Source organism: Caloenas nicobarica, chromosome 3 (genome assembly GCF_036013445.1).
Source record: "Caloenas nicobarica isolate bCalNic1 chromosome 3, bCalNic1.hap1, whole genome shotgun sequence".
Classification (NCBI taxonomy): domain Eukaryota; kingdom Metazoa; phylum Chordata; class Aves; order Columbiformes; family Columbidae; genus Caloenas; species Caloenas nicobarica.
This window is the reverse complement of record NC_088247.1, coordinates 11,382,479-11,526,657: the sequence shown is the minus strand read 5'-3', so window position 1 is coordinate 11,526,657 and position 144,179 is coordinate 11,382,479.

The window sequence follows — 144,179 nt, the reverse complement described above, 5'->3', positions numbered from 1 at the left end:
ACCTGTGGAGAGTTCCCATTAGGGATAAGGAGAAAACCTGGTGACAGAAGATATCACCTTTTCTCTAAGCTGTGCTGGTCACTGTAAATTTGCCTTTGGACTATTCATAAGAACCTTCTGTTCTCACTGGCAGGTTTACGTTACAGAACAGACTTGTTTCAGATGATTATTCATTTAGGCATCTCTTACTCTGTGTTTGCATTGTCTGCAAACATTCTGGAGCAAAATGCTGTCCCAAGTAAGTATGTATAACTGTAACAAACTTCAAAACTGGGTGTCCATCTATACCGTGGGGCAAATGATCAGCAATATATCTCAGAAAATAATAATAATAGAGTAGATCTATTAGTTTTAGACATTACAGTGTGAGATGATGTGGGATGGTTAGCTGCATTGACTAAACAAATATACAGTAAATCTTCCTCAAATTATTTTTATTTAAACTAGAAAAAAGTTATTATCAAAATTTAATGCTTTCCAAGTACAGAGGAAACACAAACCAAACATTCTGAGTAATTTCAGTGATTAACTAACTCACAAAAACCTAACATTTCCACTTTGTTTCAAGGCTGAATTTGATTGTATTTATTTTCAGTCACCAGTTCTGATAAGTTGAAGAGCCTTCGCTATTAAGTGTCTCGCTATTAAGTTACTCATGTCAAACTTGATTCTTGTCGACAATCTCATTCATAGATACTGCAGATAGCGTGGGGTCCCCAAGTCTTAGATGTAAAATATCTTTCGGCATCTTATAATTTCATGTCCAAGTTTTCTGAGCCTCTGCAATATGCTACAGAACTTAAGGTCCGATTCAGGGTACAGCATCCCATCAGTGATTCCCGTCACCATATCCAGAGATAATGTAACCTCCAGTTTCCTCTCCTCATATATAAAAGAACTGTATTACTCTTTTTATTTCAGTGCTATATTGGGAATTTGAGCTCAGCTGTTTACCCTTTACAACTCACAAGCCATTGACAGAGGTACTTCTTCCTTAGTCTGTAAATATGGTTAGCTTCTACTGAAAACTATTTCAGTTGCCTGCAGCTGACCACAGAATCCAAATTATTCAATATAACTTGTTTATTCTCTTTGTTATTAAGCATTCTTTCCTATCTAGGTAATCTCTAAATATTATATATAACAATTCTGTGTTTTCCTCCAGTTAATTAAAAAAAAAATTAAGTAGCAGATGTCAGAGATGTCTCACAAGTGATTCCTTGTTCAGAATTCCATGTGGCTCCTTAACCAGTGCTTCATTTAATGAAATAATACTCTGAATCTACAAGATGTTTCTTGGTCAAAGTAAAAGAAAATGCCAAGTAAGATTCCCTACAGAATTCTATAATATCAGTATTGTTTAATTTAATCAGAGATATGAAAGTACAGACATGATATGAAAAAAAACAGACAAGATATGTTTTATTTAGCTTTTTGTTCTGATATTAATAAAATCATAGAATCATAGAATGGCCTGGGTTGGAAAGGACCTTAAAGATTATCTAGTTCCAGCCCCCCTGGCATAGGCAGTGACACTTTCCACTAGATCAGGTTCCTCAATGAACAATATTAACTAGATTGATATATATTGATTGATATATATTGATATATATTGATTGATAACTATATTGATATATACTATCTATTAAAGAAATGAAGAATGGCCTATTACATTATTTTGGCAGGGACTAGTGCCAAAGCTGACATTATTATAGTTAACCTTTCACAATGTTACCGCAGTTATTTTCAGCACTGTACTTTGATAAGAACGTGTCCTCCAGCCCTGTCCCGAATAAAAGGCAGAAATACCCATTGAACTCTGCTTCCTTTATTTCATTAGTAGCAATTGGAATAATATTTCCAATTACTTAATGGCATGGACACTCACAGGTTTTCTTTGGTGCTATTACATTTCTCTGCTTTGGCAAAACCTTCCTCCTTGCATATTTTGGCTTCTTTCATAACTTTTGCCACAATTCCTTTTCTAATGCTATGCTTTGCTCTTTGTTTTCACTCTATTTTCTTCCTTCTAGATGAATTATAATTTTCATATTCATCATAATTTCTCCCCCCACTAGATTATTTTACTTTATCACCTTTAACATCTTACAATTTTAGTGCTGTGAATCTGGGAAAAGGGAGATAAAACTTTTTAAAAGACTTCCTGATTGTCTCTTCTTCTTTGAACATTGTTTTCTACAGGTGATTTACTTTCCTCATTCTTGTCAACTTTGCGAAATTAACTCTCCTGAAACACCAGTCAGTAACCACATCACAGATGAAGTCATGAATCTTTTCTTCAAGGTGATTATTTCATTTCACCTCCACAATGTCTTGCTTGGTTTATGTCAATATGAGAACTAGATAATTCCCTTTTGTTGGCTGCAAGATTTTTTAAATTTTTACATCTTACTTTCAAAAGTTCTTAGTGTTTAAAACAGGTAGTATGAAGTTTTCAATAAAAGTATAAAAGTTCTCCAGGATAACGCAGCTTACTTTTTTTCTAGCACAAAATGGATCATGAACAAACCCATCATTCAGTTTCCAATGTGGATTGTATACTACACACTGTGATTGTTCTGCAAGAGCATGGATTTGGCAGCTTGTAGGATTATTTTACGTGGTATAGAAACATGTGGGTGGAGATCACCACCTCCTCTTCCCTTTTGCTCACTATTCTATTGTAAGTATGTTATAACCCTTATGGCTACCCTAAGCTTGGGCTTCCTGGACATTTCTTCCTTCTCCTGTCAAAAGGTTTTGTCTGGGAAGACAAGGGAGAATTATACATTTGTCTGGGATTTCCCTATGGCCGATAGCCCTAACTAGCTGGACATGTCCAACTCAGCTAAATATCCAGGAATACATGAGGGGCTGAATAACTATCTGTGCCTTTTTTTATAGGAAGCATTCAGTTCAATGGTTTCATAGTCACTCTACACCAGCACAGTAGGTCCAGTGCTTCTAGGAAATAACTGTTCTTCCCAAGCAGCCTGTGTGTCACATTGCCCTGAAATATCGAAGTGAGAACATTAAAAAAAGGCAATTTTAGACTGGACCAAAGTATCTTCAGCCCAGCAGCCTGTCTCTGACAGTAGGAGATGTCTAGGGAAGAGAGAAACTGCAGAGCAACATGAAGTGCTTTTTTCCAGCAAAACTCTCCCAGTTACAGTCATCAGAGAATTAGAAACTTCCTCAAATTAGAGGTAACATCTTTGTGTTTAATATTGTGGTAATACTCCTCAATGGATAAGCATCACCAGTTTTTGAACCCTGCTTGACTTTTGGCATGTCTAGCATCCTGTGACAGTGAGTTTCACTGTTGCTTTGTGAATTATATGAAAAAAAAAAAGTTTCATTACATTTATCTTGAGTCTCCTACCTGACAGTTTCACCTGATAGCTCTATTTCTTGTAATGTGAAATACGATTAAAATAATTTCTCTTCTACATCTTCTATGCATAATTTTCTATACCTCAATTTCACATAAACTATGATTTTATTCCTCTCTCAGCCAAGTTTTTTCCAGGTTCAATTTTTTGTCTTATGGTTACTAGTCCATATTTCTGATCAAATCTGTTGCTTTTCTCTGTATTTATATTAGTTTTCCTATGGTTTTTGAGGGCAAGACCTAAATACAAATCAAGATGTGAATGTACTGTTCATTTATTCAATGACAGACCAAAGATTGATGTTTTGTTCCTGTTATTTTTATCTTGGGTGTCACAAGTTCATTTTAAAGAAATTACAGTTTGATCCCACTCTCCCTTTAGCTCTGGATGTTCTTCTGACTCACCTGAAGAGCACATCCTCTCTATTTTCTCCTTTCCTCCCATGCACACAGGTGCTCTTTGTCCTTGCCACAACCAGTTTTGCTTTTAGAGACAAAGCTAAAAGCAGTGGCTAGACCTGATTGACTCCAGCCAGAGCCATTCACATCAGTTGCCCTTTCTAGGAGCAGGATGCAGAGATGCTCAGGCTGGTTCTGGAGAGAGTAGCACAAATCCAGCAGAGCCTTTCTCTCTGGGCTTTGTGCCACAACTCTTTGTAATGGGATCCTCCTCACTCAGGAGAAAGGGCTACCCAAGAAGCCTGATTCAGTAGAACCGCTCTGATGTGGCTGTTGCCAAAATCCAGCAGTAAGCTTTGCTTTCAGGTTTTGAAATATTTTACATTAATTCTCACCCTAGTGATTTTGGCTTACGCGTCATCAAGACCACCACAGAGAAATAGAAATTGGTAATTGAAATATGTGCCTGGAAAGCCTTTCATTATTAACCTCATGTGTTCTGGGCACATTCCGGGTCAGATAATTACATTCCACCCACTATAAATTCTCCCCATGATTCCATGTGGGTATGTGTTAAGGGACAAAACCAGGCTGCTGATTTGGGTGATTATCTTCTTAAGTCTTAACCAAATGAATGAACCAGATTGGGAAAGAAGTTACGTAGATTATTCACAGCTTCTATTACTTGGTATGAGGTTATACTCATCCCATGAAATCCAGGTCAAAGGCACTTAAAAACCAGTAAAATTAGACAGGTATTGTTCTGGTTACTACTAACTGACAAAACTGTTTCATTCATTCTACAAGAGAAATTATGTTTCCTCCTCCCTTTCATATTCTTTTTTCCCTGCAGAAAAATATCTCAAACTAGCTCTGTCAGTAACAATTTATCCTGTAACATACAGTGGGTTTGAGTTCTCAGGGACTTGTGCTGCCTCCTGATTGCTGTTTATTGCAATTATCATTTATTTTATTTGGATATTAGCATTAAAGACATGTATTTTTTTTTTCATGACAGCTTTGCGTATGTTCCACATTAACATTCCAGTGTTGCCCAGTAAAAATAGTTGGCCTTCTGCCCACTTTTTAAAGTAAGATTTTGGTTTACTATTTTTTAAATTTGGATTTCTAATTATAGTTAGCTCTTCATAAATAGTTTAGCAGAGCTGGAGAGAGTGTTAAGCACTGCATTTCTGAGCCCTTGCTCCTTAATAAGTAACTGTAACCTGGCTCTGACACACATCAGCTATCCAAATTCCTCCAAAATCCAATATATTTTTGTAACTTCCCATTCTTTGTTCTGCAGACTTAGGTTTTTTCCCTGACTTTCTAAGAGGAAACATCCCTCTTACCTTTGACCCTGGCAGCAAACTGTCATCCTTTCTCTTCACTTGCCTCCCACCAAACCGGCCAGTGTCTTTGGATGGACCTGTGGGCCATGAGCTGGAGAGCTGCAGGTACTATGTCATCAGAGAGCTATTCTTTGATGATGTGGTCAGCCTTCCTACGGTTTCTAGTAACCCAGTCTTGGCAGGTTCATCTTACCAACACGCCAGCTCATACAGCTGTAATTATAATTGAGTCCACAAAGTTAGATTTAGTCTTCCAACTCCATATATCAGCCTTAGTTACTGCAGTTTTCTGCTACTTAAGCATATTTAATTTACAAACTACTGTGCACATTGTATTTCCAGTGGCTTTTGAGATGTGTGGAAGGGTGTGTGTTCAAATCAGAGATACAGAAACCTAAGTAGCCACACACATAAAAGAGAAAAAAAAAAGTGTATGAGAGGGCAGACAGCATGGAAGGACACAAATGCCTTATGCTATAATATTTCAAAAAAGCACACCACGGTTCACAAAGGCACAGGTAAAACTGGGTAACTATCTTTGGAACTGTCAAGCCAGATACTTCTATACAATTCCAGCTCATTTACCAGGATAAATACTGATCTGCCTGGGGGTCACAGTGGTGTGAAAACACAACAGCAGATCTGCTGGTCTGTAACCTTTTCTTGTAAATCAGCTCTATGATTGCTCACCAATTTCTTTTATGATCACTGTTCCTTCAATGTACTGTACCCAAATTGGCCATTTATGAGACATTTTTTTCCAGTATCTAATAATCATCTAATCAGTATCTGTTAATTTATCTTAATTGTTAAGCTTTTAAAAGCACTGCTCAAATTATATGCATATATATATATAAATTTTTTTTAATTGTCTGTGCTCACTGCCATTTCCTTAAGATTTGTCTTTTATCATGTTGTGCTCTCCAGAATTCTTCAGAGGAGGTACTTCCCTTTCATAAATGTCTAGAAGGTTTTTATCATTTTCCAGAGTAACAATCAGTCAAAAAATAGGTTTTGAGACAAAATTATTTGGGAAGGAAGAAGATACGTCCTCTCATTGCAGGTGATGTTCTTCAAATCCCTATGTATTTTTTATAGTGCACATTCAGCTTGGATACTGTTTCTTATGATGACCTATGCCTGAGGATTCTGGTAAGATACCTTGGTATAGTTCTTCATGAAAGATGTAGCTTAACTGAGGATTAACTTTAACTAAAATACAAATTTAAGTAAATCTAACAAGGGAAAAGTGGGTATCAAAGGCGATCACATGAGGACTTTGGATTCCTTTTTTTTCATTGCTTGTGATTTATTGTTAAAATATTTTCTGACTATCCCAAGTGTTAGTAGTAAGAGTGACAAAAATATTCAAAATACTTCATAAGGAATCAAGTGAATATAAAAAGGAGGAGAATATGATTACAAATTAACAACAGCTTTTCAAATTTTAGAACTCACACAGTAGAAACCAAATGTAACTCCAGCACCAAATTGCTAGTAAACAATTTAAAAGAATGATAAAAATAGTTAATACAAAAAGATCAGAGATGGCATTGCAGGACCTGCTTTACTGTTACCTCGAATACTGACAACGCATTTCAGAAATTAGATCGTTTCTTTTAACAAAGGTAACAAACCATGAAGATCTTTACTACTGCCAAGTCCACTCCAGTGAGAGGACAGTCAGCATGCTCTTTGTGGGCAAACTAAAATGGTAAAAGGGGTTTTCTGCTTGATGTTGGACTCTGAATTAGCAATTCATAAGGAGTTAGAGTAAGTAATCTTCTAGCTTCTGGTATTGCATAAATAATAACATTTTAATCTGTACACTACTTAACAAATCAGATATGCCCCACAAAGTTCCATTTAAAGTTATTTGTAAAGTAATTTCATGATAATATCTAAACCAGTCAGAAACTGGTTTAGACAGAAAACTGTAAGTACTGACACAGGTAGCTGATTCAAATGGGGGAGGAGAAAAAAAAGAAAAAAAAAAAAAAGACATCCTGAATATCTTCGCTTTCCTTGTTCATCATCTCAAAATCTTGAAAAAATGTTTTGAGGTGGGTTCTAGAAACAGTTGCTGAATTTATATGTCATTAAAATGTAAATTTGCAAGTCTGATAATAGCTACAGAACAAAAAAAAAAGTGTTAGGTTCAAAAACTGAGGCACACAGAGGAATGGAACCTCTGCCCGTACAACTGAGGAGAATAACGTGGAGGCGTGAAGCTGCTGGGGTTTCGTGTCATCCTTTGCTCTCCCACTCTTAATCTCCTGAACTTTTCTAATTTTGACATAAGTTCGATTCTAGCACATTCTTTCGATCAGCTTTAAGGACCGTGACACTACGCAAATTTTAAAACTGTAACCTCAGGCACATTTTCCTCTCACACCCCTCCCTGCATATTACACTGCTCCTTGACACATTCTTTATGCTGCAAATTCCTGAGTGTCTGTGGAGAAAATTCCCACAGGGTTTCGGGGTTTCCTTCGGTGTCAACTGCAGCTCCAAAATGTCCTGCGAGCTACCTCAGTCTCTGCAAAGAGGCTGGGCTGGGCATGAGGATATCAGTCTAAATATTGTGCTTATGAAGTTCACTCAGAAACCATAGGACATATGTTTGTAACCACTCAGTCTCAGCCACCAGCAGAAGACCATCCTTTCATTCTACACTCTAGCAACAGTTTGAGAATATCCCTGTTGACTCATTCAGTTTTAATAAATTTCATTATCATTTTTGTGTACAATATGATTCTCCATCATTATAATTTTTTCCATTCTATATAATGCTTTAGCTGTGCAGATGTTAGTGCATTTGCAGTTTTAGAGCAAACACAGGCACATTTCAAATCATAAAATGTTTTCATAGTTCCTGCTTTAAGCTCTTATTCAAGTGTGTCAGATACCAAGCTGTTGTTTTGCAGATTTTTCTTTAACATGCTTATGACTTACTTGATCTAGTTTTGTAACAGATGAAGTGCCTTTATAAACCTCAATACCTGCGCAACTGTAATGTCTTAGCAATTTCATAATGAAATTCATATGGAATTTAGCAACCCAAGCCAGATTTGTGTCAGAATCTTTAACATGTTCCAGTTGCATGAAATACTAATTAAAGGCACTCATTGTTAACTGATATAAATAGTCCCCACTTAGCCCATTATAGGTATGGGTTGTAAAACAAACAATTATGTGACAGATGATACATGTTAACACAGAGAAATTCTGTAATGACATTTCTGCAACACTATAACCTCTTCAACCACCATGTGTTCCACATTACAGGCTAAAGGGGGTGCTGATTGCAAAGGTGACGTACTTTCTTTCCAGTTTGTGACTTTTCTTCTAAGAATAGAAATGCCTTAGAGCACCTCCGAATGATTTACATTACAAATTTAGTTCAGGCAATGAAATCATTAATGCAAGCTTGATTTTAACTGCTACATGTGTTTGCTATTTCATGCGCTAGTGCCAAACAGTCGAACATGCCTACCTACCAAACTGTGCCCTACCTTGAGACTGACTTGGTAATCCAAGCAAACAATTGTTTCCTATTTACCATTTCTTTCATCCAATACCCATTTTCTCATCACTTTGTACTATGAATAAAATGATTTGGACCAAACAGGAAACTGACTTTGGAATGTGTATTTTTTTTTCAAAAAATATGTCATCAAAACTCCAAGCTAATCATGGGATAGAAGCAATCTCCTGGTGTTTGGATAAGATACACAGATTATTCAATTAGTAAAAAATGGTGTCTGCCTTTCCACTAGCCAACATATTCCTGTAACACTAGAAGCAGGTGGCCTCCTTACTCAAAGCACAAACATGCAGAAGTTGCCTAGTGAGTATGCCCTGCCAAAAAAAAAAAAAAAAAAAAAAAAAGTATTTTCGCATCTGTGAATGTATGATCCTGTGTTTAACCCTTGCATCTATAGACTTTCTAAAGCAACAGAAGAAGAAATGACCGAGGTACACGAGTCTTCAGGGGCAACCAATGAAGAAAAGATGACCAGGATCTACGGACAGTACTATGAGTTATTTCAGCCATGAGTTTCAAAAGGGACTGCTAAAGATGGGGTCTGGGTAACTGAGCTTTTTTAAAAAAGAAAAAAACTCCTACTCATATAAATGTTTGTTTAGGACTCAGAAAACTTCAATTTTGACATCTACTTTTAAAAATGTTTGGCCTTTGTGAACAAGACAAAACCGTTTGTTAGCAGATACCTGTCTCCAAAATGCTCTCTCAGAGATATATTTTTCACCAGGACCAAACCCAGCCGAGCTATAACATATACTAGACAAAACCAAAATTTTTCTAGTATTATAATGATTGATTTGCTGCAGAAAGTGAAAAGGTAAAAGCATGAGTGAAAAGATGATGCAAAACTTATCTGTTTAAGGAAATATCCTTATCTTACATCACAGCTAGAACTTGTCTGGAAGGAAACCCTTGAGTTCATGAGACCTGTCCTTGGAGACACTTTTTATCTAGGTCTGGATCCAAACTTTTTGGCTTAGAGCTGTTCTCTGATAGAAGTGTGGAAAGTCCTTTGTGACACCTCACCCGCACAGTGAACTGGGGGTTTTCCAAGTCCACTGGGCTGTCCTCTCTGATGGCACAGGCTCCACCCATCCAATCTCAGCAGAGACCAAAAAATCACATCTGATTTCATGCCCTACAACTCAAAAAGGAGATACATTTAGGCAAAGCCTGTGAAAGAACTAAAATATCAGAACGTAAAGTCAATACAAAAAGACGTTACTATCTAGAGCTGTTTAAGCACTCTGGAAAGATTGTGAATAACACTAATAGCTTCGTAGCTAATTAAAAAAAAAAAGTAGCACTGTTAATCCCATTTTAAGCGCCACTTAATCTTGCCAACCTCAAGCAGTCCTACCTGAAATTTTACCTAGCAGTCTTATCCCAGAATGCACATTTGTTTCTGGAACATTTGAAGCCATTTGGATAGGACATTTGGATGATATTATTGTCCAAAAATGGGGATGTTCTCACTCTTTGGACATTTTCCCTAACCCCTTTTTTGGTTTTTAGAACACAAAAGTGATTTACTCTAGAAATGTCAAACTTGATTCAACGCTTGCTTGGCGAAGAGACATGCCTTTGGAGCCTGCTAGAGGGCTTAGGTGGGTAATTGTAAAGTTATTGTTAGTTTTTTCCACACTCATGGCATACAGTACATGGCCAGCTCATGTTAATAAATACCTGTTGGGTACATGTGTGGTTTATAAAGGTTTGGTTCAAAGCCCACAGAAGTCAATGAAAAGACTTCGCTGGCTATGAACGGTCTTGAAGTCAGGCTGTAAATGTTAATGACAGGATGGAAGAGAATCTGTCATGGGAAAGCTAGAGTGGGAGAATCAAGTCTCCTGCAACCCTTAGAATCTTCATGGACAGAAGGAGCATGGAGAGAATGGGAAGACACCCATTGTCTGTGGACATCATGTACTATAGGGGCCAAAGGACAGAAAAGGGAAATGGAGTCTTGAGAAAGGGGAAATTCAAGGGTCACAGTGGAGTTAAAAAGCTTGTTTGAATGATAACAGTTAACGCTAATTAAACATGCCTGGCCTTCTGCACAAAAAAAAAAAAAAGTACATAGTCTATATAAAGTCTTACCCTTGCCTCACAAATATATATAGGTGTTAAGTTGCTTTTGAGCAATACGTATGCATTTCCCAGGCTAGGCCTATCTCATGTGAGTGCACATGTTGATGTGGGGACTGTCAGACAATTGCAACACCCATCTGTGGAAGGAAATGAGCCGCAGCAGTAGGTCGCCCTCCAGTCCAGCTGTGTGCCCAGCCCAGCCTCATCCTGCAATAGAGCAGCAGAGCCCTTGGGAGGCCCTGTCATCATCTGCCTGAGAACTATTCCCATGGCCTCCTTCCTCCAGCTCTCTAAGGCATTCTGATACGTCTCTCAGGTCCTAGCAGTGTGAAGAATTTCGTAGCAGCTGGGAGGGTCAGGAAGGTTTCATGCCCACTGCTGAAAACACACATTTGCTCTGCTTCCAGGAACCTGGCAAATGTCTGCAGAACCAGGCTGTAAAAAATCTCCACAGCAAAGTAAAGGTCCTCCACATTCCTTCTCTCTTTGTGAAAGTGGGAACACTTTTTTGCACTTTTGTCTAGCTCTTTGCATATCTTTCAGAGAGTACACATCTCTACTCACTGCTTCCCATGTACAAATGGTCTGCAACACCTCCCGCTATGCTTGATTTCTTTATTTATTTACTTATTCTCTCCCCATTTTTAATACCTCTTTTTAGTGTGGCAAGACACAATAATAGCCTGAGCAAGGTTTTATTTTGCTGTGGGTGTGTGAAGTCCAGCAGTAGCTGGTTGGTAGTTTGCCACTCAGAGTTGAAAGTTCAATAACCACCTGTGTCACATCTCTCCCTTTTTTGGATTGAAAGGGTGTTATAGGAAAGGTGTGTTTGCTTTTTCTTTTTTGGTAGGACTAAAAATGGAAGGGAGCGTTGTCTGTGAGAAACTTATTTCCTAGTGTAGTGAAGCAGCCAGCTGGCAGCCAGATGGCATCAAGCCATCAAGAGGTCGAAGGCCATTGGACAACTGTGTGGGATTTGCTTCTCACTCGATGTGTTTGGTTTTAATATCATTTATTTCTGAAGTAAGTCATAGATATGGAAAAGGTTTTACCTAAGGGACCGTTGTTTCCCCATCCAGTTGAAACCACAAACAGACAGAAAGCTGGTCACTGGCCAAAGTGAAAGGCCAAAGGCAAGTTGTCCCATATTTATCCTTTACTGGGTCAAAACTCAAAAGCTGGACACTGATGGCAGTTCATAAATATTTCACTGTTCCAACCAACAAATGAGATAGAAGGACATTGCATGTCAAGAAACTTGTTGACTCTTGCAGAGCAGATAGCCAGCTGGCATGAGTACCATTATTGCCCTGCCTCAGAGCTGAAAGGCCAGAGGCAAATGGTGCCAGATTTGTTCCTGGTTTAGCTAAAATAAAAGAGGAATCATGTTTATATTTTGATCTCACTGTGGTGTTGCCTGTGATCCTCACTGGCCACGTGATCCTGACCTATTAGTAAGAGGAGACTCTGAACTCTCCAGAGAAAAATTCTGCCTGAAGTTTTACAATTCCTACTTCATTCAAGCTTCTCATTCATCTCATAATTTATCCTCTCTTGTGTTTGCAAGTGCTGTGGGAGTCACCAAGAGATGCTTTTAACACAGTGTATGGGATCTGATCCCATATTCACAGCTCTGGAGAACTGTGGGTCAGGTTCTTTGTAAGTATTGATGGGTGAAAAGCCACTGAGATCATTGTAAACAAACCCTTGCGTATTGTGTAGGTAAGGATTGCATCCTGACCAGCAAAGTTTCCATCCTTACACAATAGCAGTGGGACAGTCTGCTTATTCTGAAATGGTCAATGAATGCCTGTGACACCTCCTTGTACCAATCTGGAAGAGCTAACACTTCAAACTTCTGCCCCATGTTTGGGATGGGAGATGAATGGCCAAGAAAGAATCAGCTATATCCTTTCCATAGATCATGCCAATAGACAACCTTCTGGCTCCTGGTCCTCGGGATGGCTCACTGCCCAGCATCCCTAGTGATCCAGAAACATAGTGTTTTCACAATACCTGAAGCAGTACAGTTAAATTTAGATTCTGATCAGCCTGGAAGGCTGCCTGCATAAAATTAAAGGGTCACAAGCATGCCAGCTGCTCCCCTGTCACCAGCTCTGGCTTCTAGAAGGCAGATCTCCTTCCAGAGAGCACAAATCCTCTGAGGCAATGGGTTGAGTAAGGCTATGGGTTTTCAGTTACCCATGCAGAGAAGCATAGCAAAACAGATTTCCTTGGCCCACCACATGCTTTACAACCTTGTTCCAGGGCTACTCAGACAGTGAGAGAAGGAACTTCCAAAGGCTCTGTGGTGGTCCAACTTGGTGTAACCTAAGTCACTCTCTTCAGCTCTCTGCCCCCAGCTCCCTGCCTGGAGGTTTCCTCCCCAGCAGCAGTAGTGGCAACAGAACAGTTAGAGTGTTTGGTTTCCCAGCAACTGCAGTTGACTGTGTGGTATATCGATTTAAGTCACAGTTGAGTTCAGTTTGTGTTAATGAGCATGATGATCTGTGAATTCTGCTAGTGGAGGAGATGGCTGCTCTGCTGCTGCTGCTGGGGAAGGACCAGCTGCTGGCAGTGCTGGAGGTGGGCAGGTGGATGAGGAAAGGTCTAAGTTCATCCCAGCCCCACACAGTTCCATCAAGCTTCATCAGAGTCTTGCTTGATTCTATTTACTGAGAACAAACAGAGAGGAAACAAAAGGAAAAGATGTGGGAGTGTGGATTCCTACTCTTGCTGGCCAGAAAAGTTGTATGGAAGTACAGCTGGGAATAAAGTTCTTCATTCGAGAAGGTGAAGTAAAAAAGAGAGAAGAAGAGGATATTGAGGAGAAAAATATTTCCTTTCTGTCACCTCTTGTTCTCTTGTCTGGTGTCAGTACAGGTTATATTATCACCTTTCAGATTTTTTTACCTATTTTTTTTTTTCCCAAACGAGAGCTTTGAAATGGACAAAATGCTATGTTTACTTTCAATTCTGACCTGCAAAATCCCCATCTGATCCAGTTCTATAAGTGTCTTGATCTGAAAGTAAAGTAATATCTCCAATTTTCAATACCTTAATGACCTGGAAAATATGACTTGATTAAACTCCAGGGCCAAGAAAGAGCATATTTATTGAAGAAGACTGTTAATTAGTCTGCTCCATCTGTAATGTCAGATCAGTTTGGAAACTCAGACTTTCAATAAATACAAAGATTCCAAATACTGATGCATTAATACAAACTACAGCCCTAAGTTTCCTCTCATGGGACAATTCGAGTCAGGTCCTTGTCCAAATGAAGGACGGGAACAACTACAAGATCTAACAAAAGTGGGACTCAGGCTCTTAAGTATCTCAGTCCCTGCAGATGTCTAGGACAAGTAAATTGATTCACAGATTGATGTCCCTTCTTCAGAAAAACATCTATGTTTCTTGAGTTTCTTTGTGCTCCATGTTACATTTTTCATCAGGGAAAGGTAGCAAGAGTTTCTTTCTGTGACAGGTACTATGCATAAGTTTGATAAATCAGCAAATACAAGGACTTATTGAGAGCAAGAAGCAGTACCACTGGAGGCTAAAGTGTTTGGTAGAGATTGAAGTGTTAACACAGGATTTATATTTATGAGTTGCCACAAGTTATTCTGAACCAAAACACTAGACACAATCCCCTCCCTGCTCCCTGAAACTCCATCAGCTTTGGGGCTGCAGTGAGACATAGACTAGGACTGCAATCCAGGAATAAAAGTTGTGGCTTGGATCTATATCTATACATACCCAGGAGAAGGACTGAATCTTCTGTATCTGTGAGTGAATGGCACATGCATTTTACTTGTCTGCATCTTTTACTCACACTTTCTGCTATCTCTCACTCTATCCCCTGACACGAAGGCACAGCACACTCTTATGTCACTTAAATCACCAAAAGCTGATATTACTTTTTTGGTCAAACATATGCTAACTCATTTTTATAAATAGGAACAGCAACTGCAGTTTTATAGACTAGAAACCACAGTTGCAGGCAAAAGGACTATGTGCTACCTGAACTTTGGTTACTAATCGATTAAAAATAGACATTTTCTACTTCTGCATTTACTTAAGTTTTCTTTCTATTAGCTAATGTGTACTGATGGAATCTCATCAGCTTTTTCATGACCATTTTGAGATGAGTGCTTGCCAAAAGTGTTAAACTACAGTCTTGCTCTCCAAACCAATGTACAGCTGAGCTAAAAATGTAATGTGTTGGCTTTAAAACAAAGCAAAAATGAAAATTAAGCTTTGCTGCTGCATTCATTTCAGATCTCAGGATAACTTCCATAAAGGGTACAGGCCAGATTCTTAGCACATTGAAAACTGCATCGGTCCACTGATTCTCATGAAGCTACATTGATTTACAGCAGCTGAGAATCTGGCCTAAAAAGCTTGGGGCTATATATCTATCTTATGTTATATTAGAGTCCCTTGACCTCTTAGCTGATTGCATTGCTCCAGCATGTGATGCTAGTATAGGTAAATTATACCTCTGCTGGCCACTAAGCTTGCTGTTCTAGCAACATTAATAACCTCAAGGCTTCTAATTTTCTTACCAATGCTTACTAGACCCCCTGTGCAAGCCTCTGGGGTTGCTCTGACAATAATCCCAATATATTTTGTTTTGAATAAAAACAAACTTTATTGCAACTTGCGCTGGAGGCAGACCCATGAGCCTACACTCTAGAATGTCTAGTAGGCAGCTGTGTAATCATTAGCAATACTATAGGGAACAGTACTAGGATCAGTTCAGAAGGGTTCTTCATCCAGCTGGGACTATAATTTACAACACCACCATCACTACAATAACAAGGTAGCAGAGGGAAAACACTCTGGAAAGGGTGGCAGTGAAATTCAGCCATCACAAGGTGTGGTCTTTGGGGCAAAACCTTTAATTGGGAGAAGGTTCACTAACTCTTCTGGTAACCTCGGACTTTCACCTTTCATTAAATCTAATTCTACAGTCAAATTGAGCTTGCAAAAGCATCTACATAGGGAGGGCTGGAAAGCAATATCCCATCTTTTCCTGCAGAACCAGAGAGATTCTGCTGTCCTGGGCCCCTTTCTCATCAGGTTCCTCTTGCCCTTGTGCCCCACCTTCATAATCCTCCACCACACTGGACCTGCAGCTCTCCTTGCACGACAAAAGAAGCAGTAGCAATCTGTCAGGATTTGTTACTGCTTGGCATCAAGCTCACCCCACCTTTTCCTTTACCTTAATTTTATATAGTACATCTGGTTTAGATCTATGAAGTTTTATTGTAATCATTAAAGTCAGCTCGCACAGGTCACTACTGGTCACTTATCAAAAACTAAGTTATGGGCTGATTTTACAACTAAATCCATGATGCTGAAGAGGCACAAATTTTAGTTTGAAATCTTACGTGATCACTTGGGATTGTAGGCTATTCCCTGATTGGAAGAGCATAACCCTCAGAGCAGGGCTTTCCCTTTCTGTGAATGTGCTCTGTATCTCTTGTGAGTTCACTGCTGTTCTGACCCTCGCCCCTATTTTGGGAACTAATTAGCTGAAGTAAAAATTTTCCGTTTTGAAAATTGTGAGCCCTTCATCCCTCTTTCTCCCTGAAAGTCCCTTAAATGTCTTAATAAAGCACAACATTTCAAGGGCAAAGGGTTTGAATGAAGGGTTGATGATTTTTATCAAATGTTGGATCAGCATAATTTGCCTTTTTCTTTTTTTTTTTTCTTTTTAAAAACCTCCTAAAGCTTTTTTTCTAGTAGTTTGTGATTGTCTCTCTAATCTCCTGTGACTCCTAGAGCGGTCATGACCCATAGCACGAGGAGTACTGCCAACATCCAGGCAAAGCAAAGGCAGGAGTAGGAGCACACACAGATGTGGTCCAGGTTTTAATACCTGTAGAAAATGTGTTGAAGAAGTCACCCAGATTTACCACCACCTCATATCCTTACTTAGGTGGCTAATCTTAGCTGTTTCTAAGTTGGTTTCATAGACTGAAAGCACATGATGGTGAATAGCATTGGTGAGGACCTTGAGAACAGTCTTCAAAAAAATCCCCCCAAAAAACAAAACGAAACACCCAAACAGTTCTAGGATAACCTGAAGCTATGGACTTGATATGATAGATTGGTGAGAATCTACAGCTCATTGATGATGGAGAAGCTCAGATTAAATAATGATCATTTCTTCAGCTTTAAACCAAATGAACCATAGGCCAGCCTTAGTTTTAATGCTTTATATATATATGTATATATATATATTTTTTTTTTCCCCCCCAATGGAAATAGAATTATCTAGACCATCAACAGATCATGGTAAAGAGAATTGGCAAACATTGTCTATTACAACGTTTTGTTGCAAATGTCAATGTAATTAAATGTCAAAATGTAACTAAATGTCAACTTTTAACTTTCATGAGCATTCCCAAGTACCAGGGTCACTATGAAGGTGGTTCAAAATTCTTCATGCATATGAACTCAGAGGTTTTCATGTCAATTACAAAGTCTTAAGCAAAGCCTTCAAGAAAATAAAACAGTTTCCATATAGACTGTCTCATCATGCTTTTTTGGAAGTACATCGTACTCAGAGAAAAGGCATGCAAATGTACAAAGAGAATTCATGACTAAATTACTCTCATCAGCCTCAAGGGGATCTATGGGGAAATGTGATGTTCCAGCTTGTCAAAGAAGGTTTTCAGGCAGTGTCATTTCCAGGCAATGTCATAACAAATACTTAGAACACACGAGATGTGACTTAGCTGACACTATGTTGATCATTACTGACTGATCAGAGAATACACAAGTAAATCTTGGCTATATCATTCTGATTACTTCAGTTCTAATACTGTTTGTGATAAGGACTTAAAAACTGGTGCTAAGCTCATTATCATGTTAAAAAACAACACTATTTTATTTAAAGCAAGACTTGGAGAAATGCTTTGCCAGCTAATGGAAAAGGAGCTTACAGGATTTGGATTATGAAATCAATGTGTACTTGGCCCTACAGAATTTCTTCACTTCTAACATAAGTTTTTCATTAGCTCAGATTTTTTCCTAGTTGAGTCTTATTTGATTTTTATGGCCTGGGGTCTATTCACACACAAAATGGGAAGTGGTATAGTCTTGCTTTTATCTGCAGAAATGTGAGATAAGGTACTGTATGGTGTTTGTCTTCAGTGTTGCTTGGATTTTGAAGTTATTTTGCTACAGTTTATGCCTTGACATGTAGTTAACAAACTTCACAAATAAGGTGGTTGCATCCAGTGAACAGGTATCTGAAATGAATCAGTTTATGCATCCATATATGTGATAGACAATATAAATAAAGTAACACAAACTAAAGTCTGTGTACTTGCTTGAATTGCAGCGAGATGAAACCTGAAACAAGGTAACTTTTCAATTCCCCCTGTTGCCCAGAACAAGCCATTCATTTGTCTTGGTTGACTGCTGTTTAAGTGGGTAATAATGGTTAGCTATGCCAACCATTGATTGCCAAAATACTTTGTTAAGAAAATCTGTCTTGACCAACGTTAGTATTTGTTTTTTTCTTGAAACTAAAAGGACGCAATGAAGAAATGATGAGTATCTGTCTGGCTGCCTGACTGATTCCAGAGCTAATCAAACTTTATGGTTTATGAGGTGAACTCTTCACAGTTCCACCTTGTATTGTTGAAGCCTTTAGGCAGAACACAGTGCAAAATCACATTTGAAATAGTAATCCCACACCTACATATTAATGTCTTCGAAGCTCAGTGATTACATGTGTCATGACATTGCATGGTTTTTCTCCACTTCATCTTATCAACCACCTGTTTATCACCCTCTAATCCTTGTTAGATCCTTACATTTCAAAATGTTTGAATCTCATCATTCTCCAACATCCCTCCAGTGAGAAAACAATTCAATGTAGAGACTCTTTGTGTACTATCAGCAAGTTTGCTGATGACACCAAGCTGGGAGGAGTGGCTGACACGCCAGAGGGCTGTGCTGCCATCCAGCGAGACCTGGACAGGCTAGAGAGTTGGGCAGGGAAAAATTTAATGAAATATAACAAGGGAAAATGTAGGGTCTTGCATCTGGGCAGGAACAACCCCAGGTTCCAGTACAGGTTGGGGAATGACCTATTAGAGAGCAGTGTAGGGGAAAGGGACCTGGGGGTCCTGGTGGATAGCAGGATGACCATGAGCCAGCATTGTGCCCTTGTGGCCAGGAAGGCCAATGGCATCCTGGGGTGTATTAGAAGGGGGGTGGTTAGTAGGTCGAGAGAGGTTCTCCTTCCCCTCTACTCTGCCTTGGTGAGATCTCATCTGGAATATTGTGTCCATTTCTGGGCCCCCCAGTTCAAGAAGGATAGGGAACTGCTGGAGAGAGTCCAGCGCAGGGCCACAAAGATGATTAAGGGAGTGGAGCATCTCCCTTATGAGGAAAGGCTGAGAGAGCTGGGTCTCTTTAGCTTGGAGAAGAGGAGACTGAGGGGTGACCTCATCAATGTTTATAAATTTGTAAAGGGTGAGTGTCACGAGGATGGAGCCAGGCTCTTCTCGGTGACAACCAACAGTAAGACAAGGGGTAATGGGTTCAAGCTGGAACACAAGAGGTTCCACTTAAATTTGAGAAGAAACTTCTTCTCAGTGAGGGTGACGGAACACTGGAACAGGCTGCCCAGGGAGGTTGTGGATTCTCCTTCTCTGGAGACATTCAAAACCCGCCTGGACGCCTTCCTGTGTAACCTCACCTAGGTGTTCCTGCCCTGGCAGGCGGATTGGACTAGATGATCTTTCGAGGTCCCTTCCAATCCCTAACATTCTGTGATTCTGTGATTCTGTGACTCTTTAGCTCCCTTACATGGAAGTTCATGGGGTCTCCAGAAACCCCAGTGTTCAACAGCAAGGGCTCCCATTTGCTAACTCTTAGCTATGATCTCTTAGCTCAACCCACTGCTTTTCAGCTCAGACAGATCCCTGCCTGTATAAGTACTTTTCTTGTTGCCCAATCAGTGTGAATTCAGGCAGTTTAGTTTAAACAGTAGTTGGAAAGAGCAACAAAGGTCTGTTTGCACCAGTCTTAGCTGCAAGCAGTGACCTTTTCTACTGTCTGGCACTTGCCTGTACAAGCGCTCATCTTTTATTCCACTGTCTCTGGTCTAACCTTCCACCTTGATGGCAAACATTAATCTTAGGACTACCACAACATTTCAGCTGAGACAGATGCTTGTTAATGAGCAGACTGTTGTAAACCACACAGAACAGAGAAAGGAAAGGGCACCCACCCTAGTAGTGACTGGGCTCAGCTGGGGAAGGGCAGGCAACCAGGATCTGACTCTATAAATGCTTGTGTTTCACCCTGGTTTGCATCTCTCATGACCTCAGTTAATCTGTTTGATTTACCACTGCAGTCCCGCACTCACTCTGACAGGCAATGATCTGAGCTAAAGGCAGTAAAAAAAGTGATAGCTCCCAGTTGAGATTAGTCACGTGGAATGGGATTCATCTTAACCAATGTAAATGTCTACATCTCAACTAGCCTTTATTTATAGAAAATGAATAGGTGTTTTTAAAGTTATCTTCATTTCAGTGTCACATAGACACCTAAACTAGATCTGATGAATCACACTCCACACCATAGACACCTCAAGTGAAGGAAGATTAATTTCTCCTTGCTCATGTAAAAATCCTGTTTGTATTTTGTTGCACCAATTACTTCCGCTATATTATAGTGTTTTGAGATGCACAGAATAGCAAAAACTAGGTGCAAGTCACAGGTGTAAGATGGGACTTCCATGAGGGCATCCTATGGTTCTGAAGACACTGTTTTCCCATGCATTGAATGAAGCAAAGAAGGAACTGTGGTAAGGCACAAGAAGGATGCCTGAATCCTCTCTGCAAAGTGAGCTATTAAGAAGAATAATTAAACGACAGACTGTAACCTATAGCTCTGCAATTCATCTTGCTTAAATCAAGGCATCACGCTAGTTGGTTCAGAGATCTTTGTTGTTGCCAGACAGGGGGCACCAGCTGAGTAACTCCACAGTGAAGACATAACCTTAATAAGTGAGATTTGTGCTGCACTAACCACATCCCACTCTTGCCAGCCCCCTCCCCAAACTTTTATTGTCATCTGTCTTGAATCATTTCCTTATAGGGAACATCAGCTACCAGTGCTAATTGTATTACACATAAGAACTGCCATTGATGCCAATACAAAGGGAAACAAATTCTTTTTTGTTAAAACATAAAAAATCTCAGCAATATTTGAGCAGGACTATATTTGAAATTTATCTTACTCTATAACAAAAGTGACCTGGTGCATAAGTTTACTTTTAACAGAAAGCTAAAACTAACACATTTGGAACCTCAAGCAATAGTTGTAATAACGAGATAAGGCAGAAAAGCAGGGTACAGTTAACCCTAATACCAGAACTAATAATAAAACACAGTTGTAACATGCTATTTACTTGTTTTACTGCCTGGAAGGGTTTGGGAGAGTTGAAAAAAAGAAGCTTTTTTAAAGTCTGATTTCTACTCTGCCTCATTTACACTCATGTACTTAGTTTACACAGTTCTTTGTTGGCTCAATTATGTTTCAGAGAAGTTTACTTTTTTGAGACCATGCAGGGGCTGTGTCTAGCAAGAACTTCACAAGACATTTTGTATTCTAATTCCCTTGGTCTCTTTCATCACATGGCAAAGGACACTGTCCAGCATGAATTAATCCAGCATCACAGGTTATTTCCCCATAGCTTGCCTCTTGCCAAGGCAGCCCATTCTTAACACAAGCCTAAAGAAGGAAACAAATGTGTTCTAGCAAGCAGTGAGATGAATTCTTGACTGCACAATTGGAAACACAAAACGAAATATGAAAACAGAAACTTAAAATACATCTGACTCCAAAGTTCCTTTTTAGCTGTTCCACTATCTTGGCTACGATGAGTGCAAAGGTCTGGCAATGTAATGCCTCTACTTCTCTCTTCCCTTTTTCCCCCTTCTTCTCCCTTCAAAGACTAGCTTCACCTTGGAGAGCTTGCTGAACTCACATTTTCTCTTTCACTGTAGTTCGAGATACAGTCTGCTCCTTGTCTCTCCCTTAGCCTGGTGCATACTGGCATTCCAACCCAAACCATTTTATTGTTTTATGATTCTATATTTCACTGTAAATGTATTAAGTAGGTTTTCCCCTTCCCACTGGGAGCTTTTTCAAGATCACCTGCCTGTATGCATCTGAAGTCACTGCCTTCCTTCTGAGTTCATCATTTCTTTCTGTGACAACATTATGAGGTTATCCTAATTTATAATTGTCCATTCTACATGGTCTCCATCAGTAGAACTGTTTATGTCACTTCTCTTCGTGCCTTCAAAGAAACATCCTAGCTAAGTCATTCTCCCTCAGTCAAAAAGGGTGAAATGAGATGAAAGAAAGAAGAGAGGGAGGCAAAAGAGTAAAGAGGGTGGTGCATTTTTTTTTTTTTAATTTTCTCTCCATCATTAAATGTTCTCTTTCACACCAGTGCCCACTAATTTCAGGTAGCTAACATTACTGGGAAGCTGACCATCTGAATTGTCTCACTTACCCTAGTGTGTTTCTTTGTGTAGCAGTTCATTAATCTCGTTGTGCCTTCTAGAGATCAGGGTTGTGTTTCCTTCAGGTGCAAAAGTTTTCCTTTTCATGTCATTTCATAAGCAATATTGGTCATTAGAGTGAGACAATGCAGCACACAATGTGCCATTCATTCTCTCCCTTGCCACGGTTTTGCTGGGCAAACCTTAAGGTCGTTCTTGACCTTTTTATTCCTCAGTTCAACTTAGGAGTCATTAAGTCGGTATAACTGGTGTTTTAAGCCTGTTTATGATCTACTTTTTCATGATGCCTGCAGTGTTGTCATGTTTAAGCTTGTGATATGCTTTGAGACTCTGAAAAGTTAAATTTAGACAGAATATTCCTTAAATCTTACATATGAATTAGACATACCAGAAAATATAGTTAATTCCTAGAAACTACTACTAACCATTAACAAAATATGTTTTGTTGAATGACTTCCCACCTGTGCTCTGCAATTCCCTTACAAATCTGACCACTTTAGAAGAAATGCCCTTGAGCAAATCTCTGTCAGATTGCGTGTTGTTCAATCACTATGCCTTTTTTTTTTAATCTGAGGTATAATTTGTTACTATTTTGATACTGAAGTCTATAACATCTCTAGTTTCTGAACTGCATTCAGTGAGAAAGACTATCAGAAACAAATACTACGTTAAATAGCATACTGGTTTATCTGGAAAAACCTTCTAGCTTTTCTTTTCTTTTTAGTTGGAGCTCTGAGAACAATAACGGAAATGCAGAGGCTGCCCAAAGGTGTGAAATAAAAAAGTTAGTCACTTTAGTGTGGGTTACAGTGCATGGATGGATCACTAGAACTGTTATCATCAGTGAGAGTTCAGTTCACCATCACTGGCAATTACAGCTAAGATGACAAAGTTTGTGATCCGTTGGAATAAATGGAAATACACACATAAACTATAACTGACTTGAAATTAGACACAAAATCTGCATGTGCATGTAAATTCTTTTATCCTTATTATCCTCTTTCCCTTGAGCAGGGAGTTGTTCCCTCTTTAATTGTTGTTACCCATATTTATACTGTTTCTTCTGCCATTATATTGCAAAACTGAAAGCTTAATTCCAAGTGTCGTACTTCTCTAGTATGATATCAGTTTATTGGCAGGATGGGAAAGCTAGTACTGTACTCAGCTTTGCCTAGTGTGGTGCAGAAGTTTCCAGACTGCTGAAGTGATACACAACAGTGGTAGCTGCCAGGTCTGTCTAGGTAGAGGCATTTAGTAGAGCTGCAGACAGATCTTTCAGCTAAGTACTTGAGTGCAGAAACATTTTGGCTCTCCAAGCTCTGCCAGAACCCAGCTATTATATTTTCCAGTTCTGTACGCCTGCCTAAGGATGTGGGAGCAGGTTCAGGAGGCAAAAAGCCTCTGGGAAATAAAAGCTTTCTGAGGTGAAGCATGCCTCAGGCAAATCTACCTTAAGTAGATTAGAAGATGGGTTTGGGTGAGCGTAGTTGGTGGTATGTGGTAGACAGATGAGGGCGTTGGGGTACAGCCGTGTTCTCAGTGTGTTAAAGCTCTGCCATTTCAACCAGTTGCATGGAAGAAGCAACTTGGAGAAGAATATGGAAATGTGTCTCCTAGTGCCTGCGTAGACTAGAGCTGGAAGCTGTTGCTCTCTCTTGTGGTGCTTTGTGTCACTACAGGTGGTGTTCCTGGAGCATGGGATTCATCTCACCTAATTCATCTCACATCTGCATGTCAAAGTTATGTGAAAATCCATCATTTGATTTTATGGAGGGCTGGGTCACTGTTTTCTTCTGTTTCTTTCTGGGTGTGTTCACAGCTACAAGTTTTGCTTGTGTTTCAGGTCCAAATAAACTCAATCTCAAAACGAAACAGAGTCAAAACTGCCAAATTTTATCTAATTTCTTGTCAAAATCATGTGAGAATGCAAAGCATAAATCAGCCAAGGTTCACTCAAAACTGTGATTAAGGTTCACTCAGAAAGTCTAATATTTTTATTGAACATGAAATCACGTGAGTTTTACACAAGTTGGAATAACGCAGAATGTGTTCCTCCCAGTTCCATAAACCTCATTTTAGCACTTCATTAATCATTATATCTGACAATTGGTCTCATTTGTGTTGTCCAGACTGAACACAAAACTCCATGGAACATGGTGATAATTTGATTAAATCCTAAGAATCCACTTCAGAGCTGGATTCACTGGGCCAACTGAACAGAAGAGAATCTGTTTGACTGATTCCAAATCTCTCTAGAAGCACAAGTACTTCATGTGTCTCAGACTAAAATATTTAACAAAAGCAAACAGATCAACAAAAACACCCATGTGTCTTAAGACAGGCATACCCAGAGGCTACATTTATTTATATTTATCATAATGATTTGTTACAATGCAAGACACGTTACCATATGTAAAATATATATCATCAAATATTAATTTCTCTGTCAGATGCATAATTTTATTGTAGAGCATTTAAGAAGTGACATGCATATCTTCTGATAAGCATCTAGCACACTGGTCCAAAACAGTGTGAAGTGGAAAAGAAGCACTATTGATAAACTCATCATTTATATTCTTGAGTCAATAGTGAGGGATAAGCAGAGTTGCAGAGTACAACTCATTTTATCCTAAAATACATGTCTAAAAGATGGGGAACTCATTGTCACATGCATGTGTGTGTTTCTGTGTGCATTTTCCTTCCCACTGACTTCACAGGGAGTCGTAATGACCAGCTTACACTAAATTCATTTGAGATACGTGATATTACATAGATGCTTCAGATCTGTACATCACCATTTGCAGTTTTCCTTATCAGGCAAAGTTATATTTGTACTCAAAGCTGCTTTTTAACTAGTTCTAGAGCTCCAAGGACAATGCCAGGTAAAAGTCTGTTTTAAGACCTGTATTTCTTATGTCCAACCCATATTTATGTGTTCAGAAATCCACACTGGAATAAAATGAAAGAAAATACAGTTTTGATTAGCTAGTATTGGGAGCGAAATAGTTATTTTCTCTACTGTTGTGTGTAATTTTTCTGTAATAAGAAGTAGCTCAAATTCAGAAACACTGGAGTCACTAAGAACATTTAATATGATGACTGATTATTTAAAATATGCTGTGAAACACTTTGGGTTTAGAAATACTTATGCCCTGAAGACTATCAGGAAGAATGGCTGCATTCCACAGCAAGAACAGTGTTTGGAAAACTTAGCTCACTCCAGCCTACTTGTGACAAATTGTATGTTTTGTACACTGTATGCACAGTTTTTATGCAGGTGGTTTTGTTTTGGTTTGCTTTACATTAAAAAAAAGCCCACAAACCAACAAATGTCCTGCCTGCTTTTTTTCCTCCACTACATTCCTCCACATTTAGATCCCTTTGTTCACTATTTCAGTCCCTAAAGTACAAGTAGTACAACAGCTATATTAGCTTTGCAACAGGCATGAAAATCCTGCAGATTTTCTGTTCTGTCCTGTCCCTGAGTACCTTGCTCTAGAATGAAACAGGGAAAACCCCAGAATGACTTTGACCCCAGGGTCCATAGTGTTAGCCCAGATAGCTCTGTGCTGCACTTTGCCTCTTCTACTGAGTGGGAGGAAGGAAGTGAAACTGGGTCACCATGTACTCTTGGTGGGTCAGGTTGTAACTTCCAGGATTTACCAGGAACTAAAACTATGACCAAGTTCTTGGTGACCTTTTTTTTCAGTGAAAACTGGTTATGCTCTCATTAGTAAAGTCAAAGATTTCTGCAATATTGATCTTGACAGGAGCAGCTTCAGGGGTCACAGATGTGAGTGAAACACCATGTACTCCCCTGCCTCCTTTTCCTCCTTCAAAGAACAATTCCTTTATTCATAGGGAAGCAAAGATGGAGAAGAGCATGGCTGGGTCATCTATGTCAACCTATTTTCAACCCAAATTCGGCTCATCTGTTTAGACATCATTTTTTGAGCTCATCAGTGTAGGCTTTTCAGGGAATCATTTATTCATCATGACTCAGTTCTTAGGTTACACCTAAAGTAGCACACAGGGCAGGGCCAGGGCATGAACCCACGTATGGCAGGATTGTACTTTGACACATTTTTCACCCAGACTGTCTAGCTCTGAACCACATTCTAGCTGGGCTATCCTTAGGAGATAACATGGGTTGGGTATCTATCTCAGTATGATGGTTTGGAGGCAGAGGAGTAAAGACAGTTTGATTATATCAACATGATATATGCAGAGATTACAATGGTCTCTGGCCATTTTATTTGATAGCATAGATATAGTCAAAGTGTTTTATATGAAATATCAATTTCTCATAACAATGCAAAAATCTATAAAGGTACAGATGCAAGACTTTTATAGATGCACACAACCTAATATACTTCTCAGAAGCTAAAATGTTTCATTAAAATTTACCAGCATGAACAAACAAGGCTTCCTCAGAAATATGTTGAAATTCTTAAATCATTGTTTATTTCCTTGCCAGGCAGGAGCAAAACTTTAGGGAGCAAGGGATGCAATATTTCTGGCCATGTAAAATAAGTGTTGCAAGACTGAAGATGCTGCAAATGATTTCCTAGAACTTTGTTCCATGCTACAAATTTTGTCTGAAATATTTAAACAAAGAGAAACTCCAGTTTCTGTCACAGCTCAGACAACAGGGAATAATGCAGTAAAAGAGTTTAGTTTTGTTCTGGTTTTCATGCCCCCAAATAGCACTGAGCTAACTTCATTTTATCTTAGGAATGTAGTCACAGAGCATTTTTTCATATTCATGTGCAACATATTCAAAAAGCTCACCTACTTCATTTTTTATTCTTTTCTCAAACCAAAAGTATGGGAATTTTGCAAAACTATATGCAAAATGGAGAGACCTTGCTAGAAGCAATTTGGTTTTAGATTATTTTTGTTTTGTTTTGTTTCATTTTGCCTCCACTAAAGCCATTAACACTTAATAATATAATGTAATTCAGTGATTCCCCTAGGCAAGGAAAGATTGTAGGCACAAATAAGATGGGGGAGGAGGTGTTACATGAGGGTCTCTAACCTCAGGAATGATGCTCTCAACAACCAATTTAAAAGACAAAAGTGAATTTTCGCCTCCACCCTTTAGGAAGGTCATTGTTCGTACTTCATTTGAAAGGGATTGTCTGCTTACCTCTTGAAGATGCTTCATTGTCTTGAATCTGGCTATAAGGCATTCCTGAGCAGCAGAGATCAGGGCTTAAATTGCAGTCTCTGTTACCCTGTTACTCTGTTACCACCCTCCCTCTCCTCAACACTTCTACATTGGTTAGATTTTTTGCTTGGTGTTCTGGTTTCTGAAACTCCTACTATCCTTGCACATCACAAGGTGAGGCCCACACAGCAAAACCAGGGTCGTGAGTTCCACAGCACTTGGAAATTTCAAAAGCTGCAAGGCATGGTGTTATGGAGTATAATGCTGTCCTATCCATTGCCTTTTTGTAGAAAATAACAATGACAATAACAAAAAAAACCAAAACAGAATCTCCACAAATTAGGTTTGTTTTGCCTTCTGCACATCTGATATGAAAAAAAAAATGGACAAACACAAAACTGCATAGTAAAATAAAATTCTGAAGAACTTGACTCACAAAACCACAACAGAGTATGCATCACTTACTGTAAGGAGTTAATAAATTATTTTCTGTACAGCACTTTTTGTGTGGTGTCAACAGCTTTCACAGACACATACCGGTAGCAGTGCAGACCCATCCACTCTGAAGCAAACTAATCTATAATTGCAACACGGCTAAGAACATGATAATTCACCAAGCAGATGTCACTGAAGACACTTACATAGACTACATGGAGAATAAGGTACAGCTCAGCATAATTAAAGATTATAACACGCTGGTCCTTTATGAACCCATGTGACAAAAATAATAGAAGTATTTGGCGTGAATAGGCTCTAATTCTGCTTGCTTGATCAACAAACCATTGACTGACCCTTTTGTAATTTGCAAAAGAACCAGAATTAATTTATGACTCAAGACTGTCTGCTATTTATCCTTTCAGAGCACTTTGTGACATGGATTATAGTGGGACATAACATATATGCTGTTTAAGTCACAGTCTGCACAGAATACAAGTGAAGAGCTAAAGCCTAATTCAACTCAACTGGGTCTAGCGTAGGGTTAAGCCTGCAATATGCCTTTTAGGAAGAGCGGTTTAAGTGTTGAACACAAGTGCAGTGTCTCTGTGACTCTGACATAGTGAGTATGCATAGAATCATTATAATTATTTGGAGACTGGTGGATTTCTCTTCAGGTGACTAATGCTTATACATACTTCAGCTAGATAAAAAATTATATTTAATAAACCTCAGGAAAGATATCAGGAAAAAAACACACCACACCAACTAACTACAGCCAAAAATCTTTCAAGAAATTAGCAAAGTAAAATAACAGGTTCTGCATTATACTGGGGTATTTGTTTATTTTGTGAGTTTGATTGGTTAATACAAAAACCTCATAGATAAGGTGATTACAACACAGGAATAGCAGCCAAAGTCTTGGCACAAACCACTAAAATCCCCTGCCTCACTTTCTCCAAGGTCAGCATCATCCTCAAGCCAAATTTCATAAAAAGAATATACTAGTTGAAAACAGAGCAGTGAGAAAGAGATCACTGGAGACTTAGAGTCTGGCAACCAAATTCTGGGAAATTCTTTTGAAAAAGTGACTAAACTGGAAGCTGAGAGAGGCCTTCCTGGACTTTCAAGGGAACCTGTATCATGGACACAGTGAACTCATCACAGAAAAGCGATTTTTCTATCAGTCAACCATTTTTTAAAATTCAGAATTTGCAAGTGGATCTTTGTCCTTATCTATATATATATCAAATAAAATGAAATAAAATGAAATGAAATAAAATGAAATGAAATAAAATGAAATGAAATAAAATAAAATAAAATAAATCAACAAACCAAACAAGCCCCTCCAAAACAAAACAAAAAAAATACCCCAAACCCCACAAAATACCATTTTTGCATTTTTAAGTTATTATCTATGTATTTTTATTTGATCATATTAAAACTGTGCATGAGTGATGACCCTGACTGTGCTTGTGACTATGAAACATCAAAACTCTTTTTCCCTTTCGACTTGGCCCTGCCTCAGACCAAAAGCAGCTGTAACTTTTTGGAACGGTTAGGATGATACTGACATTGTGACACTACAGCAAACATAAAAATTTGTACTATAGTATTAGCTGGAACAATCCATATAGATTACTTAATTCTAACAGCAAATACATTGCTTTATTTTCCTAGACTGCCCCTTACATAAAATTTTGTAGTCTCATAACTCCCTTTTTAATTAAGAAAACAAGTCATTCATTTTTCTATCTGGTTGTGAGGTTATTTAGCCACATAAATATTCTTTCCTGACTATCATTACTAAACAATTAAAAGGGGAATAATCTGTTATGTAATTGATTATCTTCAAGACATACCTAAACTACCTTAGAAACAGTAAAAATATAAAAAGGTTACTACAAATAGTTGCCATTTTGACAATGAATGAGCATTTATAGCAAATAATGCTAATATTCTAAGTAAATAGCAATGTTAACTCTTCTGTTCAAAGTAGAATAAAAAATGAGAATGAACGTTTGTGTCCAACTACCTGTGTAATTCTTATGCTGCGTAATACTGAAAATTACCCTGGTCATGACTTGACCTTGTCATAATTTGATCTCAAAGGTTGATTATGATTATTCTGCAGCTGGGAGGAAATGTTTTTCAGCTTTTAGAAGTCACTCTGGGTAGTAGGCAAAGCTGCCTAGTTGCAGTTTTTAATTCTGGAAGGGTGGCAGTCACTGGAGCGATGAAAATAAATGATCAGCGACTGAATAGTGCTTATAGTTCTCATACAATGTGCTGTAAGAGTTATATGATGCAGTTTAGAACAGTCTGATTTCCTTATGCTGAAGTTTATTACCTCATTCATTTATTCATAGAAGGTTAAATTATATCATAGAACTGATGACAGATTCTCCAGTCATAAGCATAACTATTATCTGAGAACAAATCATGGCAAACTGGAAGAAATGGGAAAGAATTTCATTCAGTGATATACATTAGTTCTCAAATATTTGACTTCAGATTTTGATTTCGTCAAACAAAATTATGTTAACCCAGTTCAACCACCTTTTCTTCCTTTTCATGAAATTGTAAGGATTATTGAAAACTGAAATTTGATGAAAGGTAATATACAAGAAATACATAGTATCAAAATATTAAGTATGTTATGTAAGTCCTGTGTTAGGACCTTAGGAACTGGCTTAATGTTCTGTTTTTAGGTGCTGCTTCTCTTCATTTTTTAAAGCTTTTATGTCCATTCTTACCTCATATGTAGAAGTAGAAGGAAAATTTTCCTTGTATAAAAAGGTAAGAACAGATAGCAGACGATCAATTTTGAATATGCCTGCTAAAATTAGTTTCAAATGTAAATTTGAGGGGGTTTATAAACTGGTTTCAAAAGGCAAAGATAAAGTAAATATCATTATGGACATTGAGTACCATTTTAATTAGTAAGTTGAAATTAGTGATCTCAGAACTGTTTATTTGAACACTGGATGAAGGTATACTTGAGAAATAATACAGAGTATGCCAAAGATTTTTTTTTCTCCTGAATAATATTTAAAATGAAGTTTTGCCCACCATTTTTCATATAATTGCGCTTTTTTTCTATCCAAGCAAGATAGAAAGTGACTGACCAGTTAGAACAAGCTTTTTGTATTCACAGACTCATGAAAACATCCTGCTCTTCACTCTGCTTTAATCAGGCTTTTCCAAAGCAGGTTATGAACTTAACAAAAGTGGTTTTGTGGCCCATGTCTGAAGCAGATATAAAGTTCTCAGAAAGAAAAGAAAAGAAGGGATTTAGTCTCTGCCAAATGACGCTTATCCTTCCACTTCTTTGCTTATCTCATGTAGGCTGGTCCTTAGCAGGCAGAAGGGTGCAGTTTCCTTGTCCATCAGCTTCCTCTCCGAAGATTATATGTAGCACCCTTAGCCTGAACTGTGAAAAGATACCTACAATGAACAACCCCATGGCACAAAATTAAATCCTCACCTTATTAGAGTTGTAGAATAGTAGAAAAGTAAAGACTTTATTCAAAATTCTCCCAATCAGGTACAAAGAGCTAATGCCTCTTTCCCATTGATTGCAAATCAGCTGTCTAAATGCCATTTCAATTCTGTGCTGTGAATACTACAGTTGAAAAATTTTGCTGTCTTTTGCTGTAATTCACCTGGCGACTGTATTGTCTTGTAAAAAACAGTTACTTCTTCACTGTCTAGCTGACTGTCTGATTAATTTGAGCTCAATAAAAACAATTACGTTGACTTCACAAGGAGTTTTTCTTAATCTACAGAGTGTTCTTTTGTGTGCGTGCTTTCATGTGTGCATGTGTATATAACCATCTATTTCACCTGGAAATTTTTAGTATTAATATGTGCGACATAATCATGCTCATAATTTGAAATTAATGATGATCTGCTAAACCAAATCTATTTACTACCAGGGACTGACTATTGGAGTAAATTCTTCACTGGTGTCCAATAGGGAATATACCAGAAAGGACTTGGCCATAGTCACCCTCTAAAGAACACCATATAAACATGTGCTACTGAAAGTGAGTAATGATCAGAAAATCAGGCCTAAAATTCCTAATGGATATTAAATACTTTGACCCTGGCATTTAACCAAAAGAACCAGGAGACAGAATGACAACTGTTAAAATAAAAGCATTACTTTTACATAATGATTATTACACTTTCATATTTTCTCTGAGTGCTGTTAACACCTTTGTGACTTGTCATGATAACTTGCTTCTGGCTCTTCCTTTATTTCTGTTGATCCAAGGGGTCCTTCAATACCCACTAATAGAGGGAGGGGAAATCTTTCCATGACTTCACTGAACTCTGGATCAGATCTCATATTTTCTTAAACTTCTACATCCTTTGAGACCCCAGCTCTCACATTTTGTGTTAGACAATATTGTCTTCACAAACGGATATTTTTTTACTTTGAAAAATAAGTCTTTTTTTGTTGTTGATGAAAGTGATGCCAGCTCCATTATTTATATCATGTTTAGCAAACCCACAGGAGTTAAGCAAATCTGGAACCCTCCAGGAGACTGACTGTTTTGATGAGTGTAGCATAAGTCACACAGGCTGAGGCCATTTGCTCAAATATTTCAGTGTGTAAATATTAAGTTACAATATACTGTAATGGAATTAACAGTGCATGCCCCAAGTCAGGTGTAGTGAATGAGCTCAGGTTCAGTACCAATAGTTACACACATGCATCGCCTTTTGCTTTCAAAAAGACATGGATTATCTCAAACATTTAGATCAAGTTCTCTGTAATTTTACATCCCTGGGACACCATTATCTTCTGTTGCTGTCGTCTAGCTCTTGCTTTGTGGGTAAAATTGCCCCCAGCCTGTGATTCCTTGCCTCCACCTCTGCCACAGAAGAGATGGGACACATGACCCCACACTACCACCACTTGCAGAAGCATCTGCTACCACTATAATGGCTGACTCTTTTGAGTTTAAAAACAGATCTGTCCTCCCTTAATGGTCCTCTTTTCAGTTTGGAAGACTATTTTACCCAAACATGTGGTTGCATTTTGTGGTTTTGAACCCTAGGAAGAGGGGGAAGATGAGACAAATTATTTAGTGCATATGAGGCACCTTACAAAGTTTTATTTAATGTGGGTCACTTGTTTCTGTGGATTGTCTCTGGATAGAACACGTGGAACTTCTGTGCCCTCACTCAATAAACCCTAATGCAGAGAGTCTTTATGTTTTCTGTATTACTCACTCATATCATAGAGGAGAAAAGATCAGTGATATTTCTTCCACCTTCCCCAGTTAAGTCTCAAAAGATTCTTTAATCTGACCAAAATAGAAAGGGCATTGTGCTTTAAATCATAGCCTTTTTTGAATTCTCTACTAAAATATCAATGCATTTCCTAATGCAAAATAAACCAACCTGCATAGAAGCCATTTCTCCACTTGAAATCTCCTGATTTGATTATTTTTTTTTTTAAATGTACACAACAGCACTAGACTTTTCTGTCTAAAAAACTTCCAGATTTTCATTGTGGAAATATTTTTAACATTATAAGTATGTAAAAAAAGCTTCTGAAACTTCTTTATGCCATCTAATTTGATGTTGCCCTCTAGTAAGTTACAATCATTAATTTCCCTGAGCTCTTTGGTTCAGTCATCATTCATCAAATCTCAGACTAAAAGGAGTTTTTACAGCTGGGTCATAAACCAAATCAATGGAAATGTTGATGCAGCATTAACTATATCAATCTTAACAGGTGTCTCTGTAATAACCCTTGTAAAAGAAACACCTCTATGCAGCTCACCAGTAGGCTCCAAGGAGTGTGCTAAAGTAGGGAGCAAGGAATAATGAGTAATTAGGGTTTTCACTAACAAGAAAGATAGGTTCTTTCAATTTCTGTCCATTAAAAGTCACACATGTAAGCATTATGGTAATATAGATCTCAGCTGCACACTTCCAGTAAACTCGTGACAAAATATTAAAAACCAACCCAAGAGAGAAATTGCTAACCTTCCAATTACCTTACTCATTATATGCAACCCCATGAGCTCTGCCACATATTCACATGCAGGTGTCCATGTAAGATATTTTTAGCAAGGAAAATGGTGTCTGTTGGAGTGATTGGTAAGAGAAATATGATACTAGTCTGCTGTATTTATTGTTTAAATCACATTTTAGCAAATGTCTTTGCATTTTGTGTTGGAAGCCCAGGCTGAGGATTCCCTGACCAAAAAGACAACTGCAGGGCGCACCACCACCACCTTCCCAGAGGTACCACAGGACAACAGGCGGTCAATAAGAGCTCTTTTGGGGCCCATTCTTATACACAGAGGCAGATTGTTCTAGAAAGCTAGGTGAAAGAAAAAGTACCCAAACACTCTTTAATTCACAGATAAACTGAAAGGCACCTAAACCCATTCTTGAGGCACATCTTGTATATTTCTAATGTGAATCTTCAGATAATATGAAGAGCAGAAGCACAAGCATGCTTTTTCCTAGAGGGTATTTTTATCACCTGGCTTCACAGGTGGACTTGCTGTTGTTTTTTCCCTCTCTCTGGGCCTGAAATTCTCAAATCCTGGCTAGGCAGTGACCCATCTCAAACAGATATGACATGAATAGTGTATATGTATGACTATACAGCAACATTTTCTTCAGTTTGTTTTTTAAATCACAGGTGTGATATAGGAACTCAGACCACCTTACAGATAGGAGAGACAAAACATGGTCTCCTCTGTTTTTCAGGCATCCTTTAGCTGGTGGTCTAACATGAAGAAAGAAGGTTGGTGCCTTTGCTCCTTTTCATCTCTTTTGTTGGAGACATCTACTCTAGGCAGAACTGGGTGTTGCAGGCAGAGATGTTGGCTTTAGAATTCTTTCTCAAACCTCTGTTCAGTCCTTTGGTCTGCCTTATCCTGAATAGCTGTATGCCCATATAGTCCATATACCAGAGCATTAAATCACTGTATGAGAGTACTGATATTCCCTATACGACCAGCACTGAGACAGCAACTCCTAATTCTGGAGACCTCTAGAGGCTGTCATAAAGTATTCTGAAACTAGTTGATTTCTAACTTTTTCAAATTGGAGCTTTCTTGTTGATTAAGATGTCTCTCTGATCAGCCCTGCCCAGTGCAGCTCAGTCTATGCCACATCAGAGACCCCTTGTCAATTCTGTCCTCGTCACTGCATTGGTCTGCACCCCTGCAGAGTAGTAGAATACTCCACGTGCTTTAGTTGACTGTAAGTTTGCATATTCTAAAAGGATATGTAAAGTCAAAGCCACTTTTTTCTCCCAGAGAAAGCTGAAGCACCTCTAGTGGTGATTAGTCAAGTTTTTTATTAACTTTTGTATGACTCATAGCAGGCTAAAAATTATGACTAATTCTATTTCTAATGACACAACAGTCAGCAGCAAAAAGAAGGGCTGTAAGCAGTGTGCAGAACACCTGCTCCTTGTCAAAACAGAGGAGTATTTGTACAAGAGAACTTAAGGATGCAGACATATTTCTCCATTTCTTAAACTGTTTTTGTCCAGCACACAATACAGCAGTTTATCTAAATCTCCAGAAAGTAATTTTGCCTGTAAAGCATTACACAAATGACTTGTGAAACAGAGAAAACACTAGTGTACTGCCAACTTGGCAATATTTTTAAGGCATCTGCATATCCCTTTGAACACAACACTTAACAGGACTGGGATGGGGCACAATGGCCTTTCCCTACGGGCCACACACCAAATATCTCCCAAAGCTTCCAAGCAGAAAAAAGTACTGGCTCCTTGTCGCAGTCTCCTCTGTTGTGCCTCTCAGCGGCAGTGTCCAGGCCAGGCCAGTTGGACTCGTAAGCAACATCATACTTGTTTACTTCTGCTGAACCTTCGGTCATCCTGGGGGAAAAGAGCAATTAGGAAGGAAGTGCCTACAAAAGGCCACACAGGATAGGAAACTCTTTTTCTTTCCCAGATTTCACTCCATTGTAAGGGACAGCCAGTATTTGCCCGTATTTGGGAACATTTACAGTTCTGATACCTTTAAAACTATTTTCTCAAGTTCTGCAATGTCTCTCAAGACCATTATGTAGAAATGCTCCTGGGTAGATTAATATGAAATTGCACATTAGGTTTAGAAACTGAACTCATGCAAATGTTTTAAGTAAAATGAATCAAGTCTTCCCATCAGAGATTCCTGTAGATCTGGAGTCTTTGCTGGTGGGATGCCTGGAGTTTGCCTGGGAGGGAAAGAAGAGTGAGGGAGGAGACAAGAAGTATAGTACAATAGGTTGCTGGAGAGTCTGTTGGGAGCTATGAAACTAGGATGGAAACATGGACTTCCAGAGGGACAGAAAGGAATACAGCTCCTTCTCCTCCATGAAAAACAGAGAAAGAGCTCTCTCTTTCTACTTTGGGTATACTCCAACACAAGTCCCCCTCTGGCCTCATTAGCACAGCTAGAGCTCCCTCTTCTGATTGACTCACTCCCCTTCTTCGGGATGTGGACCTTAATATTCACATGAGCAATGCAGGACACACGCTGACCAGTGACCAGCTGGGCTCTCCATCACTGAGCTGGTATGTTCCATATCCTGTCTGTCAGCATCAGACTGTGATTTACAGGGATATAAAATCAAAGGATGCAAAACCTGGAACAGCATATTGGCAGTTCGGTTCAATGGGTTTCTTCAGACATGCTCCAAATATTTGTACAACAGGTTAGTACCAAAGGTAGCAGTATCACCTCCAGAGGAAACCTACTGTTTGGAGGTAGGCAATGGCCAAGGGTGCCTTGGGGTAACAAATGTTTGCCATGCGACTCTCTTCTAATCCCTTTGCAACACGGGGTTTCCTTGCAGACTTCTTCTATCAAAGAGATGCAAAGAAATGTATGTAAAGTTTCGCATTTTTCTGTAATAGTAGCAAGACCCTACACAGATTCCAGAAGAGAATAAGTTGGCAGCCTTTCACAGTTAAAATATTATTTATTTTCTTACAGAAAAAGAAAAATAAGTACCACGTGAAGTTCATATTTTTTATCATCTTGACATTATAAAACCCAAAGGAAAGACTAGCAATTCCCTTTTTGTGCTGCCAGCATTGATCTGCCTTTGATTTCCACTTAGCTATGCCTATATGTGCAAGTGCTCTTCAGAGGGGCCAGATAAAAAGAAGTGGAGCATGCAGAATCTGTTCACCATTTCTTTGGAGGGTAAAATCGAAATGAGGAGTCTGATACTTCCTAATGAGCCATTCTGTTTTCATGGCATGCTCATGCAGAACTAGCTCAGCCTCTTTAAAATGAAAAAGTAATACTAAGGGGGAAACTGTGGGGGAAACCTTCTCCACTGTTTAATCTCCTCTAACATAGCATCTGAAATCTAGCCAAATGTCATGTGTTTACAGTGCTTAGTAAATACAGAATGTATATGAAGTCAGCAAAACACACAACTGCAGGGTTTCTATTGTGAAAAAAGCAGGCGTGACCTTTTGACAGTAAACAGTGCTTTCTCACCCAGATACATCAAACTGGCTTTATATTTCATCATGCGTTTTGCTCGCCTTTTTTCTTTTTTCCCTTTTTTTTTTTAGTCACTATTTTTAAATTTTTCCTGATCATCTAAAACCTAGGGGAATAATCCTAATGATCATAATCCTTCCCCTGCAACCCTCCTCCTGCTGTTTCCCTTTCTTTTTTTAGCGTGTTGGCAGCCCTGATCAATGTTGATTCATTGAAGGGAACAGAATCTGCAAACTCTTCGGTAACACTAGACAAGCTGCTACTACAAGCAGCTGCAGTTGCAGTTCGCATCTCACTAGGGGTTTCTCAGAAAACCCACCCACAACACACAAGGGGAATTCTCCCGGACAAGCTGCAGGTGCTATGGATATTTTCATTTAATATTCATTCTTGCAATTCAGCACATTTGTAATCCATGTGGTAAACTGTTACTTACATTCCTCCCAACGGACCACAACCAGATGTTGAAAATAAGAAGTCCGGTGGAGATATCGCTTCTTCTACTCTTCATTGTGCATTTCAGTGGTCTTAAAACAAATCTGCTTTCTCAGGACAAAAAAATGTGCTTTTATATTTAAAGACACTTTTGTTGACACTAAGTAATAATAGATTTATCCAGAAATTACAGCCCCCAAGTAGATTATGAGGTGCTTTCATTGGAGAAAATGTACACTTTTTGCTCAGCATCGCTTCATATCACTAACTAAAAGTCCGAAAAAGGATCACAGTGGAATTTTACATGAATTCATAGACAGTATTCTGTATGTGTCACAAACTTTTCCCAGAAGGTTTGATATTCCAAATATCAGAAGATGAGAATTCGTGTGCCTATTTATTTGTTTTGTTTATTTGTAAGCATTTCTATTACACTCCTCACCATATTGCTTGTGTATTCTGAAAACATGCCAGAGTTAGTAATTTTTGGATATGGAGCAGAACTGATACTAGAGCTTTCTGCAGAACTGCATATGAATATACAAAAAGATTGTGGTTTAGGTTTTGGTTTTGTTTTCTTTTTTTTTTTTAAAAAAAAAGAAAAAAAGAAAAATAGGAAAACAAAGACAAAAGAAAAACACAGCATTTTTATGTGATGCAGTTTTACAAACAATCCCCTAAACTGTGCTTCAATGACAGTAAAGGATCTGCTGTTCTCTTTGTTTTCCTACACTTTGCCCATTCCCAGCATCACTGGGTACATTCCAGCAGTACTTGAAATAACATCAAAGCTTTCATTAATAACTCCTCCACCAGAGAGGTAAGGGTGGGAGGAAGATCACCTAAAGCCTCAGGTACAAAACTGTTTACATTTTTATAGTTTTTTAGGGTAAAAATGTTATTCTACAAATGAATGTCCACAACCTCCCAGCTTATGCAAGTATCTCCAAACTCATAAACAGTGACAGGACAGTAACATCAGATACTGTTGATGGTTCTTTCCTTGGATTTCTTTCAATTATGAATAGATGTTTAAATTTTTCTTGGTGTTGAACCAACTCTTGTTTTTGGTAGTGAGTATTTTCCTAATCCTAAAGGCCCTAGAAGAAAGCAGAGTTCCATATGGTTAAAGGATATATAATTATATTGAAGGAGATAACTCTTCTTCTAAAAACTTTCAACAGAAGTTCAGTCTCATTGAACAAAGTCATACTCTTTTCCTGACAGTTTTGAGCCAGAAAGAGACCAGCATCTTTATTGAATCTCCTTGAGAAGACAATCTGAATGAATATAAAAAGCTGGTGAACGAGGACACCACTGTGACACGTTTAATTGGTTTATTAGGGCTCCCAAAACTGGTTTCTTTTGCATCTGTCTCTCCAAAGTCAGGAATTCCAGCATAAGCTTAGGTCATGATTAGATTAGTGACCTCATCCCAGTCTCATATTGCAGACATTGGCCATGACCTCCAGTTTCAGGGCACATGGGGTGAAATTCTAGCTATGTTGAAGCCAGAGGGGCCCAGACTGGCTTTCTCCTCACATTCTTGAGTCCTTCAGGCTTTGCAGCTGTGCTGCAAAAGGTGACATGGCTGCAGAATCCAAACGATGAGTTGATTGTCCTGTCTACAGAGTAAAAATGTTCACATAGAAAGGAGTTACTTCTTTTTATTAGGCAAAAAAAGAGGGGAAAATATTAAAGCACTTCTAAAAGATTGCTTGAAAATGTTTGGAAGAAAAGAATGCTTGTCTCAGAGAAGTTCTTATATAAGAACAATGTACCCACTATGCAGGGTACCAAGGAAAATCCTAGAATCAAGCAGCTACCAAAGATATACAAATAATAACGGGAGTAGGTATATAGCATACACTTGAAATTATATCTTGCCAGGGCTACTGTGATTCCTTCATGAGAATTATATTGATTCACATGTTGAGGAAGGAGAAAAATGAAAAAGCTCAAGGGCCTAAACCACTGTTTTTTCCATGTGCATTACCATTACTGAAACACCTGAGCTAAATATCTTACATTAAGCTGCTGTAAAAAAATTCAATAGCTCTCATTATAGCCCAGAATTTCTCATTTCCTACTTGTGGTGAGATGCCAGTTGCACCCTGGGTTGCTGTCTGGAGCATGTAATGACAGTGGTTCAGGGCCCATTAAAGATACTCTCTTTTTACAATGCCAACAAGGTAGTGGCAGTAAAAACAGAGGGGGGAAAAATCGAATGCATAACAATATTCGTGAATGAGAAGCATATGTGCTGACAGAGGAATGTGTTCTGCAGGGACTTGCACAGAGTTAGTTAAAGCTGGATGGTCCACGTGGCTCAGGGATGTGACAAGAAATAAGGAAGGGAAGTGGGAGGGTGGCAGGAAACACCGGCACAAAATAAAGCTCATTAAAAGATGGGAGTATTTGCATGTGGCTATTACAGTAAGAACACTTGTACAGCATTTTTAAGAGAAAACAAATGTGAAAAGGTAATGGCAAAACAGTTTCTAGATTTGGACTCTATACAGTTACATAAAGGGGTAAGCATTCAAAAGTCCTTAATTTACATTCCATTTTCAAAAATTATGCCTAACAGCTAAGGTATTACTTATTATTATGTTTCAGTGTTTAAATCTGGTCTGAAAATGGAAATTCAATGTCAGGTCATTTAAACTGTTTGAACATTTTATTCTGACACCTTTACCTTTAATTAAACCACGCCTGTGATAATCCACTAATCATGTAAATAGTAAGCAGAACAGTGAAATAATATAATGGAAATAATAAAAGACTATTTATTCCACCAATATAAACCATAGCTGTGAAATGCAAGATTAACTGCATCATCCAGACTTCAGATAGAAACTGATAATATTTTTTTTTAAATCATGAAATGGCCATGTATAGACCATATGACTGGGCAAGATAATATCTGAAGATGTTGCCTTAGATTCTCTCATTTTTATGGTCATACAAAATGAAAACTCAGAGCAACACTGGAAACCAAATGTAAGAACTCAAGATGTTGTTTGTAGGTACTGTATACTTAGACCTTCTTATTCTGAATACAGATACATACAATGAGGAGGAGTAGTTCACAGAAATGGTATTTGAAAGAAATCTGAAACCTAGTTAAATATATACCTGGATACTTTGCATTTTATGTAATACAATATTAAATGCCAATATTTTAGTTAGCTCTGATAAAATTTTTTGTGGAAATCTGATCAGTGCCTTCACAGTTTGCTTTCAGTCCATGCTTTAAGCTTTTCCTTCGTGTTTCTGGTTTGTTTTGTTCTGGTTTTGCTTTTTGTTTGTTTGTTTGTTAGTTTGGGGTTTTGGGGGGCTTTTTCCTCCCCATCTTTTCTCCTACTGCCTTTACAACGCAACCGCCTCCTGAACCACGTTTTTTCATTCATGAACTCAGAGCAAGCCCTTTTCAAAACAAAATCTCAGATAACACACTGTCAGATTTTTCCAGTTCCTTGTTCTGTTTTGTCCAAAGGATGTTCATGTCCTCTTGGTAAAATATTATAGTGATAATATCTGCTTGGTGATCCTTGCTTTCAATCACCAGTACAAGCCTTTGGACTGAAAAGTTTTCAGGCTATGGATTTTTCTTTTGGATTTTTTTGAGGTTTTAGCCTCCTTGGTGAAGTCTGTAATTTATTCAGTCTTACAACTATACCATGTGCATATTGGAGGAACTAGGGAGTCTTCCATCACTGTAGAAATTCAGCAGGTAGTCTAATCAAAGCCTATATAAAATGCTCCTTTTGATTTTCTACTGCACTATCCTCCTTTCTAAGGTTCTCCTTCAATGCAAAACATATCTTGAAAGGTGAAATTTCTGGACTTCTAAGACTAGCAGTAGAATTTGTCATTTATTTTTCCATAAACAATGCCATCTTCTTCTCCTGTGACAGCACTTGAAAGCAAAACCTTTGTGATGTAAATGATGTTCAAAGAGCTTCACTCCTTTGGGAGTTTTGAACAGAATAGAGCCCATCAACACCTCTTGAATCTACATTCTCTTGCTTAGTAATGCTAGAAAGAAAGTAGGTCCAATTACACTTACACATCAGTCCTTTGTTTGCCCATAATGACGAGGGAATCAGACAAGTTCATCACAATAAAATTTCAATGTAGTTTTGGTGTTAGATAAAAAAATTAGCTTTACTGAGTTTAGATCCTATGAAATTCCCAACACATCTGGGAAAAAAATTTGTTCTTAATTTTCAAATCTCTGTATTGTCCGGAACCTGCTCCAGGGAAATACCACGTGAACAGAGCCTTCAGAAACTGAACAAATCACACCTGAGAGAGCTTTATTTCAAGAGTATTGAGAACTTTGCAGCTGAAGCCAAAAGATATGATTCATATCAGATAAAGTATGGACCATTTCTACAAATGTAACCCTTGGTGCTACCTAATATTGCTTATAAGTAGATGACATTCCAAGGAATAAGGTCAGAAGAACTTTGTAACTAGGGAAAAAGATTTTAAACTACCATGAGAAAACTGACAGCAGGAAAAGGTTTCACAGCTCTCAACAAATATTCAAAATACACTTCTTGGAACTTGTTAGCATATATTTTTTAACTCCAATTTGGACGATCTGGGAAAAACTCAGTCTCAAAATGTTCAGAGAAATTCTTCATAATTGTCTGAAGGTGAGGGTGGCCATAAAAGTGTTTCAATTAGCAAAGAAAATATACCAGCACATTTCCCTTCAGCACATATGGACTTCAATTCAGCAGAGCACTTGATTTGGTCTACGAGTCATAAGTGGTTCCTTCACTAAATCTTATTGGAAGAAAGGAAACCCAAGAAAAGCAATGAGACTATTTATTTGATGTGTTACTCAACTGCTCTTAACTGCTGGCTATCTCACAATTTTTAATCAAATTGAAGGGGTCTTTTATATGGCTTCACATTTCTAGAGTAATGTTGGAAATGCTCAAGTTCCACTGAGGGTAGCAAAATATGTGGGGACTGCCTTTCTTTCTGAAACTTCATTTTCCTCTATGCAAGTAAAGCTTACTTTTTGAGGCACAAGGGAATAAAAATACCTGTTAAACAGTTACTCTCTTTTTGTCTTAGAAAAGGAAGGTGGAACAATACACCGAATAAACAATGGATCAATTTTCCAGAGACAAAAGGAAGACAGTCTATAGTTAAAAGCAAAATTTGTAATTAGGAAAAGAAAAACTGAGTGCTTTTATGGTAGATGTAGCTCAAGATCCAAATAACATGATTTCACAAGCATTAGTAGAAGGCATGAAATTAACTGACATTCTTAAAAATGAAGGAGATTCCTGAGGATTAGGAAGTGGCAAATACAACTCCATTAGTTTAAAAAGGGTCAAGAGATTAAAGAGCAAGAAACCAGAGACCAGTGAGCTTAACATCTGTTGAAGGGAAGTCTTGGAAACTTTAAACTATGCAGTAGGAAGAACACCTGGGAAAGCGGTTTAGTTAAGTGCAAGCAGTGTGGAATCAAGCTGGTTGTGTTTAACCAACTATAAATGCCAGTAATAAATAGACCTGATCTGCTGGAGTTGCTTGAAGACAACACCCTTGTGATGAAAGGGAAAGGGAACTTAATGGCTGTGCATGGCAACACTCAATAATACACTGAAATGTATAAAATAAAATATGAGGCAGTAGGCCAAAATGCATGCTAGATAGAAATGTTGTTTAAGAATATGAGAGAAAGGTTGGGTTCTTTTGGAATTAGAAGGACTACAACTGGAATAACTGAGAGGTCAGTTTGGGTCCTCTCTTATGTGTAATATAGATGTAATATACTATCAGAGTAAAGCTATTAAAAATAATGTTCAAGTATAAAGTGAATTTTGAGGGAGTAAAGTTGGGTTCATTTATGCATTATACCATTATAAATTTACTGATTTTAAAATATGAACTGATTTTGGTGAGGAATTGTAAAAGTATATAGCCATGAAGTCTTGCTTTTATGCTTTCCATTCATCCATTCTGATTTTCTCCAACTAAAGCTTGTTTGGAACTAAAGATTATAATCTTTGGAATAAAAATAATTCCTATCTGTGTCTTTATATTGAGTACAATGGTGTTTCAGTAAGGACTGGGACACCTAAATAGGAAGTCTACAAAGTAGTAATCAACAATAATGCATGGGATTTTTCTGAGCAGCTAGCAGTGTATAAAAACACTAGAGCTCTCTCACTTAAAATCCAGGGGTGGCTTTCAGGAAGACTGGAAAGTCAGAGGACCTGGTCTCTGTTCCTAACTCTGCTACAGATGCCTTGAGCCAGTATGTTCTACTGCTGCTTCTGTTTCAGTTTTCTCTTGTGTTAAAAAGAAATAATAAAACCAGTAGGTTTTATGAGGTTAAAGGTGTTAAAGTTGCGAATTCCCATGAAAACATAGAATGAGAAGATCTATAGAAGTACCAAATATTCTTCTCCAGAAGGAAATACGTGTGGCATATTAAGCACAGAAGGAGTCCTCATTTGCTGTGAATCAGAAGTATTTCATGTACTGCGTCAGGTTATAAACCTTTTGACAAGACTTGGCTATTAATATGTCTCCACATATATTTACCTCTTTCTGCTGTGCCATCACCAAGTTTGTTACTGAAATAGTGACATGTTAGCTATGACTGGGGAAAAGAAAACACATCACAGGTTTAACTCCCCGTGCTGCTTCACAGACAGGGACATGATATTCTAGGGAGAACCTGTGCCGTCAGATGACACAGAATTATGCCGTGACTGAACATTAACATGAGAAACCTTCCTGACTGAGTTATTTGACCAGTTGGTCCCACTGGCATACATTAGTTTCTCTGGCAGATTTTAGGAATAGGTCTGTCCCCTGCAGGAGAACATCTCCAGCTGTTCACCAGCTTGCCTCCAGCGTCCCCCTCCAGTGTGATGACTGGCACATTGGGAAACAGGACTTGACAAGTTCACGGGCCCAAATCTCCCAACAGAGTGCAAGCCCAGAAAGTAGACGGAAACTCTTTTCATATACCGCAGTGAAACAAGATGATTTAAAAGAGCAATTAGGCCAATAGGAGAGGAAATCTAGGCCTAAAAGACTGTTTGAAAAGCAGATTTTCCAAACAAATGCATTGTGACTCCCAATGAAGAAAGATCTTTATTTCCATTGCCTCCCATAGCATCTGTTTTCTGTGTTTATCCTTGAAGAAATGCAAGATGTAAGTATATATTTAATGCAAGTTGTCTCTCCCAAAATGCAGCTGTTTGTGGTGTTAATTTTATCAATATTTTTCTGTATAATCCCTGTGTTTTCCCCTTTGTTCAACAGTGCAGAGGGGCTAATAGAGTGAGCACAAACTATCCAAATTGGTTACTTGCCCTTATGTATTTACATTCACCATTGCTCAACTATATTTGCTGTTTATTGACCTACACAGCTGATGTTTTTTGATGACAACATGGTGGCTGTGTTTTTTTTCATTTTAAACATTATGGGTTTATCTCTATTTCATAAATCAATCTCAGACAAAATATATTTCCTGAAAATAAAACAAAACCCTCGTTTCCATTACTGCTCTGTCCATAGAACCAGGCAGAAATTATCATAGCTCCATTGACTTCAGCTGAGTATACTGACTCTTAACAACAAAAATCTGGACTGTGATAGATTGTATGGGGTAAACTAGTTCACTGTACTCTGGTCCAAATCCATTCCACCTTGCTTTAAGTAGCTGAGACATCTTCATTGGGAGCATACCGACATCATCTACAGTCTGTTAATAGAAAAGTAGCTGATCTAGTAATAAGAAGGACACATGCATTGCCAGAGATCTTAGCTGTAATTATTTTTTTCTCTGGACTTGTCAGCTTAGGGTGTTTAGGTAACCATCTTGCATAGCTCAGATCAGTGCCCTGAATTGCATGATCAATCTGAGCTTCAGACCTTACCCCTAGGCTCCCTGAGGGCAAGTGGGATTCAGCTTCAGGCTTAGACACCTCAATTTAGATGTCTAAAGAAAAGGATGCAAGGAATGCTCCTTCACAATAAGGTGGGACAGTCATTGAAAATTACTGTGAGCTTTAAATGAGGAAGACAGAGCAAGTTATTTTTCTCAGTACACAGAGAAGATTTGGTTTAGTATGACAAGAGCTGGCTGGATTTCCTATGTTCTTCACAGAAAACAAAAATTGAATATCTAACTTTTAATTAAGAAAAGAACTATATTGCTTGTAAAAGTTCTGTTGTGACATTTCAGGAAAAAAACAAACAAACAAACAAATAAACAAAACCCACCAAAAAAAAAAAAAAACACGCCTAGTTTTGTAACCTTCTGCTTTTGATGGGAAGTTCAGGTTCCTTGGCTGAACTGCATCTCCTAATGAGTACAATGGTATTCAGCCTCAATAAGAGGAAGTGACACATTATCAAATTCTGTGGGAAGTACTCCTCTGAGCTATGGCATTACAGGGCTTGAACCTTATTTCTATTAGGATACAGTAAACTCAGCACCGCAGAAAAAAATATCCAAGTAAAATATTGTGATTGTCTCAGTTAGGTTTTGGAGGAATTTGTGATTAAAATCAAACAGACATTCCCAAAACACCATATACAGACAGAGTACTTTTCACCAACAGTAGAACATTGAATCCAAAATGTAGACAATAATTTAGACAGAGTTTTTTATCATCTTCTGGATACAATGTAATAAAAATGCACAAATCATAACTAAAGAGTATATTTTGGTAGATAAACATAAGTGACATGAAAAGATCTTGATTCTTCTCACATTTTCCATGTTCACCTGAGCAATCAGCTCTCTGAAATAACATTATTTCTGCTTTACACCAGTGTCAGAACTAAAGCACCGTACGCTGAATTTCAGTCTTGTGACCACCTGCCTACATTTCCAGAAAAAATGCCCTACATTTTGTCTAGCTTAGTGAAAGGTTTGATTTCTGAGGCACTTGAATTTGGTCTGGCTCAGGTGTAGCAAAGAGTAAGAGTAAAGGATGAGAATGATGAGCATTGCACTGAGATAAGCTGCTTCTCTCATTCTGCAGCACAATTTTCAAGATGAAATACTTTTAAAAGATTCTTTCTTTTATAGGGAGAAGAGTACATAGCAGCAGAAGCAACCTAGAAATGTTTTTGCCCGCTTAAAATACATGGTGTTTCTTCATCATCTGTTGTGAATCAACAAAGCTTGGAGTGAAAATCTGACCTGACATTTAAAACTAGTGACAGGCTGTGCAAAATACTGGGAAGCAAGAACGGCTGAGCTGTGAAACTGCTTGAAGACCTATGAATTGTTTCCTCATCCCTGTGATAGGGAAGATAACGCCTACGACCCTCTCCAGAGTGCAATGCTTTAAAGACAGAGACTGATCAGGACTTTGGATGGGAAACTTGTCATATTTTTGGAATAAAGCAAGCTGTCAAATAATATCCATGGATCTGTTTAGCTTCTGGTGGTTCAATATTTCTTAGAAATAACCAATGGAAAAAGATCAGAGGTTTAAAGGCTAGACTACTAAATTTCCTGAAGTGTATGCGCCAAATATCCAATGAAATAATCACACCAAATAAGCACTAGCTTACCAACCTTATTTTGTTAAATAGCCAAAAAATGAAAATTTGATAAGACATGATGGGGCTTTCTAAAGGAGAAAAAACTTAAATTTACATTCCAGATGGCAAAATTGGGTTAAAATGGGCAATGAAATTTTAGAAAAGAAGCGAGACCAGCCAAAGCCTTGCTTGTTTTTCCAAGTCTGGGTTAGGTAAAAAAAAAAAAAAGTGTGGCTCAAGTCAGAAATACACCACCAGAATTAATGTTCCTCAGATCTGGCAAGCCAATAAGCAGACATTCAGTGTATAAATAACAGCCAGACATTTTATTAGTTTTTCTCTAAATTTTTCAGTTTTCAGGAATCGTAAACTGAGATTTGTTTTTTAGGTGCTCGTGAAATAAAATCTTGATCCCGAGCACTTCTGAGGGGGTGGTTTAAAGAATTCTAATTACAAATCAGGCCAAAGTTTGCTCTTCTAAACAACCTCCTTAGCTCCACCGAAAGATATAAATCAGATGAGAATTAGGAGAATTAGCATTCATGACTCCGAAGAAAAAAATTGTTTGCAGGAAGAGGAACTAACTGGCACACTTAAAGGTTGGGGAATCATTAGCCATCTGAACAGTCTGTTGTGAGCTGTTCCAGACAACACTTATTCCATGGTATTTCCATATGGTTACAAGGAAACCAGGACTGTATGACAGTAAAACACTTGACCTAAAACATATGGCAAACTTAGGAGATGGCAAATACAGGTCATCATGGACAAACAGATTTGCTTTGCGTGGAGCAGGAGTGTGGCGCGAGAGCTGCTGTGCCTTGACTTGCTATGTGCCATGTTTAAGGAGATGAGACAAAACTTTAAAACCCTTGTTGCAGCCCATCACTGTAAAGCTTTTATGTGAGACTCCAAGTAAGGCCAAACAGACTAAGCCTGCAGATTTGGGGAAAAGCATCTCTCTTTGGCAAGCAGCGAGCCAAAGTCTGCTGAAGATAGGCTAGGTATCCAGCAATCTGTCCTTCCACTCTTAATTCATCCATGAGCACAGGTTAGAGTACAACACAGGCACACAAATTCAGATCATCTGAACAGAACTACCTCCTTGCTAGACATGAAAATTCAGGCTGGTAAATATATGATACCTCCATTCCTGTTTTGACAGTTCTGTGAGTCCAGCAATAAATTCTGGACTGATTTTTATTTGATCCTCTCATTGTCTCACAATAAATTTATGCCAGCACTGACTTTCAAAGTACGGATTATATGCTTCCCTTTCACATCAAGAGACATTAAATTCCACATATATCACACATTTATAGCAGATGTTCCTAAAAAGACAAACCAGGTGCTAAACGTATTTTATTCTGATGGGTAATTTTTGAAATTATTGCAATCAATGAGCTAATAATACTGGTGGTAATGATGAAGTCAAGTTATTATTACCCATTACATTTAATCATTGACAGCAAGTTAATTGGACCTAATTGGAGAAATCATCATAAATAACATGGAGCAGATGGCAGACGTTTGTTTTTCCACTTCCAAATCTATGTAACAGAGTTATAGATAAAGTTTGGATAAACCAGTGTAAAAGGGCAGACAGCATGTATATCTCCCCATAAAGCTACAGTTCATATTGGCAGTGGTGCAAGTTTAATATGGACAAAGAGCTTTGACAATGTTTGATAGATAAACACAACTTTTTAGCTGTTAACTATGTCTTTCAGATTTTTATACACTATTTGCAATCCTGTGTGCTCTCTCAGTTGCTGCAGTGAGGTTCACGGGTGATGGAGGTAAAAGGGTGCAAATTAAAAAGAAAGCAGGAAAGGGGAAACTGATCTGCCCAAACAGATGTGTTTCAAATACAAACTTCTGCACCTGACCTTATCACTGGAGATTCCCTTTGGGGACAAATAGGTGCTTCCTGGGTGTGACTGATCTTATCCTAACACAGACTTCTCAGAGAGGCCAGAACAGCAAGCCAAAATGTCTGTTTCTCCCTTCCAAGTGTAAATGGTGTCAGATGGAAACGTCGACACACAGATGTCTGAGTGAGAGGATCCCACCCAACTGTTATACAAATTGAGCCAAAGGCTAGGGCATAGAGCAGCAAATTATGCTCCTGTTATTGTGGTGTGTCCACACAGGACAAGAAGCAGTGATGGCAGAAATTGGAGTGATGCTCGTGCCAGCTTTGAGTGTCTGGCTCAGGAGCTGTAGGGTTGTGATTTCAGCACAGGTTGGCAGCCCCAGTTTGCACCCACTTCCATTGCTAATTCAAACACTTTCAAGACACTGAAACTCATTTCAGTTTAATAACAAGAATTGTCCCTTGAACGCACAGAGCCTGCAGCAATTAGCACTTCCACGAAGATTTCCAGGCACCACTTCAGAGTGAGAGGAAACCCTTCCCATGAAGTAGCTGGAGGCAGCCACCCAGTTCGGCAGGGTAGGAAAATTTAGAAATATAGAGGCAGCCAGACTATCAAAGCTGGCTTTTAGGCCAGAGGACAGGCTCTGCTGCTGTTCATTTTGCCAGTTCAGATCTAACAACACTGTCCATAAACCTGCGCGTTTTTTGTCTTTTTTTCTGGAGTTCATGGCATTCATTGGTGTTATTACCCTCAATTTTAGGAAAAAAAAAAAGAGTAAAAAATGGGACATAACATCTTGTGATACACCATGCCTTATTATTGAGACATACGAAAAATGTATTCATTTTGTTCCTGCTTAGTCATATGTTAGTGCATTTCAGGTTTTCTTCCTATCTAGTAACTATTTGCCTGTTTTCTGATTTAAATGGGAAGCGTCTCACCTACTTTTTTATACTCTGTCTAAACTGCAAGGAAATGAGAAATAAAACTTGCAGGCGTGCACTGTGGGACGACAGTGTTACAAATCTACAAACGTTATTTCACTTTTTACCTCAGTGTTTTCAGTCATTTCTACATGTTCCCAAACTGTTAGGAGGACACTTGACAGCAGCGTAGCAGACATTTATCTCAGATGCACTCCGTGATCAGTGTACGTTATCACCCTCTCGCTGAAGAACACGATACTTTTTGCATAGCCTGTTGCTTGGCTTTCCTCTTGTGCTTCTATAATACAACGTACAACCTGTAATCAGCTATTTCAAAGCTGATTTCCTCTTTTTAAAACTGACATAAATAAGTGTATTGGAACTACTAAATCACAGCAGTTGGGCCCTCACTGCAGCATGCAGATTTCCCACTCCCTAGAGAGGGAACAGTGGAGGGCAGGACTTTGGCCCCAGGTTCTGGTTTGGCTTCCCGGGTTGCTAAACCTCGTAGCAGGTGGTTTTGAGAAAAAACTTACTACAGTTGGAGCTTATTCCTAATTCTCTACAGTCAGAGGGTTTATGTAATGGTTTAATATTCAACAGCTAAACAGTTAGGAAGTGAGGCATTTTGAGGCCTGTAGGTTTTTTTTACTGACTCAGTCCAAGATTATTTGATAAATTAAACCAAAGGTTTAAAATACTATAAAAAAGTACTCCAACCACTCACATTTTTTTAATGGGTTAGCTGATATACATTGAGAAAGATTTTTAAATGTTCTCTTAAAATGTTCTCCCTTTTTCCTATTAAAAATTTTGACTTGTTTGTCTCCATGAACAGTGTTGTAGAAATGTTGCTTCTTTCCATTTCTTCGGTCTAAATGTCCATTCAATATCTTGTATTGAATCTTCATCTTCAAGTGCAATCTACACAGCAGTTTTCTCATTCATCTGTACCCATACATTCACACTTCAAAAGTTTTCATATGGAAATGAGTTTTGAGAAAAATCTGAATCTTGATCACAATTTAAATGTGTGCGAACTTAGCCCTTTCCAATGCACATCTAAATTAAATGTGGTCAGCTGTTTCAAGACCGTATCTAGCTCTGGTACTACATAATAAAAAATATTGTGCATGACAAAGTGAATGGAAAATGGCTTTACCATGTCATATCTTCTCTCTGGTTGTTTTCCAGATTTTTTGTGTGTGTGTCTTTGTGTCTTCTTTTTTTTAGTTTGTTTGTTTGTGATTTTTAGTACAAATTATTTTAAAGGAGAATACTAACATGAAAATACTGATCTCTAACTTTGATCGCTTAAAAGTTAAGCATTTGTGTAAGCTAAGAATCTAGGCTGCCTCAGAGCTTGATAGCAAAAAGAGACACTTTGAGAAGGTGATTTGTGCTATTTTGCTTGGGCTCTCTAAAACTTTCCAGAAATTTCATCGAGAATTCTGTGTATGGACTTACTTTTATGCTTGATACAAGGGATTTTTTAAAAATCTTTATAAATCTTCTATTACAAACTTCCAAATTGTATGAGGTTGCATGTCCCCTGGAAACAGTGACTTTTCAACAGTCATTGCAGAAGGAGTCTTGGTGTCTAGACTAGAGTAGATAGCTGAAGTTGAGTGATTTAGATAGTTTTAGGTTCTGCAAGCTGATCTTTGAATTTGTAACTATTTCCCATAACAGAAAGCTAAAGAAGATGCTGAAACTATCAGCTCTGGAAATATTTCATCCTAGATGGATGCCATTCATGCATCAGGAAAGCTGACAGAGCCAGGTGACAGGGGGATTCAACTTGCTGATATGCAAGTTAATTCTACATATTTTTTTAGTAAAATAAGAACCCACTCAGTCTTCTGATGTTCCCTGACTGAATTACTAAACTTAATAAAAAAATATTTTTGAGATATTAATATTTGGAGGACAGTTTTCCCACCAGAGCATAAACCAGAGAACCTGAGCTCCAGCAAGAACACCCTCTCCACAGTTTATATACAATATTAAATAATCTTAATCACCAAAATTTCACCAGTCTGCAGTGGGTCCATCTAACAGTGATGAAGTGGAGTTACCTAAGACAGACTGTAAGAATGGGACTGGCTGGCACACAACAAGAATTTTCCTTCTGCTCCCTCAAAGTCTCTAGCAATTGCAGCTCAGAGTCCTCCAGCATGTCCATTACATTTGGTGGGCATTTTTAAGTTAAATGCAAATGTGATGGCGTGCACTCTACTTCAGCACTCCTTTGAGAACCTGAAGCTAGCTAGAATGAACCTGGTGTCCCTCTGTTTCAGGTAAGCTGATGGTCCTCAAGGGGCAATGCTTCCTCACTGAGAAGACACCAACACAAAACAACTGATGTTTAAAGCCTCAATAGATAATTTATGTCATAACCATGTTCCCTGAGTTGTATTTTGAGTGAGCAATACCAGCAATCTATGAACAGAAAAGAGCTGAACCAAACACAATAAGAAATACTGTCAAATATCTCAAGTGAAGGTCAGTTACAAAACACAAGGAAACTCTTGAACAGAAAGAAGGCCAAGTAAATGTTGTGTGTCAATAAACGTTGATCCGAATCTATTTACAATTACTAGATAGTCGAGAGAAAAAGTGCTTTGTATCTGTCAGTCTTCTCAAAATTCAGAACCCTTTCCTTTCGTTACTTGGAAAGTAGGAGGACTTGTGTTAAACTCAAATAGCATTAGCTCAGGTGGAACTTTCAATAGTGTCTCAGCTATGCCCTCAGACATTTTTACTTCACCCGTTTTAAGAGGAATGAGAAGTGGAAAGCTTTAATCGCCTGTCAACTTATTATTTTCTTAAGAAAAACTAAAGATGTGTTAATAGGCCACCAGTGCTATTATTAATCAATATTAAAGAAGGAAATCCAAAGACTGGAAGAGGCTTTGGAAGCAAAAGCAGCTGTGAATCCTAAACTAATAGAAATCAGATACGGAAAAGATCTATTAAGTCATCCAGTCAATGCTCCAGTTAATACAAAATCATTCTCAACAGCACAGTTTCTAGTGCTCTGTCCAGTCTGGATTTAAGTATCATGAGCAATGCAGCTTCTGACACTTCCTCACATTCCTGTGGGTCACTCTGCCAGGATTTTTTTTCCCCAATATTCTGACTATATTTGCATTTTCCCACTGTTCAATGTATGTTAACATTCCCAAAGTAATTCTCTTCCTCTTTTTTACTGACAATTATTTTTACAAGATTTTCCTTAGTTTTAATTAACCAACCTGCTTTATACTTTCCTTTTTAATGTTCTAAGAAGAAAAATTTTAAAATTACAAGAGTTAACCACTTCCAAATTTTGATCTATTGGATCAAAATCTCAGCATAGATTCTAAAATGTTGAAGCTAATCCAGAATGGTTTGAAACCACTTAATCTTCAAAGTGCATGGGAAGTTGTTGGTTAGCTGGACACACATTTTGCAAGTGAAAGAGGTTTTTATATTTTAGTGGAATCAGCCAGGTCCCCTCGCTTCTTTCCTTTGCTCTGGCTTTCTCCGATAATTCTGGAGAAACACATTCCTAGAGAGCTTAAGCTTTGCTGTTGCTCATTACCATTTTTGCATCAAGATATAATAAATTCTTAGGTAAGTATTCCTGAGAGAACTAGCATTTTCACACCTTTGTTTGATGAGTCCTTTAGGAAGATACCTTGATCATTTCTTGCTCATTTTTATTCTATTTCTCCCACATGAAACCTGTTGTATATTATCATCATGTGTTTCATCTTCTCCAGTCCTGTTCTGGAGAAAGGTGCGAGTAGGAAGAACTTTTCACCTGTGCAAAGCTCAGAGAATTTTATGGTCCCAAGGACTCTGGGATACAGATCAAATTTCAGGATCAAATACATTTTTTAAAAAGACAGAAGGGCATAGGTTAAAATTTGCAAATCTAACATAAATTTTGTAGTTCAAAAGTGCTAAGTACACTGTCATTCTCACTATTCACAGTCCTGAAAAACATTTACTGTCTCTTTGAGGGCTGAAGCTGAGCCATGTACCCTTTACATGTTAAACTTTGGACTGTGAGAGTCCAAACAGTGACATTACTTATGCCAGGTCTAAGCCTTAAAAAAATGAATTCTTACAAGCCTGGCACCCATATCTGATACTTAGTTCAGCTTTTTAGTAAGAGACAACTTCTTAGTTTAACAGCAGTAAAATAAAGGCATAACCAGATCAAGCAACTCAAATAAAATGTGTGGTTGTTTTAAATAATGGGAATAATTAAACTTTAGATGAGGATAATTAAATACTGGGACAGCTTACCTAAGGATATGATAGGGTCTTTAAAACTGTAATCAAATTTGAGCCAGTTTCTAAAAATATAAATTAATGCTTAAATAGAAATATTAGCCTGAGGAAAAGGCTACTGGGTGATTACACGCTTTAGTTTGTGATATATTATTTTATCATGTTGTAATAATAGTTATGTCTCAGGATTTATGTATTAATTTTATCGTAATGGAGGCTCATACTTCATTCTGCGACTGCACTAAGTAATACAACAAAAGAATGAAAAAGGGAGAAAAAAATAATGATTATCAAAGATAGAAAGTCTGGTAACTTTACCTATATACTCTTGAATTTTGCTTTGATTTTCTATCAGAAATTCCTGATTAATTAATTAATCAATCTAATTCCACTTGGTTAGTTTGTGGCAGTTGTACAGCTTGTTCTAATGAGCAGACTTCTTGACCTGGTGGCAGATTACCATTTCAAATCATCTGCCAGGTGCAGGACACAGGAAGGATGGGTTCAAAGCTCCATATGTCTTAGTATACAATAGTATAATATTTCAGCAGAAATCAACACTACCACTTTCTAGAAGCCCAGAAATAGGAAAACAAAAATCCTCTGATTTAGTACAGTATGTCACTATGTAACAAAATAATTATTTCTTTGTGTGTCAGGGTGAGAAAATGTACATTCTATTTCAGGAAAAAAAAAAGGAATTTTGATCACTGCATACAGAATGAATTTAACAGAAATACAGGGCTTCCACAGTGTCCCAGGATCATTTTACACATTTTTGAGACAACTTATTGGCTCCTGACAGGCTCTTTAGGTTTAGGAACCCTATGTTTTTAGTCTAAAAGGTGCGGCAGTATCAGGTTCATATGTATTTATTAGAAATGACTTCCTGATACAGTCTTAAATTATTAGTATTGAAATGATGGCATTAACACAATTTATTGACCAGGAAAAAAGAGTTTTGCTTAAGAAACTAAACACAGCGTCAGGAAATCCAATTTAATTTCTTGCCTCTCTTATGGATTCTCTGTGCAGCTTTGACTGGTTGGGTTTATATTCGTATACTGAAACACATGTTCAGATTGTCTAATTTAGGTACTGTATAGTATTAAATTGGAAGTGCAGGATATTTTTCTTAGGTATTTCAAAATCCCTTTCAGAAGAACCTGCCTCCAACACTTGAGAAAGGAATTTAAGTATCCAATTTTGTTGGTGTGAGAGCTAGGCACCTTCTGTTTGGTGTTCACCCTGCTTACACTAAATACCTGGAATATGTCTTGTAAAGTCCACTTAGACTGGTACTGGACTTACAACATCATTGGAGAGAAATTCGACCTACTAACAGTTCGTTACCACTTCTTTTCTAAGCTTTCTTTAAATCAGTCCCTTTTAAGGAAGCCTCCATTTTAGGCCAGGCTGGTTCCTTAGGTGCCAACATAAAAACTCCTGTTCTTAACAAAATATACTCTGGTAAGGGAAGAGATGGAGAAGGGCTAATTCCCAGTGAACAGACAAGGAAACTCTTGTGGAAAAATGTATTGAAACCAATAGCAGCAAGTCAGTTTCAGTAGTATAGTAGTAGAATAAGAGTAAATCATGCTGGCTGGTTAGAATGATGCATAAATTAGACAGAAATATGAAGGCAGATTTCTTGAACCAAATGCCAGAGGTTTCCAAATGTATCTCCATAACGGACACTCTCACTGTGAGCATTTCTTAGCAAAGGTACTGCACAGCCCATGGGGTATTTTTCCACTGGCACAACTTTTACCAATTTGTACCTACTATGTGTCTATAAGAAATCAGTTTAGTTCAGAGTTTAACAAAGTTCCTATGAATTCTGAATCCAGACAGATAACACACTAACAAAACTTGGGAGTATTTGTATGTCGTTTTCCATGGTTTTAAGTAGACAAGTAATAACAAGTGAAAGTTAATACTACAGTTAAAACTATTATTATTTCATTTTCATATAAATGTCTAAAATTTTCGGTCTTGTCTTTTTTTATTTAGTCACAGTAGTAAAAAAATTACTTGTCATCACCACATAAATATTAATGCAAATCTGCAAAACTACTCACCCACACAGATGACGGTTAGTAATGATCTTCAGCTGTCTAAAATGTAGGCATCTTGTCTAAGCTAGTTATCCAGGTTTATTTAATAGTCAGTGTAGAGACAGAGATGTCACTACAAGAGAACCAATCCTATCATAAAACAATTTCCTAATATAGCTGAGTTGACTTTCTCTTTAGTAGTGCTTTGGTTTCCACTGACTACAGAGAAAAACTAGCCAGGACTGGGTCTAAATGCCTTAGAGTTGAGATTAGGTCAGATGATTCCACCTCGTTGCTGTTTTTATCTCTTAAGTCTCTTGTACTTAGAAACTTAATTGTCTTATTAGTTGTAATAACAAACCCCTGATTAAGGCCAATAAAAGATGAACATAAACAATTGGTTGAACAGTACAACCCCAGAGGAACCCTTGGCTCTAGGCAACAGTGTGATTGGAAAAATGAATCCTTCTATGTCATCTCCTGCTACAAGGGACATGTGTAATTCACATTTCCTCTTGTCTGAACACTCAACTGCAGCTTGTTAATGCTAATGTCCATGGCAGCAAATGAACTATTTTCACGTGACAGAAGTACCTACAAACTCTCTTGGCCATTGTTTCAAATTTTAAATAAAACTTTCCCTTTGTTAAAAAGGCAGTCAAGGTAACATCTATCAACCAGATAGCCCCTGCTTAACTCTTGTCATCTCATTATCAGTCATCTCCACAGTGATTCTCACATCAGTGGAGCTGGGCTGAATATCTGGGTTACATATGGGAGTTGTTCTATAGCAGAACAATTTAAGTTGGCTTGTTTCAGAATGTGCTTTGCAGATTGCACGTTCCTTCAGCCTCTCCATGCAACTGAGAGGATAACAGCCCAGTTGTAACGTGACAAAAGTTATGTATGTCCATAAATCACATGTATTCTTCCTCTTTAAACAGGATGCCTTGGACTGTGATAATTTCATCTGTGTTTCTGTTTTGCCAATATATTATTCAGCTGATTTATGACACTTGCACTAACTGTATGATCTCCAAATATCTGGAAAAGAAGCCATGTACTTTTGCCTTTAACTCACAAATGTCAGTCCCTATGCTTTTGAGGGTGTGAGTGATTATTAATGCTCTCTTATGCTGGCTTTCTTAACAAAATTCACACTGGCTACAATCACAACACAAATAATATGTCTGTGTTTCCTAGGCTCTGACTACAAATGAGTGCTCTCTCACAACAGTTAGCAATGCCCAAATACCCCATCTTGCTCATTGGAAAAAGATAAGTATGACATTTCTCTTGGAAAATGCACTTATCACACAAAGTAATTCTTCTGTTTGCTTCTATATCTTTAAGAAAAAAAACTTTACATATCAATGACTTTCTGTGGAGTTTTTTAGTAATCATAAGTCCCTGTGTTTCACAGAGTGCTCTGGAAGCTGTGAGTCTCCAGGCACTTGCAGATTTAATGCACTGGCCACATTCAGAATACACTGACATGCACAGTGATCAGGGCTTCACCAGACATGCAAACCCTCTTTTTCTCATGTCTTGCTATGCATTGAAATCCTAGTTACTTCTCTGGCACACATAAGCAAGCTTCACAGTAAAAGTTTAAATTCCTCTAATCTGTATCTTTTTCATATACACAGACTAAAACATTGCAAAATTTAACTTAATTATATGGCTTGTATATGACTTGACTTGATCATCATTGTAATGGTCTTTTCACTAGCACCAGCACTAGTAGAGCCTCACAAGCACCATAAAGTTATCCTCCAGAAACTTCTGAAAGGATTGCCCTGTCCTGTGTTTTGCTGTTATTCTATTCAACATTCATTTTGCAGTGTTTCTGCTAGGTGTGCTTTCATCTAGGTGTTGAAGGAAACTATGAATCTTTTCACATGCTGAGATTTTTCTGGGAGTCTGTATATTATTTTTGAATCTAGGCACAAGTGTTACACATTTATGATCTGTTCCAAGAGGTCTACCATCTCTGATACAGCAGACACCTTTCTCTGTTACTGCTGTTTAGACTCACTAACTGAAAACTGACTGCTATTTGATTAATTTGGGTGCATTTTATTGTTTATTGTTATTATTTGTAAATCTGTTAAGTTCTGTATGGCAGAAATACAAAGGCAGTTCAATCCCCAGAAAATTTATTGTCTATGAGATGGATAAAGAGGGTACTCACAACCCTACAGCAGTAGGTACCTAATGAAACCAGCTCCCTCTGCTCACTTTCTTCTGTTCACTGAGACCCTCAACAGTTAGGCAACAAAACTACATGCCCAAGCTGGAGCTTATCTGTATGTCTGAAAAGACATGGTAGAAAATCTGGAGGAAAATCACCTTAGCTGTGTTTTTTTACTTCTTAGTCTGCGGGGTTTTTTGTTTCTGTTTGTCTTCTTTTCTTTCTCTTTTATGAGCTTTCAGTACAGATATAAATCAAGAGAGAACTGAGCCCAAGTGTTAAGATGTCATTCACATACCTTCCTGCTATGTTCCGTGTTAGTATCATCATTTTCCTTTGGCATTATTTCTGTGCAATGATAATAACAATCCTGTGGCACCAGAATTATCCTGAAAGAGTGATATTCACTGTTATCTTGGCCCTGCCTGAGTGCAGAAATTTATTTGCTATGAACCGTGTGCTATTTTTGAGGAGAAAATAAGTGGTCACTGAACAGCCTTGGAAGTATGCCATTGTGAGCAGATGAGATGTATTCTGCCATTGGAATCAACATATTTAGTTATTTCGGTGGAGTGAGTGTACTTTTCCTCATTAGTAAATATGCATGCACAGAAAGCACTAGACTAAGATTTTTTTAATATATTTTCGGTATGATCATTTGGTCTACCTTTTTGCTGTCATTTTGCTAACTGAGCTTATGCTCTGGACTTAGAATCCTTACTGAATTCATGCCAGAAAGTTTTCATCAGAATGAACACAAAAGTGACTGCTCAAGTATCAAAGCTTTTTTCTGGCTTTTCAGTGTTAAAATCACAATACTAGTCAGTATATTAGAATACTGGTGTTAGAAAAAAGCAGCCTAATAAACAAAAGAGCCTTATTTCAAAGCTTATTTCATTACGAGAGTGCTTTTATGGCCAATTAGTTCAGAAAATCAACATGCAATTGCTCCTCAGATTAGCGTGGTCATAAGTGACAGAAGACAAGAAATAAAATATATAATTAACACAGAGTACCTCTAACTTCACTGAATTGCATCAATATCTATTGGGATTTAAACACATGTCCAGCTAGGTCAGGTTGAAAAGATCTTTTAAACTAAAGAAGCACTAAAATTTTTACCTTGACACTGCAGGGAAGGTAAGTCTAAAGTTTTGTGGTTTTACTCCAGACCTACCTTGAAGGTTATGGAGGACCATAGAAAGGGAAATGAAAGCTCTTGCTTCTTAAAAAGTAATATTAATGTCTTTTCCCCTGGCAGATAGACGTTTTGGTCTAACAGAAACACTGGAAAAGACTAAAGCAGGAAAGGGGAAATGGAGACTGAAAATTAGAATGATGTAGAGTAGTGAGTAGGAAATAAGTACACCTGCAAAACAAGTAAATGGGAACACTCCATGAAAATACCATATAGAAGGTTTAACAAACAGAAACACACTTTTTAGGTTTTTCCCATGGGACAAAATTGTGCTGATCGTCTTTACAGTAGATTTTGGATGTCAAAAGCACAAATTAGCTGAGAAGAGAGTTGGACAAATTTCTAGGTGTCCACAGCAAACTGTTTCAGGACGTCACAGGATATCCTGATTGTGAGGTGCTGGGAGCGTACAGCTGCAGCTTCTCTGAGCACCCGCTCCTGGTCACCATCAGAGGCAAAACACTGCACAAGAAGGAAACTGCAAATTGTTAATGCTCAGACTCAATATTCCAAAATGTATAAATGAGATCTCTTTAATGATTACAGGCTGTTTCCACCTGAGTGGCTGTAGTCTTTTGTTCAAACAAACAAACAATTACCCTCACCCACTCCAAAAACACAATGTTTCAGGGAAAACCTCAAAACACCTTGAGGGCAATCATCCTGGCAATGTGAAAGTAGTTTCGTTAAGTCCAGCACTGCATGAGGTTCAGGTCTCTCCCCTTCATCAGTGCCATTGTGGTCTGTAGCCATGGGCTACATCACAGCTCAATATCAGATAAGGCCCTGTGGTCTAGTGCGACAGGCAGTGAAAGGCAATGAACGCTGCTTTCTACTACCTGAAATTGCCTGAAAACCTGATCAAAAGATGTTTTCACCACCTTTGTTGTGCTGGGATGGGACTCATGCCTGGATGGTAATTGTGGGCTGGAACTGGCAGAGAGATGGGCTTGGTTGGCACATGGGAAGTACAGTGTCTGATTTAATGTTGTACGGGAATTAGTACCACCTGTATAACATCCATAATCTTGCAAAACATGCAAAGAGAAGGCAGTCAAAACCTCAGATTTAATTCTTCTTCAGCAGTAACATAGCCACTGCTATTAGTTCCTTTTTAAAAGTCATTGAAATGTTTGTGGAACAATGTTGTGTAGTAACAAACTCTATGGTTTTGCTTCATTTTGCATGAGGTCACCACTTTAGGTTTACTGTAGGTCTGAAAGTGTTTCACTCAGGTTTGAACCTCACCCTCCCACAATTACGATGTTAGAGTTCATCCGACTTCTCTCAAAAGTCTTGGTGGGCTATTTTTTTTTTTTCTGATGAAACATTGTTGCATTGCTACTGCCGTTCTACTGTTCATGTATTTGATTTGCTGGCATTGAAAAGGTCATATCGCACATCCAAGCAAAGGACAACCATGAAAATTAACCTTGTGTAGCTTAGCTGAAGAAAACATGTTTTAAATGTTTGGTCTTGGCCTGTCCCAAAGGACCTGTGAAATGGGTTTGGAGCCAGCCTTCTTCATCAGCTAATCTGTGTGCGAGAGCTAAATAAAGGAACCTGGGGGAAAGCTAAAAAAAGAGAGCAGGTAATTAAATACTAGAAAAAAGGGAAAATAAAAATTTGATTTATATCTTATTTAATGTTTTTGGCTGAAACAGAATTCACAGAATATGTAATTGAGTTGACAAATATATCATGAGGCACAGGTTAAACAAACAACCTCTGGTAAAAACTGTACAGACTAACTTAACATAATAAAATGTTGCATGAAGCAGAAAATTCTATGACAATTTGCTACATGGGGTATTCCCTCTCTTTCAGTTAGAGGGCATTTATTACCCACTAACTGTGTCTTGATACTCAAGCAAGACAGATGATGTGGTGACAGATATTCAAGATCGTGAACTAATGTTCAGGCTTTTATAGAGAACAAGAGAATGTGGTAGGTTTTTTTTTTTTCCCTAACAGTTTGCCTTTTTAATTGTTCTCTGGGAATGAAATTGAGCAACGGTTTCTGAAGGGCTAGAGTGGATGTTAGGGATGGAGACACAAGAGACACCAGTCCATTCTCTCAGATTTTTCTTTTACCCCTGTAATATCTTCAAAACCTTAACAACAGTAGTGGAAGTGCTCTGGCCCTGCTCTTTTCCAGTGTTTATAGAGACTTTTAAAGACCTTATAAGGCAATTATCCATCTTCTGCCTGAGTCTAGAACAGGATAGGTGCACATTATGTTCCTTTGAAATGTCACTATTTGTGAGATGGGACTCTATTTTAAAGGAAACTCCTAAATTGCACATGACCAGCTGAACAGTTAGGCAGTCTAACCAGAGTCCATATAGATATCCATAGACTTATAGCAATGTAAAAGATATTATTATATTGACAAAAATGTACAGATTTTCAGCTGATGAACTGAAGGGCCTGGTTTATGATAAGGATCTGTTTTATGATAAGCACTTTTAGTGCTCCAGGCCATACTAAATGGGGCTTAATTCATTTGTTCGTATGCACACAACTAGCATCCCTGGGCTAGATACTGTCTGGCACAACGGATCTCCAGTACCTGTCCTGCCTGAAGCCATACCTGCATGAGCAGGGCAGAGCTGGTGTTCTGTCCTGGCTCGTGCAGATATTTGAGAAGGCTACTCCACTAGCCCACACATACTCTAAAGCTTTGGTTTGTTGCTTGGCTTGTAGCAGAATTCCCAACAGAAATGTTCACATTGTCAACTGCCAGCTGCAGGAACTGCTCTGCAGAGAGTTTGCAGCTCAAGGGCTGACACCAGAGAGATTCCTCTGCTGCGCACATTACACGGTGACTTCCCACAGCTCATGCCACAGTGTGAGGTTAGGAGTGGTGCGGACTAAAGGAGAGAAAAACCAAACTAGTGATAGTATCAAAGGAGGACAACAGGAAAAACAGATGTAAGGCTGCAGTCAAAGATCATTGATCACCTTTACCTTGTTTCAGACCAGCAACTAGAATCACTTTTTTTGCGCATGGGCTCATCTCCATTTCCCGTTCAAGAAAGGCTTATGCTGTTTCTTTAAAACATTTTGGATTTCCCTAATGAAGAAGCAAGTAAAAATATTCTGTGCTCCCCCCTCCTTCACCAGAAGATCCTTATCTAGAATATTTTGATAAATTCTCGGAGCTGGAGCTAAAAGAGTGGATTTCCCAAGGGAAAAACTGGCATAGTATTTTTTTCTCTTTTGCCTGTTTTCCCACTGCAAATAATTAGTGCTACTACCAGATTCAACCCTAGAATACCTTTTTTTCCACATATTGTGCCAAAATCCTGCAGTTTGAGTACATCTAAGAGACAATTCTGTCTCTCAAACTATACTCCACTTCCAGGGTGTTGTTAGCCTGAAATTTCTCCTTCAAGAAGTAATCATTTCACCCCTGGGGGTGTGAGGCATTCACGCTGCTGCCTCCAAATAGGAGGTGCAGCTAAAACAATTCCCCAGAAAAGACAGACAGAAATGTTCCACCCTCCTGGATGCTCCCTCTGAACCATGATGTATATAAAATCCAGCAAAGAGGTGATTCATCCCATGGTACTTAACCACCATAGGATAAATTATCTGTGAGAAACAAGGTAGGCTCTCATCTCATGCCTTTGTGATTACATAAAATGAAGTACAGAGCAAACTTTTATGCCAGAATTTTCTTTATCTGACTGAGCTTATCTCATCCAACTGACCTTTGTAGGCAACATTTGCAGACTATCTTATATTGATTGGTCTAGATTTTTCATCTCCTCGAGCATCACAGGGGTGTTGTCCACCTTAGAAAGCACAGAAGAGTAGCCTTGAAGGCAAATGATTTCTCTGTATGGGAACTATGTGAAAAATCAAAAATCTTATCATTCAGTCCTCATCAAACATGTCTGAGAGTGAAAATACTAGCATATACACCTAGAAGTTTCAGCATCTTTGACCCCAGGTTGAGATCCTGTAAAATAATGCCTGCTATCGACAGCATTAGTCAATTAGTTAGTTTGTGCTCTTCTAATAAAAAAATGAAAGAACCTCTAATTCAAAGCGTGTTTAGTATCACCCTCTGTTGGAAATAGGACTGTGGTCTAGTCATTGATGTAAACCCTTACGGGAGCTCCAGTGTTGCCACAACGTCACGAGAAGCAAATCAGCCAAAGCCAAGGAAATGACTGATGGCCAAACTCAGCTCCAAACAAAAATGAGTCATACAGATTTGAAATTAAAAGGCTTGGGTTTTCACCTAGATTTTTCCTTTGTTTCCTGGTGTAAGTTTTTCTCTATTCCCTGGTCATAAAGCTGCCGTGGTTTCAATTACCATCTTTCATAAAGGATTGTGCTGCGAAGTAAAGACTTTGCTGTTATGCCCACTATTTTTAAAGGGCTTTTTAAGACTTTTTTTTGTAACATGGAAATAAGAAGTTGTGCCTGATTCCTCGTGACATTTTGGCAAGCTATTTTTGTAGTCACCTTTGCTAACAGACATCTCCAGCCCTTTCATGGCCACAAGTATTAAGGCCTGACCTGTGAAACACAGCATGCATCTCAGAGGGTTCACAGTCTGAAAATTGCTACCTACAGACCAAAACAAAGGAAGTAGAAGCATACGGACAGCTTAGACCCCCTATTTGCTTCAGCAAGGTCTAAGCAACTGATACGCTACCCATGAAAGAACAGAATGTTTGGACACCTGTGGCAGCCAAGTATCCATCCAAGAAGTTTCATAATCACACTTATTTATGGAATCAGAATAGGATGCCAAGTCAGGTGGGAAAATAAGAGATGGTGCTTAAGTCAAAGTAAATATTACCCAGTGAGGGGGCAAGGGGAAATCGTGCTGTTGTCAAGTGGAGAGCAGGGGGTGAGAGGGAGGAGGAAATTGCAGAGAGAGATTAGATCCTCACAAATAGCCAGAGGAGTCGGCAGGGAGAGCGATGTGGTAGAAGAAAAATGGAAGGTTTTTCTGAAAGTCAGGGGTAAAGGAAATAAACTGAACATCATAAAAACAGCTTACAGAATCCCAGTTTCTGACAGAGGCACCAGCAGTAAGAGAAAATAGTCAAACAGTGTTAGCCTCCCCAAACATGGATGGGTGCCACAAGACTGAGTGCAAAAGAAAACACTAACCTGGACTTCAGGAAAATGATGAGGTACCCTATCTGCTTCCTGGCTTTCAGTGGATATTATTCAAAGGTAGAAGAGAGGAAGCACCTGGGCACCTGGTTGGCTTAAGCCATGGAATGTCATTTGCACAGGAAAGAGTCACTAGAGAAACAAACCACCAGAGTAACAAATGGCAAATAAATGAGAAGCTGAAATAAGAGAGCAGCAGACTTTAAATGGTTGATAGGGATGCTTTCAAACTCAGCCGGTCACCTCATATATCCTCCAGAAAACTTTCAGTTTCTCCCTTGAGTCCTTCCCATTCAGTCTTTGTTTGACACTCTTACCAATCTACATTTCCTAACAGCTTTTCCAACTCCCATCCCCTTTCCTGATATTCTTGCCAAATCCAGGCAGTATCTTTCACTTGTTCTCTTCCCCACATCACATACCAGAGCATAATTTTCGCAACTTGAGGGTGCCAGCTCTGTGCTGTGCATTAAAATGACATTAAACTTTATCTGGATCAACAGAAGCTAGAATATTTTTTTTGATGGGGTGAGGGTAGAGAGATGGGAGAGAATGAAGAGACCTTCTTTAGCAGAACATCCTATAAGAAACATATGATAATGTAATCATCACAGATATTTGACAAATGCTACTCAGTTCATTTTTTCCCTTCCTGATGACACATCCCAGGCTTTACACTGAGCCTCCCAAAGATAGATTGTGCATACAGCAAGTATCTAGAGGAATGCAAAAGCAAAAAACCAGAAACACTGTATATGGGAGAGATTCCTTTACACTGGTTTCTTCAGCAAGATCTGCAAATCAAGTTATTAAGATAGTTAACACAAGCCAAGGTTATCTGAAAGCAAACAAATATTTTATCATGAATAGTAGCATTGTTTAGTTTTACCTTTTAAATCACCATCCACACAGTAGCTATGTTTTGCCCCTTTGATAATATTATTTACTCTTCATTTATTTGCCTGGCAAAATACAGAGGAAAGCCTTTCAGTTAAATATATATATATAGAGAGAGATACCTAGTGAAAATTAGAGAAATAATTTATTGAGAATCATATAATGTTGTTTATGATTAATATCATATGAGCTGTAACAAAAAGTGATTTTAAGAAAGAATAGTCTAGACATTTGTCCTAGAAGCTGCAAGTAAAAAGTCAGAGAAATCTTCAAGAAAAAAGGAATAATGCTTACTACAGAAGATGATGATGATGATGATGATTATTATTATTATTATTTTAACAGTGTGTTTAGCAGAAAATAAGGTATTGTTGAAAACATGATTTTCATTTGTGGGGTTTTGAAAATACATATTTTTGAGGCAATAGGAAAGTCTGGAGAATTTCCATTTTTCCTTAAAAAACAGTGTTATTAAGTTATTTTTCTCTGTTTTCTTCCTGTTCTAGAACTTTTTGTTGAATGGAAATCAGTATTAAAATGGGAAAAACACATTTCCATGTTTTCATATTGTTTACAAACTAGAATAATGGAAAGCAAAGAATTACAGAAAAACCATGTATATCTAAATTGTGTCACTTGGCAGCAGAGGAACTAATAGGACTATAACCTTTAAAGCTCCGAACAGCAGATCCATCTTGCTGGGGTAAATCTTGGACAATGCTCAGAGTAAAATGACAGCTTCATGTTCCCCTAATTCTATATCCATGCTGAGGAGGTCACACTTTGATTCTTGCACTTTCAAGCAGGAAAGAATTTACATTAAGATGTTTTATTTTTCACAGATTTTACTTTCTTAGCCCTGCTTAGCAATGTGTCATTTTTATGCTTGGACCCTAAAATGCCAGATGAGAGGAAGGATATTCAGCCAGTCCCTGTGTTTATCTGGCATTCCAGAATGAATACATGTTGTGTGGACAAAAGCAATGTTTTACAAGTTTTCACATCGCATTCTGAAAGGAGTGTTTTCTTTATAATCTATGAATCTTTACATAGGCTGTAGTCCAGGTTAAGCAGTGTGATGCAAAGGCTGGGCAGAGGGCCTCTCTTCACAAAGCAACACCTATTTCACTTCATTTTACATGGCTATCTCTGCCGCCAAGCTCATGCTGAGGGATGTTTTACACACATCACACAGTGTGTGTTGTGATCCTGTGTCTCTCCTCTACTTTTATCCTGTCTGTGCAAACTAGGAGGTGGGATCAGCAAATCTAACCCTCAACAGCAGCGATGGGGCAGAGGACAGCTTTTGAAAGGGGCCTGCAATTTCAGCTGTTTGACATATCTTGCCATCAACCCATGAGATTGCCAAACATTATTTCTCTAGTTTCACAGTGTCATGCCCTGAAAGAGATCCCTTGGAAAGTGGTAGCAGAGCAGACCACTCAGAAGGGATGATATAGTGATGCTAACAGCCATAACATGGCATAGTGCCATGCTCTCTCTTTGAAATGTGCAGCGAGAAATGGCCTACATTCCCATGACAATATATTATCTGCCCGAGAAGCACATGTAGCAAAGCATAGAAATTCAACCCTGATCCATCATTAACACAGATATTTTAGCAGAAAGAGGGTTACTGGTAGAGCACTGGCAGAGACATTTAGCAGAAAGAGTGTTACTGGTAGAGATCAAAATATCCTTAATGTAGGCTGTATAAGATATATTATTCAAGTAAAGCTTCTTTTGCAATACTTTAGCTTTATTCATTTGCAGTCAAAGAAGGGGGTGAAGTTCCTGAGGGCTTAAGGTCATTGGAAGAAGCATGTTCAACACCTTGTTGGCTTTTCAGCTCCTTGTATAGCTTTGAACAAATAAGTTCATTATATAAAATTGAAAATCAGTACATACAATTAAAAATGCAATGGTCTTAAACAAAGCTAAAGCAGATTTGAAGAACTCAGGCCCAAAATTTTGATCCAAAATCCACCCACTGAACTGCCATTTGAGCAAGTATCTAAACTCATGGCTTTTCCTCGACTGTAGATGTATAATGCCTTGTTTCTGGAAGTGCCCCATATGCCTGGGTTGGTATAGCTCTGCTGTATGCCTCTGGCAAACTGGTAGACTACTGTACTGACATGAAGACCTTCAGAGTTTTAGACCCTGTGTCCAGAACATGTCTTGTTTGCATTCTGATTGACTTGAACTCCACATATCATAAAACACAATATAGCCACTTCCTACTAAAAGCAATTGCAATCAGAACCTTTTCCTCCACTTTGAGATACAATATCCTACTAGCTAGAGCTGCCACTGCGGGAGGCACCAGGTCCCCACGAGGTCCTGGCTAAGCCCAGTGAAATCAGGCACCATCTCATCTGTGCAAATCAAATAAAGAAACAGAAACAAATATTACATCTATGACCCCATACAAAGAGACAAAACAAAATGGAGCACAACTCAAAGGCGTAGTAGCTAAGGTACTGGCCTGGCTGAGGGATAAAATAAATTTTGCTCTTTGTTCCTAGATATTTTTTCAATCAAAGAGACACTGAACAATGTGTTTACTTACACATAATTTTCATTTGGAAGTATGGGCTGGAAGCTAAATTTGCCCCAGTGTCCCCAATATAGTAGACGTTTTCTGTCTCTATTTCCCTATGGTTCTCATTCTCCCTTTTACTTATTTTAGAAAGTGTTGGACAGAGTGAAGATTTGTCTTTTTTCATAGCATCATTTGAAGGAAAACCATCTTCGTGCAACTTCCAAGAACGATGTAGTGACAACAACACTTCCTTAGCTTCACGAGTCTGGCGCTGACATGGGACTCTAGGGGATGCATCCACACAACTGTGCGAAACAAGCAGGTTTAATGACCCTGATAAGGCCCATCTCTACTACAGATGAAAACCAAACCTAATGAGTTCCAAACAAGACTTTCTAAATTGAATTACAAAGTACATCTCCATCCTGTGTCATAAACCATATCTTCGTACACAGTTTTCCTGTTTTCTGGTAAATATAGTTCTGAGATTACACACAACTTTACAAAAGAGCATGAATTTTATTAAATTATCATGTAAAATGTTTCTCTGACAATGAGAATATTTATTTTTTCATTTAGGTTCGTACACATATGCACTTGGTGGTTAGATTTCAGGAACTTACAGAATAATTCCTTCCTGAACACTTAAAAGGAATTCAGTCAATAGCCGAGGGAAGAAAGGCAGAAAGAGAGAGATAATGGGAATTAATAAGCAAAGCTGGCTGCAAGGAACTGGCACCATGTGGCCTTTCAGTCATTTTGTTCTTAGTACCTGAAAGAGTGTGTCTAAAATTATTATTATTGTGACCTCAACTGGGACTTATCATGGCAGGAGTAACTCAGATACTGAGCTACAAAGGAATAATGGTGAAATCCTCACACTTGCTCTTTTTGTAGCCAGGAGGTGCCTTAAAGTCCGTAATTCCAGATGACAGAGAGCTTCTCTGACAAAGAAGATAACTTTAAGGACATGTTTCAAGCACCAATTTCAAACCTTGGCTCCAGTTTTCCTGGGTTTACCTGCATGCCTGAGGTTTATGCATTAAAACCCACTTTGCAGTACTGACAACCCAGCAATAGAAAAGGTTTTTTATTGTACTTGAAGACAGCAATATCAGAGCTGGTTTTTATTTAATTCACTGATTGCTCGCGATTCTATTTTTTTTCATTGTGATTTTCACTAGGTCCAGTAAAATCTGTGCATTTTATTTTGTTTGTAAACACACCACCTTTATGCAACAATGTTCAAAATGAAGAAACACAGGGGAAAAAAAAATCTCCTTGTTGTGGAAAAATGCAAGAGAAGAAAATTTTACTGCTGCAGACACAGCACTTGTGTATGCTACTAAAAAAAAAAATTATAAAACCAAACCGACCAAATGAAAATAAAATAAATTACTAAAGTATGACTCTTCACATCAGAACTTTGGGATCTTTATAGAAGACAGGAATGTACAATGAATCTAATGCAAGCAGAGACCATCATAATGTGCCCATAGACATTAAAGCTTCCATTACCATTTAGCATTGATGTAGTTCTCTTTTTTTACTGAGTTCAATAATGAGACCAACAAAGAATTTACTTAAATCCTACCTCAACTACAAAAATTAAAAAAAAATAACTTGTAGATCACTTTGTGCTTAATATTCTGAGCTCTAATAGTTAAGAAAGAGTAAAGAGACAGTGCTGATGAAAGCTGGGCAGAGGAAACGAACATATATTTCTTCATTGCTATAAAAAGAAAAAATATCTACCTTAGCTCCATCCAAGGTTTGAGTTCAGTGCCGATTCAAATTATATTACACATTCTGAAACCTCTGTTGCCACAAGAGTTTCACTATTTCTGTCTGAAATTTTGTAAGACTAATTCTGACTAAAATGAAGAAAAAGTCAGGAGAACTGCCCATCTATGGACTTGTTTTTGTCTAACAGCTTAAAAACGAACTCTTCCCACAATGAAAGGGCAGGTTTGGATACATGGATCACACTTTCTACAATCTCAACTGAAAAAGATTTCAGTCTATTTCAGTAGATTCAGTAGATCCTGCTGAGATTTAATTATCATAATTAGTTTGACATACCAGGTAGAAGTGCATGTAACTGTTGAAATTATTTAATGTCTTTAAAGTATGGCTATTACAATTAAGTAGGGTTTGATCACATTCACCTCTGTGTAGCCAAACAACAGAATTTCAGTTTATAATCTGTAGACCCTGTGAGGTCCACAAACAACTTCAAAAGCACCTGTGAAAGGTACAAATGAAAGACTAGGGGCCTAAATTCAGTAAGTGAGGAATCATGCCTTTACAAGAAATTTTCTAAGTCCACCAATTAAAAAGGATGAAAACAACTGTCTCAAAATATTTTTGTGCCAGTTCACCTTGTGGGGCTTAATAGCATACACGGAAGTTCTGCTAAATGTCACAGTAGTTACTGTGCTCTAATCCTGATCCCCAACTTACTGTAGTTGCTGTAAAATATATAGTAATAATTTCCTGAGGCAGGGTAATGTATAAGGAATGTCAGACCAGGCTCTGGACATATTTGCCTTAGCTCTGTTTTATTAAAGTGAAACTTTTATGAAGGCATGTGGTGAATTCAGCAATCTACATGATTCATGCAGTTATAAACCTATTGCTACACTCACAATAAATCAATGAGCCATTGTTGTATGTTCACTGTACAGTAGATTAAATAATAAGGGAAAAATCAATGTGGAAGTATTATTTGGCCATATGAAAGTATTAAAAATGTACTCTAAATGTATTAAAAGCACCAAATTGTAGTTGAGCTAAGCTTTATTCCATAAACAAGATTCCTTGTATGCAGGATATTTATTTACTCATGGTCTGTATAAAAGTCAATATAATTAAGCAAGTTAAATTATGTCTTTCACTGAGTTATTTCTGATTGGAGTATACTCTCATGATTCACACAGTAAAACTGTGGGCCAAGGCTCCAACCTGACCTTTGCATACCCTCAGCTCTACTGCTGAGAGAGAAACATGAGAAGGAACTACTCCTTCAGGACTGCGACTGTCAGAGGAAGATGCTGATTCATCACTCCTATGATGCCAAAGTTGCAGAGGGTCATTTTGGGTTGGGGCTAAAACAAATGGTTGTGGTTTCTCTGCATACATCCACATACCTCTGATTTTTTTCTCAGCCCTCTCCAAATTGTCATCTCCTTCAGGCACAGCAGCCTGTGCAAGGCATTAAGGGGACAAGTGAGAGTGAAATAGATTAGAAGTTCTCTTTTCCTTTTTCACAAGAGAGGGGAGGAAATATATGAAAGACTTTCACCAGTTCCTGGGTGGAACTATGCTCCATATTGATTCAAAGTGATCATACAGAAGTAGCAGGCATCCATAAGTATCTCTGCAGTATGACGAAGGAGATGGGAACCCACATGCATTATGTTTTAGAATTTGCACACAAATTACATTGTTTCATAGTAAGAAGCAAAGAATGTGTTTCAGTCATAAACTTATATGTTACTTCTCTAACATGCTCACTATCTCAATGATTTATTTAAATTATTTGAAAAGCTATTCAAATTCAATCAGAATAATTACTATTACAATTAATTCCCATTATATTTCCAATGAGCCCATCAACAGAAGCTTGTATCTTTTCTGTTTAAAAACACAATGCTGAAATTTTTAAAATTTCCTTTAAAATCACAGGTTTAGTCAATGTGATGCAGATTCATTTTCTCTTCTAGTTTTCAAAACCTGTCTGTTACTGTTGGTAAAGCACTGCAAAGGTTGAACAGATTTCTGATCTGACCTCAGGGAAAACCACTTACCTTCAAGGAGTGGAAAGATCTGTGTGTCCAAGGGACTAACAGCTGACTACATGACAACTACAGCTCTCCAAAATCATTCCCAAAATATGCTTTAAAATCTACAAACCATATACTTGATAATCCCCTTAAGGATAAATAGTCCAGATACAAACAGAAGAATTTTTCATATTCCATCATGTCAAACAGACATTCCCAAAGTATGTTCCTTGATTAAAAAGTAGACCAATTACAGACTCTCCTCAGATAGGTGACTAACTGGGAGCAGTCTGACAACACATTAATTTTTTTATATCTCAGGAAAAGCAGAAAGTTAAATGTAACTTCCAATTAGCATGAGTCATCATGTAGATTTTGGGATTCTTCTTGGCAGGACATTGGATCCACAGATCAATTAATGCTTTGCTAGCAATCATCTGTCTTTCTTGTTGATGTCTAGAAGAATAATGACAATATTCTTGATTGATGTAATGTAGTGTGCTCTCAAAGTCCAGTTCTGAAATGGAGTTTTGAGTGGTCAGTTTTATTAAAGAACTAAGTACTTCCACATACCAAAGGGAATCATGTATATGGTGACTTGCTATCTGCAATTTAAAAGGCTGTTGTAGACATTCCTCATTACCAACTCCAGTCACATGCCGAAACCCCATATTCTGGTTCACAAAAGTCCTCAGATCATAAACTTATAGGTTAAAAGGAGCCTGAATAAAACCACAAACATTTAAAGGATTTTCTCCTTGTGAGAAGAGTTCAAAGGCTCACGCAATCTCCTTTCAGTTAGCCTCACCTCAACTGGATCCTTCACCACAAAGCTGGGCAGGAGCAGCCTGAATGCTAAGACAGAGAATAATAGAAGAAGAATTGGAACTGCCAGCACCTCCCGATATGTGCAGGTCCCTGGAGTCCAGTCTTATGATGCACTTATTAGCTACGATATATTCGACCAGGTAGGCAGAGAACTGGACAATATCCTTTTAACTTCAGTCTCTGTCCAAATTAGTAGACTGGTGACATTTAGAAAGCCAAGTTTAAGATTTTTCAGTATATGCAGAGTGACACTTGATCACAGAGTGAATGTCACTTACATTGATTACGGCTGTAAAGATTAATCCCACTCAGTTTTCAGGATACAAAGACAAGCTTGTAAACTCTGTGAATTTTGACAGATTTGTGATTTTTTGGCACTATCTTTCTCTGTCTCTTAGATAATTCTTGGATAATAGATAAAAAAGACTCTTTTTTGTGTTAAGTAAATTAATTACTAGGGAGACATGAATCTGAGTCTGCACTGATAGCCTAGCCCTGGAGACATGAAAATTGGCATCAATCTCTTCACAGTTAACTAAAATTAGTGATGGATTTGAACCAAAAGCCATCATATCAATACACTCAATTTCTAAAATCACGATTCCACCCACAAACACTTCAAACATTCATATTTTGGAGAAAAGTTTCTCATTTTATTGGTTTGCAATTGATCGATATACCATAAGCTTTCAATGACAGTCAGTCTTTCCAATACCTATACCACTTTTTTAAAGTGTAATTTAGGCTTATAATTGGGATGGTTTTGAAACTTACCTCTGGGCCTACTGTCAATGAGACCTTATATTTGGGTAATCACAAATATCAGAAGCTGCAAAATTCCACAAAAATGTGCAAGTTTCCTCCTAGGAACTCTGGGAGCAAAGTAGGGAAAGGCATTTCTGATAAATACCCTCACTAGTCACTTAATGGATGAAGCAATAGAAAGACAAAAGTGGGAAATGTCTAGAGCAAGAACAGGAACAATCACTAATTATTTTCAGACAGCAGTTTTTATGGTTTTATACCCGTGATGTTAGTGTCTCGTTGCACAAAGTTTTACTTTTCTCATACCTTCACTAGAGGACCACGTGGAAGCACACAGGCTGACTCTGAGCAGGCAGCCCTGGAATCATAGAATCATTCTGGTTGGAAGAGACCCTCAAGATCATCGAGTCCAACATAACCTAACTCTAGCACTAAACCATGTCCCTTGTCTATGCACCTTTTAAACACCTCTAGGGATGGTGACTCAACCACTTCCTTAGGCAGCCTGTTCCACTGGTTCACAACCCTTTCTGTGAAGAATTTTTTCCTAATATCCAAATGAGAAGCAGTATGGTTGTATTCATATCAGCACAGACTTGTACCCAAAGCACTAGGGTATCTCCAGGAGCCGCTGTGCACCCTTGTTACTGCTCCTCTCAGTCTGCCGCACTGATCCTCTTGTGCCACTCTGGGGAAGTGGGTAAATATTTGGGATCATCAGTACATTGTGCACAGTTGATGTTCCAGCTCTTTCCATGTTACTGCAGGAGTCCCAATATTTTGCTCCATCACACAGAATGCATATGCTGGAGTTGCTTTAATTTAAAGGATAAAAGTATTTATCAGACATGGAAATATACAGGCAGAAATATTAGCATCATTGCTCAATATGAGATAACCAGTCAGTTGTCAAAGTATATGCAGAATTCATCTCCTGTCTCCCTGATGAGTGGCTTCTCTGTTAGATCAAAGGAATTGTTATATATTCATACTACGCTTTTATTTGACTGATTAGGAACTGTGCAAACAGGTTTAATTTCAATACAACAAATGCTAAGCAGATACAAGTGAATAGGTGAAAGCCAAATTAAGCAATAAATTATAATTGTTGGTGAAACTTTCACCTACACAGGTTTTCACTTCAAAATCTGATGACTCTCTTTCACAAGAGCTTATGAAGCTCATCCTCTATTTTCCCTTCGCAAGGACTTATTATTTTTTGACCTAAACCACCAGGTTTTATCTGGTTGGGTTGGTTTATCTGGTTGGGTTTGACACCACCACATTTTCCCTGGCTTGCACCTGAAATCATAACTCAGCATAGACTTGCTTCATCCAGCCTCAAATCTTTAGAGTTGTGAACTCTGACAAACCCTTTAGAGAACCTGATGTGAGTTTCAGATTTGTAATGAAACTCAAGCTTGAGTGGGTTTTGGGTTTCATTACAAAAGTTCTGCACAGCTGCACTAAAAACTCAAACCAGGTTTCATAAAAGTACCTGTTGTATTTAAGCCAGGGAGTCGCACTGGGAACAATATTTAATAAGTAAGAATTTGTAGGAGTGCTGATGTAACTGTGTAAAAATGGTTTTTAAAATACAGGAGATTTGACATGGAAACCCCTTTTAAAAGCACTGGAATACTTGATCCAGGACTGTTGTCCCTCTAAACCCAGCACATTACCAGACCCAGTGCAGTACCACTTCTGAGAGGAAGTCCAGCAGACCCTACAAAATTTAACTCTATTCAAGAGCTCTATTCTGCAATTGTAAACTCTCACAAAAGACAAAAAGGGATAACTTTTAGTAGCTATGGTGGCTGGATTGCTTCTATCAGAATCAATTGAAATACTCCCATGTAGGGGACATCTCTCGGTGACAACCAATGATAAGACAAGGGACAATGGGTACAAATTGGGAACACAGGAGGTTCCACTTAAATATGAGAAGAAACTTCTTCTCAGTGAGGGTGACAGACACTGGAACAGGCTGCCCAGGGAGGTTGTGGAGTCTCCTTCTCTGGAGACATTCAAAACCCGCCTGGACGCCTTCCTGTGTAACCTCATCTGGGTGTTTCTGCTCCAGCAGGGGGATTGGACCAGATGATCATTTGAGGTCCCTTCCAATCCCCGACATTCTCTGATTCTGTGATCTCACAGTTTTTGTCTGGGCCATAATGACATTCTTTTGAACTGTACAGCTACTCCATTACATAGGGTAGTTTCTTGCAAGAAAATTCAGATGCAGTCAAATTACTTAACTAGATTCTGATAGGAAGTAGTTTCTACCCTCTACAAGCTAACCAAATTCTTTTCACTTCCTGCTCTGTTGCCCATTCCTGCTGAGAGGCTCCCAGAAGATGCTGTGTGATCTTCGGTCCAGCTTTATGCATGAAGTTCTGAAAGAAAGCACCGAGACTTTCTGTTCTGTTTGCATCAGATTAAACATAGCAGGATGCTGGTCTATGGCCGGGACTCTTGGCCTCTGATCAATAAATTTTCCAGAATAATAGTAATAATGACAATGGCAGTAAGTGGCAGTTGTAGTAAATCAAGATGCTGTCTAGACCATGAAATAAATCAGTAGGGCTCTGATCCATCAAGGTGTTTAATGCATGCTTGCTTTAAGCATTTGGGTAGGACAACTCAATTAAAAGTGATCATGTTTAGACTGCTTTATAAGTTGTGATCCAAAAAGAGAGGTGGAAAAAAGAAAGATGTTATCCTGAATCTATGAGGCGAGAGTATGTGCATGGTAAGATCCAGGTTCTGACAACAATCTAAGTCTGCTTCCAAGTGAAGGAGAAAAAATTGAATTGAACACTTCAGGAGAGACTGAGCTGTTAGAAGATTCAAGTACAGATTAAAATCATCCAGGACAATTCAAGTGAAGCTGAAGACAGCAGTGGCATTTTTGGATGTGGCACAAAGGAATCCTTAAAGAATCTGAGTGAGGAAATTAAGGAATAGAAGATAACAGCAACTTCAAAACACGAAATGTGCAAGAAATTAACCTTGTTAAGAATCTCAAAAGTAACCTGGACAGTACTTTTTTTTCAAAAATAAGAAAAAGAAATTGTTGTTGATTCTTCACCAGCTGACACAGGCTTAAATTTCGATACTCTGCATACTTCATATGGCTAAAGCACAGGACATGTTGAGGCCATTCAACACTGACACTTTTCTCAGTGGATCAGAACATGTCCAACACAACTGTTTCTGCAATTGTGTGACACTGAGAAAATCCAATATTTAATGACTCTCTGATGAATACCCACACCTCTGAAGTGGTATGGCGATGTAGTTGTCTAATGTTATTATATTGGGCAATAACATAAAATATGTTGGAATATTGGCTGGGTCAACACCTGCTAAGCATTTTTTTCCCACTGACACCATCTGTAATTATTAATCCGGATGTGTTTTGCTAACTTTTACATTTATTTTAAAAACACATTTTAAAAAAATTCATTTTAAATAGGCATCTGACCAAGTCAACTGCCAAAACATCTACATGACACAAGGTTAAATCATGTGATTTACATACTCTTTTTTTTTCAAGGCATGGCAATGGCATGACATTTGCAAGCAATTCTTCTCACTCAGTTCCTACATCCCCATTCCTGAAAAAAAAATTTCTCTTTTTATTTAATAGATTGTAAGTTCTTCAGATCTGAGAATTTATATTTTTGAATGATGAAGTGTGTCTCATCATGTGATTCACATTCTCAAATAGCTCCATCTTGGAATTGATAATAAATATACCTATGAAGAGCAAATGAGAAACTGGATGAGAACCCACCTCTATTCACAGATATTAAAATTTATGACTGTGCAAATGGCTCTCATTCATCACATACACAAGTTAAATATTTAGTCAGCTCTGCCTCTGTTAGAAAGGAATTTTTGAAACACATTTCTGCTGCAAACTTACTATTTTATATTGCAAGCTTTAGAACACATATATGCATGTGTATGTATGTATATGTGAACATATGTATTTGTATAGAACACCATACTGGCAGAAAGTCTCAGATCAGATTATGGGCAGATTCACAACTACTTACCATACTGAACTGCACAGATTTTGTGGTCTCTTCCTCCCCTGTCCATCTATACTTGAGTTCAGACTATAGTATGTCAGCTAAAGTTTCTCCTGAATATGAGATTCTCAGCTGACAAGAGAATTAAGAGTCGAATCGTTCTTTAATTTAGGCCTCAGAATTAGGTTTTAGGGTGAGATTCATTGAATTAATGTAAGCAGGTCCTTTAAACACAAAGTGTGGTCTCTGTGTTGAAAGGCAGGTAAGATATAGAGCTCTCCCTGCATTTCAACACTCTTACAGAGAAAAGGCCTTAGCAGAGACACAGGGTTTTTCGCTTAGGATCTTATGACTGCCTTCCGCTTTGTACAGGTTAATTAGAAATGGAGGAGGAGTCAAGTAACACTAGTCTCCATCTGTTCTGCAGCTGCCACAGCTGAGGCTAAAGGTGCTGATTTTTTTCAAGTGTCATGCTAAACAGTAGGTGTGCTGGTTGGGAAGCACTATGCTGCTACTAGTATGAGACCCACTGCTCTCTTTAAAAACTTTTAGAAGCAGCCCAAGAGGTTTATTTGTCTCTAGATGTTAAATAAATTTCTATTTATTCTCTTCTGCATTTTAATTTTTTTCACTTTAACCATTTATTTTACTGCCTTATTTAATACTTCTACTAGTGCCCAGCTGATTTCAGCCCAATTTTGCTGAGAAATTAGAACTGAAGTCACTGGAAGCTCAGGTGTGTGATAGGGTTAATGTGATCTACCAGGCGTCTGGGCATAAAGTGAGCTGCACTACAAGATCATAGTCAGATTTTTACTCCCTTTGCTGGTGGAATAAGAGTTTTGCCTCACACTTGGCATTGGCCAAATGTAGATAAATGTGTGGTTTTATCTCACAACTGTAGACACCTGTGTCTGAGCTAGTCACTGAACAGTTTAGTAAATAAAGTCAGTGCAAGGCACAAATCATCTCATCCTGTAGTAGATGTCTAAAGTAAGTCAGGTGAATCACTCTAAAACTACCTATTTTTCTCCAATACAGTAAAAGGAGCCTAGAATGACTAGATCAAGTGTAGACACATATGTGTAGACACATATATGCAGACACCAAAAGTTAAGTAAAATTACTGTTTCCTTCATCAACTTACTAAGGCATAGTGATTTGATTTACTTTGTAATGGTGAACCGTGACCAGCAGAGGAGGGTCAAGATGATGACCAACTGTACAAGTCTGACATATGCAAGTGTATGGAACTGCATGGGATGCATCCAAGGGTGCTAAAAGTTGCTTTGCATTGTTGCAAAGCCACTGCCTACCATTTTTGAAAGATTGTGGAGGTCAGAGGAAGTCACATGTTACTAAAAAGGGCAAGTGTTATGCCCATCTATAAGAATGGTAAAAAAGAAGATCTAGGAAACAACAGACCAGCCAGCCTCACAGTCCCTGAGAAAACTATGGAACAGGTCTTCATGATAGGTATTTCTAGACAATGAATTGTGCAAAGGACATGACTGGAAAAAAAAGAAAACAAAAAAAAAACCCCAAACCCAACAACACAGATTTACCACGGATAATACATACTTGACCAGTCTTATTGCCTTATATGACAAAAAAATTCCTCAGGGAGCAGGAAGAGAGCTGTGGACATCATCTACCTTGATTTTAGCAAGGTGTTCAGCACATTCTCCTACTACATCCGTGCTGACAAACTGGTAAGATATGTACTGGACAGAAAAGCCACAAAACAGGTGGAAAACTGGCTAAAATTCTGACCTTAAGGGGTGGTAGGTAATTGCTCAGAGTTCAACTGGCAGCCAGTCACGAGTAGAGTTCCACAGGAGTTGATTGTAGGTCCAGTCCTGTTCCATATCTATATTAACGATATTGATCACATAGCTGAGGGCTCCCTTACCATGTTTGCAGATGATGGAGGAGAGAGGATTAAATGCCAGAAGGAGAACCCATCACACAGAGAGAGAGCCTCGTTAGCTGAGAGACTTTGACAAGAAGAACTGCTTGAGGTTTAAAAAAGATCAATATAAAGCCCTACACCTGGGGTGGAATAACCCCAACTAGCAGTAGAGACAAGGGTCTAACTTGCTGGGAAGCAGATCTGCTGTGAAGGTCATGGGGTTCCTGGTGGGTAGCAAGCTACACCTGAGCCAGCACTGGGCCCTGGCAGTAGTGAAGGCTGACAGCATCATGGCCTGCACCAGCAAGAGAAAAACCTGCAGATCAAGGAATGTGATTATGAACTCTATTCAACCCTTGTTAGGTCACATTTCAAATACTGTATCCATTTTGGTCCCTGCAGTGTAAGAGAGACATCGAAAAATTGGAGAGGTTCCAGTGGAGGATGATTAGAGAACTGGAGAATTTGACATATGACAAAAGAGTGAAGGAATTGTGTTTGTTCAGTCTGGAGAAGAGGAAGTTTAAGGGGGATGTAATCACAGCCTTTCAATATCTAAAAGCCAGTTTTAGAGAAGATGAATGTACATCCAAAGGATGCACAGTGACAGGACATAAGAAACACAGAAAGTTGCTTTAGGGGAAATTCTATCTGGATATAGGAAAAAAAATCATCATGAGAACAATAAAACTTAGGGTTATGTTGCTCAAAGAAGTGGTAGAGTCACCTTCTTTGGAAACATTCAAGACTTGGCTTCATAGTGCTCCAGATAACCTAACCTAAAGCTCTGCTTTCAACAGAAGTTTGGACCAGATGGTCTCCAGAGGTCCCCTCCAACCTGGATTTTTCTATGTTTTTACAATGCTACAGCAAAGATATCTTCCTTACACCTAATAACTGAGGCTATAAAGTTATAATCTAACCCTAAATTTGTTTCTTGCTCTTAGTCAGGAGAATACACGGCTGAGACTTTTTTGACGACAATCTCCATTGACTAAAATAGGAGTGCAAATTTCTAATGCACATATAGACATCCGCATGGAGATATCTCAGTGTTTGTGGAACAAACACTAGGACGAAAGGGACTAAAGAGGGCAGAAACCTCTTAGAACAAGTATGTTACTGGAGAAGGTTCCTATTCCCTGATGGCTGTTCTGTTTCACCAGCTGTTGTTGTCTTCCTCAGAGAGATATGGAGGTCTCTATTGTTCATGCCGGATCTAGATCAGTTCTGTGTTTTGGTTTATTATAATGGAGAAAAAAGAAATCCCCACTGGATTCTGGAATTGTATGGAAACCTTAAAAACCCATTAAAAAAAGAGTAAAGTAATAATCATTCGGGGAACGCTAATCAGTAAAACACTCTACCTTCTAACAGTTAAAAAAACGAGACAAGATACCGATAGGAAAGGCAAAAAAGGGAACAATAGTTCAGGCACGTATGATAAGTACCAGATAAATAGATCATGGCATAGGGAGTGCTAGTGATGTAGTTAAATTATTTTGTACTGACATATACCTCCATGGTAAAACAGATTGCCATTCAGGATTTACAGTGGTGTGAATGGGAGCTGCAGCCATTACTCTAAGGCACCATGTTACTCCTAAATCAATGTGCAACATGTTACAAGAGGTACCACTTTTCACATGGGATATGAAGTGCAAGGTCCATAGTTTGACCATTCATCATTAAAGACTGAATGACACTTTTCATAAGACGAAAGGTGTCAAACGTAAAGTTCAAGCCAAATTCCAAAATTTGAAATATGGGTGATTTTTAATGGCCCATAACTCAGGTGCACTTTGGTGGCTTTTCATCAAACTCCACAGAAGAATTCTCCTTTGCCCTTGAAGTAAAAGCAGCAATTATCAGGCCAGTTTGGTTTGAGGGTTTTTTTGTGGGTTGGTTTATTTTGGTTTGTTTCAGTTTGGTTTTGTTTGGTTTTGTTTGTTTGTTTGTGTTTTTTGTTGGTTGGTTGGTTGGTTGGTTGGTTTTTATCCGTGTGAAAGTTATAAGGTGGCAAAAATAAAGCCTTGCAATGGAAGCTGATGACCACTGTAATTATGGAAAGGCCATTAGTTCTTAATAATAAATTCATAAATCTGTTTACATCCTTTAGGGCAAAAGAAACTGACTAAATGTAAGTTGTTATTAATTACACTAAGTGGAAAAAATATACACGATATAAAAGTCTTGTAACCCTGGGTGGAACATGAAAATTAACATTATTTGTCTCAACATAGAAGCTAGCACTTTTCAGTTAGAAGGTGAGATGTGTGCTTTAGCTCTGAAAGCTGTCAGTCTTTTTAGATTAGAATTGAACAAATGTTTCTGTCTGTATTATTTGCTATAATAGAAGGAGGGCACTCTATCTCTCAGAAATTTTTGAACATCAAGACTGAGTCTGAAGTCTATTCTCATTGTTAAAAAGAATGATATTTTGCTCCATATTGCCTGCAAAGGCCAAATAAATTTACAAGTACCTTGAGACCAGTGGTTTATCCAGAAGAAGAATCTTTAAGCCTCAGTTGAGGTTCAGGCATTGGCACAGTATACCTAAAAGTAAAATGGCATCTATACAATGTTTTCTCTTCCATGAACAGTCCTCAAAAATACAATGTAAAGATAAAAAACATGGCCCATTCCTACTACACTGCAGGGAGAGGAAGCAAGGGAAGAGTAGGCATGGGGATCATTTTTTCTAGGATTTGATAAATCATATGATTATGGAAAAGTCTAGGTTTTTAACACAGTTTAATATTTGACCTTGTACATTACTGTAATGATATCTTTGCAATGCCATAGCTAGAGGAAAGTAGCTACTTTTGTACAATCTTCCCTTAGATGTGCTGCACTACATGTGAAAGTATTTTCCATTGTGAACTTTATTCTAGAAAATACCCAGGCTAAAGTGCATGAGTATAATGGGTCTATACTGAGGTGTGGTCAAGTATTAATATAAGTTGATAGACTCACAGAAACGCTGGTTGGAAGGGACCTCTGGTCGGACCATCCAGTCCAGCTGCCTGCAGGACAATTCACCTCACTGCATCAGGTCACTTGTGACTTTGTTTAGCTGAGTGTTGAAAATCTCTTAAGGATGGAAATCCCGCTAGTATTTCTGATTGTCTAATCTGAATCTCAGTTTTTCTAGTCTTGGTTAGACCCAAGAGGCCATCCTTCCACCAAACCCAGCATGCAGGGCCCCAGGTGTACTCACAGCATCCACAGCCCAGCACCTATGGAAAATTTTCAGTTTGACAGGGTGACAGTTTCAGAGGGAACACGCAAATTTCCTCTTAATAATGAGAAACAGGGAAAAAGAGAGAGGAAAGGAAAGAGACTTACTCCCTTGTTGTTTTCTGCGATGAGATTTTTGACACTACAGAAAAACACTGTTCAGTTGCCATTTCTCAAACAACATAATGCTTTCATCACTCTTTATCGAGCAGTATCTCTCCAGGCTCTGTATATTTTTTTAATGATCAATAATCAAGGTGTCCGTGATTTCAAGGTGAACTTACAGTAACTGCTGACTGCTTCAGTGCAAGATCTCTTGTTTTAACTATGCAATTGGTAGAAGCACTACATGTTCTTGGCAGGAAAAATAGCTAGAAACCTCAGGAATGCATGATTTCTAATTTCAACAGAGTGGTAGTTGATTATAAGTATTAGCATAGCTTAACTTTATCCACTATCCAAACTTAATATTATCCTTTGTTTAATAAACTGATAGAAAAAGACCACTCTCCTTTGTATGACTATTGTTTTCATTCTCTGAGGCCAAAGTCAGCGTTGACATAAGCAGGCTCAAGTCCACCAAAGTGAATGAAATTAAACCTCATTTCGCCAGCAATGAAAGTTAGCCTCCAGAACAATGCTAATTATGGTTTGTTTGTATCAATCAACACAAGGTTGACTTTAAATGAGCACGTGGAAAAAATGCAACACAATTAACTAAGACCTAGTACAACAGTACAAAATCCCTTGATTTACCATGAAGTGGAATATTTCTATAACCACACAGTACAAGTGCAGGAAGAACCAGCAAAAGTATCTCTGAGCAAGCTCTGAACTGCAGCTGTGTCAGCAGGGCTCAGCTCAGGGATTCCATAGCCATACCTCCGAGCCACTGTGCTGCTTAGAGCTGGGCTGTTATCTTCTTGGGGGTTATGTAGGCTAGACATGAGGAAGAAATTTTTTGCAATGAGAGTGGCAAAACACTGGCCCGTGTTGCCCAGAGAGGTGGTAGATGCCCCATCCCTGGAGACATTCAAGGTCAGGCTGGATGGGACTCTGAGCAACCTGATCTAGTTGAAGATGCCGCTGCTCATTGCAGGGGCTTGGACTAGATGAGCTTTGAAGGTCCCTTCCAACTCAAACTACTCTATGATTCTATGAGTCTATGTAGCCACACCTCTGAGCTGCTGTGCTTCTTAGATCTGGGCTGGCATCTTATTCAGCATCACGCTGTTCCCTGTGGCCATGCTAGCTCTTTTAGTGGAAGCTGACATGTTGCAAGCACAGTGGTCTGCTGTGGAGTCTAGATATGGCCAAAATGTGCACTAAAGGAATGAAACATCACCCTCTAAAATTAGGACAGTTTTCCTAAAGAGTGGAATTAATACTCTAGGTTTCAGAAGCTTTAAAAAAAAAAAAAAAAACGAAACCCAAACCCATTATAAAATAGCATGCAAGCATCTATCAGAGGTACTGTGGAAACTGCAAATGCTGAAAAGAAGCCACATTCATTCATCAATAATTTCACTGTGGTGTCTGTCATTCATCCTCTATAGTTGCTAAGTGAAGTTGAAGTGAAATAATTGCATCTCTGGCTAAGTGCCATGCTCAAGACTTGGGAGACTGTTTTACTGAGAATTTTTAAAAATAGCTCGTAGATAACAACAGAAAATCTACAAATTCTTTGAAAAGTGTTCTCATGTATTGCATAATTATGGTGCACAGAATTCAAATCACTGAAGAAAGTTATTTCTCACCTGTATGGAAAAGTATGAACATTGAATTGGTGTAATTGATTAAAGAAATTCAAGAGTATGTTTGGCTCTCTCTGTGTCTGAATTGTATCAAAAGAACTTTACTGACACCAAATGGTTGGGATTTCTGCTTTTTATTTTATGCAAACATTGAGCTTTCTAGGGGCCAAATTCAAGTACCTCACTCCAGTAAGGTGTAGGCTGAACATCACATGAGCCTGAAGAAAGATGAAGAAAACATTCAGAAAGTAAAGATAATTTCATTTCATAAAGTAGAGCTCTCATGTGCCAATGAGAAAGTGCCAAGAATGTGCCAGTGAGAGTTCTGGATTTTGAAGGAAGAGTCAAAACCAAAGCCGATCTTTAGACAATGGGAAAGTCTTGAATAGACAGGTCTCCTCATCCCCTCTTGCCTGTTCTGAAGAACATAAGAGCAAGTGGGCTTTAGAGAGCAGTACATAGGTGTGCTCTCTCCTCAAGTGACTCAGCAGCTTCACTGCTTCTATACCAAGTGCTAATCAAAGATTTTATTTTTTCAAGTGTTTTACAGCAGGGTGCATGGAGGCGATGTAATGGGTGAGATATTTGAATGCAATTATGATCTAAATTTTGGCCTATCCTTTAAAGAGAGAAATCTGCATTATAAATACCTTAGAAATATGATGGGTTAAGGCTACATAGAAAGTGAGCTGAAGAAAGCAGTCTCCTTTCTCTGGGCTTCTAAATTAGTGCGAATACTGCTCTCTCTCTTATTTTTTCCCAGCCTTGCAATTTGAGAATCTTCAAAAACACTGAAAGACTAGTTCACATAAGTGCAGCAGAACATTCCCCGAACACCAGTCAGGGAAAAGGGCCAGAGATTACAGTGCCTTTCTTACCAAGTCAGCTCGGAAACCAATAAGAAGAAAGAGGATTTCACATTTTCCAAGGGTGTGAGGAGGGAAAGAAAAAAGGCAAAAGACCTGACTGAGAAATAATATTCTTGTGCAGACTAAATTAGGCTTTCTGAAATGACATGAGTGGTTGAGCCACTGGGATTCTGTTAGAGAATGGGTTCTGTATGAGCTACCAGTAAAACTGCTGAAATATCTGCTTTAACATCGGAGATACCATATTTCTAATGAAAATGTAGGATGTTGTTGTGAGTTCTAATCAGCAACCTGTAAAATGCAGTCTTCTCAGAAGGGTGTAATGCAGCCAGTTTTGTCCAGCAAACAGAATACTTGTGCAGACATTGCTGCATTAAGGAAGAGCAGGGACATTAGACAAGGAAACAGAAAAAGCAGCAAAGGATCTTAAGTGAAAGTTACCAACCAAAAGAATGATGGAGAAAGAGAGTTCATCATTTAGCAATCTGTAGGCCTTTTAGTGGTACTGGATCACCAAAGGACATCTGTGTAACATTTTCATCAGCCTGACAAGAGAGCCAACATCAACATTTGTCCACAGGAACCAAACTAAATATTTAAAGGTGAACTGCAAAGCTAAAATGAAAGTTGAGTTAATCATGGAAATATGCACTGAATGACCCTACTTACCAGGTTGTTGGAGACAATTCATCACAGAAACAAGTTGAGACTCCTATTTATCAAGTCTTTTTCTGCTTTTCTGAATTTTCCTATAGATTTCCTGCTTTTCAAAGGATGCTAAAAAAATATTCTGTGAGCACAGCAGAAGTCTTGTGATGTAAAAAAAATAACACACTCCGTGATGTTTAGTGAACTAGGAACAGCTGGACAACACCCTCAGATAAAAATATAAGGTCAGTAATGTCACTGTAGCTACCCTGATTTAACTCCAGGATGCAGTCTAATAGATGGGCACACATACCTGCACACTTACTCCTTACTTTGCTTCTCTGGGTTTTGAGCAAACAAATTTACTACACCTTCACTGAGGTAGATTTTAATAGAGAACCTATTTAAGAAAAATCAAGAGTTCTTCCAGCAGTTATGTGATTTTGAATTGGGGTTATGAAAGGGCTGAGGAATAGGAACAAATAGATTATTTATTCCAGGCAGTTGCAAGGAAATTGGAAAATTATTTGCTAGAGTTATCAAAGTGTTTCGAAACAAGATTTCATATTCTGTTAAAAAGGATCGCTGGAATCTTATTCTTGGATTTTCTTGGCACTTTTTGGACTTCCATTATTCCTACAGCCATAAAGTTCCCCATAAACCTATTTTTCCTTTATTCCAGCCAGTGTCCAACCTGTGGCACACAAATCAACTGCCACATAGTAAGCACAGAGTCCAGCTCATATTCCATCTTCTGCCTCCTTCAGAAGAGTGGAAACATGCAGAAATCGAGACAGACTGAACACACTGATTCAGAAACTTCGGAGTCTGAGAAAGCACAAAGCTGTTCCAAAGCATAAAAGCACTGAACACTTAATCCTAAAGCCCAGAGAAACCAGTGGGGGTCTGACTGCTGAATTCGACAGGCTTTGGAGCACACACATGCAGGCTTTGGAGAGTTCACCTGCACAGTCAGCCGTAGGAAACTGTACTAATATCAGCATCTGTCGAAGGTGGCTTCCCACTGCTGACCGCAATTGGGAGCCATGTGGGAGCAGTGGAGGGGCACTGAGCATGGGTTAGCTTACTCTGCCATGGGAGTTGCTGCATCAGGCATTGCAGAACACCCATCTAGCTCTGCAGCTTCCAGATCAGCTTCTCATCTCTTTCCCCTGGGCTCTGGTGAGAGCAGATGGGCAGCGTTCCGCATCCAGCACTGGAAAGGCTCTATGTGCAGGGTGGACAACTGCCCCTGACTTTGACTATACGCAAGAACCGGACAGTCCTGTTCACCCTTACAGCTGAGCCCCTCTTACCTGTGAGTTTCTGGCTAGCCAACAATTTGATCCAATTTCAGTGCATATTTGCACATTTAGTTTCTGTTTCCATGCAGTGCTAATAAAATAATAGGACACATTTTGCTCACTAAACCAAGCAAAGGCTCCCTTGACATTAGCACAGACCCTGAGATTGGGGCAAGATTTTGGCAAATCAGGCTGAGATTTGAGAAGTTTCATCAGAGTTACTGTGAAAAGTTCTAAATCATTAACAAATAGTTCATAATCAATGGTTACTCAGAAAAAATGAGTGAAAAGACTGGAAATAGAATTTTTTACATCTGATGAGAAAACCAAGCAGAAGATGATGGCTTCATCTCAGATTTCTTAACCATTCTTCATCTATTTATCATTTGGAATTGATACTCAAAATTATAATAGAAATAAGCCACTTGGGACTAAACAGAGGTTCACATCAGACATAAAATCTCACAAAGTACTTTTGTTATTAAAAAATCTGTAACATCCTAAAAACATGGGCCTGTTCCAGAACCCAGAGAAAGTAATGGGAGCCTGGCCACTGATTTCAACAGGCGCTGGAACAAACTCACTGTTAGCTAAGCTCACAGCTATCAGTGTGGCACTGAGCCTGGGTTAACACACTCTGCCTCTCATCAGGACTCTGTGTTCCACGGCATATCTCAAGAAAGTCTCATAGCTAGTCATTAACCAAGCATGCTTGAAAATATATGGATGGAGATATTTGTGGATGGTTCAGAGCATTGTCACGAGAACTTTTAAAGAACTGGACAACATGCATTTTGCAAGACACAAGGGCTTAGCTGTGATGAGCATAAGGAGGAAATAAAAACTTAGAAATTATTTTTCTGCAATCTGTAAAAAAGGAAAGTTGATAGCATCAGGCAAGGGAACAGTATTTTACCAGATAAAATGCCTTCCAGCAGCTGGAAACCAGAGCAATGCAACTCAGGCATGAAATTACAAGTATTATTAACTAAAGGAACAACACACTAAGAGTTGTAGTGGATTCTGCATCACTGGAAATGTGTTAATCAGAATGGTCTTTTTAGTGAAACATATACTACTCAGACATCCAGTGAATTCCTATGGCTTTTGCTAAGTAGGAATTCGACTTTGTTCCAATGCATTAATGTTCCAATACATTACAATTTGCAGCTCCTTGAAAAACATAGTGTCATAAAAGACAGTGTCACTCACAATTATTCATACCCCATTTTTTGCTCTCAGACTTGTCCGGCTACACTTTAAATCAACCAGTACAGAACTAAAGGGAATGCCAACCTAGATCCTCTCCAGTTGTTGGTTCCATTGATGGTCATGAAGGAAAGGAAACATGAGAGAACCAGCTGACAAACAGCTTGTTGACAAGACTACATATAACAAGAACAACGCCAGGACAGTCATCTAGGGAAAAGTTGACACCTGCTGCAGCAGAAATTAAGAGTTTACAGATGTTGCAGTTAGGGTAGTCCACTTCTAATCCATACCCTCGTAATTCAAGCCCCCAAAATTCTCCAAACAATTGTAATAAAGAAGATTTCAAGCAGTTAGGAAACTGAAGCAAACAGGGCAGAGCAGCTGTTTCAATTAGTAATTTGCTTAACCTGAGAACCATGCCCTTACTCACTGGCATGTCTTGTTTTAACCAAAACCAGGACATCATTAAAATAAATCAAGTTTTACATGGCTAATGGCATTTTATTTTGCTCTTCTGTAGCACCACTGCTAGAGATAAGCATTTGCAGAGATCAGCCAGCAATACCGCAACAAATCTTGATCATAAAAAAGAAATTGAATTAATTCCAAATCATGTACCTGCCTAGCACTAGGATAAGGAGTTTTCTGGGCTCTTCACGTTGCTCTAATCCATTTTTTTTTCTCTCTGAACAATGAAATTTAAACCACAGCTGTCCACTGCTATCTTCATTCCTGGAGAGTATTCTGCCTGGTTTTAGGAAACATAGTTTATGAAGCACGAACAAAACATGTGAGTAGATTCATATGCACATGTCTAGTTGTATGTTGGAACCAAGGAACACACAGTGAATAGCAGGTGGTTACAAGGATGACTCTCAAGCTCAACATAGGGTTAAAAATGTTATTCTTCAAATGATTCAAGCTCAGTTCTACCATATTATACAATACTATAAAATATATTAGCTATTCTTAATTAGCACACATAAATATATTGTGATTAAATGGATGAAGAGGGCACTCAACTAGCAACCTGTGAGTGCTCACGTGTTGGCACAGTTTTGTGGTGGCAGACAGTTATGCCAATACAGAAACTGCATAGGGGTGGTCAGCAGCAGGCAGCTACCCTCTGCTAATACATCAACAACTTGATGGGTAAAAATGCAATACGGAATAAGCATTAAAAAGTAGATGGGTAGAAAAAATATTTTTGAACACTTTTTCCATTCTTTGACAGCTAGAAAATCCCTTACCCGATTTGAGGAAGAAAACAACTTTCTCAAAGCTGGAAAGTTCTAGTATTTTGGAACTCTGTTTTGTTTATGTTTGAGAAAGTTGTGGAACAGCAACAGGCAATGAAAGCATACATTGGCACAATTGAGTCTGGTAACTCAAGAAGCCAGATATTGTTTTCAGTTCTACACACATTTTAGTTGAAATTTGCCAACCCACTTGAATAGGCTATTTTGGAAACCAGTGGTGACAACATGTGGATAAAGTTCTGCTCTGCTACTTACCAAATAAAGGAGTCTTTGGCTGGAAAAATAATGATTTGTGAACTGAAATGAAAGGAGACAAGATGAACCTCTGGAGAAATGTTCAAGAAGAGAAAGATTACATATAGAAATGGTTCTAAGGAGACATTTTCTCCAAAATAAAGTGTAGTTACTGTACAGGGGATGGAAAGGTCCTCATATGCATCATTAAGGGATTGTCTTCAAAGAATAATAAACAAATATGTATATATATAAATGGAAAATGTCTTGTCCTCATATCTTCCCTGTATACTCTTCAGTTTCCAATGTCTCCCTCTTTCTGGAAGAAATAAACCTTAGAAAACTTGACTGTGCTCTATGCTGAACAATTCAAAAGAAATATATGTCTTGCTTGAGGGGACTCTAAAAAGAAAGGAGATAGTATCAGGGGAGGGAAAGACATGTTACCAACTAAAATGCCAATAAACTACTTTCAGGAAATTTTGTTAACCAATAGATTTTTTTTCCTCATATCACAGTTTTTTTGAAGAAGCACAATGGGAAGAAGAGGCTGAGGTGACATCCAAACTAGCTCTAAATCAAGTTGTTTGCAACACAAAGAAGTTACTGACCACCATTTTTGTACTCGATTCCACTTAGAGCACACAACTGACCATACTGTTGTGCTGCATCTCATTTAGGCTCAATTCCCACTAAAGAGGCACAGGACTTCTGTGCCTGTACTCATTTTGGTCATTTATGTTGATATCTAATTCTCAAAAGAGTCATTCTTTAAGGTCTTTGAAACAGCGCTAGGATTCTTTTTATATTCTTGTTCTGAATCTTTGATTCTGTAGTCATTGTTCCTTATTTTTTTTTCTGTAGTAATTTCTTGAAAGAGATATTACTTCCTTTTTTTTTTCTTTTTTTTAAAATATGTGCATTTTATGCAGTAGCTGGCACAGTAGGCTACCAAATCTGCAGTGGATTCCTAGAAGCTTTATCAAAGAACAGTCAGTCAAATACAGCAAATTTAATATTTCAAGTTACAAGCAAGCTCTGAGTTTGACATGGCTCCAAAAAATGAGTGTCATGCTTTGTCCATGTTTTGGGCTTGGTATTGTTTATATTGCTGCACATCAAGATAAAAGCCTAGCAGCCTGTCTGATAGATGGCTCAAACCCTGATAATACTACTCATGGAACAGCCTAAAAGCTGATAAGAGTTAGAGCTGAACACATTGGCCCATTATGAAATGTGTTTTCTTTAAGCACTGTAGAGTAGGTTTAAGAGTAATTTCTGCACTATTTAAAGTCATTGTATTGTGTGTACAGTGCCAGATAAAACTTTTGCACTGCAGACATGCAAAAGATAACGATTTTGCCAAAATATCAAAAAGGCAGTTCATTAAATATCCATAGCAAAAAAATCTGGTTTCAAAGTGAAATTGCAATGCCTTTCCCCAACATGCATGTCTATATATATGGAACTGTGAACTGCACATGACCAATCTGAGAGTGCATGTGGAACAGCCAAAGGTTTTTGGTATTGGTCTACCTCTGCTCTCTGTAAAGTCAACTCAGGTCTTACCCTTGGCTTTCCTGTTAGCAAAGGTAGGCCAACAATGACTAAGAGCTTTAGAATATCTCATCTTGCATATCAAATGCTAAATATTTAAATAACAGTGCTCTTGGGTTAAGGTAAAGGTGCTACCCCATACAGTCATTTTAATGTATGTAGGATTTGGAAATGCAGTGTGGTGCATTTCTGTGACTGCTAGAGCTATAACATCTGGAATGCCACCCTGGAAGTTTTCCAGGTGATTTCCATGAGGAACACTTTGTAAAAGTTGTTACCCTTCTAAGCAGAATATGTTCCCAGGCCTGCATACGAGCAGAGATTGGATTATAAAGTGCTAAATGTTTTTTACAACTGTATCAGCAACAGTACTATATGGATAACTATTCAAGGGAAATTATTTTTACAGACAATTTCAATGGATATGTTCCAGTCCTCAATTAGATTCATATTTCTGGATTCAGAAATGTAAGATAACTTATCCTATACTCATCCTGTTGTGAAATCGGGATATCCAATCTAGGACAAATCTCTTCAGTTTTCTTATTTCCTATCATTTTCACATAATGTTTTCAAAACCTAAGACATGAGCAAAATGGCATGGGAGGGAGTGTAGAGAAGCTGAGTCTCTGGGAAATTCACAAAGCCATTGCTAGTTATTATCACATGGCCTGGACAGCAAAGTAGTTTGAGCATTTAGCAGGGTAGGCAGGTACGTGATTAAGGGAGCAGGCTAGAAAAGGTAATTTTGGATACAGTGACCATTTTGGGGGCTGTCTCAGGTGCTCACAAGTTGGAGCAATGAGGTGTCTCTTCAGTATATTAGGAGTTTATGGTGTAAGGCACCAGATCCTTGTTGGGTGTCTGTTGACTTCAACCCTACCCTACAAACATGTCACAGACATACTTCATGATAGAAGCAAAAAAACTATTAAAGTATGACTGGTTTAATTGGATTAGAGAAGGAGAAGAAGAGCAAGTGCTAGGGGAGAAAAAGCAAATTGGAAACTATTTGAAAGCTTTGGGTTGAGTGTCTAGTACAGACCTTATTGTTAGTAAGGAATGACAAGTTTGAGACTGATGTATGAGGAGACACTACAGGGAACAATAAAAAAAAGCTGAGGAGGCTAAGGTAAATCAAGTTGTGACAGTTTGTGCATAACTGAGTACTCGTGAAAACAAGCCTGAAAATGCTGCTCAGCATGAGCTGATAAAGGAAATACAAATACTCAAAGACATAGAGATACTCTCACTACCCCTATTCTCATTGTTATATGTCCTTTAACAACAATGTTCAGTCAATAACTTCAGAAGTTCACAGCTCTCAAGCCAAGGGGAATCTCACAGCCAAACCCACAGGCACATCTGAGTTTTCCTTGTGATTTATGCCTCTAAAACTGTCTGCCCAAATGAGTCTTCTAGGTAATACCTTACACACATTTCATTATATTTTTCCAGAAAACCAAAAAAATAATTAATGTGATATTATTCATACAATTGCAAAATGTAAGGTGTGACAACAAGAATAAGAGTTGGGGAAATTACTGTGTTTCTTTTTGGAAACTTTTAATATTGTATTGTTTAAACCTATTTATTGATTAGAGAACGGCAGTCATCAACTGCATTTACAAATCAGAGAGAATTGTTGCCAGGAAAATACTCCACATTGCACATTAATGAAATAGTTGGATATAGAAGAACAGTTACTGTCTTTTTTCAAGTAGAAATGCTTTCTGTATTTTTCTTTGCTTTTCAGTAAGAACACTGTTAGACTATGACATATTATAATAAAATTAATTAAGATTTTCTGACTGTAAATCTCACCCCTCCAAAATTACCTTTATGATTGTGTAGTTATTAAAATTTGTGTCATTTGAGATCACTTTTTTAATTCCCTGATGACTAAGCAAATAAGAGAGATTCGATTTTTCTTAGTGTTATTTCATCTTTCCTAACAGCATCAAAACTATGCTCAATTTGTACAGATTTGGATACATTTTTTAAAGATTCTTCAGCTCAACACCTTCAAATCTAAATTATATTTGTCACTGCAATTGCAGAAGTTCAAGGACTTTTGAATGTAAATACTACAGTTTAGTGAGGAAACTACTCAATTTTTTCTGAAAAAAGACCACGAGTTCATTTTAGAGACTGTTCAACCCAAGTTTGTGTCTTTTCAATTTGAAAGGTTCAGATATTCAACAGTTGTCTCTGTGAGCCTGCTTGTAAGCCTTCTGATTAGGGAAAGTGGAATAAAACAACCTAATTTTGTCCAAAAAAAGTTGAAATAAGAAACCAGGTCATATAAAAAAGGGGGGAAGTGAGCTGAACATTCAAAAGACATAATTTCACACAGAATACAACTTTCTTGTAAAGAATCATCTGTTATGGATGAGCCAAAACACTGAGTAGTCAGTCAGAAACCTTCTAGACCTGTGCCAGGAGTGCAAGATTTGTCCTGCCAGGAAAAAACCCACAACCTGAGTTCACGGAACTGTAGATACTGTATGAGTAGGACACCAAGGTTTGAGGAACGTCATCCCAACTGTGACCCTTTCCTCCCAAGGCTATACAGCTAACTAATGCAGATCTGGCCATTAGAAGAATCCTTTTGTGCACCAACAAGATTGTGACAGAATTTATCTCAAGGCTCATTTCTGAACCATGAGTTCCTTGTTTTTAAAGACGACAACAGATTTGTAGCCATGATCATCCCTTTCTTCAGTACTCTTTTTCAGGTCTTTTCTTCTGAGAGGGTTATAAGTTAAAGTGGCTTTCCCCCATGTTCATATACTGAGGCTCACAGTCCTGTATCAGTCTGCTCATCAAACAAAAGGAAAGAAATGGGATAATGTTAAAGAAAGAAAATATTTCAAGATTAGGCCTCCCAGTGTAAATCAGCATGTGGACCTTCACTGGGTCACATGAAAACCTCACGCTCACATTTAATTTGCCCATCCTGAAGTATTTTTCCTCCTAATGCCAAATACCATAATGCTCTCTGTCAGTGATTTGAAATTATTGTATAAGCTACATATCGGGTACACTATTGTTAATGAAATGCACACAAGTTGATGAACAACTTCCTTTTCCTGCTGGAGCCCAGCTGCAACCAGGCCCTGTATCCTTGATGCTGTAAATCAGGCCTTTGTACTCCGGGAGGATTCAATCAGCTGCAGGTGTGGGCTCGCCAAGGTCCGCCTGGGATTAGGTAGCAGTATTTGATATGAGATCCCAAACAGCACCAGCAATCTACACACCACATGTGGCCAGTCTTTGGAGAAAGCAAAGGAAAAACGCTGATGAAATGTGGCACAGGACCATGGAATGCAATTTCAAGCTTCCACATCTGCAGGAAAGAGAGAAAGAAAGTTCCTAATTTTACAATGATGATGTCATTGAGAATACACGATAGTGAAAATGATGTGCCAAGGCTTTCATAAATTTAACCACTTAGGATGCTGCTAACCAAGGGCTGAGCTCTGTGTGTGATATTTGTTGTTATAAATGCATTAAAGTTCTGCGAAGCAACACACTGCTCTGCTGGTCTGTCCAAGGGTGTCTGTGGGGGTGTTTGTGTTGTGAGCCTGGCTGCACAGTCCGAGCATTACCGGGACACTTCAGCTCTATGCAGACGCAAATCTGAACCTTGGCTGAAGCTTGTTCACTAAACTCTGTCGCTAAAGAGAGGTGATTTGATCAAACTTATTCCAGCCTGGAAAGCTAGAGCACTTGCCTTCAATGAGAAACAACAAAAATGGTTGTTCAGTTCACTCCCTGAGGTTAAAAGTTGTGAAGAGTTTATTTTTAACATATATCCTTGATATCTGAGGGATAAAGAAAAGTTAAACCAGGTCTGGTTTTGTTATTACTGTAAAGATAAAATATATTGAAAAGAGCATGTCCTTGATTTTTTTCTTAAAAAATCTGTTTTCCATTAGCTTATCTTGATAGCTGAAGTTAATCATTATTTTCAAGCATATATGATTTAGATATTATGTCATTAATTCATGTACAATCCATCTGAATAACGATTGTGGTTTTCTGCTTTACAAATTCATCCACTTCACTGAGAAACCAAGAGAGTCAAATTCCATGCAACATCTGGTTTCCATTTTATGTAATTGCTATTTTCAGAGTTATAATCATGTGTTATTGTAAGGACTACAGTGTCAATCATGCTGCTAATAGGGAAAATTCAATGTCTAAATACCTGAGAGAACAAGAAGCTGACTTAAACAGGTGCATTTAGACACTTGGTTCTAAGTATAATTCTAGTCTACCAATTTAAATAAATCATTTTAAGAAGAAACTATATTCTTTCCATACCTTCTATGGAACAAAAGTTTAATACGCCATAAGCCTAGTTTTGTTCCTACCAGTTCAAAACCAGTAGGATTTGATCCCATGAAAGTTCCAGTATCATTAACCCAGTGCAGCTCTAAATCCAGTTTACTCAGCTAGTGTCGGTACACAAAGTTAACCTCCTTTTGCAAGTATGAGTGGAGGGAAGAAAATTTTAGCTCCTTTTAAAGAACCTAATGTACATATCTACCTTACTTATTGCATCCATAAAAATGTGCATAAAATAGACAAACATAGGAAAAACATGACAATTCATGTTTTCAGGTAAACTAGTGTACCAAAAATGAAGTGTAAATATATTTTTTTGAGCTTAATTTACAGTTTGGGTATAAGTAGAGTAAAAGGTATTCATCAACATTCAGAGCAGTTACAGTACAAGTTACAGATGATGACAGAAAAAGCTCTCTGATCAATCTTTCTTGTATTTACCACTTACATATGAATTTTCAGGTTGACCTGAGTAGTTCCTTCCTAAAAAGAAAGCATGAAACAAATATACATTTTTATAATAGGCATAATGCTTTATCATGCATAATAATGCCTATATAGAAAACGTATATTTACATGTGCAGTAATTTTTTATATTTTGGGGGCAAGAGAGTATACTTTGAAAAACTGGGGGGGAGTTGTAAAAATACATTGATTTTTATTTCAGTACTTACTAGATCAGCTAGCAGATGGTAATTCATTAGCTTTGGGTAGCAACACTCAGAAAATACATACAGTATTGCTAATTTCTACTTTTGAAAACAAGATAAGAACAGTGCCGAGATTCACAATTCCAGCAGCAGAGGACTTTTGTGAATATTGCCCTTAGCAGGAGCAGTAGAAGCATTTTTTGTTGGGAAAACGAAGTTTCTCTCCTTTGTCTTGGTGAATATAGTTTTGAAAAGACATCGTTTTAAACCAATTTGATGGCACAAAACAAACAAGCAAACAAAAAACCCCAAACAAACAAAAATTTTCTGCAGGATGACAGCTCAAAAGGAAAAGCCTGTGCACACATGTGCACACTCCTGCCATTAATACCTTCTGAGTACACTCATATTTCATCCCACCTGTCCTCTGTGAAACCTTTAGGTACACAGTGGTGTAAATGCAGGACAGGAATGGGTTGTGTTTAAGAGAATTAAGACTGGGAATGACTTTCCTGACCTAACCCTGAAAGCTAATCTCTGCTAGCTCCTCTGGTGAAGGTTTGAAGCTCCGGCTGAAACGAGCTGCCAAGTTGGAAGCTGTGCCTGTTATTGCCATGAGAGCCACGTCAGGCACACCCCAGCTCTGCTTCCTCGGGGCTGCGGCATTAAATTCTCTGCAGTCGCATCCACACAAGTAGTTTTGCATGTACACACAATCTCAGCTCTGCAGGGTGTGGCTGGATCCTGTTCCAGCTTGGATAAGTGCCTTTGTGCACTGTGAGGGAAGAACTGCATTTACCCATCTGGTGAGTTTATGGCCACGTTAATTGACCCAAAGCAAATTTATATGTTTGCTGGTATGCACACATCAGTCAGCCACAGTTACAAAGGATGCCTGAGGTGATTAGAAAAAATAAACAAGACCATGACACTTGGGAAGACCTGAGCTGCTGTGTCATCTGAATTGCAGACAACAGCCCATTCCTAGCAGGAACGTGAAAGCAAAGGCAATTGATATTTTCATTTTCCTGAGAAAACAATGACTGAGGTGAAGGTTCATCAATACTGTTTGCAGGGAATGCAAAAACATGAAAAAAGGCACACGGAGTTTGTCCAGAATGTGGTGAAGTGCACTGCAACGTATTCTGGGGCATTTTTCCCATCTGAGTTAGTAAACTTCTATGATAAATACAAATATGCCTTTATACCAGTGAAACATTCTAGGGGAGTGATAGGTGCCTAGACAGCACTAGACACCTTCACATAAGCGGTCCCTCAAGCAAGGGATTTTGTTTCTTTCTCTTTTTTGTTTTTACATCACCTTTTAGCTCAGGATTAAGTACAAACCTTACTTTTCTCTTCTTAAAAGGACATGTCAAGCCTGAAGAAGCTCCTGAAGGCTTCAAAGCTAACAGCTCTTTGACAGAGGGTAAATCAAGAGAACTCCAGATTTACTATTTTTTTTTAATCTTATGATTTTGAGAGGATGCAGCTGATGATTTGTTATGCATAGGGTCATCAGAAATGCAGACAGACTCTGCATTGCAATTCTCCATGTAAAGCACAAGACACATACTACACCAGAGGTAGCTCCTTACTTCCTAGGGTTGACAGCAAAATTCCAGGGTCTAATTTCACAGCTATTATTGCATGACTTACTGCAATGCTGAATTTGTGGGTACAAGTCTTGGTATATTGTATTATTAGTCCTGTTAATAACTGTGTTTGTAAAACATTGCCTTAAAATAAGTAAATCAATAGCATTCTTCTCATGTGCAAATAAGTGTGCTTTCTGGATTTTTCTCCTTCATAAGGATTACATTTCTCGATTAAAGTAGTAAACGAGTAACTATCTGTTCTTACTGAATTTATTGTTATCATACAATTCAGCTTTACATTCCCAAGTCTGAAATTATAACAACATGAATTTTATCATCATTTATTAATGCAGAGGGAACAAAAATCTGTACCCAAAGAAATCTTCACATCCAAAGATAGCAGACAAAAATTCTTACACAACTCATGATAGTAAAGCAGAGCACAATAAATTTGGCATTTTCCATCTCAGACGTGGAGGCATGGAGAAATTGGATGTAGTATAATTTTCACAGAAGTTCAAATAATTAATTGATCCAAAAAAATAACTTAGTTAACTTCTTCTAGAAGTAAAATTTGTTGCAAGGCACATGACATAAATTATTCATATGGAATTATCTTACTATATTAGGGTCAACTAAAAGTTGGACAATAAGCAGTAAAATAATTTATTGTCTGTACAAACATCCTAGTTTGTGTTTTGAGTACATGGTTCTGTTGCTTCTCAGTTATTGGCAGTGCAGTGTCTGTCGCAGTCCATTTTTTGGGACTCATCACTGCAATATTGTACAGCGACCTTAGTAGAAGAAGTCTAATTTTCATAAAGAAACATCCAAACAAAAGAGTTCCAGAGCCTTCTTTTGCAACCATTTTTGGTAGGTGTTATTCACACGGTCTGTTGATTTACACTTTCAGCTCAGATGTTACTCAGTGTTTGGTTCACTATATTGTCAGAGGTAGAAGAAGTCACTTTAAATCAGGATGCTCAAGTTTGATGCCAAGCCAGGTGACAATGTGAATATCCCAAGTGTTTGTGAGCTAGTGAAATGATGAACTTGATATCTTCCTGCTTTGGCCATAATTTTAAAATGTATTTGGAGTAGGTATCAATGGAGTGCACCTTTGTCGTGGTTTGATCGTGGGGAGAAAATCAAAAACCGTGGCAGATGTATTTTCCTTAATCCGCTTCCCTCCTCCCATTTTCCGCCCCCCTCTCCTCCCCCTTTTTCACTAAGGACAGACGATTTTGAGAGGAAAGGAAAAGAAGGACAGAGAGAAGAGAGCTGGAAAATTTGAAAACATTTTATTAATGCTACTAAATAGACATAAAGAAAAATAAAGCAGAACAAATATTATAGAACCAGTCTTGCAATTCCAAGCAGCTGCTCCGGCAGGATCCTGCAGCCAACTGGAACTAGATTCAGTCTGTCACGAGGTCTCAGCTTGGAGGGATGGCCACGAGGCCTCAGCTTGCAGGGACGGCAGAAAAGAAGCAGCGAAGCGAAGCAGCAGAAGACCCAGCAGAAGAGAGAAAGAGTCCTTCTGGTCTCCACCTTTTATATCCAGGAAGTCGTGAATGGGATGGAATACTCCAGCTGGTCAATTTGTGGTCACCTGACTCAGACCACCTCCTCTTGTTGCTCCCCCCAATGACCCAGGACAACCTTATTTTCTTTTTAAAATTCTACCTGTCCTGCTACAAACTAGATGCACTAAATAAACCATTAGTGACAGGCATTAAAACACACACACACACAAAGATCTTGTGTGATTAAATTAGCTGAATAAGTGCAATTCTTAAAAGTTTTGTGAGGCATCTCAATATTCATCCTTTAGAAATTCAGGGTGAGATTCAGCTGACTAAACATAAGTAAAACATGGGTACTTAACACCATTTTAGGGAGCCTAAGGTGTTTCACCACCTCCACAAGCCTCTCCAGATATGTGTGAGTCCCTTGCATGTCCTCTGTTATAAGTAACACAGCTTGTGTGGCCAGTTGGGATATATCAGGGCATTTCAGATGATACCAGACATATGTCCAAGCAGATTGTCCATGAGATTCAGCTCACACAATAAGGGGTATTGTGTAGGCTGCTAAAACCCACTGTGAGGGATAGTCAATACAGAGAGCTCCAGGCTCAGGTGACTGTAGTGCTTGTTCAGGTATCTTGGTCTGACATCTGAATCTCACCCCTAATCTCTCTTCCATCCTCACAGTAAGAAAGCTTTTCCCTGCAGAAACTATGTAGGTATCTAAGTGTAGCCACAGATTGTCCCTGGCCAGAAAAAGGCTGATTCCAATGATCAGTTTTTAGCCTGAAATCCTCATTGAAGAAGACTTTTCATAAGATTTCACATTAAGTCTTGTCATACTTACCTTACTCAGAAGATTCACATTCCTAAAATGAGGGCGTTTTGTGCAACTCAACTACCTTAACACAAGTACTGAAACAAGTACTGAATGTCATCAGAGATAGCCTCTGAGATATCCCCATACAGCTAGCCAGTCTGACATAGGACCTTTTGGATCAGCAGGAGGCCAGGCACAAACCGATCCTGAGCTTGAAAGGTGTCAAGGGGTCTACTGGTGGGCAACAAAATCAGGCCATCCATGACCAAACTCCAGCTACGAAGGCTCACATTTATTCCAGGCACAGTATGATTCCTAACCCTCTGCAACCCTCTGATGATACTTTAGAAGGATTCTTTTTCAGTTGCCTGCAGAAAGAGACATCATTGTAAATAAAACAATAAATGATAAGGGACAAAATGATCCAAGGAAAAAGTAGTTTGAATAGCATAGTCATGTTCCAAATGGTGAGGTCTGCCAGCCAGCAGAACATTTTCCCAGTAGAACTCATGGTAGAACTGTTGATTAGCTACTTAAAACAAGGCAAAGCAATACTCTTAAAAACAAATATTTCTGTAGGGAATGATTCTGTATACGCAGGGAAATCAGCATGATGACCTCTTAGCTCTAGTCCATAGACATTTGCTTTGAGCGTGTGATATCAGGTAATGAATGTACAGACTCCGTGTAAAAATTAGCTGGCTTAGAAGGATTTAAAAAGTAAACATGTGGAACACAGTTTGAAATATTCATGTTTTCCTCTCATAGCAGTCCAATGTAAATATTATTCCACATGTTATCAAGTAATTCCAAAGCTAAATGTACTCACCCCAAGAATGGTCATGATCAAAACCTAACAAAGTCCTTTTGAAAGGGCTCAGTATACATAAATTAAAGGTAGCCAAAAGAAAGACATTATTCCGTTCCAGCTCCTGGGGAATGAACTGAGAAACACTTGCTTTTCCTAGTTCAGTAAACCTGTCCACTGCTAGCCCAGTCTGAGCTCCAAGCAACCCATATGCAAGGCAAGGAACAATCTATCTATGCCTTTGCCTCTTAAGGAGTCCTGATTCATGACGCTCAAGCAGAACTTGGTGTATGACCATGGACACTGTCTTCTATGCAGAGCACAGCAATCATGGTGGCTTTCATCCAGACAGAAGGAGGCAACCATTTACAAAATGAGGAACAGTGGGATCATGTACTGAGCAGGTGGAAAATTCAAGCTTGATATCATTTTCATTCAGCCTTCGGGGTTCACACTGTCCCCATGATTGTCGCACTCTTAACTGCGCAGTGAAGCAGCTCCCAGAAAAGTGAGCACAGTGAGTTCCCTTCATCTTTGCAGGCAGGCTGCTTAATTGCTGTTGATTGGGATAAGTGTCTCAGAGAAGGGCAACTATGTGCTTGAATCCCTCCTACTAGGGAGGGCACTGAACTCAAGTCTCCACTTCTGAGTACTTATTCAAATTCAGACAACAAATTTCCTCAGTGAGGTTCTCTCTGCTGAGTATTGAAGAAGGTGGAGATGCCTAATCAGCATCCAGGATTTAGGGGCTACAGTTTGAAAGAAAATTCCAGGTCCCTGTTCTTGCTCTACTCTATTGACTAGTTTTAGACAGCTCCTGCTTAACTTTCAGCAGTAAGGAGTGACTCATTGCAGGTCATCACATCCCTATAGGGACTGTGTAAGAAAACTATATATCTGGATTCCCTGCCTGTGTCCAGATAGACATTTATAGACATATCACTGCCAGAAACAGACGAAGAGAGAGGAGATTCTGAACCTGACCCAATGGGAAATAATGCTGATATGTCTGTCACAAACTAATTATAACATCACAAATGGGGCAAACAGTCTTTTATGGATTTGATTTTTTTTTGCTTCATCTACAGTTTTGGTTTTCACTGAATTAGTGTCTTCGTTAGATGACATAATTAAAAATATTCCCAAGAGAGACAAAAGCAAAGCGTTTTTATTGTTCTTAATTGCACCTTATCTGTGGGTGCTACTCCACTTTAGTCAGCAGTTACATTCCCTCATCCCAGTTACGAATTTCTTCCAAAGTTTTAACTGTAAATAATTACCTCCCAATAGACATATCCCATATTTTAGACAGTTAAGCTTCTTTAATTTGTACATTCTTAAAAATATTCTTCCAGGTTTCCTTCACAACCTATTTCTGGAACAACGTTATTGGCAGTGAAAAATCTTTGCTACCAGTTACTTTCATCAGTCCCATAAAAGGAAGAGAAGCTGCTTCAGCAGGAATCATTTATTGACGGAACTTCTGCATGCATGCACAGCTTCTGCAGGATGATGAAAGCCCATCTCTTTTAGTTATTCCAAGATTCAGAAGTAGAGGAGTATGTGACTTCAGCATTGCCAACTCTCATAATTTGCATCCTGAATCTTATGACAGTTTGCTGTTTCTTTTCCATCAGGCTCCAGCTCCTGGGGTCACATGATAAGCAAGAATCTCAGCTTTCCTCCTGTAAAATAAATAGATTCCAGTTTCTAGACCAGAACTGCAAGCTAGAAAGAGTGAACCAAAAGAAACCAGGAGTTTCCCAGTTTTATTTAGTTGTGTGATTTCTGAGTCATTTTTTGACCGTTTGACAACCAGCACAGCTTCTAAAAGTCAATGGTTGGCTGTCCTCACAATCTCTCAGTTCACTACAAAAAGGTACATGGAGGGGTGCTTTACAGCATGACAAAATCCAGGGAGGATAATTGAAATGCTGGACCAGTTGTTAAATGCATATTATCTAAAGGCCACCTGCCTGGCAGAACAAGGCAATGAGTCCCCACAGAACCATTGAGGGTGCTGATTTTTGCACTTCCTTGACTTCAGTATGGTTTTACTTAACACACACACCTGCATAACTGAAATCAATCCAACCGTAAGTGACACTCATGGAAAAAAAAGAAAAATAAAGTACACAAAACAAAACAGAAAAAATGTCAGAGTTAAGGGGATCGGCACTAGACCAGTAAAAATAGCTGATGACCCTTGCCAGCTGTTGAAAAACTATCTGTGGGATCAGTTCCTTTGTTCTTCTCTAATAATAGTTTTGGTTTATGTTTCATTTTTCCCCCCCCTTCTTTTCTTTTACTTTTACTGTTTTCATTTCACTTTGATGTTGAAAACAGCCACAGCTGCAATACAAAAATTATTGTTCCTACTTTCATGCAGAAGTTCATGCACTCAGAGGCAACCTTCTTTATGCATATACATTACACGTGCAAATGCATACTTACATATGTAAATACATGCATGCACCAACACATGCAAATTATATGTTGTTTGTGAATATATTCTGATGTCAAATAACTACAAAAGGAATTAAGTTTTGTCTAACAAAAAGGAAAGATTATAAACTTGAAGATTCTTTTAATTACAAACTTCTAGTAACACATAAGAACTTCTTCAACTTTGTGCAACTCTGCAAGTCTCCTCCAAATGTTTCATTTTCCTATGCAAATATTACTAATTTATTTTTTCATTTATTTAAATGTTATATTTGCTGCAGATACCCTGAGCATCCTAGACAATCTTTTAACTTACAAAGAGTCACAAGTATGACACCAGCCAGACCAGCAGCAATGTAAAGATAACAGAAATCAACCCAAATGTACAGTACCAAGTGACAGAACCCCTTCCATCCAGCTTAGTCTAATAAAGTTCCTCATATGCAGAGGAGAAAAGATAGACCCTCCAGGGTGCTCTGAAGTCTAATGCTCTGAGCATATTGAGAACATGAGGTTGTAGAGTAACTTCCAAGAGCCAGAAATCTTCTAAAAGTTGTTAGTCTCATTTTTAAAAGTTAGTCTCACAAACCTCCTGTGATGTTAGTAGATATAATGATTCCTTTTTTGATGGGAGGAAAGAGAAGAGCTGGGAAATGTTAATGGCTTATCCAAGGTGACACAGGAAGTCTGTGAAGAGCTGCAAATTGAACCCAGGTCTTCCAGCTCCCAGTTCAGTCTTTATATCAATCGCAGAACCTTCCTTCCTCCACTGGATATTTAGAAACAAAAACATTTATAACCTGACAAGCAGTTTCTTTCTTCATGCATTAAATTGGATGCCTGAAGTGAGTTTATTCCTTTTGAGTTTGACTCAATTTACTACGTAGTCCCAATTATTACAGTATTTCTTAAATTACTAAATGATAACAGATCCTAACTTCTGGAGTAAAACTTAGGAAAAGTAGCAGAAAAATATGTCATACCAGCTCAAGTTGTAGATTCACTTTCTTAGATCAGTCAGGCACTAATCCAAGGAAATAAACTTAAGATCATAGGTGCAACTCCTTGGACAACATTGTAACATAACTACACAAAAGAGCGGGAGCAAGGGTCAAGATTTTTTAGTTCTGCTTATAATTATCATTATTATTATACATCATTAAAATTCTAGTTCAAGATCTCATGGCATTTTGTATTTCCCAACTAATACAAAAAAATACGGGTCCTACTTTCCTTAGTTTACTTTTGAAGAGTTGAGATTATAATCTGCTACAGACATGTTGAGTATTATTCTGTAAATCATATCTATTTTCTAATTCATTTTTCTTCATAGTCGATGGATTATAATAACTACTACTTCCTTAGCAGCTCTGTTGCAAGACCTAAATAATAGGATAAAGAGGCGATTTTGTCTTTGTAATTTATTATAGAGTTATGGACGCCATTTGCAAGATGAGAGACTACAGGACTCCCAAGCTAGAGCTAAATCTCTGACTAAATATCACCCTTCACAAAAATGTAACCAGCTCTGCAATATACATAACTGTGCATGTATTACAGTTTATGTGCATAAATATAAAGATAAATATTCAGAAAGAAGCTAAGTAACTGTGCTGAAATGCATACACATGTGCACATACGTATGTGTTGAAAATACTGCCATCTCTTGGAAATGTCCCAAGAAAATCTTCAAGTGTTAGAAATTGTTACCGTGAGTTTACCTTACCAGGAAGATAAAAAGAATTTTTTCCAAGTATCTGAATAAAGAAATATAGCTTATGGCAGTGACAGGAACACAGCTAGCAGCAGCAACATGTTATTTGAAGTTTTTAACCATTTCTGTATTTCTCTTCTAAATTAATCCCAGTTCTTTTTACAGTGCCAGAAGCCAGAGTGAGCTTTCCTTTCTTTCATCCTGTCTGCTTCCTTTGGACACTTCCCATCCCTGCTAAAAGCATTTCACAATCTTCAGTGGTGCAGTCGATCTACAAGAGGAAACAGCTGGTGTTGGCAGCTGGCAGCCACAGGGCATGGTGGGGCTTGGGTCCCAGCACTGAAGCTCCTATGACCCAGCGTGTTCTGTGGCTTCAGATTATTGCACGGTGAACTCTGCCTAAAAACAGTAGCGTGGCCATGTGGGGAGGTAGAGCCCTGCTGTGAAACAATGCTGACCTCTGACAGGTGGTATGGACCATATGATATAAGGAGAAAAATAGGATATCATTTCTAGCCAAGGCTCTCTTTCGCAACTGTAGATGCTTGGTGATAAGGTTTATTAGCGTGCTCCACTGACACTGTGTTCATCATGTGTTATACAGCAGGAAGCAATCATTATGATTTTGAGGGGAGGAGGGGGAGATTAATTAATTTGTAGCTGGAGCCACTGCCAGCTCAACAACAACAGCTCCAGCTTTCTCTTGAATCTTAGTTTTCTTGAAAAAAACCATCTCATATTGTCTGGCACTCTTCCTGCCCCAAGGAAGGGGACCTAATGGGGGAAACTGATCTGCTTTCCCTACCCACTGAGGCCTGAACACCATTCTTACAGAAGGGAGGAGAGGACAGGAAAAGCTCAACTTCTCAGAAGGAAAATTCTTCATTCCTAGACTTCTGGCTCTTGAAAGTCCCTCCACCAGCCCTCCTCCTGCTAAACAGGAGAAATAATGGAAGAATTCTAAGGTGGACACACTTATTTTGAATGTAGAGATGAGTGCAGCAGGGGAAGATGTCTATTTTCAGGATCTCTAAGATGGTAAAAAGTGCTATTGGGAAAATAAGGAAAGAACTGAGGATATATGTCTTTGAAGGAGAAAAAGGGCTGTGTGGAATGAAGAGAGAAATATCTGGTGAAAGAACTGATAAGACTGGGGCACTGAATCATCTTATCCCATACACCTGTGGAAGCTGGGACTCTAGGGTGACCCTTCAGGGGACCGAGGTGCTCTGAGGCTAAAAAGGGACAAGAAGAATTCTGAACAATTCAGCATAGTCATTTTCAAATTAATCAAATGAAATATACTTCAGGAATTGATCCCACCATTTTGCAAATCAGGCTTGTGATTTTTGATCCTCTGGAATTGTCAACACTATATGCAGTGCATAACCACAAAAGTGATACAGCCTTTCATATGTGTGCAAGGAAGAATAATAAAGTGTCTCCCTGAGCAGTTACAACACTTATAAAATGACTTTAGTTTCCTCTCCTAGAAACCAGGATCATGAAGAGGGATGGTCTATCAACAATCATCTGCAGAGAAAGCCCACTGGAAGACTGAGCAGTAGAGTTAGGGGGGTTTCTATTCTTGTCATTCAAATAAAATTTACTTGTTCCACTTATTTTGTTTGTCCTGTTTTCTTTTCTCTTCAGGCTGGGGTGTACATTCCACTGCCCAGGTTTAAGATGAAGACATATCCACATGGCTTTTCTGTACTACCTAATATCATGCACCAATGTCCCCCCCTCACTTTCTTGGTTCTCCTACACATTCATTGGCCATTCTGGTCTCTACACCATACACAGGGATGTAGGCTAATACTCAGTTATGACCTAGAATTACATCAGAAAATTCTCGAAGGGAACCTTTCTACAAAGTCAAAAAAATATCTTCATTTTTGTTCTGTTCTATATGCTGTCAGTTTTCTTGTGACTGGTGCAGTCCATTAAAGTAGAAAATCCACTTTCTTTTGCTAGAGTAGAATTAAGCAAATTATTTTAGAATATTGTAATTAAAGGTACATTACTCTTCTGTCTTTCAAACACTGCCTGAGTAATAGAGCTTATTCCATTGCTTTTATTTCTTCTTGCTCCATTCTAGTCCTGACGCTTTTACCTGTGGTCCTGCTGTCTGTCACTCGGCCATTCTAGTAAATCAATCAAGCTACAGGCACTATCATAGGGAACACATTTTGTTTTATTTCAGAATGGGTGAAGCAGGGGGCAGTGGTTGAATAAACATGACCCACAAGCTTCCCATGAGGATCAAAATTCAATATAACTAGTTGAAGTAGGTTATATAAAGAGCTTAACATTATAACCAGGGTTGGTTGCAAATCCATAGTCACTGTGGGGCAAGTGTGCTAACTCCATGACAGAATGTTTTTGAATTGTTTGTGTTTTAATGTCTTGTTTCCACTGTGTTCCTTTTGATAGTACCCTGTGCTGGATGGAAGGAAAAGGAGTGAGACCTGTGAGATCACTAAGTCTGGACAACTAGGGCACCATGACTGGAGTATACACTAGTGTACTCCCTCATCTGGTATGCAATTCACATCCACAAAATTATCTTGTCAAGGTGAGTCCTCTGAGTTTTTCAAGAAATACAGTCATGAAGTACTTCCCTGAGGCACAGTGTGGGGCTTCTGCACTACAGCTTCCATAGAAGAGCAGTTTAAACAGGTAAGTAGAAGAGTAGTACAGTAAATAATAATAATAATAATAATAATAATACCAACTAGCCAGAAGGCGCTGGGTGGCAATTTGGTCTGAATCATTGGCTAATATAATCAAGTGACCTTTCACTACTTGTTTGACCTCTTTGTGCCTCAGCAAGTTCAGCTGGAAATAAAAGCAAGACTTCACTGGAAACCAGACATTGAGTGTAAACTGTGGTTTCCTAGATAAATAAATTACAAAAGAAAGTCTTAAAGGAGTCACATGGCCAGTGTCTAGCACTTTGAACAGACAATGGGTAACAAAAACCGTATGTGGAAACGCTGTGTGGCAACACTGCTGTACTACAGATTCCTCATCCAAATTTACAAATGATCTAAACAGCTCTTATTTCTGAGCCTTTGAAATGACAGGATCCCCTTGGGGAAGTACCTTATCATAGCAGCATTGCTACCAGTCACACTAAGATATTTCACAGAGTTAAGTAAAACTTGATGGCAGAAGGAGCAGGAAAATATATATTTTCATACCACAAACAAGCATGAATCTAATCAACTTTGCTTTTCTTCATATAGCACTATTTCCCTCTGATAAGCATTTACTCAAATTATCCCATTGAGCTCAATGGGACTTTCCTCAGCAGTGTGTGATATGGCAAAGTGAAGAATGGGCCTGCATTGGCCAGTGACTGAGATTTTGAGCATTTTCTTCCAAATTTGGACATGTAAGTAATCATTAATTTTGGGTGAATGAACAGCATTGCCCAAGTAGTTGGGGAAAACGTATCAAGAAGGCTGACTCCTCAGCTGAGCAACTTATCTCACTGATCTGAACTATAGTCAAGTCTTTTTAACTTTTATATTAGCAGACTTTCTAGAAGTCTATCATCTCTGATGAGATCTACTTTAGCACTCAGTCTCGAATAACGTGCTACCATAAGGACATCCCCAATTTTGATATGGTTAGTCATGTCTCATTACTGACCAAAACTGACATTTACAGCTGAATACTTCAAAATCATTTGTGTGCATTTTTTCAAACTCAAAGAGATTTTGGAACTGGGGAAATGAATGTTGTGATGGAGGAAGTAATCTGCATTCAGGCTATCTTGACTTCATTCCTAGTAGGAGTGTGATATCTCATCAAACTGGCTGCCAAAACTGAGACCTCTAACAATCTAGTGGGATTTAATAGCTAAGTATTCTGGATCTACCTGAAAATTTTGCACCCTTTCCCTTCAGGATTCTACCCTTGACCTCTACTATAAATTATCAACATGTTGGACTCCACTCTGAGCCCATTTGTTTCACATTTGATTGATTGATATACAGCATCAAAAGAAGACCATGCATTGCATCATGGAGCCTAAAATCCATATGCCTGTCTGGTCGAGTGCTGTCTCAAAGTCACCAGCTGATAGCTCACCTGACCTACCACCGTACCATGATCCCTTTCACTCCCCTGTAACTCACAGCAAATCTTACCAACTCTTTATTTCATCTTTCTCACATCAGGACTTTTCAGCGAGATCTCCCTGACAGAAAGAATGTGACTGTCAGCTGCGGTGAGATACTTTCTCGCTGGGAATCTTATTGTTTGGCAACCATCATTTAATTGCTTCAGAATCATGCTGAATTGTTTCCACTCTGGTCAAACCTAGAGAGCGTTGCCAGCAGACACAGATGGGGTTGTCAAGAAAATGTGAAGTGCTGATGTGGCCACGTGCAGACTATGACTCACAATAGAGGACAACCCTCTGTAGATCAGCTGAGTCTAGGCTGACAATTCTGCCACCAAGAAAGCTGTGACTTGGCTTATGCAAACACTAGTAATATTTATGGGACCTACATGATTAAGAATCATACAAAAGACCTCTGGACCATTATTCTTAGAGTGCAGTCCACAAGTCACTAATTCAAAGGGATTTTTAACTGTTGAATCAGCTAACACAAGGGCGATGTATAACAAAGTTCCTTTCTACTTCTGAATTAAAGTAGATTTTTATCTTAAACACTGAATACAAGGGACTTTTAAGGAAAGTGTTGTCAGAGACTTGCATAGGCAGGGCTCCATACCATACTGGAATGACACCAGAAGAAGTCATGCTCAAGTGTGTCAGGAGCTTGATAGAGGCAGATATTGACATATAGGTAGCACCCACTGTGGTCTGTTGCTCTAACCCCCCCTTGCCTTCTTCCATCCAACACTCACCTCAGTTCATTTGCTGTTTGGAGAGCAGACAGCACAGGCAGTTCTTGCTGTGAATAGTTCTTGCCCTGCCTGTACATGTGGCTGAGGAAAAAGCAGTTTCTTAATATACACAGAGTTCTTGCCCTAATTGCTTTCACAAGAGATGATCACAATGTGGCTCTCGGACCGCGTGTAAGTTGCATTCCAGATTGCTGCCTATCTATTGTTTCCCTCCTTGCTGTGTGAAAAGAGCAATTCTGTATATAAAAAGCCTGTTGGGAGAAATGTGTTTTTTTTCCCCAACAGTGAGCAGATGGCCCACAGATTTTGTGCATCATTTGTAAATTATTTCAAAGTCTATTTATCTATTCCAAAGAGATTACTGGAATCTACATCTGCATTTTCATGTAATTGTTTCCATGTCACATGAATGAGGCATAAGAGGGTTACAAAGGAAAGATGATCACCTATAACATAGCTGGCTGACATCTGCAAGAATTTGGGGAACCTATCTGCTAAACTCTTCCTTACGACACCTCTTTCCTTATTCTCTATTACTTTTTAATAAATTTTTCAGGGGAGAGCTAGAAATCAGTGTTACTGAAAAATCTTCAAGATGATAAAGCACTAACTCACAGAAATTAGGATAGCAGGGATCTCAAGAGATGATCTATTCCAATCCCTGGAAGTAATGCAAGATCAATTCTTCACAAAACAGCACTGATGGATGTCTGTTTCCTTTGTCCTAGAAAACCTAGAAGAAAATACAAAAATTTTATTGATTATCAAAACAAAAAAGGAAGGAAGTAATGTGAAGTATTATGAATTCTGAGAAATTTCATCTCAGGTGTAAATCAAGACTTTTCTAGGATGTAAAAAACCAGGAAACTTCTATATTATCATGACCATAATAATTGTCATGACCATGGTAATCTGGTTCTTTCTTCAGTGCAGACTAGGTTACTTGCCAATGTGGAGAGACAAAAAGTTTTTAAGCATTTTTCAGTTCTTGAGATGAGGAAGCTAGAGAAAAGATCTTTTCAGGTGGCTTCAGAGACAGGCCAGAGGTAGCTGAGCAACTATGCATAATAATTATGGGCATCCACATAGTATCAGACAGCTTCAGGGGTGGCCTTGAAGAAGCCAGTGCCACAAGGCTGCTTTGGAGAAAGGATAAGGACCAGGCTCTGATTATGGAATTATAAAATAGATAAATATGGTGCTGAGCTCAACTGTTCTTCTAAGGAAGGACTTGAATGAAATCAATGAAGAGAGGATAGAGACCTGCTGGGTAGACCAGGTCAAGAGAGCTCCTTCAGGAAGTTGTCTAACTTAAATTATTTTTTAGCCATACTGAAATTCAAACCATAAAGATCTCAACTCTTTTTGTTTATTAAAGATTAAAGAAGGTAGATACCCTCCATCTTGTTGATGAAGTCACGGTGCAATTTGACAGTGGGAAGATGAATTCAGATTTGTGACAGTAAACTAAATTAATCTTTGAAAAACAATATCACTTAATTCTGCATTCCTAAGGATGTACTAATCAAAATGGTTGTTTAGTTACACCATAATACTTGGAGAAACCATTTGACCAGTTTTGGAAAAGCACTGTGGTCCTCAATAATATTTGATAATGGTATCTGGTGATTTGCTTCAAAATATTAGTGTTATATCAGTCCGTAGAGTGAAGATTTGAGAGAAGTTTTCTGAAGGGTGAAAAGAGGTAAGGAGTTTACATAAAGACTAGTTGTTATAAATGGGGATACAGATCTAGTTCTTGGTCACACCTTTCTAAGATGATGCTTATGAAATCCAGCCTTAGATAATATTCATATTATATTGTTTCTATGTATTCCAGTATTACCCAAAATCTGCTGTCATCCATTACACACAAGAATTCCTGTCTTGAGAGCACATAGTTAAGAATAGATATCATAGCCTACTTATTAAGGGATAAATAAGGTCATTGGAAGTTCTGTTGAGGATTTCGCTTGAATGACAGGAAGGATGCTGTGGTCTCAATGTAATTCAAGACATTGGAAAGACATAGTCCTAAAAAGCTAACACAGGATACAAAGGGCTCCCTCATTATTAACAAATAATTATGATTTTTTGAAAGCATTGCGGGAAGACTGCACCAACAAATTTTGGCATTTTTGTGGAGTTTTCTGGGTTTTTTCCTGGGCTCTGAGTGCTAGGACTGTGAATGGCAAGGAAGCAGAGAACCACAGATAAATTAAGGGGATACTCTTTACATCCTCCTGACAGAAAAATAGATAGTTAGTTGCACAGGCTGAGAGATGCATCTTTCAATCCTCTATAAAGTTCAAGCTACTGTAAAAATAATTGCTAATAATTTTCAGAAGTTTTCCTATCTCTTTCTATAAGGAGGGTGCAACTTCACTGGATATACTAATAAACAGGTAATGAGTCTTTACCTCTCAGGGCCCTTAATTCTCATATTACCCCTCCTGAGGAAAAAAATCTATTAGTCTAACCTAACTCTGACTATCTGAGGGCAAGGCAATGAACTTTGGTATACATCAGCTTAGCAACAGTCAGTGTTCTTTTCTGTACTTAAGGCTCTGTTAAATCTCTCTGAAATTGTACTGTAGAAAGTAAAATTGGTAAAGTCTATTTCAAATTCAATTTGGACATTTGCTATTTTTCTGGCATTTAAGTATCTTCTTGAGACTAGATTTATTTGCACATTAAATTTCCTTGTTCAGTGTTTATGCAAACAAAGAGCATGGGTTAGGGCTAAGATGAAAAAAGAGAAAATACAAAAGACCTAGTGAGGGTGCTTATCTTGCGGAGAGAAAAATGTATTATTCACAGATTTATTTATTCACTTTTACATCTGTCCATGTCTTTATTATTACAAGAATCACACAGTAATCATAAATATTCATAGTGATATATGTTTAACGGGTAGTTTGCAAACACTCCATCTTTCCCTCTTAGGCGTGTATCCTTCTTTGCACACAGAGGCCGCGATCCCTGACCAAGGCTGTTACGCTCTGCTGTCATATAGAGGAATCACTGAGGTCTGTCACCAACTCAGAGGCCATAAGAAGCTCTGGAATGTTCTGAAATTGTCCAAATGGAATTTATTTAGGCTGTTTTAGTTGAAGAAATGTTTATGAATGTTAAGCATTCAGATCTCTAAAGCTACCTAACCGATCTATTTAAAACTTGGCTTGAACTTGAACACTCAATGGGACATACATAAGTCAGGCTTTAAGTACTAATTTTATTGTCACAGCAGCTGTGAAGAGCATATTGTTTCATACTTATAACTAAAGACATTTGGTTTTGACCAAATGTCCCCAAAACATTCACTTGTGGGTTTAGGCTAAAGCTGATAATCTACTTTTAGTAAGAATTATTTTTTTAGAAATAACAAGGGTGATGGATCCAGTACCTGGACCAGAACAGACAAGACAATAAGACTGGACAGCATGCGCAGAAAACTCCTGGACCATAAATTGAACATTGATATACACATTATAAAATACTACAATAAGCTCTCTTGCATTTTCCAGGCAATCTTTTGGATGGTCTATTTTAGTTTGGTTTTGTTTGGTTGGTTGGTTGGTTGGTTGGTTTTGTTTTCCACTTTCAGTGGTCTTTTCTTACAGATCTGTTCTCAGAGCCAATGATCCTGCAGAAAGTCCTCAGGTTTATGTCCCTGGCTGCTTCAATACAGTACCCTACTGTCAGCGACCCAAGTTCACTTGGCTATGAACTTATAAAACCAGGATTTCACCCAGTATGTATTTTTCCCTTTATTATTGCAATATTATGAAGCACACCTAGCAAACAGCTCAAGATACACAGATCTAAAGGACACAGTGTTCTAGGCAGGGGCAGGAGCAAAGGGTTAGCCCCTGGGAGCCCAGGGTAGACTTTCAAATGGGAGCAAATATGATGCACTTCAGGGAAAAATTACGATTAAATTTGACTCTCTTGAGACTCCAGTTCAAGAAGAAGACTAGAGAGTGAGGCAGAATTTTCACTGCATTTTGAAAATCCTCATTTCAGTATTTTTAAGTATCCTGTCATGGTACAAATGTTTAGATTTTAGAAATGCTTATTATACTGTAATTCAGTAATGGCTTGGCATAGAATAGGAAAAAAGTGGAAAAGATATTTTTACAATTTTTTTGCAGTGCTCCGTCCTCTCCTGCTTTTCAGCCGAGTCCCACATGCACTTTAAAATCACACAATGTGCCTACATTCTCTTCTTCAGACATTTTATATCACAATTTCCTTGACCATAAACTGTTTATGTTAGTATTGCATGACGCCAAACTGTTCCAATGAGTCCTGCACAGGGATCAGAGAGTCGTTACGACACCCCATGAACAGACCCAGAACACTGATGGTGAAATCACATCTGCGGCTATACCTTTCAGAAGAGTATTCTAGTTTGATCTTTACTCATTAGTTAAGCAAAATTTCCACTAATCAGCATCTGAACACAGAGCAGTGGATTGATTCTTTCTTTTGCAGAAAGGTCTACATTTTAGAAGTAGTAAAACAAGACTGGACAACACCTGGTACAAGTTCTTTTTACTTTCGCCTTTGGACACATGAAAAGGAAATAATGTTTATTAAATTCTTGTGATTAGAACAAATGAAGGAAAACATGGGACCCTCTTTTCCTGCATATTTTGGTCCAGCTCTTATGCCTATAACTTTTTAAACTGACTTGTACTCTTACCAGTGAATTGTTCAGAGCTCACATTTATTAGAACTAATGAATGCCTTTTTTCATCTCCTGCCTGGAATAAAACCTATCAAATCTTTAATGCGTATCTAGCTTCCTTTACATGATTAACAGGAATGCTGGGCCTAATCTAATTATAGAACCTGTCATTAGGCAAATTCCAAAGCATTTTTAATACTGTGTAGCATTGTATTGCATTTCCCCAAATGACATGCATACACCTTTGAGCAGACTTGTGTCTTCTTCTTTTCTATATAAAGTGATTTTTCTAATGAAGATTTCATTAACTGGAGGCACTAACTTAATTGAGTAAATAATACATTTCTGACCCTTTAAGGGAGAGCATGTGCCACAGAATTTTTCTAGAACTCCCAAATTTTCTTAAGGAAATCACAAGAATGAGGGTAGTAGTATTGACAATGGGACTGCCAGACGACCGTACAGAACACATCTACAAACATCTATTCAATTTTAGTATAGTATCAATTAAATTTAAGCATTGATGAATTTTAAATAAACATACACATGTACATTCCACCTTACTAAATGCATCTACCAAAAAAAAAGCCCAATAAAATCAAAACCTAAACCAAAAAAGAAACAAACCAAAACAAAAACAAACCCCCCAAGAAAAAAGAACCAGCTCTACACTAATCCATTAGTCTCCCTTCTGTGCTTTAATTCATCACTTTCATAATATCCGTCAACCATGACTTCTCAAGGCCAATTCCCTGCACATTTCAGTAAGTATCATCTACCAAAAAAGGAAATCAATAAGAGTTTGTAATTTTTCATGACCTTGACATGTGTTGGTGCACATTTACCCTTGCACACAGTACTATTGAAGTCTAAGTGACGTAACTGTGTAGTCTCAAGTTACTCCCACTCTACTCTCATGAGACCTCACCTGTAGTACTGCATTCTGAGGCCCACAGCATAAAAAAGACTTGGACCTGTTGGAGCAAGTCCAGAGGAGGCCACGAAGATGATCAGAGGGCTGGAACAGCTCTGCTGTGAGGACAGGCTGACGAAGTTGGGGTTGTTTAACCTGGAGAAGAGAAGGCTCCAGGGAGACCCTATAGCAGCCTTCCAGTACCTAAAGGGGACCTACAAGAAAGATGGAGAGGGACTTTTTACAAGGGCATATAGCGGTAGGATGAGGGGTAATGGCTTTAAACTGAAAGATGGTAGATTTATATTAGATATCAGGAAGAAATTCTTCACTGTGAGGGTGGTGAGACACAGGAACAGACTGCCCAGAGAAGGTGTGGATGCCCCATCCCTGGAAGTGTTCAAGGCCAGGTTGGATGGAGCTCTGAGCAACCTGGTCTAGTGGAAGGTGTTCCTGCCCATGGCAGGCGGGGTTGGAAGCAGATGATCTTTGAGGTTCCTTCTAACCCAAACCATTCAATGATTCTATAATTCTGTAAGTTAGACAAATAAGAAATGCCAGAATGAAATTTATATTGAGAATGGCCTTGAATACTACTCTTTAAAGAGCACACACTTGTGCTTTTCTTGTATGCTCCCAAAGACATTTTCAGGTATTTTCTCAGTGTTTTCTAGACTCTCAGCTACTGCAGCCACACAACCATTAGTAATGGGTAATTTAACTTCTTGGATTCACCGCTGAGATAAAAATAGAGCATGTGTCCGATATATAAGGAGGCAGAAACTTTAGCAAATTGTTGTTGTTTTAAAAGATTCGGAATAACTTACTGCAGTATAATTTATATGGGGAAGGACGAAATTAAACAACAGAACTCAAAACTTGCATCCTAAGTTTTGTTAAAAGCCTTTCCATATTTTTGGCACATTTAACATTTGGTAAAAGAAGAAACTGGTAGCCATTAGAAGCTTAAGCACTAAGTGACACTATTTTTCAGGCCAGGAGCAAAGCAATCAATTACTAGAAAACAGCAGTAACAACAGCTGGTAGGGAACATTGCATAAGAGTAGTGCTGAATAAGCCTAGGGTAAATGAAATGTGTCTTTGATAGAAATCGTATGTCAGACCTTCACTGATGAAGCTGCAATATTTCCCATGGTTCATACTAATGAAAACCAGTCCTCATGTCTTCCGGGAAAAGTTACTCTTTTTCAGCAAAATATTTTTATTTTAATTTTGTTATTTCTATGGATGTTTTCTGGAGGAGAAAAAAATCACTGCTAATGATCTTCAATGGTTTCCTACTTATAGCTAAGATCATTTCACCATCATGCAGAAAGTATGTTCCATTACTGTTTAACAAAAAATACCAGAAAGTAGTGATATTTTTCTTCCAGTTCAGGTGCCTTGTATAGGAGCTGCTTTAGTACTGCCTAAAATCAATGTATTTTTCTTCACGTACGAATTGCATTCCTTTTATTTTTGTTCCCAAATACAGAGGTTGGGGTCTCACAAATCCATTTGGAAAAATTTGACTTCAGTTAATAGTTCAGCCATAACTGTCAATTTGACAAACTGCCTTAGTTCATGACAAGTTCAAACAAACCACAATTGTTCTTTCTCAGTTTAATCAGCAAATGATATAAATAGCATGGCCTACAAATTGAGTAACATTTAGGAATCAGTCAACCCAGGCTCTAGATAAAGCCAGTTGTGAGAGAGAGGGGGGAACTTCCAGCTTTCTGGACATAACTAGCTTTTTGATGGAGGACGTGCATACCATCTTCAGGTGTGTAAAACTAAGTGATATGAACCAAAGTTGAGGGGGTTGTTTCTCTTCATTGGCTGTAAAAGGTGCTTGGGGCAACTCTGATCTCCTTCGGTATTTGGCTTAATTGGACCAAGGAAGCTGGCGCAATTCACTTTCTGATCACGGATGTGCCTTCTCTGGATTAAAAGTTCCTCTTTCTCGGAAAGCTGAAATGATTTTAGAAGTTGTACATTTTATGTTGCGCTCAGATAAGTAGTTTGTGTATCAAAGTTCAAGGTATGATACTACCTCACAACTTTTAGTACTAGACTAAGCAGAGTAAATGATGTATCAAAACTATGAAATTCACTGTCATCTTTAAAGGGGAAGGTTTGAATCTCAGCTAACTCTCCAAAGCACCAGAATCTTAATGTATGATACAAATCATATTGAAAGATGTCAGGATAACACTGTCGATCAGACATGCCTGTCACCTCTCTGTTACCAGCACTAGGTTGTGTCATGACAATAGAAGTGATTGAAAGTCATTAAAATCCTCTATATCCAGGTGTATAGCAACCTCTATGAAATAAGTGGGGATTCTTCACCCAGCCGAAAGCAGAATGCACATCTCAAAATAAGTGTCTCAAAACTTCATTAAAAAAGCACAAGCTGCAACTCTTTTTATTGGCTGAGTTCTGTTCTTCTCCCATAACAGCGATTAAAGAATGGCTTTCCCAAAAATATAGCAACAACTCACAGATCCCCAGTGATATTTCTAAGCAACATTAGTTGATGGGCTGCAATTCAGTAAATGACAGTTCCCTTAAGAAATTCAAAGTTTGGTTTAATGTTAAATATTTCTAACCTTACTCGAAGAGCTATTACATGATGTCACTGCCAGGTGGAATTAGGATGGTTTGGGTGCATTTACAATGAGTGTACATAACACAGAATGTTTGCATTTATTTTTAAGTGTAGCCTTTGAGCTACAGTTATATGAAGCTTCAGAAGTGTTTGCAACCAGTTTATATCATATTTCCCTCACATTATTGACAGTAGTCTCAACTGCCATGCCAGCTTTGGACATCAGAAAGGATCAGAGCTAGTTTCATGCAGAATACACCACAGGTAAATAAAAGGAAGGAGTAGCTGCCTCAGAAGAGAAAAGGAAGTTTTTTTGTTAGGCCTCTACCTTTAGTAGCCAGAAATTGTCATGAACACTCATTTAATGTAAATTTAAATGCTTTTATAAAAACAAATTAGAAAAAAATTCTGCCTGCTACCACGAAAATATCTAAACAAAGGCCACCAATGCTTTGTCATCTGCTGAGTATCCCATAACTAAAAGGCAATCAGGTGAAATGTGCAATACATTTTATTAAAGTGCTGGGCTCTCATGTTAAGAGATTTGTCATTGCTCCACTAATAAAAAAAAAAAGTTATTCATAAATCCATAGCAATGAGCTAACATATCAGCCCCACAGATAGGATTCCCTGACACCAAGATGTATGGGTTGCAGCAAGTGTTACATCCCCAGAAGCATTATAAAGCTCAAATCTGCCCATACTTTTTTTCATATTGTAAATCCGTGATCCTGGTGTGAGCACCTCCTGTAGCAGGAGAGGAGTGGGGCTCCGAATGGCAGCCAGCAGGAGGCCGGAGACTTTTGCACCTTTAATGACTTGCAAATCAAAAGCATGAAAACCAAAGTACATTCCTCAAAGTTTTCCCATTCAGGCTTGGTAGTCTGCATCGTTTTCTCCTATACCATTCCTGTTACTCTCGATACTGGAGTGTCAGTCTTTTTGGTGCATTCTTTAGCATGGAGAGAAGGGGGTAGGGTGGGAGAAGGGATCTGTCCAATGATCTCAAAGCATATGTTTTTGATTCTAATAAGATTATGGATACCAAAGGAATAAAAATGGAAATCACTACTGCCAAGATATGAAAGAAAGTTTGCATAGTAAAATAATTTAAACCCTAACATTTGGACCCAATAAGGCTAACAGAACGTTTATTCCATATTTTTGGAAAGTATGCTTTTTCTGCACATTAAGTGGTACCAATAAAAAATAATGATTCTCACTCAGTTTATTTCTATAAATTATATTGTTTTATAGTTTTCCAGGGCATGGTTATGTGTCAGATTCTATGGCAAACACCTGGGTGTAAAATGCAATAAGTTTGTTACTTCCAGTGGGGGTTGCAGAGAGGAGAGCAACAACTCTCTCTTCTTCCCAAAATGTACCTATTTGCAAGAAAACTGGATTGCAGCTCATCTGAAAATAGCCAAATTCTTTTTCACACTTTAGGAATTATAATTTGCATCTCCTCTTGACTTGCTGGTGATATAAAACTGAACTCTTCAGGGACCTGGAATCAGACACAGAAACAGCTTCAGACATGAACATGAGTTTGGTGGTCTTTGCCCAGTGCCTAATGGGTGACTGACCAAATAATGGTTTTGCCCTTTAATTTAGCACAGGTCAATGTGCATAGAATACAACACAATACATTTATGTGAATTTTTAAGAAGCTATGAATGTTTCAAAAATTTCATAACTTTCAAAAGTTATGATATTACAAAGACTAGCACTCAGATAAACTACAGTCAGGAATGCCCTTACAGCATCAATTTGGCCCCTTTTATGTATGCACTATAATTACAGCTGTTTGGAAATGTTCCATCAAAACTTTTTTTTTTCTTCTGTAGTAAAAAACTGTTTTCTGTGGGAAAATGTTACTTTTTTCATAAATGCTTCTATTTTCCATAGGGAAAATGTAAGGAAAATGCATTCTTTGCGTCAAGTCAATTGGATTCTAAATATTTCAGCTTGTCAAGCTGAATAAAAACATTTCAGGTCAGCATGATATTAATGTTCATATGCCAGAATTGCTGTGGTACATCACAGAACTTGTAGCTTAGACTAGCTCCTCTGCTGCAGGATGCATACAGTGCTGTCCCCCTTTTGCTGACTTCCTCACCATCCTGCAAGTGGCAACACAAGATTCCACATCATGAAAGCAACAGGAGTCACCTGAAACTGAAACAAAATGTGAGATTCATTTCATCATACTTTAGTTACCTAAAAAATTGTCATGATGTCTAAGCAGGATGGTTAAAATCTCTCGATTAGAAAAAGTAAACGTCTCCAGAAGAAAATTTGTCCTGTCCTAAGATAGATGATTGAGACAGATAGCTCTGGAGGGGAACTAATCTCTGCCATTCCTTCTCTGTTGATTAATGATGGAGCGCAGATGCTTACCTCAGTCTAGACAACAGCTTTGATGAGGGCAGTGAGATGCTCCTACCCTTTGGTTTGACATCCTTCCCATCAGCCCTGTCTGTTCTGTCTCTTGAGGAAATGCATCTCTGCCTTCAGTCTCGAAGTCAAAATGTAGAAGCAAATCATCGAGCATCTGCCTTGACGATTTCATTGGAGCTTCATTTCAGCAAAGACTTCTGCATAAACCTGGCATAGTGAGTATCAAAATGAGTCAATCACATACCTTAGCAAAAGAGCAATGACTATTTATTTGTAAAGTAAGATGCACTTTTATAGGAAAACTGACATAATTTCGCTACACAAGGACACCTCCTGTCAAAAAAAGTAATCTCTTGAAAGTTAGCAATTAGCTAAAGGCAATAATACTGGAGGTGTTTAAAACACATGTAGATGAGGTTCTTAGGGACACAGTGTAGAGGTGGACTTGACAATGCTAGGTTAATGTTCGGACTTGATGATATTAAAGGTCTTTTCCAACCAAAATTATTCTATAGTTCTATGTCATAATTTATTGCTGAACTGTGCTCACTGTAGAAGTGTCCAAAGAGCAATCAAGAACAATCCACCTATGCAGTAATCCCTGCCCACACTCCATGGAGCAGGTATCCTTTTCTGCACAGAGCTTAATCTGACCTTACAGGACAGAAGGAAGATTGGAGAAGCCAATACAACAATACCAGCTCATAACGGCATCTAATGACGTGTTAGAGCCATGTGTGAGAGGCAATATTTGCTAAAATGAAAGCATAACCAGAGAGGGAAGGCATTGAGAGACAGGAGGAATATGAGAGGGACAAGCGGGCGAGAGGAGGAAGTGAAAGGTGTATATGGCCAGTTACACTGGAGAAAGGGAGAGTCCAAAGCGCATGCCTCAATAACTTTTGCGTTTCTAGAATTTACAATACTCACTTTTGCAACCTTATAAAATGTTCATAATATTGTTTTAGAATACAGAATATAAACCATATGTGCCTCTGTCAAACTACATATAATATGCATGTCCTGGGTATTGTGTTTTTCAAATTTAGCAACGGTCTCACACACACGGCTCTCATTAGCATATGTGCAACCACAGTGAAGTTAATAGGATTAGAGCTTGTCAGGAATTTTTCAATTAAACTTTTTTTTTTATCGGAAAATACCACTTCATTGAAATCTAAACTGTGCATGAGAACCTAGCGGTTTGTGTGCAATTTGTGTGCAAAAGGTTCCTCAGGTCCTGGAATTTTGAACAAAACCAAGAAAAACAAAAGCTCAGAATAATGTCATAGAGTACAAGGCTGGACACTGGAGAACCAAACATGATCGCCTGCCACATTGTTCACACAGCATTGATGAGATCCTGACTCAGCCTGCTGTTTATCCAGGGGTGAATTCTATCATCCCAGTCTGAAGTTGATTCTATCAAATTCTGGGTGGCCACAAGACCACAACGTCTTTCTTTATCGGAGCAGTCTCTTCATTGAATAGGTTTTGTATATAAAAGTCGAAAGGTCTTTGCTTTGTCCTAGTAGGAAATAAAAAGCATTTCCAAATGCTGAAACTTTGGAGGAAGTGGAAAACTTTTCCCACTCTGCTCTGCCCAGACCTATCTGCAAAACTTCTCACCAGCATCATTGTTTCAACCAGCTATCTGTACCCTCGAGATTCAGCAAAGACATGCTGCACTGAATGGACTCGAATGCATGAAAGGAAAATTCCACATTAAAAGATATTGTGCTACTGTTTATTGTCCAACCCCTTCAGAAATTTAAATATATAGTTTCTCAGTTTTCCCAGTAGTGAACAGCACAGAATTGTGCCATATCTCTCTAAGCCCCTATATACATTTTGAACTATCTAATGCCTCTTTGCAGATGAGCCCGCTAGTTGTCCCATCATCTTCCTGTTTTATTTTAGACTTTGTAGGGGTTTTTTCTCCCCTTTGAGTGTATTTCCTTCAGAAGAGAGGTAAAACAGTTTGAAATCAACAAGGCTAAGGTTTGCTGAAATAACTCTTAAACTTTCTGCTGTGAACTGAAGGTGTTGTTGGAGTGCGGTATCCCTTTAAAGAACAGCAGATATGCTGGAAAGGCACCAAAGAAACTTCTATACTTCTGAACAGCTTATTTAAAACAGCAGCACTAGAACAGAAGAAAAGCTCAGGGGAATGCACAGAGCCACTTACTCTCCAAAAATAAAGCTAGCAACGTTTCACTTTGTTGAAGTTACCAGCGGTCGGTCACTGTTGGTTGAAAACTAAAAATGTATACTTTTACATTCTTAGCACATGTACACGGTGCCAACTGGCTTTATGGCTTAGCTTTGCAACCTAGGGGGCTCACAGGATCTCAACATCTGCAGAATTATGCTTTGATTTCTGGCACCGTCGGGTCCCAAGGGAATGAAACCAAAGCAATCTCCAGCCAGAACTCACATTTTGACACGGTAAGCAAGGGGCTGTTCCTCAGAGTTTTTGCCGTTTGGAGAAGAGCAGAAAGTGACGTACTTGAAGGGGAGAGGAGGAAGAAAGAGAAGCCGACAGACATCAGTGTTACAGTATTTCTGCTACCAGGGATAGTGGCTATTGGAAGCAGCGTAAAAGAACAAATTATGAGAGGGATAGGAGGGGAAGGGAAGGGAAGGGAAGGGAAGGGAAGGGAAGGGAAGGGAAGGGAAGGGAAGGGAAGGGAAGGGAAGGGAAGGGAAGGGAAGGGAAGGGAAGGGAAGGGAAGGGAAGGGAAGGGAAGGGAAGGGAAAGGAAGGGAATTGACAGGTTCTGTATACTAGTGTTTATTTTTCAGTTACACCATGTTCATTATAACTACTGAAAAATTTAAAGAGCATAATTATCTAGTGTTGAAGCTGATGCTAAAAGACAAAAACCATGAACTTTAGTGTGAGAGAACATATTACAAGTTATTGTCTTTCATAAAGGCTTTTAAATTTTTTTTTATGCTAGACACCTGTTTCAAGATTTATGACCATGCAAACAAAAATGTGGCAGTTTTATATTAAAAAAAAAATAAAAACACATGAAGATTTTAGCAGATGAGGAAAAGGTGGGTACTGTAGCTATGTGCTTTGCAGTTTTTGTTGAACAGTACAAACAAAAAATCTGAAACCTGTGGTAGGAACCTGATTTTCCCCAAGTTCTTCTGCACTCAGCACTTGAGGAACTGCCACTCTGCAGCACTGGAGTTACTGCCTAACACTCATCATGGCTGTTTGCTGATCCCAGAGATTTACAATAGGTCACTGGTGTTTAGTGACTGGTAACTCTTACCACCCTTTCTGACAAGTAACCAAATATAGAAAGCCTGAGCTGGAGCCTTTTTTCAGGATGGAGACTCCAGAGGTTTGTTTCATGGGCAATAGCAACTTTTCCATTCGTATCAGCTCAGAATGTCTCTTGGAAAATCATTTTCCCAGTACATCACTTTAACCATACCGATTTCTTTTTCTTTTTTTTTGCTTCCCAACCTTTAGTTATTTTCTTTGCTGTATCTTCAAGTCTTTAACTGTATTTGCCTGTCTGCCTTCTTCCATTTCTTATGAATATGAAAAGAACAATCTTCCTTTGTTGGTTTTTTTTTTTTTCCTTGGTATTGATCCTGAGCATCCACATTGTCGGTTGCCAAAGAAGAACCTTGTACTTTTGCCTGTACTTCTCCTTCATGCACAAGAAAAATTTTTTGTAAGCAACTAAAACAAGGCTATTTAAAATGTTTAAAATTAAAAAGAAGACAAGAAGATGGTTAACTTTTGCATTGTCCTTCCTTGGCAAGAAGCATCTCTCAGGCCCTTCTGTTGAACTTTCCTCTGTCATGATATCTACAGGAAAATGGAAAACATGTAGATACTTGATGTGCTGACACTGTTGCAGACTTATAATGTCTCACAGCTTCCTCACCCGCCTCTGCTTTAAAGTGTTTAATGTATTATATGCACCAGCACTGCAAATTCACTGTCAGCACTGTCCTGGTGGGGCAGAGAGGGCCCTTCTGTCCCACATTTGGGTAGCACCTAAAACATCTTCTGTGCTAGTCTAGGCTGCCCTAACATCTGTACCAACACAAACAAATACGGTAATTTTAGAAAGGCATTGCACTCAAATTAAATTTAGGGTCCACCAAGATGTTATTTCATGCTCAGGAAATCCCAGATTCCTGGAGGCTGGGTGGGAGGAGAGAGAAGACAGAAATATCTCTGCAGGACCTCCCCTGGCTTCAGACAACTCCCTTGGCTGTTGTCAGAGCCAAGACCTGGCCAAGGGGACCCTCAGTATGATCCAGCACAGACATTCTCACACGCTTACATACTTTCCCTTCACCTGCCTGATGGACAGGAGTAAGAACTGAAGCGGCCTTTTGGGGAAAGAAGAAGTAGATTTAGCACATTTAGTACATGGGATGGACATCTTTCCTGATCATCTCAAAGGGAAATACAAGGGTTTGAGCTGCAGAAGGACTGAGGATTGCTGGAGAATCTGAAATCATTTCCTTGAAAGAAGGATACTACAGGATAAAGCAACTGGAGTCACTCTGGGTAAAATCATGTTGTCCTCACAATGTTTTTACACCAAAGAAATCTCGAAACTGAAAAATCCTGAAAGAAGCCTGATTCTCCTCTAGCCACAGCCAATACCACTGAAAGAAGATTAAGGCCTTTAGTTAATAGGAACTCTTTCACCGACAAGTTCACAAAGACAGAAGATATTACCAGTATCCTCCACTATTTTACCTGTTTCACAGGTCCTAGAGGGAAAGTCAAATGTAAGCTCAGCAGTATAGTGAGGAACACACTCTGAACTCTTTCCCTGAAATAATAAGATTTACTCCCACCAGAAATCGTTGTGTTTCTTCAAGAGTTGAAACTCTGGAAATAAACCTAAAAATCTTCTTTGGATTTAAGACAAAAATCAGAAATCTGCTCCACGGTCTAGGTTGCTGTAGTCACTTAATATTTCAGTAACTAGTCCTTCCCAGTCCTCACAATCCACACAACCCTGAATGAAGTAGTAAGCAGAAAAAAAAAAAAAAAAAAAAAAGGAAGGAAGAAATGAGAGAATAAGAGAGAGAGAAAGAAACAAAAGACAGAGCATCAAGGATGAGCCCCAAAGTTTAGGGAAGACAGGATGACAGGATCGACTGGACAACAGGGAAGTGTAGATGAAATGTTATTTTCTGAAATGTGCTCCCTGGCAGTCCATAAATGTCAGGCAATACGTTTAGCCTAGGATACCCAAAAAATGTCAGCTTCCAGAAAGCTGGCATTAGCAATGCATAGGACCATAAGATAGTTTTGCACTTTCACAGGAAGATCTTTTTTTCACCTGAATTTCGGTCTGATATAGTGTCCTCTGCTCCCATCATCCCCAGCAGCCCACTCGATGGGTGATACGGCTTCGCTTTCCAGGAAGACAAGAGTTTGACATCCTTCGGTCTTGGACAAAGTACAAATCTCAGCCGTCCCGCTTCCTCCCAAAGGCGAACTTCAAAGCAAGAGCAGAGACCACAGTCCTCTGGGTGACCCTCCCGCAGGGGCTCTGGCCAGGACGCAGGATGGGAACCAAGCGGCACTAACAAACAGGATGACCACATGTAATCCTGTTGTGCACTTTTCTCCTCTCATCCCCTCCAGCAGCAGCCCCAAATGCCGTGCATTTAACAGCCAGCCTCTCTCTAGCAGTGGTATTTCAGGCACTCATCAGCTACATTCAGCACGCAGGAAAAGACAAAAACAACTGGAAATGACTTTGATGACTAGGTAGCCACATTGTAAAAGGAAAGGTATATGGGATGGGATAATGTTTCTTTTCTATCTGTGATTGACAGATCTTTAATTCCTGTTTCCTGACTGGCAGGACCATAAGGCAAACCTTAAAAAGGGGCTGCCAGGCAGGATGGAGAATAGAGACAATCAACAAATCCTTTTATTGTGTTCTTCCCCAATTTTATTTTTAACCTTACAGGACATTTCCCTTAAGATGACTTTGCCTCAGGCTTTTCACTACTGCTTTGCAGGAGGAAAGAGCAGTACGACCTCATAGTCCAGGCGCTGCCTTGCCCGCTCGGACTGTGTTTGCAAGACAGCTTGGAGTCTGGAGAGCTGCACTTTTCTTATTAAACTGGAAACATGTTAAGGTTAGCCTCTAGGACCCACCTCAGTTTCTGCATCAATAGAAGGGAGATTCGACCACTTTTCTATTTCTTTTTCCCACTGTATGTAACTATCCCAAAGAGCTCTGAGGTTCCAGTCTTACAAACCATTACTAGTACCAAAAGAAGGGATAACAGCTTTAGAAAGATCTGATTATGATTGCTGTGAATCTTAATCCTGGAGACACTATTCAAGTAAATTAGAGAAATTATAGAACAGTTGATAAAATCAGAAGTTAAAAAAGCTCAGTCCTGTGAAACCAGAATGGGAGCTCACAATAGTATTAAATCAGTCCAAGAGTATGCCTAAGCTGCTGTTATGTTTGCACTAGGAATGCACTTTTGGAGTCCCCTGACCATCCCCACCAGTGGCACTTTTGTTCCTACTGCAGGAACTGGAGCTTTGGGGAATGAAATTTACTGAAAAACTGCCATCCACGACAGCACTCCTTGAGCTCCAGCAGCTCACAGACATTCAGCCCACAAAGCAGACAAGAGGTGCTCTGAGGTACAACCCTCAACTCCAGCTCTTTCATTCTCTAGAGTTTCCTCCTGGCATACTGTGTTGCAGCCTATGTCCATAATATTTCAGTAAGAATGACATTCCTTTGGTGACTTAAGGCCAGACACAGATCTGCAGAGGCCATATTAGCCACCAAGCTGCAAATAAGCTCCATGCTGCAGTGATGATGCTTTAGGGGCTGCCCACATTTCCCCCAGCTCTGCCCAGGGAGCAGAGGTGGGAGCAGGGCGCTGAGCCCAGGACCGGGTCCTACTTGATACACATTATCTAATACCAGTACACTTAACAAAATCAAAACCAGGATGCTCTTACAGTTATAAATACTTCCTCTCTGTATCTTTAGGTTAAAAGTCTCAGAAATAGGAGAATTAAACATACAGAGTGAGATCAGGCCATGGAGAGAAAGACATAAAGCTGCCATGTCCTGATGTTAAAACCACCCTTATCTGAATTGCAAAAAAATCTCACCATATATATTTTGTCTGAAATCAGAACTGACTTTTAGCACCCATCATAATAGCCTGACAAGCTGACCAAACTCCTGGAACAGCAGTGACCTCCATCTCCGCTTTGCATGACTTCTCAGATAGCAGAAGGGTAAACTGGTGACTCACTGAAGCCACAGTACCAGTTCATATTTAATTGCAAGTGTATGAGCTGCTGATTCAGCATAAAGGGCTCCATACATATAGAAAAAGAAAACAACGTTCAAAAGGAAAGATGTCTGACACGGTAAGATATTTGAGGAAATTAACTTGACCCTACATAACATCCAATAGTAGCACATCTGTAAAAAATAAACAATTCCTACCACCTACAGGTGGCATATTTAATAAGTAAATATGAACACAGCAGCAAAAAATATGAAACCTAACCATCACTTCAGTGTGACCTTGAGTGATCTCCTTTTCCATAGCACCATAACAGTTTGTTCAGGATCAGAATACTTAATTCAATAATTTTCTTTCAAAATTTGTAAGCCAAATTACAAATGGTCCTTATGTCCATTTTACAGACTGGGAGGGGGGGTGGAGGAGAGATGAATGAAAACTCAGATTGTCTCATCATACTGGTTACAGAAGTGGAATATAAAATAATTCTTCCATTTGTAATGATTATATTGGGGTCTGGAAAAATCATTGTGGTTATTATCAGCTGTACAATGAAAAATAATGTTGTTATTGAAAAGAGACAGTTAATGTCAAGCATTTTCTGACAGTATGAAAAGTGACAGAGCTTTTATGGTAATATTTAATGAACACCATTATTGACACACTCCAAAATGTTTTCTATAAGTAAGAGATATTTCAACTAAGTTACTTCATTTCAAATTGATGTCATATTAGACTGCTGTAATTCCTGTGGATAAAAGCTCTTTTTATTTGAAAATCAATAATATAAATACTTTGAATTTCCAGCATTCTGTTTTTCTTATTTTTTTAGGTTTCTGTCAACAGTCAAAAAGAATAGATATAGCTCATCATTGCACTCATCTCACTTTATGTAGCTCTATTGCAATGCTTAATTTAGACAATGTTCTAACGCGTACTAATTAAATGAGATTTTGGCTTGTGCACTCACCCACTGAATAAAAGCAGGGCATTAATCCCATCAAAAAAATCACTATTATTGTCCAGTCAGTTTGATTTCTGTAGCTGGTTCATCCTGAAAGTGTTGGCATTCAAGCTTTTTGTGCCAAAAGGAAGTTTCACCATTTTTGCAGTTTCCTACCCCTGAAAAGGGGACTTTTTTTCCCTCTCTCCCTTTTGTCTATCTCGTGTCAGTGTTCCGGCTCCTGCCCTCACCTGACCACCTAAAGAGCCAGTTCAGTTTGCTAATCAGCTGACAGTCAACTTTTTTTAATTGGTTTTCTATCAGTTTTTTGGACTGAAACAGCCCACCACAGCGTAAAATAAGCATTAGGGACAAAACAATGAGAGCAGGAACCCAGGGAAGGGTGAGAGACAGGGCCAGTATCGATTACAAACCATTGGATCAGCTTATGACCTAAGGAAACCTCGCTATGAGAGGGGAGGACCAACAAGTATGGACCACACTCCAAGTGACATCAAATAACCCACCAACTTCTAACACAAATAAGGTTGTTTTACACAAACAAAAAAAGCAAATAAATGAGATAGCTTCCATTGGGTCCATTTAAGTCTACAACATTATTTATAGATTTATACGTTACACATAGATTTATATATGGTGAATTTTATAAATTTATATATTTCTTTATGGTTGACAAGTGCCTAAACACAAACAAAAGAAGAAAACTGATGGTTACAATACCAAAATCCCAACTAGTACAACAAATCTGTTCCCAGCAAAGAGGGAAATAAGAAAAATAGCCATCAAAATCCATCAGAAAGCAAAGCCAGGTTTTTACATCATGCAGTCCTAGCGCAAGCAAATAATCAAATGGGCAGCACTTCCATTCAGATGATATTACTGGTGTGTTATGAATCCTGTACTGCATCGCTCCATGTCCTACAGAGACCCAGGTGTAAGAGACACCCAGAGCTGCCCTCGAACAATCTCCTTCACCCAGCTAAGACCATTCATGGGCAAACCACTCTGTGACACAAATAAGGGAGGAGAACTGGGACTGGTGGGGGAAGAAAGCAGGGTGGAAGCTGGAAAGAGTTTATTAAGACCCAGTTAAAAAAACAAACAAACAAACAAGATTAAATGAACCGTAGTCCCATTGCCCTGGAATCTGACTCTCACTGTTTTACACGGTGTTGGGAGTCCTGGTGGACAAGTTAACAATGAACCAGCAATGTGCCCTTGTGGCCAAGAAGGGCTACATTAGGAACAGTGTGACCAGCAGGTCGAGAGAAGTTCTCCCCCTTCTCTACTTTGCCCTGATGAGGCTGCATCTGAAGTACTGGGTTCAGTTCTGGGCCCTCGGTTTAAGAAGGACAAGGAATTATTGGACGGAGTCCAGCAAATAGCTACAAAGATGATGAGGTCTCTGGAGCATCTTTCTTGTGAGACTGAGAGAGCTGGGTCTGTTCATCCTGGAGAAGATTGAGAGAGGATCTTATCAACGCTTATAAACATCTTAAGGGCAGGCTGAAAGGGACTTTCAAAGGTCATCTAGTACAACCCCCATGTCAAGAGAACGGGACCAGGCTCTTTTCAGTGGTGCCCAACAATAAAATGACAGGCAACGGGCACAAACTGAAACACAGGAAATTCCATCTGAAAATGGGGAGAAACTTCTCTACTTTGAGGGTGCCAGAGCCCTGGAACAGGCTGCCAGAGAGGCTGTGGAGTCTCCTTCTCTGGAGACATTCAAACCCACCTGGATGTGATCCTGTGCAATCTGTTCTGGTGAACCTGCTTTAGCAGGTGGGTTGGACTAGAAGGTCTCCAGAGGTTCCTTCCAACACCAACCATTCTGTGATTCTGTGATTCTTTGATTCTGTTGTCTGTAGGAGAGGAGAAATGCAAATGCTGGGGTGGGAAGAAGATGCCTCCATTCTCCCTCTTGCACCCATACTGCCACATGACAGTACAGAGGGCTGCTTCACTGCCAACAGACCACACTCCTCCTGCACCTTCCCACTGCAGCTTGTGTGCCCCAATGAGCAGAAAAGAGAGCTGCACCCACAGTGCCCTGGAACTTCCAGCTGCTGGAAGGGCCTGGCTGAAATTTTGAACCTTGAGGAGTCCCAACACAGAGAGAAAGGATTTCTTGTGCTAAGTACACTCATATGCTCACAGTCCAGGATGGTCTTCATGCTAATAAACAAACCTGGCAAAGCAACAAAGTAACTGCTTCTGTGTAGGAGCTACTCAATATCCTTCCCAGAGATTTATTTTTTTCTTTTTTTTTTTTTTTTTCCTCTTCCTTTCTTTTTTGACACCCTGGAAGTAAGAAGGATCTTGCTACTTTAAGGAAAAAAAATTTATACTTCCAATGTCAAATCATACAAGGCTTTAGGATCACCAGAGACTTTAAGAAGTTGGAACTGAAAGGGCAGCCATGCGAGGAAAACTCTACAGCTGATTATAAATCTCTTTGGAACTATCTAGTTAAGTATGGGGAATACCACCATTTTGGACCTAACCTTTTTACGTCTGTGCTGACAAAGTGTTGCTAAGGTACTTGTCTGAGGTGGTACTTAATGTCAAAGGCAGGAAACATGTTACTAATTATGTCTTTAGCATCCAAAAGAAGGGGAGCGGAATGAGAAACCTTTAAAACCCTCTTGGTATTATATAGCATGTGTCTGTCCTCAGAGTCATCAGCTTTTAGATTTATGCCTTAAAGTCATCACTCAGTCATCAAATATGACTGTTAAACATAGTAAGAGATGGCGCTTGCTACAAAGAGCTCAAGTAAAAGATTAAGAGAATACATAAAAGGAGGGACAAGACTACATTACCTCAACTTAATAGTAAGAGCATCTGAGATTAGTTGATTTACTTGAAGCTACAAATTCCCACCAGGGTCTGAGGGCTGGTGCATTGAACTGTGGTTGTGGTGACTGTGAATGCAGCACTAGTTTTCTTTGTCGTCCTGCCACACTTCAGTCATTCTTCCAGCCTTGTTGCTAAGATAATGCTCTTAGCTAGGAGACAAAACACCCATCACCAGCTTCTCCCAGCATTAGGGATGTAGGCTAGATCAGGGGTGTGTTTCATTTAGGCTCATAACTCCTGCAGAGTTTACTAAGAATTAGCTACTGAAATATGTTTGAAGATCAGAAGAGAAGACAACAGACTTTTAGATCTTTATGTTCTACTTAATTTCCCCAGTAACACATTACTGGTTTTAAGAAGCGCTGCATGTCCACTGCCATGCCAGCTTGAAGTTACAGGTATTCAGAAAAAAAAAAATTATATTGCTTTTTAAGATATTACTTATAAGGCTTCACTTGTACAGAGATTTCAGCCTAAGCAGTATGCTTAGTGCCCCCTGGCCTCCATATAGGCAGGAAGAGAAAAATCCTAGCAAGGGGATCTTGCATGTGCCTCTTAGATCAAAATGTTCACCTTCAGATTCCTGCATACTTGTGCCCTTTAGGGAAGATTCTGTCTCCAAATTATGTGGTTAGATTTCAAAAGCACCAGAATCTTTTCATTACCTGTAGAGGGAACCTGGACACTTTGGAGCTCATTAACTAAGTACTTAAAATTTCATTGCAGGTTAAATGTTTAAGCTAGGCAACTAGATTAATGAATCATAGAATCAATTAACAAATCATAGAATCATAGAATATCTCTAGTTCTAAGGGACTGATAAAAATCGTTGAATCCAACTCCCTAGTTGGAAGTTCAGGGTCAGATAAGACCTATATATCATCTAAAATGACTTTATGTTTGTCACAGGTCGTTAGATTTCACCACCTTACATCTGTATGATAAGTGAAGCAGGCTTATAAGGATGCTAAAATAATATATTAAAATATCAAAAATTAAAAAAAAATAAAGAATTAATTGTGCTAAGGGATAGAGCTGTTCAAGTTCCTGGTCAAAATGTTGAAAACGAAAACTGTGTTTTCGTAGAATCATAGAATGGTTTTGCTTGGAAGAGTCTTAAAGATATTTCAGTTCCATCCCCTCTGCCATGGGCAGGGACACCTTCCACTAGATCAGGTTGCTCAGAGCCCCGTCTAGCCTGACCTTGAACACTTCCAGGGATGGGGCATCCACAACCTCTCTGGGCAGCCTGTTCCATTGTCTCACCACCCACACAGAAAGGAACATATTCCTTATATCTAGCCTAATTCTACCCTCTTCCAGCTTTAAACTGTTACTTCTCATCCTATCACTGTACTCCCTGATAAACAGTCTGTCCCCATCTTTCCTGTAGACCCCCTTTAGGTACTGAAAGGCTGCAATAAGGTCTCCCTGGAGCCTTCTCTTCTCCAGGCTGAACAACCCCAAGTCTCTCAGCCTGTCCTCATAGGGGAGATGCTCCAGTCCCCTGATCATTTTTGTGGCCTCCTCTGGCCCCTCTCCAACAGGTCCATGTCTTTCCTGTGCTGAGGGCTCCAGAGCTGGACATAGAACTCCAGGTGGGGTCTCCCCAGAGTGGAGCAGAGGGGCAGAATCACCTCTGCCCACCTGCTGGCCATGCTCCTTGTGATGCAGCCCAAGATACGATTTGCATCCTGGGCTGTGAGTGCACATTGTTGACTCATATTCATTTTTTGCATCCACCAATACCTTCAAGCCTTTCTCTATAGGGCTACTCTCAATAAATTTCAATTTTGAAACATTTCAAGCATTTATGCCATTGGCTGTAGTACATACCCTACTTGGGCAAAACATCTGGGACAACTTCTGTCTCTCAAATCATCATTCTGAATATATTCCTGTGCTTTTGATCCTGACATGAGCACCATTACATAGAGAGCTTGTCAGGACACATGCACAGCACGAGAACTTTCCTCCTATTACCTGTCAGGGAACCACTAGTCTCCCTTTTAAAGTTTTTGTGCCAATAGAGTGGTGTCTGCCCAAAGAAAAAGCATGTTGACATGTTCTTAATATAGAACGGTTGCCATTAAATAAAAAAGAAATATAACTAAGAATTCCTGATTGAGGACTGGGAGAGTCTTTGGAGCCATGGATGCATCTTTGTACTACTTGGGTGGTTTTTTTAAGATGGTAGCCTTACCTCAGATCTACAGAATTTGCACGTCTACGAGATAATGTCCCAACAGAAACTGACATGGTAGTGCCCATGCAGTCAAGTGGGCTTGATGAGGAGTTTCTGAGATCTTTACCTCCCATACAGCTTCATGTGACCAGATCAAAAATTGTTCGCAGAAACGAAGAGTACTTCTGAAAACATGTCCCAAACTCAGAAGTTGTCAAGACTTACACATTACTTATACGATATTAAATAGTTTGAGGGATATTTTTAAGCATCTTTATAGGAAAAAGTTCCCCAAACTTATTTTTGTGGTTAACAAACCAGTTCATCTTCCAGAACAGTAGCCCAGCATCTTCCCAGGGCTTGATACAACACACTCCATTTCCAAAGATAAAAAGAGAAAGCAAAGGTTCCCAACACACAACATGCAACATGCAACATGCAACATACAGGTCTCAAAGATCCTCTCTGAAAGTGTTTGAGAGCAGTCTGTGGAGAAACAGAGAAAAATATCTTCTTTTTTCTTTTTTTTTGCATTTGCACACACTATTATTAAGAAGGTGTACAACAGTATGCTGAAAGTGTTTTTTTCTTTTTTAATAATGAAACGGTAATTTTATAAAAACTGAAGTTGTTAACATTTTTGCAAGACTACTTAGTGACACTGACATTTCTTTAACCTCCATAACAAACGACACTTACTCAATGCTACGCTTTGCATGTCACACTACCCCAGTGTTATGTGATCATGTAATGAAAGACCTTATCATAAAATACAATATGCATAATGGGAACAAAATTAAGCTTGCTAAGGGAATCTTAATTCTGAATTTCCTGACTCTTGTGGGTTTAACTCTCAAACTTAACATTGTATTAACGTATTTTTAATTGAGCAAGAGGGGAAAGAAAAGCACATATTAAAAGCCTTTATTAGTTAGAGATGAAGATTTCCCAATAAACATGTTTTATCTCTCCATCTTTCATCCAAAATTTCCCTGTAATTTAAAACTAGCTGCTATGGTCTCTTTGCAATGAGTTGTCTTAAAATTAAGACCTGTGATGTGACACAATTCATCTTTATTTTCAATCTATTTGATCTTGCAATATCTGATCTTGCAAGACCAGATCCTATTCCCTAGAAAGCACTCTCCAGCTCCTGTTAGCTGGACAGAATAGGACTTGTCCTGTTAGACATTGACATTAAATGCTTTTAAGTAAATAATAGGAATGGTGTGAGTAAGTTCTTCTGGCAACAAAATCTAATTGGAGTTTGTGTAACTGTCTAGAAAGGATTTAATTTGTTCAGTTCGTTTAACTTCTATAAGAGTCAAGAACAGAAAGAAAACAATTGTTTCTTTTTTTTCCTATTCTTTTTCTTTTATAACAATGACTTTTTACCAGAGGACTTCAGGTTTTATAAGACTTTAAATCTTATATGACATTTTAAGCCACAACAGAGAATTTGGTCATATTTTTATTATCTTTTTCACATCATTCTGTTTTACTCACCCTATGGAAAAATGAAACATTTGATGTTAACTATTGTATGAAAATCCTTTGACATTTCTCTGAAAATATGGCAAATCTGTTGTCTTTGGAGACAAGTTTGTTTAATTGCCTGGTGTAAAAACTTTTTACAAATAGAAATTCTCAGTATATGCCTCATTTAAAATTAATTTTACTCAGCAGGAGAGATATTCTGTTTATCTTATTTTTCTTTTTTTTTTCCTTCTGATGACTACTTTTTTCTTTTTTTCCCCCTCTTTTTCTTCTTTTTTTTCCCTACTGATCTTTAGCTGTTCTAAGAATTGGACTATGTATTGTAGCAATTGAGTAATGTTTTATGAGAGGCATTTCTTTAAAAGGATGAAAACCCCCCTACCACCAAAGAAAACCCAGAGCAAAGTAACAGAAATTCCCAATTTTGTGATTTACTTCCAAAGGTTTTGTCTGTCTTCATAAAAAGACCACTGGAGGCGAAGTTCTTGAGAAGCAGCTCTCTGAACAAGGAATTCAGTATGAGCTCATCAAAAGGCCCACTTGATAAGAGCAGCTTTATGCATCTAGTCTCCAAAAGGAAACCAGGGTTATTTTGCCGCTAGAAATCAGTGTGTCGTCTAACACAGCCAAGTGTCCTCTGAGGACCCCACTGGGAAATCAATAGAGTTTTATGAGGTTAGCTGCAGCTTTTGTGTAAACACCATAACATTTTATGATGGGAAACATAGTCTTTTGCTTTTTATGTAAAAATGGCATTGATTAGGGTTTTTTATGTCTTGTGTGGCTGATTCGTTGGGGGCTGTTTGAAGTGTATAAGCTGTGGTTTGAAAGCTTTGCTGTCCAACAGCAGACAATGCTTTATTTAAATATTTTTTGTCCATTAAACTGAACAGAGATTTAGGGAACTTTAAGCCATGGAGGTAATGAAAGAGATTTTGTTTCCTGAGAATAAATTCATAGATAATTTCCAACATAAAAATGGTTCATTTCACATTCATTTTTATTATGTTCCAAACATGTACCAGGTAAAAAGACCGGTTGGTGTAGTTTCCAGATGGCATTATGACCAATACTTGATTTTTAATCTGGGATGTTTTCCTCCCTCAAGATTCAGAACCAGTTTCTCTTTTCTGCTGTTTATTTTTTGTGGGAGAATGTCATTCATACTGCTCATCAAATCACAACAAGTACATTAGAGGTGACTCCAGTCTCCCTTTGAGCGGGTGTGGTGTTTGCCTGAAGAATTAAACTGTTTTTCACATGCTTTGCAGAAAATATGTATGCATGTATGTGTTGGCCTGAGTTCTAACAGAAGTTGAATTATCCCTCACTAACCCCCCTGGGTGCAAGAAGGGGCCTTGCTGACTGTTTTGGGAACCTCAGTCTCCCTTGTCTCCTTTAGGTCCTCTTGTAGGAAGGGGAATATGACACGGTCCCAATCCAAACATTTCCACTCTTTGGCTTCTCCTGCAGGACTAGGGTGGAAGGACAGAAGATTCCCAGATTTGCATGGGAAAAGTTGCTTGTCAAGTACCTGCAATTATGAGTAGCCTTTGAATGGTTTTTCCAAGATTTCCTGAGACATTCAGAGACTTCTAAGCTAAAGATCCATAGATATTTCTTTCCATATAGTCAATAAAAGTTGCATGTAATTCCCAATGTTGATAAGGCAAAATGTTATATTTAAAACTAGATACATTTTAAATGGAGGAAAAATCAACAATGAAAACATCAGATTCTGTGGAAAATTTCACAACCCCTCCAGGAAATATTTGTGACCTAGGTTGTGGTTTCAGCTATACTTCAGCTGGGAAAAAATATTTCCAAAAAAACACCACCAGTGTTCATACAGTGTGAAATAAAGCTCACTAAACATCCTTGCTCATCCAGTCCAAACTAAAGCTACTTCTGGCAGACAGCAGCAGCTCAGAGAAGTAAAATTTTATGGACTGTAAATAAAACATTCCTAATGTAAAGGTTATATATTTCTCCCAACTAGCCCCTTATTAAAGGTGGGATGGCCAAGGTCTGTGTGCAACCGTTTCACTCTTTATCAAAGTGGGTTTTTAATTATACTCCAAAGTACCGAGTAAAAACATATCTGCAGATTCTGCACGCCTCCTGAGGACCTTTTTCCCCCCTTAAGAACTATTTCAGGGTATTTTTTTCCCCAAGTTTTATCTGATTATTTAGTTAAAAAATTAGAAACCGAGCCTTTTATTTATTCACAGCCCAGAATTTGCAGCTGCAGGACCAGCAAGCTTCCTCGTACCACCCTTGGGGTGACCTCGGCTCTGACCTGTGGGGACCACCCTTACCGGAGGTGAGAGGGAACCAGGTCCTGCTCCTGCTCCTGCTCCTCCTGGCTCTCCCCTGGGCAGAAACTGGTGTTTTATGAGACGATTGCACATCGGTGAGAGACAAAGCCGAGGCGGCCACATAAATTCTGATTCTGGCCGCAAAGGTGGAAAACCAGCACTTTATCACCAAGCCACCCAAGGCCTCGATGCAATTCCTGGTTATTTAAGAACAAACATAAAAATCTCCAGGCTGAATTGTTCCCCAGGTCTCAGCCCAGCAGGCTCACCACCTCCACTTGCCTCCTCTCAAAGGACTTGCAAAGAATGCAAGCCAGTGGAGAATCTGATCAACTTTATTTCTCTTAATTTACCCCACAGAGTTCTTGTTTGCCCAGGAGATCAATTTCTTTTTTACTTTAAAAAAATCCACTTACCTGTCAAATGTTTCCCCTAGTTATACCACAGAACTGAAATAACATTTTAAAAACCTCAGGGTAAGATCCTGTGCCGTTGAAAAATTTAGACTTTTTAGAAGCTGGTTAATTTTTAGGATCTTAGAGAAACCATACACAGTTGCTTTAAATAGCAATGAAAGGCTGATTCAAGCCATTAAGTTTTATGTTGTGTGTAATGTTGTAATTGATGTCAAGCCTTTCCCATATTCTTCACACTGACATTGGGCAGTCTCCTAAATGCTTGGAGTTCAGTTACAAGAGTCCAGACCAAGTAAAGTACCAAGAAATGAGTGGCAGAAATGGGAATTTATTACTAAGAACAAAAAGGTTAAAATGTAAAATAATTAAGCATGAGCCAAATTTTGCCAGTTTCTTTCCCACTCATTTATTTTGGAGGATAATTGGGTGAATTAAGTATTTTGCTGCAAACCGTTTCTTCTGTGTACACATATAAAACTTTATTACCCTTGTAAAAAGCATGCTGTGAATTCTGATGCTTCTGTGTGTTTGGGAGCATATCATTATTCTCTTTGCAGGAAAACACTTTTACCTACATCCTAAACTGAACAAACCAGCTTCCAAAGGAGCAGCTGCTCAAAAGCAATGTACTCGGCTTCAAGCATCACTGAGGAAAAAATGAAAATTCAGCTCTGAGTTGAAGAAGAAGCCTTCTCTCCTTACAGGAGATTTTAGTAGTACTTTGCCTCAGCTTTGCTATTTTCCTGATAATCCTTAAGCAGTTTAAGAAAACTTGTAATGCCTTAAGGCCTTAATCCTGGCTACATTAAAATGAACTGTGTAACCTCATTCATGCAATAGCAACACCTGAGGTGAGCAAGAGTAGTATGTGTATAAAGATACAGAGATGCCGCTGTCGAATGAGGAGAAAAAGCAAGGGAACTAAGAGAAGCTTCCTTGTTTCTGTAGGGTTTGCTCACACTAGTAAATTAAACAGAAGCCATCCCTCAGCACTGGTCACACATTAAATCAGGCCAGAGACCTTTCCTAGTGGGCAGTTTCCATGAAACTGCCTTGTTTTGAAGGATGAAGAGGTTTGCTAGCATGGAGATGTGCAGATCTCAGAGGTGGTCTTGGAAAAGTGTAGGTTGCTACTTCAGGTGTACTCAAGCCTACTGTCTTGGTCATTGCATCCAAGAGATGCAACAGCACAGCTCCCAGCCTCTCCACAGTTTGGACAGCCCTACAATCTAAACATGACTCATGTGGAGCTACCTGAAGAGCTTCAACTGTTTTCCTGCACAGCTCCAGCAGCCAACAGCTGATTTGGGGCTGGTGCCCATATATTTGCCTAGGAGTCCCTGAACACTTAGAGATGATTGACTTTATTTTAAACTGGATGGCTTAAATTGATGCAAAATGACACCAAGCATTCAACCTCTTTCACAGCCATAGCCATAAGGGACATCTAACTGGGATTTTTGGGTTTTTTGTGCTCCTCCCTGGTGCAACAACTTTATAGCACAAAAGTAAAGTGTGACTACAAACCTTCTCAGGGCAAAGCAAACTCCCACAGGGATTAAAAGCTGTCACCGCTGTCACCTTTCCTCCCCAGAGCACAAGCTGTATTTTTTCACTCTGTCGTCTCTTACATTTCGTGTACATTTAAAAGGAAAAGACCAAAACCAGAACACTCAACTCGACAGATTTAATTCTACCAATTTAGCAGAGGATGCAAAACAGAACAAACCACGTGCAACAGATGTTAGTCACATCATTTAATACATAACTAGAAGATGTGCAGTTACTATGGTAACAAGAAGCACTGATATAATGAATTTTTTTTAAATGCAATAGAGCTTTGTATTGGTCCCTACAAATGAATCCAGTTGTTTTACAACATTTACCTTAGCAGGTGATCCTAAGTGATACACACTGCTATGTGAGATATATATATTGCAGCGAAAAAAAAAGAGTGAATAGTCTTGAATAAAAGGTGGGAATGGTCTTTGTGCAACTAGAACATTGGTATGTGGTGCTAAAAAAGTGAGTGGATAGTGGGGACTCAGATCTTGAACTGTGGGTGTTTCCCTGTTATTCTCATGGCCTTCCCTCCCCCTGGGAGCAGTTCAGGTTGCTTTCCTATATTTAGTCCCTCTGCAGACACCAAGCTGAGAAAAGAAATGCAGCTGGAATGATCCATGATGTGACAAGGGAGTTGAAACAAGGAAGAAGACAACCTTCCAGTGATTATAGTACACATCTGGCCCAAGGTCTATCTGCCAAGGGATGATTCCTTTCCTTTAATGGTCCATACCTCTAGAAATAGTTCTGAACATGCCCTGAGTGGGGGAAAAAAGCAGGTTGAATGCAAAGCCATAAGCTTACTTTGACAGAGTTATTCCTGTGCAGAGATCCTGTTTTTCACTGTGAACCAAGAGCTTCTCCTGGAGACAGGATCCATCTCACTCATCATCAGCCACCTAAAACATAGACCTGTTGTCCCACCTGGCAGCCTCAATTGTCTTTACAGCCACTGGCACATCCAGAGGGCCAGCAGCATGGCTTGTCCTATTCTAGGACATGTCAGACAGGTTGTATCATCCTCTGGATATGTATCTTGGTTCTTATCCTGGAAGTCATAACCTGAGCATTGCTGAGCTATCAGACACACACAAGCAAAATCTCCCCATCAAGGCCAAGGGAGCTATTTTGAGATATGTGATAACTCGCGAGTAGAGATTTGCAGAATGGGGTCCAGCATCTGTACAAGGAGGCCACACTCTGACTTCTGCCTTAGGCACACAAATCTGTCAGTTTTAAATTGGTCCATACCATGACTTTTAACCTTGGCACTAAAATCTAAGTTCCAGGCACTCTTGCCCACTGCTTGGAGGCACCAAAGAGAAGCTAATTATTTCTCAGCCTGTTACTTGCCAGATCACATCTCACTGCAAGAACTGCAGCTTGTGTTTCCTGGAATAGATTCCTCTCTTTTTCTTTTTAGGTCAAAATAATTCATTTCTGATTCTAGAATTCATTTGGAGATTTAATAAATATCTATAGGCAGAAAAGGGCAGCTGCTTCTTGCATAGCACTAAAATCTTAAAATGTCAAAACCAGCAGGACGGTCACCTCTTCAGATCTTTGATTTCACCCTAAGCAGATCTGATTTGTTGGAGGAAGTAACAGTTTACACATTGCAAAAATAAATGGTGTAGCAGGCGTTCATACACAGTAGGAGGTGTGAAAAATGGGGGGGAAGGGAGACTGATGGAAACAATCAACTAATGCAGAATGAAAGCCTTTTTCTCTCTCCAAGTGGAACTAATAGGAACATCAAATATGTTAAACTAAAACAGAAACATGAATGACGAAATTGTTTTCCACTTTTTTTTTTTAAGAACCTTTTTTTCCAAGAGCGGTCACACATATTTGTGGAGGGAAAAAACAAGGGCTTGACTTAAGCACAAACAAACAGTTTCAAGTGACTGATTTTGAAATATTATTTTTGTTCATCTGCACATTGCATGTGTCAACTCAGAGGAAGGAGGCTCAGTGATGGCTGTGGATGGTCCATGCTCCGGTCCATATTCCCACAGGTGCTGGAAGCAAAGCAACATCACAGCAATAATCAGCAAAGTAGCACTCAGTGAATCAGTAATTGTGAACATCCCCCAGGCCCTCAGGAGAGAGCGAGCAATTTCCAGTGGCTTCAGTGGGCATGTTTTATGTTTCATTCTCTTGTAGGTGATGCTGGAAGAAAACAAGAGTAACATCTGGTCCTGCCAAGCATCTGGCCAAGGCAGTGGGCATAAAAATGCGAATTCAACTTTCATCTAGTACTGCCTATAAATAGTGGTGTCAGGCCAAATCTAAGCGGTGGCTTCATTTAGTCATCTGCCATTAAACTCAATATTTCAAATGTGTTCTTTCTTTATCAGAAAAGCCATTAGATGTCAGAAATAATTTCAATAGCACTGTTTGGAAACAACAAGCTTCCCAATAGGAGAAGGACCAATACTTGAAAGAAGCATCTTTGTCTCAGAGTAAAATAAAGAAAACAAACAGTGGGTGACAGGCCAATTTCATTCAAAAACACCCAAATTAATATTAATGTCAGAGGTTTAAAGTATAGATATTTATTCATTATATTGTTGAAATGCCCTGCAGACTAGAAGCAAAATAGGACCAATTTCTTCTGAAAATGTCACACAGACCAAAACTCTGTCCCTGCTGGTGAACACAAGAGGAAAGTGAGGCCAGAGGCATAACCACTGTCAGCTCTGCTGGGCACTGCCACGACCATTGTCTGACACTGCTTCCATGTGCATCACCAGATATTGCAGCTCCTCAGCACCTGGTGCTCTGCATCCTCTGGAGCTATGACTGTTACAGAAATCATGATTGCATCTGTACTGGTACATGGCAATGGTCCCATGCACTGGAACTTAGTCATCTGTATAATTATCAGCTTAAAAGATCCTGTATTTATTTTTGGCCTATGCCATAAGGACTCTTGCAAACAATTCTCAAGCATCACTGAATTTTAAGCAGTACAGGAACCATTCCCAGTAAGAAATTTGGATGCAACACTCCAGCTTTGGAAGATGAGAGTTTAACTGCATGAATATGGCCAAACTGGGTCACTAAACGTCAGAGACATACGATAATAGGCCCTAGCACTGCTTACTGATGTAGATGTAGCCAATGGACCATTCCTTGTATAAATCTCGACTACCTGGACCAGTTCATACATGGTGAAGAACTGTCTCAATGCCAGCAAGCATTGCTGTTCTGGCTAGCCTTTAGCATTTTCTTTGCACCACAGAAACTACTAAAATGGTATTGCATCAGTTTGCTTCAGCAATACCTGTTATAAATAGGATTAAATGGCGGATGATAGACCTGATATGGTTAAATCTGGAACCAGAAATACAAGACAATGTAGTACAGAGATTTGATCCACCCAAATCCAAAGCGGGCCAAAGAGGTAGAATGGTGATTCTGCCAATAGATCAAACCTCAAGAAACAGCATGAAAACACTTTAGCCATTCAGGACTACTTATTCTTACATATTAACTGATGCAGCTAAGCCTGTCATGACATTAGTGAGGAAAACTAACAAAGTGCACTACAAGTATTGTCCATGTGAGCTGAACCACTGCAAGACGTGCAAATTTAGATTTGGAGTAAAGTAACTTTCTTGAATCAGAGCCTGTGTGTATATTTTGGAAACAAAGTATGAAGAAGCCAGAAAATT